The following is a 121,896-nucleotide window of genomic DNA, read 5'->3' on the forward strand; positions in this document are numbered from 1 at the left end:
CCCAAACTGACAAATGGTAACACTTAAATGCAATTTTGCTTCAATGCTTAACCACCATTTCTTTTTCTTTTTTTATAAATTTTATTTTTTTATCAGTTACATTTTATTAACCCTGTATCCCAGCTGTATCCAGCCCCCTCATTCCCTCCCAATCCCATCCTCCCTCCCTCATCTCCACCATGCCCCTTTCCAAGTCCACTGATGGGGGGGGACCTCCTCCCCATTCATCTGATCCTGTTTTATCAGGTATCTTCAGGACTGGTTGCAAAGTCCTCCTCTGTGGCCTAACAGGACTGTTCCTCCCTTGGGGGGTGGGGAGGCCAAAGAGCCAGCCATGGAGTTTATGTCAGAAATAGTCCCTGTTCCCCTTACTGTGGGAAACCAATTGGTTACTGAGCTACCACGGGCTACATCCGAGCAGAGGTTCTAGGTTATATCCATACATGGTCCTTGGTTGAATGTCAGTTTCAGAAAAGACCCTGTGCCCAGATATATTTGGTCCTTGTGGAGCTCCTATCCTTTCCCCATCATACTAACTCCCCTTCTTTCATATGATTCCCTGTACTCTGCCGAAGGTTTGGTTATGAGTCTTTGTATCTGCTTTGAAAACACCGCTATTAACCACCATTTCTAAAGGGTGTTTTGCTTTGTGAGACAGGATCTCTCTGTGTAGCCCAGGCTGGCCTTAAACACAATATGTACCCCAGGCTGGCTTCAGTCTCCCAGTGATCATCTTAACTTGGCCTTCCTAGTGTTGAGATTACAAGCATGAACCAGCATGTCTGGTAAACCATCACATTTTAAAAATGTTTCCCCAGGGCAGGGTTACTTTCAGCTTAGCATATCGTGTCTACTGTGGCATAGACCAAAGGGCAGCAAGGACGGAGATGTCTTGGACCAGCGACGCTGTTTATCTCCTCTTACCCCTTTGCCAGAAACCCTGGTCTCTGTTTTTCTTTTATTTCCTTAGATGTATTTTTTTAATTTTTAGAATCATGTATGGGGAAGGGTCTGTGCCGGAGAGTACATGGAGGCTGGCGTTGAGTTAAGTTTGGCCATATCACCAGCTATAAGAAAGTAAAAGAGGGATGAGAGCAAAATGAAAACATCAAAGAGAAGACATCAAATTCTCAAACAGCAGCTTCACTCTGAGAGCTGTTGCCAGTGTCCACTGGGGTGTTAATGAGAGCTTTGAGAGAGGGTCTCATATAGCCCGGGCTGGATTAGAACCCGCTACGTCACAGAGGATGGCCTGGAATGCCTGTTCCTACAACTTCTACCTCCTAGGCTTACTAGGCTTACTGGTGCGATGCCTGCCTAGCTGCTTGCTTCTTCTTAGTACATTAGGAGGTGGAGACAGGTCCTGGCTGGCAGCAAAGGTGTCTCAAGGGAAGGCAGTCTCAGAAAGGGCCAATGGGGGGTGGGGGGGTGTCTCACAGGTGTTGCTCGGGAAACTGTTTCTTCAGCACTTGAGGACCAAACCAGAGTTGCTCACGTTGGGCCAGTGCTAAGCCACATTCTCAGCCCCTTTGGTTGCTTGGTTTGTTTAGTTTCTGGAACAGGGTCTCATGCGTCCAGCCTGTAACTTACTAAGCAGGTAGAAAAACTTTGCACTCCTAATCCTCCTGCCTCCACCTCCCAAATCCTGGAATGACGGGTGTGTAAGGGCTCAAGAAAACCTTTCCAATTTAAATTGCGTAATGCAGTTCCACCTTGAATCTGTGCTGCTGCTGCTGCTGCTGCTGTTGAGTGTAAATATGTCCAGACAGACGCTGCAAACAAGGCCTCCGGCTGCCCTGTGTCCAGTTGCTAGCATCAGGGTCCCTTGTTAGGCAAGCGTTCTATCAAGGGGCCATCTCCCCAGCCCAACTATTTTGATTTCAAATCATTCTTAGTTGTTGTTGTTGTATTTTATTTAATTTGGGCAAGGGGAGTGCACATGTGCCAAGACACATAGGAAGTTCAGAGGTCGATTTACTCCAGTTTTTTGGTTTTCTTCTTTCCTTCTCCAATGTGGCTCAGGAATCAAAACTCAAATCCTCTGGCCAGACAGAAGTGCATTTCCCTGCTCAGCTGTCTCAATAGCCCATTCCCAAGGTTTGTTTATGTATTTATTGGAGGAGGATGCCAGGGCACACATGCAAAAGTCAGAAGGCTTGCAGGAGACTCGTTGATCAAACTTGGGTCTTCATACCAGGGAGCAGGCCGCCTTTATCCAAGGAGGCCTCTCGCCAGCCCGTTCTTAAGATCTGTTTATTTGTTTGGACGAGCTCTCACCCCTGTGAACAGACTATGTAGACCAAGCTGGCCTCAAACTCATCACAATCTACTTGCCTCTGCTGGGATTAAAGGCATATGCCACCACATCCAGCTCATTCCTAGATTGCGAAGGAAATTTATAAGAGTCCGTTTAATTTTTCAAAACTTTGAGAAAAGGAGCTTTAGAAATGAGTTTAACTTCTCTAGTGCTGAAGAAAAAAAGAGCCGGCATGGTGGCACACACCTGTAACCTCAGTATAGAAGGAGGAAGCAGGAGACTCAGAAGTTCAAGGTTGGCACGTAGTGAATTCCCAGCTACTCTGTGGTATGGGAGACCTTGTGTCAAAAGATAAATAAACGAAAGGGGGAATCCCCCGGGTATCGTGGTCTTGCCTTTGAAGGTTATTGGATTGCAGCTTCCAGTCAAGAAATGCTTTGAGTCTGAATAAACCGGGAAAATCCTGTTTGCTCTGGGTAAATATTAACAGGCATATCTAACCTTAGTCATTAACAGTCAAGATCATGTGGACTCACCCTTCCCCACTCACAGGAAGAAATGGGGGTGGGAGGGTAATTTAAAAAAATTAATTTCTTCGGATTTTCTAAAACAGGACAACTTCCTCTTTTCTAGTTTTTCTCAAGACATAGACCAATTGACTATATGATTAGATATTAAATTATTTTTAAATATAGTAAACTTTCTTCAGAGAGCCTCTTCCAGGGCTGGAGAGATGGTGGAGCGGTTAAGAGAGCTTCGTGCTCTTCCAGAGGACCCAATGTTGATTCTCAGCTCCTATGTAGAGCTTGTAACCAGTTTAACTCCAGTTCCAGGGGATCCGACCACTTCTTCTTGTATTTTCAGGCATCCACACTTACATTTCTCTCTCACACACAAATACACACATACATACACACAGATAGATAGGTAGATAGATAGATAGATAAACAGACAAATAGATCGATCTTAGAGATCTCCTGCAGGTTACTGGCAATTGGATGAAAGGCAGGAAGACAAAAAGATGACAAGCCAGTATGTGTTTGGAGATGTCTGTTTGTCAGATATATTATATATCTCAATGTTTAGCCATGATGACAAAATTCTCTATTACATGACCTCTGTCGCTAGACCTCATTATCTTCTGCTTTAATCTGGACAAATATTTTGTCAATGCAAAAAAAACAAAAACAAAAAAAAAAAAACAACCAATATATCTTTTCTCCCTCCCTTACTTTCCTCCTCTGGAGTCTGTTTTCCATCCTGTCATGAGAGCAAACAGGTAGGTTCCAGACTCCTCCCTCCCTCCCTTCCACCAATCCCATCCCTGGTGGACAGTTGGGAGGCAACATGGTTTGCAATCAATGAATCATAGCATCAGAATTAAAGCATGTCCAGAAAGCAGCTGTGGGTGGCAGGTTCAGGGACCTTCGAAATTCTGAGTCACCTCTTCAGAATGGAATTGAGTGTATATAGGTTCACACCCACCTAACTTACCTCAACTTCTGGAAAGTATGTTGAAGTGAGTGGGCATTTCACTGCACTGGCTTTGCCTTCCTGAAAACAGGTTTTCTTTGGAAAAGAATCAAGAGTGTTTGCTAAAAATCCTGAACCACCAAGACCGTTACACGGTTCTCAACCTTGGTAATGCTGCTACCCTTTAATACAGTTCCTCATGTCCTGGTGATCCCCAACCGTAAAATTATTTCATTGCTACTTCATAATTGTAATTTTGCCGCTGCTATGAATCATAATGTAAATATCTGATATGCGATTCCCAAAGGGATCGAAACTCGTAGGTTGAGAACCACTGACCAAGAACCTTTAAAGCATGGTTTGAACCTCTCTGGTCCACCCATAAAAAAAAAAAAAATAAATAAATAAATAAATAAATAGCTACACTCTTTAACTGCATCACAAAAGGGAGTGCTACTTCTTTAGTGAGGAATTGCCATGCTGGCAGCTGGCACTGAAAGCGACCACTCCATTATTTCTGCTTGAAACCCACCCTGAACTTTCCTCAGAGAATCAGCCCGTGTCAAGTCACCCATCATTTTATTCGTAGACTAATGTTGTTTAAGTTCCTATGTGCTCAGGTGAATACTATGGGTGAATAGTATAATGATCACTACAATACATTTAAGTCAATGCATTTACATTTTTCTCATTATTCTAAAATTGCTCCCTGAATCGAATTTATTGTCTGTTTAAACATATACACGCATGAATACACATGCACATATATGTGAGGTATATGGACTTATTACTTCCTACTTTTAGTTTACCCTCACTGCCATATTCCTAAGAAAAGGTTGAAGGAAAAACGGAAAAAGCCATGGGAAGATGAAGCAGGTCATCAGGAAGGGGAGGAGAGAAGACGGGGAAGCAAAAGGGAGAATGTGATCAACATATATAATATACATGCACCAAAATGTCAAAATGAAGCCCATTGTGTAAAATAATACATATTAATAAAAATAAATAAATTGAGATCAGCAAGATGGCTCAGTGTAAAAAAGTGATTTCTTCCATGATGGCCAGAGTTCAATTCCCAGAACTCAAATAAAAAAAGAGAGAGAGAAACCAAACAAACAAAAAAAGAGAGATAAATCTGGGGCTGGTTGAGAGTGTATATTTCACTGGGCAGTGGTGGCCATTCATTTCAGCACTTGGAAGGCAGAGGCGGGCTGATTTTTGAGTTCCCAGTGAGTCTGGTCTAAAGAGAGAGAGAGAGTTCCAGGACAGCCAGGGCTACACAGAGAAACCCCTGTCTTTAAAAACAAAACAAAGGAGTGTATACTGCTCTCTCAGATAACCCGAGTCTGGTTTCTGGCATCCATACGGGGCATCTCACAACAGCCCGTGACTCCAGCTCCAGTGGATCTGCTCTGCCCTCTGAAGGGACCTGCACGTATGTGCACATACGCACACAGGAACACGCACATACTTTTTAAAAATAATAATAATAAATAGGAAACTAGACAGGTACCCTAGAGGTTAAGAACTCTAGCTACTATTCCAGATGACCCAGGTTTGATTCCCAGTAAACACATGGCACTCACAGCTGGCAGTAACTACAGTCCTTGGGGTTCCCGTGGTATCTTCTGGCTTCCTCAGGCACCGGGCAGAAAAGTGGTACACAGACACACACGCAGGCAAAACACCCGTACACATAAAATAATATAACAGTAATTTTCATACAACGTTAAAATTAGATGTTCTTAAAAGATGGAAGTGGTGGTGGGCATCCGTAATTTCAAGACTCGGAAGGCAGGGTGGAAGGTAGAGCAGGAGGCGCCCCCAGAAACCCACAAGCCAGCTAGCTTTGAGCATGCAGCATAGCAAAATCAAGAGAGACCCCGACTCAACAAGGTAAAAGAAACTGACCCCCTAAAGTTGTCCTCTGACCTCCACATACACACCATAGCACAAGCATGCCTGCGCTCATACATGTGCATCATAAACACACATGTGTGTACATACACACACACACACACACACACCAGGGATCCTTCCCCGGGGTCTAGCCCGATAAATGGATGGGACTAGGAAACGTCATATTAAGTGAGCTAGAACAGACGCAGAAAGACCAACATCCCGTGGTCTCTCTCGTCTGAGGCTCCAACTCTTCAGATGTGAAGACGTAACATGTGGTAGCTGCAGAAACCAGGAAAGTAAAACCCAACTGTGGCAGGTGCGAGAGGTGGAGAAAGCTACAGAGACGGTAATGGCAGGTTACACGTGATCTGATGGGAGAACTGGGAAAAGCTGGGTGGGGGCTCTAATTAGGAGTGGGGAGGGATATACAGAAGAAGGAGGAAGATGAAACGACAGTAAGAATACCTGAAAAAGCCATAAGAACAATACAATGAACTATCATCTAATATATATATTATATATATATTATACAAATCTACACTTATAGCTTATAGCTTAAATGAAAATTCTCTGTCTGAGCTGACAACATTTTCTCTAAAAGACAAAGACTGTCTGACAAAAACCCCAACACCAGGCATGAGGTGCTCTCTTTTAAGTTGTTGGTCAGGGTTGTCTAAGAGACTCCCAAATCGTTAGAAATTACTGCTATTGCCCTTGGATGTTCCCTAGAGTAGCAGGTAAGTCCCTATTGCTGAAGAAAGCGTGTAGTTCAGACACAGAGCCCAGAGACCCATGAAAGCTTTCTTCACGAGGACTGTCACATTCCTAGAGAGCACCATGCAAGCTTCCAAAAGAAGAAAGAACCAACCATCCTCCCCAGCTGTGATGCCTCTGAACCACAATAACCAGCACGGCACAATAACACCTAACGGTGCAGTAGCGCCATGCCTATCTTGAGCGTAACCAACAGCTCTCTGATTGGAGTTTAGAACCACTCGATTAGAGGAAAGTCATGTCTAGTGGTGGAAACCTGGCCAACTACCCAGAGATAATGATGTCATGGGTCCTGGAGGAGAACCTAAAACTGCCGCTTTACTAACCCAGCATAATACCTAACTGCATTCTAAATGTCTTTCTGCACACAGAAAAGTGTCATCCTCATCCTCTTCAAGGAAACTGCTCTTTGTAACAGATGGCGACCATTACCACAACCAAACAAAAGGCCGAGTTGTGGGGCACAGTCCCAACTGACACATCTACCACACAACTCCTGTACCTAAGTCTCGGGTATCAGCATGGAAGAGGGGGTGGGAAAACTGTAAGAGCCAGAGAGGCAGGGAGTCAATTGTGAGACTGTGTCTCCCAGGAGTGTCAGGAGCCACACTCGTAAAATCTCACTAACATGACTGCTTAAAAACGCTATGGGAGGTGGGGGCAGAGCTCATTAGGCCACAACCGTTCCCAGGGAACTACAGGCAATGAAGGGATGCTGAGGGCAGGAGAAATAGTCTTCCCCAGGGAAGGATACATCAACTGGATACCCAGTAACAAATACACAGCCCTGAAAAACATGTACATACAAGTAACATACAGACTACAGATCACAGGTCGTATTTATATATTTAGGTATTATATAAATATATGCATATTTACATACTATACATATATCCATGTAATAACAATTTATGAAAAAAAGAGGCCATGAAATTTGAAAGGGAACAGGGAGAGATAAATGGGAGGTTTTAGAAAGAGAAAAGAAAAGGAGGAAATGATGTGATTATATTATAATCTCAAGAACTAAAATAAATTTTTTAAGAAAACAAAAAAGGGACTGGAGAGATGCCTCAGTGGTTAAGATCATTGGCTGCTCTATCAGAAGACCCAGGTTCAATTCCCAGCACCCACATGGCCGTTTGCAACTGTCTGTTACTCCAGTTCCAGGGTAGCTGACACCCTTACACAGACAAACATGCAGGCAGAACACCAATCAGTGCTCATAAAATAAAAAATAAATAAGCCACTAAAAAAAAAAGAAAGAAAAAGGAAAAGAAAGAAAGAAAGAAAGAAAGAAAGAAAGAAAGAAAGAAAGAAAGGAAAAAAGAAGGAGAGGAAGCCAGGCATAACGGTATCTGTAATCCCAGCCACTAAAGTTGCTGGGTCCTTCCTGTCAAACCTGCGCTCTGGTAAGCCTAACAAGGTAGGCTTTCTCATGGGGTCATCTGAAAGAGTGTCAGATTATGAAATCTCTGCCTTTTCCTTCACCCAGTGTGGGATTCCCCAAGGGAATTCTAATTTCTTGAAGACCACGGTCTCAACAGTCAGTCCCACGGCCAAGGGGAGGGGTAAAAGGCTGTCACTTTAGAATCCCTTCCAGGAGGTCTAGACAGTTACATTTGGGGAAAGTAAAGCCAGGAGAAGTGGAAGTTCAAGGCCACCCTGGACCACATAACTGAACTTACCTGCAAAGCACAATGAGTTAAACAGTAACAGAATCACTAGCATTGGAGTACAAATTCTTGCCCAGGTTTGCCTCAAATTAAGAGACTCTGTTATTTAAAATAAAAAAGCTTTACTCAAAGGTCAGTTCCTGCTGGTCAGCTTTAATAATCAACCTGACACAACCTAGAACTGCCTGGCAGGAGAGTTTCAGTGAAGGATTTCCGGCTCAGGGCAGGCTGTGGGCATGACTGTGGTTCTCTCCGCTTGTGACTCTGGATGGGACGTCGTGAGCTGCTTGAGCACACACCCTGTCTTCCCAGAAATCACACACTTGGGAGTTATAAGCCAAACAAACTCTTTCCTCCCCTGCGCTGCTCTGTGTCAAGACATTTGTCACAGCAACAGAACGGCACTAGGACAATATTTTCCCCCAGTATCATCCTCTGCCACGTCAGGTAGCTGCTTAGAAATTATCAGCCTCCATGAGTCATACTGGGCAGACTGCTCAGACCCTGAATAATCATTTAGCCAATGTAGCTCATGCCTTAGTTGTACATAAAAGAATTAATGCTCAACTAAAAGGAAGCTTGATGGTGTTCAATCAGAGGATTGACCTCTTGCAGGAGCAAATTGATACCCTATGGCAAATCGCTCAACCTGGCTGTCAATGAAAGTATGCTGGACTTTGTGTCACTAGCATACAACATGAGAATTTTTCCTGCGCTGCAAATCTGTCTAAACAATTGTCGAGCTATATTTTAGGTAATTGGACTGGAGAATTCGATACTACGATGGAGCAGCTGAGAGTGGCCATTGTCACAGTAAATTCTACCGGAGTGGACGCAGGACTAGCCACAGGATTATCAACATGGATTGCTGCAGCCATGAATCATCTGAAGGAATGGGCGGGCATGGGAGTGTTAGCAGGCCTTCTGGTGTTGGTCTCCTTGGTTTGCCTGTGGTATATATGCAAGATTAGAGTCTCACAACAGTGTGATGCAGCCATGATCATTCAGGCCTTTACAGCCATTGAAGCAGGACATTCTCCCCAAGCATGGTTGGATACCATAAAAAGCTAAAATGATACGCTCAGGATATGAGGCTAAGCACTGCACTCAGGGTCAGCCGCTTTGGACCCAGAGAAGAGCATGTCTGATTGCATGCGGGTTGATGCCCCAGGTCCCGCCTCTGAGAAAAAGGTATTGGACGGGTCTGATGCTCTTTGGGTGGATGACACCTAAATGAACACCTGTACAAAGTCCCAATTTATTTCTAATATCAGAGATCGGACCTCTACTCTTGCCTGATGCGTCTAAAGCAGAGGGGGGGAACTGTAGAGAGCTGCGGAATGCTGTGCCTTAAAGATGGAGCTGGTTTCCGCCTTCCACCTTCCCGATGGTGAGTGCTCTCTGTCACGAACAACTCCACATTTGGCTAAGGCCGAGGATCTGGCTTGCTTCCATGTATGTGGACCTATCTGCGTTGCCCCCGTGGCACGCCTGGGTTGGCTACCCAGAGGCTGTTTGAGCTGTGGGCTGGCTTTCCCCGGGGTCCGGGGATTGTTCGATGTTCCTGAATAAACTGCATTGAAAAAAAAAAAAAAAAGAAATTATCAGCCTCAGAGATCATTATCATGGTCAGCTGTGAGGCCTAATGTTGCCAGACCTGTTAGGCTGCCTTCTATGTTTCTGTTAATATGTTCAGTCTGGGGATGGCAAAAGTGTTACAATTGTCCCTGCTTTGAGCTGAAAATTATTGTGTGAAAGGTTAGCTCTCAGCTAGACAAGAAGGAGGAGACTTGAAGGGACCTTGTTGAGGCCCATTAAGGGAAAACTATCTCCTCCTCGTATCCCGAGGCTACCTTTATAGATCATAATTTTTAATTTATTTTCTCTTTTCTGTCTTTATTATTTCTCTTCTCTTCTTTCTTTCTTTTTTTCAGGCTCTCACTATGCAGGCCTGGCTGTCCAGAAATCTCTTATGTCGACCAGATTGGCCTGAAACTCAGAGACCCACCTGCTTCTGCCTCTGAGATGCTGGGAGTAGAGCTATGTGCCAGCATGTCAGCTTTTTTTTTTTTTTAAGACATTTTTTTATTTTTGAAATTATATGTATGTGTGTGTGTGTGTGTGTGTGTTTCTGTGTGCACAGTGCAGGTACTCATAAGTTGTGGTCAGATTCCCTGAATCTAGAGTTAGAGGCAGTTTTGAGCTGTCCAATGGTGAATATAGGTACCCAATTCAGGTACTCTGCAAGAGCAATACCTACTCTTAACCATTGAACTTGCTTGCTTTTATTTTGGTGAGGGGAGACCATGGTTTATTTGGTATTGCTATTACAGGCCATACTCATCAGAAGCAGAGGCAGAAACTCAAGGCGGGAACCTGGAGGCAGGAATGAAGCAGAGGCCTCGGAGGAATGCTACTCACGGACTTGCTCCCCATGACGTGTCCAGCCTGACACCTACTCAGGTTTGGTACCCTGCACAATGAGCTGGGTCCTCACACAGACTTGCATACAAGCCGTGGAAGAATTTTTTCAACTGAGGTTCTTTTTCTAGGATAACTCTGCTTTTGCTAAACCAAACTTCTGACCTGGACAATAAGGTACCTCCTACAGGGTAGATAATAGATTAAGCCACGAAAATAAATCTCGATACAGCTTACAGGGGCAGCTGATTATAAAGAATGTCATCTAAACATCAGATAATAACACAAGAATTTACTTATGTTTATTTAGAAAGCAAAAATACAGCTCGAAAGAATAAAAAAAATAATTTAAATCAACAAAACTCAGTTTCTTTTGAGAAACCAAAAATAGGAGACATATTGATCTAATCTCCCAAATCACTAAAATTGGAACAAGAAGGTTTTACTATAGAATTTATAAGAACAAAAAGAATTAGATGGGAATAATGCTAAAACTGTCAACAAATAAAGAAATTCAATGATAAATGAAAAGTATAAGAACTGACCCCAATATAAAAGAAATGCAAATTGACATGTAACAAGCAAAGTAGTTGAATTAATAACAATGTTTTCATCAAACATAGTCCAATCCTACAAAATACTTAGAAAACAATGAACATATATCCAGTACAAATTATCCCAAACCATAAAACACACCAAGTCCAGTTTAAACTTCATTCCGTAAGTCCAACATTGCCTTGCTAGTAAAATACATAAAACATCTTACAACAAAAGACAATACATATTAATATCCCTTTGAATACACATACAACAATCCCCAACAAAATAATGACATCTCAGTGCATCAGTACATATAATAGACAATGACCAAGTGGGGATTTTTTTTTTCCCGGAGTTCGACTTTGGTTTGGTATAAAAAAATCGACCAATATTAATAAGATTAGGGCCAGAAACCAAATGATACCCTCCTAGGTATATGCCCAAAAGACGCTCTGCCAAACAACAAGGACATTTGCTCAGCTATGGTCATAGCAGCTTTATTCATAATAGTCAGAATCTGGAAACAACCCAGATGTCCCTCAGTCAAAGAATGGATCCAGAAATTGTGGTACATTTACACAATGGAATATTACTCAGCTATTAAAAACAAAGAAATCATGAAGTTTGCAGGCAAATGGATGGAACTAGAAATGATCATCCTGAGTGAGGTAACCCAGACTCAGAAAGACACGCATGGTATGTACTCACTTATTAAGTAGATTTTAACCACATAGTACAAGATAAGCAGACTATGAGGCACAGAAGATAAGTAATAAGATAAGAGAGAAGATAAGCAAAGAAGATAAATAATGAGGATCCAAGGGAGGATGCATAAATCCCAAGGAGAGATAGAATAGACAGAGGTAATGGCTGAAGAGAGGAAACAGGGTAGGAGAGGGGGCGCAAAGAGTTAAGAGGTGGAGATCCGACCTGAGAAGGGCAAGGGTGAGAAGACAGAAGGCCTGTAGAGAAAAGAGAAATGGGGTGGGGACAGCTCTGTGGCAAGCTGGAGAGCTACATCCTGGGAGGATATGAGGGGGATTCAAACAGAGACTGGGAGTAGTAGAGTCCACAGAGACTGAAGAGGACACCCTCTAACTAGACTAGTTAAGGGCAGGGAACACCAAACTACCCACAAAAATCTTCAACCCAAAATTTACACTGCTTATGAAGATGTGCAGGGATAAACATCGAGCAGATAGGGCAGAGATCGATGGAACTCCCAACCAATGCCTAGCCCAACCGAAGACCCACCTAATCAGAGAGTACCAACCCCTGACACTATGAAGGATACTCTGTTAACCTTGCAGACAGGATCCTGTCAGAGTTGTCCTCTGAGAGGCTCTACCCAGCAGTGTCTCGAAACACATGTTGAGACTCACAGCCAAACACTGGTAGATGCATAGGGAGTCTTGGGGAATAGTGGGAGGAAAGAGAAAAGGACCCAGAAGTGACAGGAGTTCCACAAGCAAAACAGCAGAGCCAACTAACCAGAGGAGCTTGCTGAGACTGAAGCATCAACCAAGGACCATGCATGAACTGAACCTAGGCCCCCTATAAAGATGTAGCAGATGGGCAGCTTAGGCTTCAAATGGGTCCTCTAGTAAGAGAAGTGGGGACTGAATCAGACAGGCCACAGAGGAAGAGGAGTGTTCAACTGACACAACTTGGTGAGCTGGTGTAGATGGGAAAGGAAGCTTCCCTTTTTGGAGGAAAAGGGGAGGGAGAGGGAGGAGGGAAAGCTGGTGGGACTGGGAGGGGAGGAGGAAAGGGGTTACAAAGATATAAAGTGAATAAAATTAATAAATGACAAAAAATAAATAAAAAGTTTCATTTTTCTTTCTAGTTCATTTTTCTTTATCATGAAATTCTGTTAATTTTTGCCAAAAACCATTGCACTTTTTATCCAGCCCCATCTCTTTAATCTCCTCTGTTACATGATTTTGATCAAAAGAATGAAATCCGAGTGTTAGCTCAGGCCCTGGGAGGAGACATGACTTTATGAACTGCCAAGAACATTTCGGGATTACTATCAAGCATGAGGCTTCCTGGTAAAGAACAAAGACATACCATTATCCTGTCCTTTTGGGAGGTGATCCCATGAGCCTGTCTATCAACTGGATAGGAAAAGGCTCCCCAGGAAAGGTTGTGAAATCCAGACACTTCAGACAGTAGCTAAACATATGGCTTAGCACAGTGGTCTCTCTAGGCATTGTTCATCTTCTCCCTTGAGAATGCATCCTCCAGCGGTCCCTTGGGCCACTATCCTCTGTCACCCTTAAGAGTGCTTCACACTACTCTGTAATAAATCTTATTTGTCTCGTACTCGGAGCTTTGTGTATCTTATCTGAATTCTTTCCACTGAGGTCACAAGATCCGGGGAGCCTAGGGGAATCAAGAGCGAGAGCCTCGTAACACTGTGTGCTATTGTGTCTGTGTTTGATAGCCCAGTCTGATTCACTTTGTACATTCTGTAGTTTTCCACTTGTGCCTTCATAATGGACGCCTAATGGGCATCCTGCTCAATACCATTACTCAGCCGCAACAGAGCTGCCTGAGAGGCAAGTCTGTCTGATGTAAGTCCATCGTGTTCTGTAAAGGTTCTCATTGATAGACACCTTTCTCATAGGTATGAATTGGCCTTAAGTTGGCTTTGCCAATAACTGCTTCTCAAAACTGTTAACCTCCAAAGACGACACCTAGGAAAAGATCCCCGCCTTACCTATGAACCTGTCAGACCCATTCTGAGAAGTCCCTGAGCTTTTTTCTGTTCTTTATTATGCTGAAAACCCATCTGTTGTCTTTCCAGTCTGAAGGGACAATGCAGAGAGCTGGAGAAGTGAGTCAGTAGGTCAGGGTGTTTGCAGTTCTTGCAGAGGACCCAAGTTCAGTTGCCAACGTCCAACACTGGGCAGCTCACAACTGCCTATAATTTCAGCCCTAGGGGATCCGATGCACACGTGTTCTCATTCTCTCTCTTTCTGTCTCTCTTTCTCTCTCACGCACATACAAATAAATATTTTTTTAAAAATTTAACACACATAAACCCTAACTCCTTATCTTTTTCTTGTCCTTTTTAAAGTCCTTCTTTGCCCTCTCCAAATGCTGCCCTCATCTAATTTTCCTAAAATGTGCAGTCATCCCTGACATCCTTTACTCTAGCCAGCTTGCTCCCAGGGTTAGCTGTTCCTCACCCCCATCCCCTTTAAAGACAGGGTCCCATACCCATGCAAAGTAGCACACACCTTTAATCCCTATACTTGGGAGGCAAAGGCAGGCAGATCTCTATGAGTTTGAGGCCAGTGTGGCCTACAGAGCAACTTCCAGGACAGCCAGGGCTACACAGAGAAACCCTGTCTCAAAAAAAAAAAAATCATACATGGACATAATGTGTTTTCACAAATCCTTCCCTCATTCCCTCCGCTCTAATTCCTTCTCTGTCTTTCCATTACTTTTTTTTTTCCTCCCAACATTATGTGTTCGCTCGCTCTTGGTCCCTGTCTTTCTTCTCAAACCCACTGAGCCCACTTAATGCTGCCTGGAGGTATATAGGTGTGGGACCACCTGCTGGCATATGGGCCATCTATCAGGACCCACATTCCTAAAAATGAAAAAAAAAATCCAACTCCCACTCCCCACTGGAGCTATCAGCTGCCAATGGCTCCTCAGACAGGGGCAGATCTTCATGAGCTCCTTCATCACCCATGTGGGCATTTCTGGCTGCCTTGATCTTACACAGGTCTTGTGTGTGTGGTCCCAGCTGCTCCAAGTTCAGGTGTGCAAGAGCACCGTCACCTCTGGCAGAGTCTGCTTGGCTGCAGATGTAAGTGGCTCCATTTTACAAGAAGGTTTTATCATTTACACCATTTTGAGGATGGATGACTCTGCACCCTGGTGGACATGTGAATGGCCCCATTTGACCAACACCCACACAGTGCAGACCGATAAATGACTCATTCCTAGAAGCAGAAAGGGTACCACCCAATATATATCAGGGCGAATTGGAAGTATAGGAGTACCTGAGTGTGCTGAAATTAAATCAGAAAAACCAGATCCCAGAATTTCAGACACACCAGACTGAGGGAAGGGTTTTTACTTAGACCCAATAAAGAGCTGGACACCTGATACTTCGATGAGTATATATACACGGGGGGGGGGGAATTTAATTAACTACGTGGTATGTAATATGTTGAGAGTTGATATAGTAATTAAAATGGGAATAAAGGGGGCTGGGGATGTAGCTCAGTTGGTAGAATGCTTGCCTACCATGCATGAAGCCCTGGGTTCAGTCACCAATGCCATACAAACTGAGCGTGAGCATGTTGGCACACATTTGTTACCCAAGCACTTGGGAGTTAGAGCGCTCAGGATCATCCTGGAGCTACATAGAGGGTTAGAAGCTAACCTAGGTTAGGTCATACTCTAGTTCAAATACATAAGATGACTGGAATAAAAGGACCCATATTTGACTCTGCCAGGGTTATCAAGAGAAGTGGAACTGCCTGACAAATTGCTACTAACAGAAGCCACCATATATTGTAAATTTATTTTCTTCAACAAATTCTGACATTGTAGAAAGACACTAAGAGTTTTGACATAGTGAGTTCTCAACATCCATCCAGGAATAGACCTGCCCCAGCCCCCACCAAAATCAGTTAGTATGTGATCCTTTTTAAAATGCACACACATTTCAGAGAATAAATAAATAAGTAAATGGCTAAGATGTCTATCTCAGTCATAAATTAGGAGCCTAACCCATCTGAGGCCCTATGAAAGGGTTAGTTGCAACTGCCAACTCTAGAATCACCTGGGAAGCAAGTCTAAATGAAGGACCGATGAAGCTGACCTGTGGGCATGTGTGGGGAACGTAGTCTTGGCTACATTATTTGATGTAGGAAGGCCCAGACAACTGTGGGCAGCAGCATTCCCTAGGCTGGTTGTAAAGTATTAGAGAAAGAGTAAGCATGCACGCATTGCTTTCGCTTTGCTCTTGACTGCGGCTGTGATGTGACTAGCTCTTCTAAGATCCAGTCACCTTGACTTCTCTTCTTTAATGGACTGTAACCTGGACCAATGAACTGAAATAAACCTTTCTCCCCTAAATTGCTTTGCTGTTTGTTGGGGTATCACCTTCACAGCATCAGACATGACACTAAGACATCCTGGGTTTCATTTCCACTACCGCTACATAAAAAAATGAATGAATATATTTTAATTCACATATACATGAAACATGTTTAATATTTAGACCCCTGGAACATAAACCGTTCTCTGGCTAGATGTTCTGTGACCTGTAACTCTGGGGCTGATTTTGTTAAAAGCCTTGATGATTTAAGTTTGCAGAAGTCCAGTGGATAAGTACAAGACTGAGCGCTATGTGGTGTTCTAAGGAGGGACCTTCCAATGGGTAACTCAGAGCAGAATAGGAGACTGGCACATCAAAATTCAGTTCACATATATCATCTTTCCTAGCTTAAGCTTTGGGTCAGTTCCTGCTCAACTGTGCACAGAGATGTTAATTGTTTATGGAATCGTCATCAAGGTCAGTGGCACAGACAGGGACTGAGGCACAGCTCCACTGCCATCTGTAGCAGTCTGAGGTATTTTCATGATCTTTAAGGGACCTTGATTCAGGTAAAATTGGGTCTTGGCTTCAGCACTGAAAGCAATTTTTAGATTAGTCTTGAAGTATGAAACTGAGTTGGAGTTTGTTAAAGATATTTTGATAAAGGACTAGCAAGATGGCTTAGCAGGTAGAGGTGCTTGCTACCAAGCTTAACTGCTTGAGCTAGGTCTCCAGGACCCATGAGGTAGAAGAATTAAACTGACTTTCATAAGTTGTCCTTAGACCACCAAATGCTAAACACATGCATACACAAATGTAGCAAAAAGAAAAACAAAACAACAACAACAAAACAAGCTTTTTAACATTTAAGCACATATCAAGGGAAAGAGGAAGAAAGTAAGACAGACTTCAGGGCACAGACGTGAGATTCTCTGAGAAGGCTGTGTTTTCTCTCTAATGGTCATATATAGGAAAGCTGTTGTCTTCAGAGGGTTGTTAAGGAGTATATGTAAGATCATAGAGTGAGTGGTTTCTGGGGAGCCCCTGATAAGGCTACAATTGGAAAGATCAGGGAGATAGGATAGCTTTGCTGTAAACAAAGTCAATAGTCTTCCACGAAGCCCTCCCAAGGTCATAAACACATTCCAAGGTCATACACACCTCCCAAAGTCAGACATACCTCCTAAGGTCATATGCACATCCGAAAGTTATATCCAATCAGGCTATAAGCCTGGGTCATTGGTATCTTGACTTGAAATATCTATATATTAAAGGAACATGACCTCTCTATTGACAACCTTCACAGAAAATATTAATTGCCCAAAGCTGCAATGCTTTCTTCTCAGCTCTCTGGAAACCAGACCCTGGAGGGATGGGTCCTTTCCCTTCCCATGTCCTCATGCTTTTTCTTGCCTTTCTTTCCTCTCTCATGTCAGCATCATAATGAACAGGTTATCAAGCACCACCTTTTACAGTGTAATTCCAGTCTGCTGGGGTGGTGTCTAGAGCCTCTAATTGCTGTCCTAAACCTTACCTGACTCCATGCTGCCTTTCAGATTTATCTCTCCTGAGTTGTTTCTCTCTTGCAGTCACTTTGAAGGAACAGCAGTGTAAGCAGCAACAGGTTTGATTGATAAAAAGAGACCCTTGTGACAAGAGTCAAAACTAACCCCAGGCAGCAATGGCTTTCATGTTGTTTTCATTGGAGCTGTTGGCAGTGGTGGCAACTTTTAAGACACGATCTTACTATGTAGCCCATGCTAACCCCGATTTCTCGATCTTCCCGCCTCAACCGGCCTGCACAGCTGCAGCGATTTTCTTCTTGACAAGTCTATGATTAGTCCTGAGATGAAGATCAGCAGGCATATAGCCTGTATTAGTTATCTTCCTGTTGCTGTTATCAAATAGCATAACCAAAAGCAACTTAAGGAAGAAACAGTTTATTGCAGAGGGATGACGGCGAAAACTCAGCAGCACAGGCAGGAAGCAGAAGGCAGAAAGATCTCATCCATACACAGGAAGCAAAGAGAATGAACAGGAAGTAGGGTGAGTCTATAAAGCCTCAAAGCCCATCCCCTTTACCATCCCTTTCTTCATCAAGGCTCTAAGTTCTGAAGATTCCATATCTTCCCCAAAGAGTGGCCAACTGGGGACCAAGTAATCAAATACTTTAGCCTATAGGGGACAACTCACTGCACAATCTAGCTAAAATCAATACCAGACATTCAAGTGCACATCCCTTGCTTTGGTTCTTTCTCTGCGTAACTCCCCCGTTCTTATTCGCTGCTCAGAGACTTCCGGTTCTCTGTTTCTTACTAGACAGGATGAATTCTTCTCACCCATTCACTTCAACTTGTCTCCTCCTCAGGCGACTGACTTAAGTGTCCAGCCACATGCTGTTGGACATTTGTAGGACTTCCACCACAGAGGTTTTTAACTATTCTGTTAATGGATTAGCTCACTGGAGTTTTGAGCTTTCTTTGCAGCGTAAAGGCATCTGTGATGTATCCTCTATGATTTCGTGGAAACAGATTTTGTAAAGTTGAAGAATACTTAGTCATTAAACCAGTGTAGAACCTGTCAAGATTTTTACTGTCTTTTTTTTTTTTTCTAATTTTTTGCTGTTTTTTTTTTTTTTAAAAAAAAAAAAACAGATTTAATACATTTGTTGTTGTTATTCTGAGACAAAAATCTCATTATGTTGCCCTGGCTGTCCTAGAACTTACTGTGTAGCCCAGGTGAGCCTCAAATTTAGGAATTGCCTCAGCATCCTGAATTTTGGGAATACAGGCTCTAATCACCATGTCGGGTTGTTTTGTTTAACAACTCACTTCCAAGGACACCTCCTCCCAAGAGTGTGTTACACTCCTACTTTTCTTTTTAACTGCTCGAGAAATTCAATTTATTAAAATGTAAGAACAGTATGTCTTCTTTCATAAATAAATGGCACATACAAAAGCTTAAGAGATCATTTGTGTTTTCAGCCTTTTCATTACGTACATGTCACCTCTAAAAATATTTAAATTACAAAAGTAAGTGAGTTTTTTTTCTATTTCCTATTTTTATTGATTCTTTGAGAACTTCCCATCATGCACCCCAATCCCAGAAGCTTTTTTGTTTTGTTTTGGGGTTTGTTTGTTTGTTTGTTTGAGACAGCGTTTCTCTGCCTCTATTTCTGTCACTTTGTAGACTAGGCTGGCCTCGAACTCACAGAGATCCACCTGCCCCTGCCTCCCAGAGTACTGGCATTACAGGTGTGTACTACGATGCCTGGATGCTCTGTGTTTTGAAAACAAGGTCTCACTCTGCAGACCCACCTGCCTCTGGTTAAAAGTGGGCACCACTATACCCACATACATATCCAACTTTAACCCCCTTTTAGTCCTGGTAAACCCCTTTATCTAAAGGGCCACTGGCCCATGAAATTGCAGTTTCATTGATTCCGGTTTTGCTTTCTCTAGTTATTGAAAGACATGAGCCTGAAAGGTGGATACACCTGCAGAGATTTGTAGTTCAGCAGTACAAACAGAGCCCTGTCCTAGTTAGGTTGTCTGCGGCTGTAATAAAGGTCATAACCAAAAGCAGCTTGGGGAGGAAAGGACTTATTTGGCTTGTATGTCCCAATCACACTGTATCGCTGAGTGAAATCAGGAAAAAGAACTCAAGCAGAACAGGAACCTGGAAGCAGGAACTGAAGCAGAGGCCATAGAAGAATGCTGTTTACTGATTTGTTCCTTATGGCTCACTGCGTTTGCTTATACACGCTAGCACCACTTGCCCAGAGGTGGGCTCTACGGTGGGCTGAGCCCTCCCATATTAATCAAGAAAATGCCCCACCAACTTCAATATGGTAGAGGTATTTTCTCAGTTGAGGATCTTTCTTCCCAGATAACTGTAACTTATATTAAGTTGACAAAAACACCAAATGTTTTAAGCCAATGAAAGAAAGAAAGAAAGAAAGAAAGAAAGAAAGAAAGAAAGAAAGAAAGAAATTAGCCCAGAGACATGGCTCAATGGGTAAGGGTACTTGCTGCCCAAGATGACCATCTGATTTGTGTCCCAAGACCCCACATAGTGACAGGAGAAAACTGATTCCTCCCACAAAGTGAAGGTTCTTACTCACATTTATGCAGCTATGTACACATAATAAACAAACAAGAAAGAAAGAAAGAAAGAAAGAAAGAAAGAAAGAAAGAAAGAAAGAAAGAAAGAAGGGAAGGAAGAAAGAAGAGAGGGGATGGACATATGTTAAAGCATGTACTGCTCTTGCAGTTCAGTTCCCGGAACTCATGTTGGGGCAGCTCATAGCTGCCTGTAATACTAGCTCCAGGGGATCTGATATCCTCTTCTGGATTCCTTAAGCATTGTATTCATATTCACACACACATATGTCTATATAAATATTATATATGTGTGTTATATATTTGTATATATTATATACACACACACATACATAATTTAAGAAAAAGAGATACCAGGAGGTCTTGGAGAAAGAAGAGCTTTAAAAAGTGATCATACATGCCCATGATCTCAGCGATAAAAAGGCTGGCACAGAAGGATCATGAGTTCAAAGCAAGCTTGTATTGTATATTGAGAGCCTGTATAAAAATGTTATTTGTAGGGTGGGACCAGAAGGAGATGAGGGAGGGGGCTACAATTGGGATATAAAGTAAGTACACTGTAAAAAAATAAAATAAAATGTTATTTATAAAGCTGGGTGTGGTGGCACATGCCTTTAATCCCAGCATTTGGGAGAAAGAGGCAGGTGAATCTACAAAAAGAGTTCCAGGACAGGCTGTTACACAGAAAAACCCTGTCTCAAAACAATGACAACAATAAAATGGTATTTGTAAATGCTGAGTTCACTTTAATATTGTATACACATGATCTTGCCTTATCTAGAATGGTTGATAGCAGTTTTATTTATAATAGCCACAAGGTGGAAACAGGCCAGCTGCCCTTCAGTGGGTAATAGGTGAATGCACAAGCTGTGGCAGGTTCCTGTACTATCTCTTTTTATGAACTTACCAGATACACTGGCGGCCCGAGTATCAGGCTGGCCACTGCGTAGTTACACAGGGCAAGTCATTACCAAGGCTTTGAGTGCTGACTTGTTACTGAACGACAGCACCAAGTGTGCTCTGAAAATCATTAACTGGATTTTCCTTAGTTTGCTGTCTGTTTCTGGGATAAAGACCGGGACCAAAAGCAACTTGGGGCAGAGAAGGCTCTTTGGTTTATCCCAGGTCACCGTCTATGGAGTGAAGCTGGGGCAGGAACTCAAGCAGCAGCTGAAGCACAAGCCACGGAGGAATGGTGTTTACTGGTACCTTTGCCTCCCCCAGCTTGCTCGTTTTGCGTTTGAATACTACTCAGCACCACCTGCTTATGGGTGGCAGTGTGTTTGCTAGGCCTCCAACATCAGACATTAATCAAGAAAATACCCTACATACTGGGTATGGTGGCAGATACTTTTAATCCCAGTATGTAGGAGGCAGAAGCAGGGGGATTCTGAGTTCAAGACCAGCCCAGACCCTGTCGAGAGAAAGAAAGAGCGAGAGAGAAAGAAAGGAGAAAGAGAGAGAGAGGACACCTATAGACTTGCCTACAGCCCAATCTAATGGTGGCATTTTCTCAACTGCGGTCCCCTCCCCTAAGATGACTATAATTTGGGTAGCTTGTGTCAAGTTCACAAACATTAATCAGGTAGGACCTAGGCCAGATTGGTTGTTTTCTAAAACAAAATAGCAATATTTAATAAGGGTGTTTGCACCTACCTTTAATCCTAGCACTTGAGAGACATAGAGAGGCAGATCTCTGTATGAGGCCAGCCTGGTCTACCTAACAAGTTCCAGCCCAGTCAGGGCTATCCACTGAGGATTTTTAAAAAAAATGATTTTATGTTTTTGTGTGTGTGTGTGTACATGCCAAATGTGTGTGGGATGCCCTTGCAGTCCAGAAAAAGGCTATAAAGGGTATAGAATCTCCCCAAACACCACCACCAAATGGAGACCAAATGTTTAAATATGTTAGCCCCCTAGGGGGTATTTCTCATAAAAACAACCACACTTGAAGGGAAAAATAAATTAGATAAAAATAAATTTAAAAAATAATCATCTGAGCCAGGCATTGGTGGTGCATGCTAGAGGAGGGAAGAGTATTTTCTTTAGCCACTGATAATGTGCTATGTGTTTGTAAATGACCCCTCACTAATGCCCCAGTAAGCATCCCTAATTAAACTTTGTGAGCATAAAAACAGACATGGGGGACTAGTCGGGAAGAGGAAAAAGGATAAAAAAGGATTTAAAATGGTAAGTTCCAGATCAGCAGGAACTACATGGTGAGTTCCAGGCTACCCAGGGCTGCACAATGAATTTGAAGCCAGCCTGAGCTAGAGGTTGAGTTCTAGGCTAGCCTAAGTTACACAGTAAGGTCCTGACTTGGAAGAAAGGGAGGAAGAGAGGGAAAGAGAGAGGAGACAAAAACATTAATGCCCTATCCTTCCTCCAAAAAAAGGGTGATAGGGGATAAATGTCATCAAAATACATTATATGCATATTTAAAAATGTCAAGTGAAGCCAATTATTGAACATAATTAATAAATGATAATAAAAACTAAAGTTACTAAAGATTCTAATTATTTGAATTCTCTACATCAAAAGCCTCCATATAAAAACACTTCATGCTCGTTGCACACATCTTTAATCCCAGCACTGAGATGGGTGCAGGGTGGGGACAAAGCCAGGCAGATTTCTGTGAGTTCCTGGCCACGTTGGTCTACATCACTGATTCTCTATCTGAGGTTCACGACCACTTTGAATATCAGATATTCTGCATAGCAGATATTACATTATGATTTATAACAGTAGTGAAATTGCACTTATGAAGTAGCAACAAAAGTAATTTTATGGTTGGGGGTCACAGCGTCAGGAAGGTTGAGAATGACACAGGTCTACATAGTGAGTTCCAGGCCAGCCAAGACTACACAGTGAGACTATGTCTCAAAAACAAACAAACAAACAACAACAACAACAAAAACCCCAAATGAATACCCTTCCTCTTTCTTCCCACTGCTAAAGTCAGCAGTGACACCTTTTATACACATGAATCTCCCATGAAGATTGCTTTAAATTCTTTCCTAGTTCACAGTTCTCAGTTTTTCCTTCCTGCTGTCATTAAAGTTGACCTCAGTCACCTTCCCATGTAAGGCCATTTGGGTGACTCTCCTTTAAGCAAGGCTGTTAAAGAGCACAGTCTTCTCCAATAACCAGCCTGCCCTGATTCACCTCATATCTCTGTCCTCTGAGGGAACCTTTCTGGTTGCCCCTATGGGACACACATGGCAGGGTAGTGCTATAGCTCCCCTAAATGTTCTTATGTGCTCAGGAACTTATTTTTAAATTTATCTTATTTACTTTTATTTATTTTATCATCTTATTTGAGGCTGAGTGTTGCAGGACATTTGATCACACTGTGAACCCCAAGACTGTGAACTGTAAAAACCTGTTTCTCATTGTGGTATGGCTCAATCTTTGATCCTAGAGCTTTCTGTTTATTGTAAATAAGTACTGATGGTTTTGGATCAGCCCTAGCACACACCTTTAATTCCAAGAGCTTTCTGTAAACAGGATTTAATAAAGTTAACCCTGGATCAAGAGGCAGAGCAAGAAACCGGCTGACAAGGAGTAAACGGAAAGGAAGGATATTGAGTTAGTGGATATTTAAGAAAGAAAGGGCTTTTTCCTCCTGGGATGTGAGCTGAGTTCCATACTAGCCAGGGCTACATAATGAGACACTACCTCAAAAGGAAGTTATTTGTTTAAAATGGTTTTCTTGAGACTAGAATTCTTGGGATTATTCCTTTTGAGACAGGTTGTATCACAAAATGCCTATTATAAAAACTAGTTAATTCTTAACCTCAGAGTATCCCTTGTCTACCTTGTCTGTTCTCAAATAAAAGTGGACCCTTCTTAAAAGCTAACAATCCTCCTGTATCCTGAATTCCATTTTCCTCTCATAGTGCAAAGTTTGTCCCTCAATTTTTTCCTTGCTCAATGGAACACCATCCCCACTCTAGTTTCTGTTTCTGTTTTGTTTTGTTGTTTTGCTTTTGTTTTATTTTGTTTTGGTTTGGTTCTGGTTTTTGGAGACAGGGTTTCTCTGTGCAGCCCTGGAACTCCCTCTATCAGCCAGGCTGGCCTGGAACTCACAAAATCCTCCTGCCTCTGCCTCCTCAGTGCTGGAAATAAAGTATGTGTTCCACTACTGTCTGGATGCTCAGCCCTGGCTGATCTCAAACTTCATAAACTCTATGTAGCTGATGATAACCATAAACTTTTAGTTTTTAAGTGTGTATGCTGATATATTCATACCGTGGTATGTGTGGAAGGCCATTTAGAGACTATAACTTGCAGGCAAGTTATAGTTCTCTCCTTCCATCATGTAGGTCCTGGTGACAGAATTAACAATGTCAGGCTTACAGGGTAAGTGGTTTTCTTCACTGAACCATCTCCTATGCCCAACCTTGAACTCCAGAACAGAAGAGACTCCTAGGTGCAGTGATTAAAGGCAAGAATTACCACACCTAGACCTAAACTTTTCTTTAACTGAAACTTGCTCCATGGCAGGCTAGCCTTGAACTCAGAGATCTACTTGCCTTTGTCTGCTGGGATTAAAGGTTTGTCTCTATTCCAGCCAGATCACACAGACCTAGAAGATCTTTGGATGCCATCTCTTGCCAGAGCAGCCATGTTCTGAATCAAAATTCCTCTACACCTTCTTAGACCCTTTTTTTTCCTAACTGATCCACCTCAACATGCCCATACCACTGATAAAATTTGTCTATGCAACGTACATTTCTCTATCTTTTTCTGTTGTTTTATTTTAATTTTTCACATGTATGAGTATTTTGCCTGGCTGATTGCTTGTGCATCCATGAAGGCAGAGAGCATCCTTTCCCAGTTTAGATGTGTGCTTGCACAGAGAAATGCAACAGTCACGGCAGGCAGAGAAGAAACAGAGATAAGAGGCTATGGATTAACTGCTCCTTTTCTCTGTTTTAGTAGACAAAGACAACTGACCACTTCACCAACGACAAATGTGGCGCACAGACAAAACATCCATACACATAAAAAAAAAAAATGGGTCAGACTTGATGGCACATGCTTTTAATCCCAGCACTCAGAGAAGCAGAGGCAGGCAGGTATCTGTGAGTTTGAGGCCAGTATGATCTACACAGTGAGTTTCAGGACACCCGGGGTTATGTAGAGACCCTATCGGAAAAAGAAAATGAATTAAGAATGAGTGAGCTTTGTTGGTCCTGTCTGGGATGTTCACTGTGTCAATTCTCAGCATATCCAATCCTCGCTGCTTTCTCATTCAAGGCCCCATTCAAATGCCATTTTCTTCGTTGGTTGCAATGGTTTCTCCCTGAGAGCTCACGAGCCCCTTCTCATGTTACCATTTGCTTTCCATGTTGCAGGCACTCAGGCATGTAGTTGCCAGTCCCAGCAAGAAACCAGAAGCTCGCGTTGGACAAAACTGTTGGCACATTGCCTAGTCTATTAAATGTACTGAACAAAGAGCTGAGTGAAACAACTATCATCACATAATTTCTTGTGGGACCGGAAGCAGATGAAGCCAAAGTTGTGGCCTGAAATATGCAGGGACCAGACCCAACGTGAGATTGTGATTATCACTGATTTAGGACCTTTGAACATAACACGCTGCATGAGTCATTTTTCTGTTGTTTGATCAAACACCACAGCGAGACCAAGGCAACCTTCAGAAAAAAAGAGTTTTGAGTTTACAGTTCCAAAGTCCACACTGGCAAGGGAGGCACCGCAGCAATTGTGGAGCATGTTGACAGAAGCAGGAAGCTGAGCCATCACAACAGGAAGTGAGAAACAGACCTCAAACTCAAAGCTGGCGCCCAGTGAAGTACTTCCTTCTGCAAGATGGCGCTGTATTGTTTTGTTTTGTTTTTCTGTTTGTTTGTTTTTCGAAACGGGGTTTCTCTCTGTAGCCCTGCTGTCCTAGGACTCGTTCTGTAGGACAGAGCTGGCCTCCAACTCAGAGATCTGCCTGCCTCTACCTGCAGAGTCCTGGGATTAAAGGCACTGCTACCAAGGCACTTCGTAAACCTCCTCAGACAGTGCCACCAACCTGGGGCCATGTGATCAAAGCTTGGACAGAATATTCTGGCAGCTAAGCTTCTTCTTCTCCTCCTCCTCCTCCTCCTCCTCCTCCTCCTCCTCCTCCTCCTCCTCCTCCTCCTCCTCCTCCTCCTCCTCCTCCTCCTGGGCCATGTGATCAAAGCTTGGACAGAATATTCTGGCAGCTAAGCTTCTTCTTCTTCTTCTCCTCCTCCTCCTCCTCCTCCTCCTCCTCCTCCTCCTCCTCCTCCTCCTCCTCCTCCTCCTCCTCATCTTGAGACTGGTCTTTTTGTGCACACCATTTGATCAACATTGCTCCTGAAAGCTTGAATACTGTTATACCGCACACGTGTGACCTCACCGGGTCACAGAACACGGAGAAGTTATTTTGACTAAAATTTAGAATTAACTAAAACTTTTTTTAGGTTTTTCTTAGAACAATTTATTATTATTCTCTTGTTTTAATTAAATACTCCTATCAGTAGCACTACTGAAAAAAAGAACTTTGGTAATTAATGTTTTAAAACATGTTTAGCCTTTTTTATTTCTAATTTTATAGTATGAATATTTTGCCTCTGTGTATGTCTGTGTACCATGTGTATGCATGATGCCTTTTGAGGCCAGAAGACAATGTTGGATCCCCTGAAACTGCAGTTACCCACCGTGTGGGAGCTAGGAATCCTTGGGTCCTCTGCAAGAGCAGCCAGTATGTCATTCAGTGCTTTCTTTTTCTTTTCTCTTCTTTTCTTTTTTTTTTTTTTCAATGCAGTTTATTCAGGAACATTGAACAATCCTCGGACCCCGGGGAAAGCCAGCCCACAGCTTAAATAGCCTCTGGGTAGCCAACCCAGGCGTGCCACAGGGGCAATGCAGATAGGTCCACATACATGGAAGCAAGCCAGATCCTCGGCCTTAGCCAAACGTGGAGTTGTTCGTGACAGAGAGCACTCACCATCGGGAAGGTAGAAGGCGGAAACCAGCTCCATCTTTAAGGCATAGCATTCCGCAGCTCTCTACAGTTCCCCCTTTTTGTTTTAGACGCATCAGGCAAGAGTAGAGGTCTGATCTCTGATATTAGAAATAAATTGGGACTTTGTACAGATGTTCATTTAGGTGTCATCCACCCAAAGAGCATCAGACCCGTCCGATACCTTTTTCTCAGAGGCGGGACCTGGGGCATCAACCCGCATGCAATCAGACATGCTCTTCTCTGGGTCCAAAGCGGCTGACCCTGAGTGCAGTGCTTAGCCTCGCATCCTGAGCGTATCATTTTAGCTTTTTATGGTATCCAACCATGCTTGGGGAGAATGTCCTGCTTCAATGGCTGTAAAGGCCTGAATGATCATGGCTGCATCACACTGTTGTGAGACTCTAATCTTTTCTCTTCTTTTCTTTTCCTTTCTTCTTTCTTTCGTTTTTTGTTTGTTTGTTTGTTTGGTTTTTCAAGATGGAGTTTTCTCTGTAACAGAGTCCTGGCTGTCCTGGACTTGCTTTGGAGACCAAGCTGGCCAGGCCTTGAACTCAGAAATCTGCCTCCTGGAGTGCTGGGATTACAGGCATGTGTCACCACACCCAGCACATTCAGTATTCTTAATCACTGAGCTATATTCAGTCTCTCTCTCTCTCTCTCTCTCTCTCTCTCTCTCTCTCTCTCTCGACAGTGTCTCATTTTGTAGCCGTGGATAGTCTGGAACTCACCCTGTAGACCAAAATGTCTTCAAACTCCCAGAGATCCACCTGCCTCTGCCTCTGCCTCAAGCCTCAAGGGTGCTGGGACTAAAGTTGAGCACCAACAACACACGCGGCTCGGCTCGGCTTTGACTTTTATAATCTTTAAGAAAAGAAGGCTGGGGTTGTAATTCAGTTGGTGGAGTCCTTGCCCGACATGCTCAAAGCCCTGGGTTTGATCTCCAGCACTGAGTCAAATCAGGGCTCATGGCATAACAGTGTAATGGCAGTGCTTAAGAGGATCAGGAGTTTAAGGTCATTCTCCACTCCTTATTAGGTCTGAGAGCAGCCTGGACTACTGGAGACAAAAGAAAAGGGAGGACACTGAGGTAGTGGGAAGAACCTAAGTAATAACTTCAGACATTCTCCGTACTCTCCCTTAATTGCAAAAGAAACACCTCCCACAAGTGATCTCTCCTGCAGAGCAGCAGCTGTGTCTGCGTGAAGGAAAAAGGATGGCTTTTGCAATGTGCCTCCGTCATCCACAGCCACACAAATAATTAAGCACCTCCATACTAAGTAATTAAATATTGGGCCTATATTTTTGTAGAGATGGCCTTAAGGGAAAAGAAGGGAGGAGGATGCACTCTCAGTTTTAATTAGCCATCGACAGCCCTGATGTTAAAACAAAAATGTTTACAACTAACATGTTTATTATAGTGCAAAAGAAAAATCTATGAAAATTAAGCTCCTCAGATGCTATATAAATAGAACGGTAGTTTTTTGTTATTGTTGTTGAGAACATGTAAGCAAAACAAGGTAAAACCAAAAGCTTTTAAATGAGGGTGTTTTGTTTTGAGACATGGTCTCACCCTGTAGCCCACATTTGTCTTTCACTTAACAATCCTCCTGAGTACCAAGTGCTGGGATTACAAGCTTGTACCACCACCCTGGCTTATTAAAGGTCTTCTGAACACTTTGCCCAACACAGCAGCAGTGACTGTGATGTGTCTTGTTAGAAATCCACAGGATATATTCTTGGACCTCTTCTATTTTCTCTTATCAAATGGACTAAATATATGTTTGCCCCCAAATTCATATGTTGAAAACCCAACCACAATGTGATGGTACATAGAGGTGGGGCCTTCGGGAAGGAAGTAGGAAGTCAGGGAAGATCCCTCAAAAGGCTGAAGTGAAGAGAACTAGATATTGGTAAAGGAGGAAAAATGTGAAAACTAAACATTTGTATCAGTAACTTATATTCCAGGCTTTCCTTCTAGGCTTAACTTAAATTGTTCTTTTTTTAAAACATCAATATATATTAATAATTATATATAATTATATATGCATATACATATAAAGTATGTATATGAGTAGGCATGCATGTCAGAGGACAATTTGTAGGAGTCAGTACTCTCTTTCTGCTCCAAACGTTCCAGAGATTAAACTCGGGGCATCGGGCTTAGTAGCAAGCAACTTAACCACTGAACCATCTCACCTGCCCCCCCCCATTTTTTTTCCTTTGTCCTCCTGCTTGTGAACCTCAAAATTCCTGGCTGCTCCACACATTCCCACGCACCTCTGTCCAGCTTTAAATGCCTGAGTGCTGATATTTATAATCATCTGTTGCCAGTGATTTGTTATTGCCCTTCCTGGGAGCTTCCGCATTCCTAAATCACCGAGGACATGTTTTATGAGAAGGTAGCCCCCGTTTCCTCCTTAAATAGAAAATTCATGTTTACTCTTTGGAGACATGGGACTTTGATGATGGTTTGCAGCTTTAGACCTCTTGACAAGCATTAAATCCTTGTTGCAATTTATATTAATATTGTTCCCCAAAGTAGAAAAGTTCACATTCAGACTCTCATTTTGTGCCTTGCAGAACACAATTCTATCTTTTAATACTTTGACAAGGTAACTAACATATAAAGATTATCAATCAATTGTCAATTTTCTTGCTTAAAAATATCCTATTGATGCAGTCACATGAGACCAAGTGGATGTCCGTGGATAAGCTGCTTCCTGAATCCATGTTGCTGTCCAGGGTCTGTGCTGTCACTCGGGACCATATTGTTGTCAGTGGTCCACGGAGGGGGCCATGTTGATGTCTGTGGTCTGTATTGCCGCAGGAGATCATGCTGAGTTCCATGGCACATGCTGACACCCGAGACCATGTGGTTTGCTGTGCTGTTGCCAGAAACCATGTGGAAGTCCGTGATCTGTGCTCCCACTGACTTGAAGGGCAAGGAAGCTAGTTTTGCAGTGGTATGCATGACTGCAGACTCATAGTTAAGAAGGCAGGGCATAGAAGAGCTTCTGCAATAACCCTCCTTCCCCCACAAGTAACAGCCTAGGTAGAAAGCCATTGACGAAAACTCTTAAAAATTGTCACAAGGATGCTAAAGTGTAGCTCATCACAATTGATGGCTTCTGGCGAAGGCTGTGTGGGTGGGTGGGTGGGTAAGGACTCAGTTTTCTTTAAGGGTCTGGCTGCTGGGAGTTTGACCATGCTCCAGTGTAGACCGCAATGCAAATCGGTGAAGTCACCAGGATAGAGGGTGAAGCTAGGAGGACTAGGAAGTGAGTGTTAAAAGGGTGCATGATGTGAAATTCCCAAATAATAAATTATGTAGAGGATGGATGGATGGATGGATAGATAGATAGATAGATAGATAGATAGATAGATAGATAATAAAAATCCTGTTGTACCAGGTGTGATGGTGCATGCTTCTGATTCCAGCACTTGGGAGGTGGAGGCAGGTGGATCTCTGTGAGTTTGAGGCCAGCCTGGTCTACGTAGTCACCTATCTATCAGGCTGAGCATCGTGGAAAATGACTTTAATCCCAGCACTCAGGAGGCAGAGGCAGGCAGTTCTGAATTTGAGGTTATCCTTGCCCACATTGTTTGTTCCAGGCTAGAAGGGCTACATAGCAAGACACTGTCTCACGAAACCAAAACAGAACAAAATAGAATGTCCTCTGTGGTCAGTTTAATACTGAATCTTCCCTGTCTGGATATGGTGGTACATGGCTCCAGTTCTAACACTTGAAGCCTGAACACACAGGGATTGTGATTTTGAACCCAGCAAGTTCTAGACCAGCCTAGGTTCTGAACTGGGACCCCACTCAGAAAACAATAAGCAGATCTGGAGCGCTGACTCAACGGTCAGGAGCACCATTGCTCCTGTGAAGCATCAGGGTTTAACTCCCAGCACCCATATGGCCACTGACAGCCCTCTGTGACTCCACTCTCAGGGATCCAATGCCCTCTTCTGACCTCCAAGTGCCTCAGGTTCACATGTGGTGCACATACGTACATGCAGGCAAAGCACTCGTACACACAAAATAATAAAGTAAATAAATCTTTTAAACAAAAAAAAAGAAAATAGGTGTGTGTGTATTGAATCTTTCCAAATTTTATATATATATATAATAGGAATGACAAGTTGTGCTGTCACACTGGTATGCTGTCCATGCATTTTTGTCACTTAGCTTGTTAGTGACTGAGTTGGAGTCACTGTATTTGTTCTCGTCCTGGGTCTTCTGCCAGGAGTGTAGCTTCTTATACAGACCGGATGAGAAGATTCGGTGGGTAAAAGCAAGTTGCCATGCAACCCAGGCCACCTGAATTTGAGCCTTCAAACACTCTTATTGTTGACTTGGCACAGCCTACAGTCATCTAGGAGGAGGGAACCTCAGTTGAGAAAATTTTTCGGAGCAGACTGGCCTATGACCATGTCTGTGAGAGATTGCCTTAAATGATGATAGATGTGGGCAGGATCAGCCCACTGAGGGCAGTGCCATCCCTAGGCAGATGGACCTCGGCTTTGTAAGAAAGCTAGCTTAGTATAAGCCGGTGAGGGGAGCCAGTAAGCAGCTTTCCTGCTTGGTTTTTATACCAGGTTCCTGTGTTGAGTTTCTGCCCTGACTTCCCTCAATGATGTACTATGACCTGGACACATAAGCCAAATAAACCCTTATCTTCCCAACTTGCTTTTGACCAGACTGTTTGTATCACACCAATAGAATGGAAAGTAAGACACCACAAAAAGGTAGAAGAGAAGCAATTCCAGAAAGCTTTTTTTCTGCCTTTCTCTTGTGCACACATACATGTCACACACACGCACACACACACACACACACACACCAATAATACAATTTAAATACCATTATACAATAAATACAATTTAAAATAATAATGATTCCATGATGCAAATATTCTCTTCCTCTTAGAGGCAGGAAGACAGTGAGTAGTGACACAGGTTATCTAAGTTCATCTAAGTTGCCCTTTTACAGTTTTCATTCATTGCTTCCTATATTCCAGGCCTTAGGCTCTCTATGTAGTTGAGAGTTGTTGGCTTTCTGATCCTCCTGCCTCGGCTCTCTGCTGGGATTACAAACCTGTGCCACCTGGTTTCCCTGGGAGCAAGCATCAAATGCAGGGCTTTGGACACACCAGGCGAGTGTTTTACCGACTGAGCTACATTCCCAGCCCTAGACCCATCAACTTTGTCACCCTTTTGCACGCTGTGACTCAAATCAGTAAAAACAATCTGGTCAAAGAAGGAAAAGGAAATGCATTCCAAGTTGCATGCACCGAGTTCCCTTTGCACAGCAGTCACGCTTTCCCCTTCCCTAATCTGTTAGCTCTGAAAAAGAAACTAACTAGCCAGAATGTGCTGTGCTTGGAAAGTACAGCTAGCCAGGATTTTTGAAAGTGTGCCACTTGGCATTGATCAGCTGTGTGCAATGTTCTAATGTTTCCCTTGGTTTTCCTGGGTTCTGGCATAATGAGGTGCAGTTAATCTCATAGGTGCATTTGCCTCTATGAGAGGAAAAGTGCTTCCTGATTATTGTGATCTCAGAGTCATTTCCTGGTTAAATTCCACATTAAAGCAACATACTTATTATACTTTCTTTTCTTTTTCTGTTTTGTTTTGTGTTTTGGTTTTGGTTTTTGTTTGTTTGTTTGTTTGTTTGTTTTTTTCTCTATGTAACAGCCTCGGTCAGCCATCCTGAAACTCTCTTTGTAGACTAGACTGGCCTGGAACTCTGTCTGAGATTAAAGGTGTGCCACACTATTCCCAGCCAATAATGATTTTGAGTCACACTGCGCTTCAGCCTCACCTCCCAGCCCTAAAGAATGTGAGATCCTTTACAGTACAGTGAACTCCCTCATATTGTTTACTATTCATGCAAACACATGCTTATGTCCTTTTCAAGTGTAGGAAGCACAGGGACACTTCCGGAGTAGTCTACTAGTCTGAGCAGAAAGAGAAATACAGATGTGATAAATGATTCTTTCCCATCAGCCAGTGCTCTCTAATTCCTTTCTCCCGGCTTTCCATTATCACCTGCTATTTGCACACCAATTTTTAGTCCTCGGTATTTATTTACCCATAACCAAGGCTTTCTTTCACCGCTTCACAAAGCATCAATAGTGTACCAGTGGGTACCTTGTTTTTAGGTAGGAGACGGGTGCCTTTGGAGTAATCACAAGTCTCCGCTGATGTTAATGATGGTGTTTTGTGTCCACCTGGTATCCAAAATGAAACAAGGAAACAGGCAGGTTGTAGTCTGTAGTGTGTGCCATGGGTTGGGGAACTTTGGGATTGTTCTTTTTGTTATGGTCTCCTTTTAACATTGTTATTTAAAATCTCCTGCAGCTTTGGGATGTGTCTTAGTTAGGTTTCTATCGCTGCAAGAAAACACCATGACTGAAAAGGCAAGTTGGGGAGGAAAGGGCTTATTCAGCTCGTACTTCCACTTTGCTGCTCATCACCGAAGGAATCAGATCAGGAACTCAAACAGGGCAGGAACCTCGAGGCAGGAAAGGTTGTGGAGGGGTGCTACTTATCGGCTTGTTTCACATGGCTTCCTCAGCCTGTTTTTTTTTTTTTTTAAAGGCATTTTTTTAATGCTCTATGTGTATAAATGTCACCTGCATATTTGTATAGGCACCACATGGGCGCAGTGCCTACAGAGGCCAGAAGAGGGTGTCAGATCTAAGAACTGGAGTCACAGATGATTTTGAGCTGCCATGTGGGTGCTCAGAATTGAATCTGAGTTCTCTGCAAGAGCAGCCAGTGCACTTAACCACTGAGCCATCTCTCTAGCCCCCTGCTTTTTTAGAGAACCCAGTACTACCAGTGCCAGGATGCCACCAACCACTAGGAGTTGGGTCCTCCAGCATTGACTGCTAATTGAGAAAACGCCTTACACTTTAATCTCTGCCTTACACTTTAATCTCTTGAAGGCATTTTCTCAACTGAGGCTCCTTCCTCTCTGATGACTCTTAGCTTGTCAAGTTGACACACAAAAGCAGCCAGTACAGAAGGGATCCTGGAGTTTCCTCTGATAGACATTGTCATCATTACCACCATCATCATCATCGTCAATCATCACCATTACCATCCCAGCAGGAGCAGCAGCAGCAGCAGCAGCAGCAGCAGCAGCAGCAGCAGCAGCAGCAGCACAGGAACCAGATAAGTAATCTGAATCCTGCCTCCTTCCCCCAGGTCCATGCAGAATTTCAACTTCTCAGCGGGGCAAAGGTAGTGGATGCCTGTAATTCCATCACTTTTGAAGCAGGAGGATCCATTTAAATTTAGGCCAGCCTAAACTACAAAGAAAGTTCCAGGCTGGCTAGGGTTGGACTATCTTGAAATAAATAAAGAAATCAATCGGGTGGTTTTGGTATGACTCATCTCAGAAATGTTAGTTCTCTCTCACTCTGCGTGTGTGTGTGTGTGTGTGTGTGTGTGTGTGTGTGTGTGTGTTATGAATTTTACCAAGGGCCATGCTAGGCAAGTACTATATAACTGAGCTGAGTTTCCTGATCTTTGTGTTTGAGACAATACATTTTTATGTGGGTGCTAGGGATTTAAACTCAGGTCCTTCAGCTTACACAGCAGACACTCTTACCAAGTGAGCTGTCTCCCTAGCCCTATTATGTTTTTTTTTTTAATAGTGGTTCACTTATCTCTGACTGTGAACTTGCTTTGTAGCAGTGACTGACCTTTTATTGTTGTTGTTCTGATTTTTTAGACAGGGTTTCTCTGTGTAGCCCTACCTGTCCCAGACTAATTTTGTAGATCAGGCTGGCCTCGAACTCACAGAGATCTACCTGCCTCTTCCTCCTGAGTGCTGGGATGTAAAGGCATGCACCACCATATCCTGCAGTGACTGACCTTTTAAACCTCCCGAATCTCCTGGAACAACCTCCCAGGTGCTGGGATTACAGGCAGGTATGAGTCACCGAAAAGGATGAAGGGAGTTTTCTTTCTTCTGTTTTTAAATTTTATTTTTCACATTTACTTACTTACTTATTTATTTACTTACTTACTTACTTATTGTGTTAGGGCTGGGCATTCATGCCTTGGTATGTAAGTGGAAGTCGGAAGACAACTTGCAGAGATCAGTTCTCTCCTCCTCCCATGTGAATTCTGAGCACTGAGTGCAGGCCATCAGGTCATCAAACTTGGCCGTAGGGACCTTCACACACTAGGCCATCTAGCCACCCCTAAAGGAAGATGTCTTGACAAGGCGGAATGGTTATCACAGGCATCACAAGGTTAGGAAAATCACCAGCAGCCAGCATTCCTGCAGTCACTGTGAGGCAAGCCTGAGTCACTGAGGGCCTGGACTTTCTGCCCCAGGCATATCACCCTTCTCCTGACTCTGGCCTTTTCCTCCCAGTCTCTGGTGTGACTGGATCTGATAACAGAGTCTTGCAGCAGCATCCTTTCTTGGACTCGGGTTTCTGGTCATGGGTCAGATCACAGCTTGAAGTTAAGTACTTTCTTCCTCCACACCCAGTGAATTCTTGGTGGAACCAGGGGCAGATGCCGGCTTTCACAGGCACCTGTGGGTAGCGTGGAGAACAGGGAGGGTTGTCTTCCTCGTTGTAGTCAATGATTAGCTCTTTAGCAGGTGACTTTTCTACTGTGTGTGTGTGTGTGTGTGTGTGTGTGTGTGTGTGTGTGTGTGATACCCCATCTCCAGAGCAGTCACTGGCTCAGTAACAAAGGGTGGTCATTCTCATTGACACACTAAGAAAAAAAAAACAGTGTTGTCCCCAGTTCCCACTCATTCAGACATCTCTCCCTTGCCAGAGAAGGGAAATCCACAGATGTGTGCTCAGGTACTGTGCTCTGATCACCTAGGGTGGGGCAGACTTTTCCCCTTGGTTCTTTTAGCCTATGGGAGTCATACTGTCACACATGCTTATAAGGGACAACAGCTGATGCGGAGTTTCAAGTACACTGCAGAGGGAAAAGCCCCAGATGGCTGTTCTTACTCACGTCCCACTGAAGACATCAGAAGGTGCTTTGACGTATGGCCAAGCCTGCCCAGTGAAGAGCTGTCTAATGAAGGTTTGGTAGGTCTCTGTGGTTGCTGTGCCTGTGCTGGATGATATCATTTTCTTGTCCTCTCCAAATGTTAGTTCCTTAAACGATTTTTCTATCTCCACTGAGGGGCTATCTCCAGAATGAGTTGACCTATGCCTGTAATGCCAACATTTGGTAGGCGGAAGCAGGAGAATCAGGAGAATCAGGCTCATCCTCTGCAACGCGATACCAGCCAGGGCAACATGAGAGCCTGCCTCCCCCAAATTAAAATTTCTATGCTGGTTGCTTTGTAGTCCACTAGACACAAACAAACACAAATTGCCTAGGCAGGGAGAACTTCAATTAAGAAAATATCTCTCTAGCATATTGGCAAATCTGTAGGGCATTTTTTGATGAATGATTAGCGAGGGAGGGCCCAGCCCACCGGGGACAAAGCCAGCCCTGGGCTAGTGAAAGCGGCATAGTACTTGCCTAGCTTGTGTTAGAAAGCCATGTGGTAAGCTAGTAAGCAGTGTTACCTCCATGGCCTCAGTCCCTTCAGTCCCTGTCTCCAGATTCCTGCCTGGACTTCCATTCAGGAAGAACTGTAAACTGCAAGATAAAATAAATGGTCTGGTCCCCAAGCTGCTTTTGGTCTTTTGTGTTTAACACAGCAATAGGAACCAAACTAAACTAAGACAACCTTCAAACAGCAACCCCGTCTTTGCATACATCAACTCATTATTTTCCTCAGTTGAAACATTTTACCTGACTCCCATTTTATCCCCATTTCTCAGGCTCTTTGGTTCAGTATGACACTCATTTCACCACTCAGAGGTTTTTTTTTTTGTTTTTGTTTTTTTGTTTTTTTTTTTTTTTTACAGTTTAAACGTTTGACTATTTCAGACTGGCCCTATAGTTCTGTTCCCATACTGGCTGCATCCTTGCAACCTTGCAGCTGTCCACAGTGAAATTGTGGCTTTTGCCTTAGCCAAGAAAGAGATAATTGGTAGAAAGGGTTTATTACATAAGTCATCCTTTTGAATGTATGTTGGTTAACTAGACATTCTAAAATATAAGCAAAAAAAAAAGCAACAAATTAGGAAAAAAAAATGCAAGGTAAGGAAAATAGGTAACTGTGGAGACAGTTCTTTGGATAAAGACTGTTACTTGTGCAGAATACCCATGTTTGGTTGCCCAGACCCATAGGGCAGGAGAAGACTGACTCTCAAGGATTTTCCTTTGACCACTACACAGGCACTGTGGTTCAAAACCAGATGAACTTACATCAAGTAAGTAAATAAAAATTTTAAAAAGAAAAAAATGTTGATACAGCTTTCATCTTAGCATTCAGAGGGCAGAGGAAGTTCATTCTCTGTGAGTTTGAGGCCAGCCTGGGCTACATAGTGAGTCCCAGACTAGCCACAGCTACACAGTGAAATCCTGTGTTTAAAAATCAAAACAGATAACGATGGCAATAAAAACGAGTAAACAAAAGTGAAAGGGGAGAACTAACTCCACAGTATTATCATCTGAATTCGACAGGCAGACACATATCCACACACATGCATCGTACCCATGCAATGATCCTCAAAAGATTAAAAATCACAGAAGATGTTTTGATTTTAGTTTATTTGATTTTATTTTACTCTATGTTATTTTAAAATACTCTTGTAAGCCAGGCAGTGGTATTGTACACCTTTAATCCCAGTACTCAGGAGGAAGAGAAAGTTGGATCTTTGTGACTTCAAGTCCAGCCTGGTCTACAGAGTGAGTTCCAGGTCAGCCAAGGCTACACAGACAAACCCTGTGTCAAACAAACAAACAAACAAACAAACAAAAAGCTCTTGTTATGTATAATAAATACACATGCACAGTTACAGACTCCAATACTTATAAAGGCTATAAGATAAAAATAAAATATCTTGTGTGGATCAGGATCCAGAGAAAGGGGGTGTGTGGTGACAGAGCCCATGCAGAATCCAGGAAATCAGACTCCGGAGACCAGACTCAAGGTGCAGATCTAACTTTATTGTCCAGTGTAGAAGCCGTTAAATGATTAAAAGGCCAATCAGACCATCCCTATGCTAGCCTCAGGCACCAGTAGCAATCAATCAGGATGGTGCAACTACAAGGAAATGGAGGGGGGGTCCTTAGAAGACCTCTTTAGGGAAGGGGGAAGCAGTCACCGCCCGAGCCTCAGATCCATTTTGAGACTTCACTAGTGTTCTAGGAGTCCCTAGTGGATAAACACTGTGTACAGTGGATCGGAACTTCTCAAGGGGCCCTAGGAGTTGCTGATGCTTCCCTCGCCATTCCCTATGGGCCTCCAGAAGGCTTATCGGGACATTCCCCACAATATCCGTCTCCACACCCTCACTTCCTCCTGGCTATGTCCACTGTATTGGTATCTTAGTTGTTCCTCCACAAAGATGCAGTATATAGCAGGGCTCCCAAGCACCTAGTTCTAGCAGGTACCTTGTTTCCTGTATTCAGCATCTGACCCTGCCTCCTTGTGCATCACAGAGGCCAGCAAGCTAAAAATACAAACCCAAGGCAATATTTAGAATCCAAATTTCTGGGAGGCAGAGGTAGTCAGGTTTTTTAGTTCAAGGCCAGCCTGATCTACAGAGTTCCAAACAGCCAGAGCTACACAGAGACACCTCCCCACCCTGCCACTATAAAGAAAAAAACATCTAAATTTCTGGTGTGATTTACTTTTCTCTACTAGGATGCTTTTGACTCACACTTGCTTTTGAAACTGAGCTAAGAGAGGAGAGTCAGGAGAGAAGGCATTATTTCTATTGGTGTGAGTTACACAGGGTGAAACAGCATCTTTTTGTTTCGTCTAGTTTTGGAGAAGGAACTCCCTGTGTTGCCTGGGTTGGCCTCCACCTTCCCATCCTCCTGCCTCAGCCTCCTGCATAGCAAAAACTGCAACTCCCATGGGCCAGCCAGAGGCTAGTAGGGGACTGCTGTGGCTGCTGCACACAGTTGCTTGCCTCACAAGCTCAAGATTCCGGAGATTATCGCACAGGAGTCAGCTCTGGTCACCTAGTTCTGCTCTGCATTCTTTGGGAGTGACTGTGGGGAGCTTAGGTAAGCTGAGTTAATTAGTCAGCCAACAGTTCCAAGGCCGCTGAAATCACTTCCCTGCTCAACCCAGAGCAGATTATGTTCTTTACAACTGAATCTTTATAATCTTGTTCTACAAAAATACACAAATATATGTGGCACGGCAGGCAGAGAAATGCTTCCTGGTGGTGTCCATATCCTAATCTCTGGAAGCTTAGAATATGACACATTATATGGCCAGTGAGAATTAAGATGGAGTTAGTGCTGCTAATTTGAGCACCCTAGATTATTCTGGTGCGCCTAGGACAATCGCAAGTGCCTTTAAACAGCAGGAAGAGGAGGCTTCTGTGATGATGTGTACCCATAATACTACTCAGGAAGCTAAGGTAGGTGAATGTAAGTTCAAGGCTGTCCAGGGGCTGGGGAGTAGACTGGTCAGTACAGCACTTGCTTACACAAGCCTAAGCACCTGAATTTGATCCACACCACTGACATGAAAAGCCACTATAGTGGTCCACACTTGTAATTCCAACAGAGGGGAGGTAGACTCAGGAGACTGCCACCAAAGCATCCTATCTCAAAACCCAAGATGATGACTCCTGAGGAGTGACGTCTAGTGCTGACCTCTGCGCTCCACATGCCCACACATGAACACCCTGCCCCACCCTCATACATAGAAGTGGAAGAAGGAAAGCAGAGTATCAGTCAGAGGAAGATTGAAGCTTGACAAGACAGAGGCAAAGTTGATGGTTCCCAGGGCACAAAAAGGGGACAGAACCCCAGGAAGATGGGAAGACTCTATAGGTTAGAAAGTGCACTGATGGTGGGCATGGTGTGGCTCACGCCTTTAATCCTAGCACTTGGGAGGCAGACACAGGCCAGCCTGGTCTACAAGGCAAGTTCAGGACAGACAGGGCTTGATACAGAGAGAAACCCTGTCTCAAAAAAACAAAAACAAAAACAAACAAACAAAAGTCAGAGCAATGAACTCCATTCGGAGTACAGCTGAGTGTTGAGGAAGAATTGAAGAGTTTATGAAGACCATCCTATCCTTTCCAATTCAACAAATATCTGTGAAGGTTTTCCATTTCACTTATTCATATATTTTTTGTTTGTTTGTTTGTTTGGTGTGTGTGTGTGTGTGTGTGTATTTCTAGGAATCATGGTATGGCTTAGAAAATTAGGTGACATATACCTGTCATGCCCGAACTTTACTTTGGAGGCAGAGGCAGGCAGGTGTAAAATTCTGGAATACATAATCAAGAGAGTTTATCTCAGAAAGGGAAAAGGAAGTGTTGTGGGAAGTCAAGGCTATATACTTTGGTCTGCAAGACAGGTTCTTGTCAGTTATCTCTGGGAAAACAAGGAAGCTCATAAAATTGGTGGCCATGTACCGGAGCATCCTAACCAGGCAGGGACATTGAAGAGCTGGGTCCTGATCTTCATGGACCACTGTTAAAATGAACATATAAGCAACAGTGTAGAGGACACATCACAGTGACTATAGGAGCACTGGAGCAGGCAAGAGTGATGAGAAGCTGTGTTTTGCTCTATCATTATTGCTGTGTTCAACGTGTATTCACATGATCATGTGTGTGTATGAGTGTAGGCGCGTGTCTGCCACAGCACACATGTGTGCGGAAGGGCTGGTGGTGTCACTTCTCTCCTTTTACCATGTAGGGTCTAAAATTCAAACTCACATTGTCAGTCTCGATGGCAAGAGCCTTTACCTGTTAAGCCAGGTCACCACCCCTACTTGTTTATCTTGCACATGCGTGCACTTCTCTTCACGTGTGTGAGTGTGTATGCATGTGCACATGAATATTCAAAGACACGTGGAAGCCAGAGGTTTCTTCCGCAGTCACTTCTGTACCCTGTTTTCTGAGATGGGGTCTCTCACTAAGTTGGGAATACTCTGACTCAGGTGTACTAACTGGCCATGAAACCCAAGGTTCCCTCCTGCCTCTCCCTCCTCGGCCCTGGCCTTACAGTTTAACTGCTGAAGCATCGTTTTAATGTGGGTGCCAAGGACCCAGACGAGAGTCCACATGAGTCCATATGGCAGGCATTTTTCTTATGGACCAATCCATTTCCTAAAGCTCAGATAATAAAACGGGAATGATTACTTTGACCACAAATTTGCCTTTACTCTAACGCGACAGGACTTTAATCTATGATAGTGACATCCAGCAATGATCATTTTCTGCTACAACTTGATTTTTTTTAATGCTCTGTCTGGAATTTAGCCAGGTATGCATTTAGCAGTCTTACAGTGCTCAGCCAGGCTATGTCTTTACTGATTCTGTGCATATGTCGGGACCTGGTGAGGCTGTCAATGGGAGGATAAACGTCAGTCAGTTATACAGGACCATGACTGCCTGTGTAACAGGCCTCTGGCCTGGAGCTTGTTTTCCTGTTTTGACTCATTCTTTCCTGCAGGGGCAAGTCACTTTTGTTACTCTAAACATTTAAAGCAGTTTACACCTGGATGGCCAATAATCAGCAAGAGGATATGTTCAACACAAGTGCATTAAACATTAAGAAACAAGGAGGCTGGGTGTGGTGGCTCACGCCTGCAGTTTTAGCACTCTGGAAACTGAAGGCAGGAGGTTTGCTGTGAATCCAAGGCCAGCCTGGGACACATAGCAAGATGTATTGAAACTTAAATGTAGGGAAAGATATGGGTAAAGTCCAGAAACTGATCAGTTCCATGCAAAATTTGGTATTCTTTCATGTGTGTGAGTGTTTTGTCTGTACATACATGAGCACTGTACATGCTGGTTCCCTCAGAGGACAGAAAAGGGTGTCAAATCCTCTGGAACTGGAGTTGTAGATACCTATGAGCACCATGCGGTTGCTGGGAACTGAAACCAGTTCCTCTGCAAGAGGAACGAGGAGGGGTCTTAAACCACTGAGCCATCTCGCCAGCTCCATGGGCTCATTTTGTGTGTGTGTGTGTGTGTGTGTGTGTGTGTGTGTGTCTTCTCAAACCTTAAGAAGCACTAGTCACCGAGAAGAAAATAAACCAACCTTAATATGATCTTAATCCCTGCACTCTCAAATCAAATCCATATATATCACAACATTACCTACAAAAAATAATGAACTATGCTGGGCAGTGGTTGCACACGACTTTAATCTCAGCACTCAGAAGGCAGAGGCAGGTGAATCTCTGAGTTATCTCCAGCCTGTGCTACAGAGTTCCGTGATGACCAGGGCTGTCACAAACAAACAAACAAACAAACAAACAAACAAAAACAAACAGAACTGTATGGCCAGTTCCAGGGGATCTGGCACCCTCTTTTGGTCTCTGAGGCACGTGTACTCATATGCAAGTGCCACACATAGATATACATACGTGCACATAATTTTCGAAAGGAGAACAGAAGAGATGGCCAAACAGTTAAGAGTGCTTACTGCTCTTTCATAGTACCTAAGTTAAGTTCCCACCTCTTGTGCTGGGCATCTCACGATTGCCTGTAATTCCAACTCTAGGAGCTCCGATGCCATTTACTGATCTCCATAGGCACACGGATGCACACACACACACACACACACACAAACACACACGAACATACATACATACACACATACATGTGTAAATGTTAAAAAAAAAAAAAGGAAAAAGAAACGAGTTCTTTGGTATATTTGAAATACTGTCTTTTCCTTCTTTACCTGTTTCTGGCATGTGTTTGAGTTTGTTCAACAAGCAAATTCTTTTTAAGATCTTATTTTTATTTTTCCTTATGTGTAAATATTTGCATGTCTGTGTGAAGGTATGTACATGTGTGTATATGCCTGGCCAGAAGAGGGCATTGGATCTCTAGTAGCTGGTGTTGTGAGCCTTTGTGGGCTCCTGGTGTGGGTGCTGGTTATTAAATTCTGGTCCTCTGGAAGAGCAAGGAGCACTCTTTACTGCTGGGGTATGTCTCTAGACTCTCAAGATGCAGTTTTTGCGCTATCAGAAGAGTATGAAACTCAGCTATAGGGCTGTGGGTGCATAGCTGAGTGCTTCAGCATGCATAAGGTTCTAGTCTTGATCCAAGACTTCTCAAGGAAAAAAAAAAAACCTCCCCGAATGAATGAATGAATGAATGAATGATTAGAACTGATCTTTCCCTCAGGCCTGTAGTTGACATTTTTCCCTTTCACACTAAATTTGCCTAAACTCAAGTTCTTCTTTCTCAAGGTTCTTTCCCTCAAAATAAAGCTGTCCTTTTGGACTTTCAATTCCTGTCTCTTCAAAGAGTCAGCAAGGAAATTCCTTTCCCTTTCATTTTGATTTGAGAAGCATGCTTTTGGACACTTTCATTTGGGGAAGAGACTCTGGTTAGACAAGGGAAGTCCTTGCCAGCGATTTCTCACGCACCGTGTCATTTCCTGGGCCCTTGGAAAAGTGCTGACCTGTGGCAACTAGAAGACCTCTGCATTCTGCAGACTTTTCATTTCTTTGCCCTCTTGGGTTTGGAAACATTCACTGTGTCTCTGAACATTGAGGCATTTATTTTACATCTGGTTTTAGATTCAACCACATAAGCAGTGACTGCTTCCTTTTCTAACCAGCAGGTCATGACTCTTCTATACATTTTTGGGTACAAAGTTTTCATGTTGTAATGGGTTGGATTTCTTTATTCTTTTGCATTTTATTTTTTATTTTTTTTTAACAGATGAGAGGTAAGGTTTGGGAAGGGTGGTGGTTCTATGGTGAACACACACATGACTGTGAACATAAGTATGTGTCAGTCTGTGTACTAGCTGGTTTGGTGTCAACTTGACACAAGCCAGAGTCATCAGAGAAGAAGAAGCCTCAGTTGGAAAAAAATGCCTCAGCTGGGCATGGTGATGCATGCCTTTAGCCCCAGCACTCAGGAAGACAGAGGCAGGTGGATCTTTGTGAGTTCGAGGCCTTCCTGGTCTACAGAGGGAGTCCAGGACAGCCAAGGTTACACAGAGAAACCCTGTCTCAAAAGAAAGAGAAAAAAAAATACCTCCATGATATTCAGCTGTAAGACATTTACTCAACTAGTTATCAACGGGGAAGGGCCAAGCCCACTGTGGGTGGTACCATCCCTGGGCTGGTGGTTCTGTGTTCTATAAGTAAGCAGGCTGAGCAAGCCATGTGAAGTAGGCCAGTAAGAGGCACCCCTCTATTGCCTCTGCATCAGCTCCTGTCTCCAGGTTTCAGCCCTCCTTGAGTTCCTGTCCTGACTTCTTCCAGTGATGGAATATGACCTGGAAGTGTAAGCTGAATAAACCCTTTCCTCCCCTGATTGCTGTTTGGTCATGGTGTTTCACTGCAGCAACAGAAACCCTAATTAAGACAAATTGGTACCAGCATAGTGGGATGTGGCTGTGACAGACCTGGCCCTGTTTTTTGGAAAGACTGGGGAAGGACTTTGGAGCTTTGGGCTAACACCATTGAGTGTTGAGACTTCAGTGGGATGTTTCGTAGGAGCTTGGAAGATGAGAATGTTGAGAGCAGTGCAGAGGATGGAGGCCTGGCTTGTGAAATCTCACAAGCCAGGAAAGTTTAAAGACTCTGTCAAGACCATTTGCTATTTCGGTTTAAGATTCTGTGCTTCCGGTGAGCTGGGTCTGAAGAATCAGCTGTGATTAACAAGATACCAGAACTACGGAAGTGAAACCTTTATGCTGCTGGGACAGCTGATGCTGGTAGCTGGAGCTAAGAAATTAGCAGTGAAGACATAAACGGATTGGTCTGCTCTTTGATCACCTTTCCCTGAGGGGGGAGCAGCCTTACCAGGCCACAGAAGATGACAAAGCAGCCACTCCTGATGAGATCTGATAGACTAAGGAAGGAGAGGTGGACCTCGATCAGTGGACTTGGGAAGGGGCATTCGTGAAGAAGGGGGAGGGAAGGTGGGATTAGGAGGGTAGGAGGGAGGAATTTATGGGGGGGATACAAAGTGAATAAAGTATAATTAATAAAAGTTAAAAAAATAAAGAATGCATTTAACACAAGAGCCTATGAAAGGCTGTTGGTGAAAGTGCAGCCCAGTTGCAGCAGAAGCCCCCAGGATTTGGGGTATGCTAGTACCATGGGCTAATCACCAAGAACAGCAGTAGTAACCAGCTGGACAAAGGACCAGCTGTGTGTGCTAAGAGGGCAGAGCTAGAGAAGTGACCCACGCTTCTTGGAGGAGTCCAGAATGTCGTGAGTGATCCCAGACACTGAATGGCTGGAGTTTGATTTTGCTTTGATTTGACTGTGACTGTGTCCTGATTTTTCCCTCTTGAACTAAGAAAACATTTGATAGATATTTGTGTGTGTGTGTACATATATGCATACATATGTATAATATAATATATACAGACCTAGGCCCTATGCTCATATGTAACAGTAGTGCAGCTTGGTCTCCATGTGGGACTCCTAACAGCAGGAGCTCTCTCTGACTTGGGCCTTGGGATCCCTTTCCCCTAACTTGGCTGCCTTGCCTAGTCACAATAGAAGACGTGCCTGGTCCTACCATTTCTTGCTATGCCAAGATGAGTTGATACCCATGGGAGGCTTCCCCTTTTCTGAGCCCTTTCTGAGGTGAGAGGGAGGGACTGGGAAGAGAGGAGGGAGGAGAAACTGCAATCAGAATGTAAAATTAATTATTAATTAATCAATAAAAATATAATCATGGCCTTGCTTATTTCCAGCAATTCAGTTTAGGTTCTCTATTTTGTACACTCTTAATTCTAATTTATCAGTGACTACCCAATTTAGTTATTCACTTTACATCCTGATTGCAGCCTCCCTTCTCTCCTCCCAGTCCCCCCCGCCGTCATGGACCCTCACTCACCCCTCTGTTCTATTCTCTCCTCTCCTTCTCCTCAGAAAGAGGGAAGGTTCCCCATGGGTACCATCCCACATTGGCACATTAAGTTGCTGCAGGACCAGGTACATATTGCCCACTGAGGCCAGACATGGCAGCCCAGTAAGAGAATAGGATCCAAAGGGAGGCATCAGAGTCAAAGAGGGCCCCTGCTCCAGTTGTTGGGGGATCCACACGAAGACCAAGCTGCACATCTGCTCCACATGTGCAGGGGGCCTAGGACCAGTCCAGGCATGCTCTTTGTTTCGTGCTTCGGTCTCCGTGGGCCCCCATGGGTCCAGGTTAGTTTGCTCTGTAGGTCTTCTTATGGAGTCCTTGACACCTCTGGCTCCCTTAGTCATTTCCCCAAACTCCCATGTGACTCCCTGAGCTCTGTCTAATGTTTGGCTGTGGGTCTCTGCATCGTTTCCATCAGCTGCTGGGTGAAGCCTCTCAGAGGAGTTATGCTAGGCTCCTGTGTGCAAGCATAGGAGAGGAACCTTAATGGTGTCAGGGATTGGTTCTCTCCCATGGGATAGATCTCAAGTAGGGCCAGTTTTTGGCTGGCCATTCCCTCAATTATAAAAGTACTTTATTCTACTGATTGAATTGTTGTCTTGGAAGATTAGTGCTTCTGTTTGCTAACCTAGACCTAGCCCTGGAAGCTTTTAGCTGCTATTCAATCTAACCTAGGCCTGGAATGTTTTTATCATCTGGGACTTCGTAAGCTCACTCTTTCTTCTTACTGAGCTCTGGGCTGGATGGTTCAACTCAGCTGTTCTGGCTCAATCTCCTCTCCCAGCCAACTTATTCAATCTGGCTTTTCTCTCAGTCCTCTGAGTTGCTCTGCTTGACCTCAAATCAACTCCAACAATCTTTTCTAATCTTCTGGCTCCTTCTCATTCTCTGGCTTATTCAATCTTCACCTGAGTTCTCTCTCTGCAACCTGTTTCTCTTTTACTGTCCTGGTAAAACTGCCTCCTCTCTCTCTCATTGCCCCTTAAGTAGCTTCCCTTTCATACATATCTGTTCTTATGAGCGTTGGGTGTATCCTAGTCTCTCAAATCTTTGTCTGATTTGTCACTTTTTCTGCCACTCATTTAAACATCACTTTCAAACATGGATGCTTCCTTCTACAAACTAACTTTACCTTCATTGTTTGGGATTAAAAGCAGTTACTACCATGCCTGGACCCAAGTTTTTTGTTTGTTTGTTTTGTTGTTTTTTAACCTGCAACTTGGTCTATACGAAGCTGGCCTTGCCTCTGTCTCCTGGATTAAAGGCGTGCTTGTTCTCCAGCTGGATCCAAAGACCTAGGAGACCTTTGGATGTGATCTCTTGCCAGAACAGCCATGTTCTGAATTAAAATTTCTCTACCCTTCTTTTAATAAAGGAAGACTTAGAGCAGGCTAGAGTATCAGCTTTAGACAGCCCTGTATTGTTTGCACAGGCTCTAGCACTTCAAGGTCATGTGATCTCAGGCAACTTAAACACCAGTTGAGTTCCCTCCAGTCAGTCTTACTGCTTGCTCAGAGTTTTGCTATGAGAGGCATGTCTGAGGCAGTCTATAAAGCATATCCGATGATTTCTGAGACTTTGACTGGTCAGAGGATGGCTGCTGTTATCAATGTCATCATTGCTCCTATTCTCAAAGTAGAAATGATGTGTCCTCCTTCAGTGACTGATTCAAGGTACACATCCAGATTATAAACTGTTATCATGCAGAAGGCTGGTGACTTATAGTGGGTGCAGTTGAGTCCATGCTTATTCTATTAAAAAAGACAGCTGCTTGGCTAACTGGGACGGAGGGTATTTTGTGGCAATGTATTTGGTAGTTGGGGAGGGTTAGAAGATAAAAAACACTTAGGTAGGGTTTACTATGGTGGGAAAACTGGATTGGCAATCTAAAGAGTACTAACAAAAAATTTTAGGGAGAAAGGATGAAAATGGAAGAAAGGAAAAGGGGAAAAGATAAGGCCTAGGAATTATAGTTGTTGGGGGAAATGTAGTTCAAGTAAATGATAAGTTCACACCAGAGACATACTTTTATGTCTCTGGAGAGAGAGGTGTGCTGTGAGTGCCATCAGCTAGACCAGGACTATAGTCACCTGGGAAGAAGAGAGCTCAATTGAGCCACTGTCTCCATCAGATTGGCTTGTGGGCATGTCTGCGGAACATTTCTTTTCTTCCTTCTTCCTTCCTTTCTTAGTTTCTCTCTATCCCATCTATCTATCTATCTATCTATCTATCTATCTATCTATCTATCCATCCATCCATCACATCTATCCATCTGTCCTCCCCCTTCTCATCCTCCTCTTTTGGTTTCTGGAACAGAGTCTCACCCATTTTGGAGCTCTGGCTGGCCTGGATCTCAATGTGTAGGCTAAGCCTCAAACTCGCAGAGATCTGCCTACTTCTGTCTGTCACGAGTTGGGAATAAAGGTGTGTGCCACCATGCCCAACTATCTTCTTGATTAATGATTGATATTAAGAGGGCCCAGCCCTCTGTGAGTAGTGCCACCCCCGGGTTGTATGGGAGAGCAGGCTGAGCAAACCATGGGACCTGAGCCAGTAAATGATGTTCTGTTTCAGTTCCTGCTTCCAGGTTCTGGTTTTGAGCTCTGGCCCTGGCTTCCCTTGATGATGGCTGGAACCTGTAGGCCAAACTAACCCTTTCCTTCCCAAGTTGTTTTTGGTGAGTGCTTTAGCCTAAGAGCAGAAAGCAAAGTAGAACAGAAGGCACAGTCCTGGTCCAAGGAGAGTTGTTCTGTAGGAAAGCAGACAGAGGTATAGGGGGTCATTCAGGATGACTCAGTCTCCCTGGTTATAAGGTGAAAGTACAGGTACAAGCCTAAAGGGTAAGGGGGTTGGAGTGTCCTTGAAGTGTTGCAGGCAAAGCAGCTCGACTTTCCATAGATAACTAGACCAGAGGAAAGACAGTGCAGGGTGAGGAGGCGTGGGCCAGCTGCCTGGAGAGTCTTGCTTATGAGCCACATATAGAATGTGTTGCAGCTGTGGGAGTGGCAAGATGTGGCCGGAAACCAGCAGAATGGAATGTGAGTTCTCAGGAATGAGCGGAGAGTAATGTCTTGGTTTATGAGCTTTTTCTGCTTTGGCAGGCATTTAATTCTTGGCATCAAAATAATGTCATTCAGTGCCCAGCACCACACACACACACACACACACACACACACACACACACACACACACGCATACACTCATTTCCCAGCACTATCCACATACACTAAATCTCCAGCATTACACAAGTACACTCATTCAATCCCCAGCATCACATCCTTCCAACGCCCACCACCACACACACACACCACACATACCCACACACACAAAAACTACACAGTGAGAGAGAGAGACTCAAAGCTCCAGTGTCAGATGAGACCAAAACAAAATAAAACAAAACAAAAACCCCAAACTTTTTCTGTCCTTCTGCATAGTTGGGGAAGCTAAGTGGGGATCTAAAATAAAATTTCTACTTCTTGTTTTAGAAACAGATGATGGCTATCTGGGCAGAAACACATCCATATAATAATTTAGTGAGTGCCTTTTAGTACCATTTAAGGCCAGATGGTGGCCAGTAGAAAATGAGCATGTACGTGACCTTCTTCTCAGAGTCCCCTAGGTTCCTATTCTAAGCAGAAGCCCTATCATCTAATTGCTATTTTTTGAGACAGGGTCCATGAGAGTTGGGATCACAAAGGTGGACTACCATCTCTAGTTTGTGTTTGTGCTGGGAATCAAGCCCAGGACTTTATGTATGCCAGGCAAGCACACTATTAACTGAGCTCCATCCCTAATCTTCCTTTTCTGACATTTTAGACATGGGTTTATGTAGCCCAGGATGGCCTGGAACTCAGTATGTAGTTGATGATGACCTGGGACTCCTGATCTGCCTCTGTCACCTCTATCCCTTTCTCAAGTGTTGGGATTCAGACATGAGCTTCCACACCTGGCTCTCTGTGTACTTTATAAACGTTCCCCAGTAATAGAAACACAAGTTTATAAATTTGTAAATTTTTAAAAAGCTTTCCTGTAGTAGAATGATTTGTGATAATGCAACTATTATCCAACATTTGGACAATTCAACACAATAATGTTTATTGCAAACAACTCAACCAATCTATGGGCTAATGAAATAGAAAGATAACTCTCAATAGCCTAAAGCACAATGGCTAATAAATGTATAAAAAATTTTAATCCCACTAGTCATCAGAGAGTGCAAATTAAAATCACATCAAGATTCCATCGAAACCCAGTCAGAATGGCAGCCAGTAAGAAAACAAATAATAAGGCACCTGTGTCTGTAATCCTAGGGCTCAGGAGACAGAGGTGGGAGGATCAGAAAAGTTCAGTGTCATCTTTACCTACTGAGCGAGTAGGAAGCCAGTCTGGGATGTAAGGGAACCTGGCTCAGAAACAAAACAAAACAAGTGGCAGTAAGAAAAGAAAGCCTTTCTGGGTCTGGTGGTACACTTCCTCAGCACTCAGGAGGAAGGCAGAGGCAGGTGGATCTCTATGAATTTCAGGGCAGCCTGGTCTAGACAGTCTATTCCAGGCCAGCCAGGACTATCCAGCGAGACTGTGGAAAAGAAAGGGAAACAAAACAAGACAAAAAAAAGTGGGGGAAATCCCCATACAATGGTGGTGGGAATCAAGCAGTGTATCTACTATGGAAATCAGTGTGGAGGTTCCTCAAAGTTTTAAAGACAGATATATAGCATATGACTGAGCTGTACCACCAGGGTATTTCCCACAAGACTCTAAGCCAGCATGTCACAGACTGTAAGACACTTGCACATCAATGTTTGTTGTAGCATTAATCACAATAGTTAAGTGATGGAACAAAGCAAAGAGTCCAACAGCAGAGAAATGGATAAAAAGTGATATTTATATAGATACATATATATCTAGACACCTATATACATATACAATGGATTTTTTAGTGATAAATGAAAAATTTATGTTGTTTACAGGAAAATAGATGCAACTGGATACATTATTAGGCAAACAAAGTCAGTCTCAGAAATACAGACATTGTATGTTTTCACTCATTTGTGATTCCTAGATTTTATATAGATATGTGAAATTATGAATGAAGGTAAAATTGAAACTGTGGAGAGGAACAAAAGGAATTAAGGGGAGAGGAAATAGGAGGAGGGGGAGAGGGAGGAATGGTGTATGGGGGAAATAAGATCAAAGTATACTCTATACTCATCTGAAAACGCCCTAATGTAATGTAGCACCACATAGAATAAATGTGCACAAATAAAACTACAAAACAAAACAATCAGTACTCAGGAGGCAGAAGCTGCGAGATTTCTACATAGCCTGGTCTACATAGTGAGTTCTAGGCTATCCATGGCTACATAGTGAGCCACTGTCTCAAACAACCACACCAAACTAAACTAATCAAGCAAACAAACAAGAAACAAAACCAAACAAGTTGAGGGGGATGGGAAAATTCACAATTTACTGGTCTGTGCAATGATCAATTGAATATTGCTTTTTTTTTCATGTAAACAACAGTGAATTAATTATACACACAGGCAAAACACTCATACACACAAAAATAAATAACTCTTTTAAAAAAAAGTATTTCACAATCAAAAGGGGCCAGTTTTAAGTCTGTCATGGAAAGCCAGGCATGGTAGCCATACCTGTAATCTCAGCACTGGAGAGGCAGAGACAGGAGGATCTTTGTGAGTTTCAGGTCAGGTAAGACCCTGTCTCAAATACAATAACAACAAACAAACAAAGAAACAAACAAACAAACAAGAAAGCATAGAAAGGTAGCACAAACTTGAAGTTCCAGCTTTTGGGAAAAGAGGCAGGAAGATTACAAGTTGTGGAGACCAACCTGGGCTACAAAAGTGAGAAACTGTCACCAACAAACAGCTTTAACACTTTGCAGCACTAACACTTCAAAGAGGCTCCTATGATTTGCCTATGACACCAGAAGCCAATCAAGTGTAAATGGAAAGATCCCTGCAGTAGGTAGGCAGACTGCTGATTCCTTTGAATGGGACTGTCATATTTTCGTTCTTATCTTTCTTTTCTTTTACTTTATCATCATTAAAAATTAATTAAACACAGGTTTTCAGAGTTGGGCATGAACCCACGGTTTGTACACACTGGTTAAGTGCTCTACCAATGAGCCTCCCCATTAGCCCTAGATGTAAAACTTTTAAAAGACACAGTGAGAATGCTTAGAGTGGTCACATGTCTGAGCACATCCCCCAGGTTGCTAGTGGAATAACAGGATCCTGTCACAGGCTGATGGATGGGACACCAGTTTGGGCAGAGGGTCGGGGAGGGGAAAGTAGGGGGAGGCTGGAATCTCTTTTTTTTTTTCATGAACTCACAGTATAGGCTTTGTGATTAAGATTATAATTTCCTGCAATTGTTTTCTAAAGAGGGATTTTTGAAAAAAAGATTGAGGTGATAGAAACGTAACTGCAGCAGAAATTAGCCAAGCCAAACAAGATAACAATTAAAACACTGTTCAGGAAACCTAGTATTTTGAAACTAAGAACAAAGAAACAAAGAAAACTTAGTTGCTGGCAACTTTTGAGCTCAAGAGGTACTTCAAAAACAACCCGATGTAGTTAACATTTGATTTTCTTTCTTTACTATGTTGGTCCTTGTAAAGTAGTTTTTACCAACAGGAAAACATTTCAATGGAGTTATTTTCTGAGTAAGTCTTAAGAAAAGGTCAGGAAAACATTTTTGGAAGATAGGCGTGAACTAGATTGGTTTGAAATTGAGTCAATCACAGAGTTCGTAACATCTTGTGAAGGCAGATTAACATGTTCACTATACAAAAGGAAAAAAAAAAAGGTAAATGTTGAGAGTGGAACGAATCCATTGCCCTGGAAAACAAAGGGTTGAGAACTGATGGCCCAACATTTACACAGAACTCTGCAGAAAGGACTTTAAAAAAAAAAAAAAAATCAACTAGGAATGCGTGCATCCTAAGGATGGGACTCAGGTCAGGTCATCAGCTTAGGCAGGTGCTTTTACCCAGAGAACCATCTTGCTGGAAGTACTTTTACAATCGATTTCTAAAATTAAAAAACAAATAGGCTCAGATGTTAAAGGCACTTGCTGCTCTGGCAGAGAACCTGGGTTTGATTCTCACCACTCACATCTAGCAGCTCAAACCTGCCTGGAACTCCAGCTCCAGGGGGATTTACAGACCTTCTCCAACCTCCACAGGAACTGGCAAGCAGGAGGTACACAGACCACATACAAGTAAAAAGAAATACATTTCTGGATTTCATGGTCTTTATCTTTGGAAGACACTGCTAACTTTAGGATTTACCTCTCTGCTGCTCAGGCGCTCTCCCTGGGACCTACCTTGCTGCTCGTAACTTACTTTCCTTTAAGCTCTTACACTCTGTCTACTGGAGGCTGTTTATTAAGTTTATGTGGTTATATGTCTTGCCTTTGGGCTGGAATGCAAAGTCACTGAGGATAAGGGCTACGAATTTTTTACTCCTGTTTTGCTTCGTAGGAGACAACAAAGATATATTGCTCAATAAATACTCGATGAGCCAAACAAGGCAGTGTTCTTTGCTTTCAATGCTATGCAGCTGACATCTTGTTTACCTGTGCAAATCAAATGTTTTCCCTGTTTCTTTTTGGACAGAATTGTAAATGTTTTATACACCGGGAATCTTGCAAGTCCTGTTTCAAAACCACCAGGGCGGAAGTCGTGAAAGATGCCCAAAGCAGGTCTATAGGAGATAGTGGGAACTGTGATTTACAAAGTTACCACTCTTGAGTCAGATACTATGTTTTACACTGTAACGATTTCTTTGCAGAGCTGAAGATGCAATCAGGTTCATTCGTCGAAGGACCTACAAAAAGTAAATGGCAGGTTTGAGTTTTAGAGACCCAAGTCTGCTTGGTTCCAAAGGGCAAGGTAGTTGAAGTGTCCGGTAGCTGTGAGAATTCCGTGACATAATTTCTTGAAAAAGCACTAGGAACAATAGTTGGCAGACAACACATGTTGCTTCCACATATTTGCTCAGGACTTGAAGTTCACTTTTTCAAATAAGAGGGGAGTATAATAAAATAAAATTAGGTTGAATTAATTACATTCGTCTGTAATTCCAAGAAAGGTCCTGTCTGACGACCACAACCCCATGCCTGCCTTCATATGGACTCTAGGAAAGCAACAACAACAAAAACCAAACCAACCAACCAAACAAACAAAAAAACGTCTGGCAGTATCTCAAACCAGGATGCCGAATTTAGAAACAATTTCTATTTCAAAAGTGGGAGTAGGAAGCCGTCTTTGGCCAACAAGAGGCTCAAGGAATACAGTCATGTAGTCCTACGAAACAATTTATTTCGTGCCTCCCCCACCCCAAAGACCAGCGTTGCCTTTGGCCCGTGGGGAACTTGGCAGGTGAGCGGTGGGGTCCCCGCATTGGCTGGGCCTGCTTTGAACTTGGAAGTCAAAGTGCTCGCCCCCCCCCCCCCCCAGTGTTCCTCTCTCAGATCTCCCGCAAGCTACACCCCAGCAGGAAAGAAAGTGGGGCAACCTGGGCTGGCTTGGCAGAGCCCCGGAGGACGCCAGCTGCCGGGCACCCCGGGCGAGAGCGAGCGGCCGCGGCTCACCGCACCTGGAGGCGGCGGGCGCGCGCCCCCGCCGTGACGTCACCGCACCTGGCACCAGCTGCGGGAGCCCGGGCGGCGCGCGGGGGCCGCCGGGGGCGTGACCGGGATGCCCAGACCACTCTCGCGAGACTTCGCCCCAGCCGGGTCCCGAGTCGCTCCCCACCGGCCGGCGGGTTCCACCGTCGAGCGTGGCGCGCTCGGCCTCGGAGGGAGCGGGTGCTGGGCGGGCCGCCCGTGCGAGACCCCGCCGGCGGCCTCGGCGGCGAGCGGAAGCGGCCCGGGAAGGTGGCGGCGTGCCCGGAGTGCGCAGGCGCGGACGCCGAGCGCCCGCACCCCCGCCCTCCGGGGCCGCGGCTGAGGAGCGAGCCGAGCGCGCCGCGGGCGGATGGAGGCGCCTCCCCGCCGCTCCTGAGCCGGTGCACCGAAGGGGCCGCGCTCTCCCCGCCAGCGCCGCAGCATGGGTAAGCACCGCCGGCCTCTGGGCTCCTCGCACGCGGGTCGGTCCTTTGGGAGGCAGTGGGGCTCGAACCCGTGACCGGCAGCCCCGCGCCCTCCGGGAGCCTTCGGCTTCGATGGGGGAGGGCGATCGCGAACTTGACAAAGTGGCGCTTGGCAGCTCCGCTTCTCCGAGGCTTGGTACGGACTGGGTTTAAAATACAAACAAACAGCAAACAGACACACAAACAAACCCGCTCACACCCCCACACCCGCCGTGCACACTCAGACATTTTGTCATAGACGATTCGAAGCACAGAAAATGCTTGTGTTTGCGATCGGCTGGGCTCGGCAGTGATTTGTGCCTGCTCTCTCCTTCCCCCTTTTCGTGGGTTGTGAAGTCGTTTTCCTGGTACTCGCCGTCTCCCTTGTCAGGTGTGCTGGCACTTAGCAGCGCATCGGCTGTCCCCTGAGGACTGGGTTGGGGTTCGGTGTTCTAGGATTCCCGGCTTGAACCTCTGGAGGAGCAGTTTCCTGTTTGGAAGGAGACTTCCTTCTTGGAGGGGAGAAAAAGTGCTGGGCCACAAGGTTGTTTTCTGTTGCGTTCTTCAGGTTTTTCGTTCGGAGTTCGAGAAGGCGAGAGTGGGTTGCAGAGTCCTTTTAAAAAAGGAGTTTTGGTTAAGTGGTGTTAACAGTTCTTTTGATAACAAAGTTGCTTCTTGGCGAGGCGCTAACTCCCTCAAATGTTTACAAATTAAAAATAGTGTAAAAGAATAGATTCCCCCCCTTAAAAAAAAAAAACAAAAAAACAAAAAACTAAACTTAGGCAGCTGCAAGGCAAGAGTGCTCAGTAAGTTGTAAAACCCGAATTTGGTTTTGTGGTATAAATCAGAAAGACATTATCACGTTCTCAGTTGAGTGTTGATGCAGCTTCAACCATTACTGAATTAAAAATTCATGAAACTAACGGATGATTTAGAAGCCGGATAAAAACAGCAGTTCTGCTGATGTGGCGCCCTGTGCCCACACTTTGTTTCGTGGGAGACGAATTTAGCTGGTGTTTACAGACACTGCCTATTCTGTTTTCTTAGAGTTTCTAATTTTATACTCCCCCGGCTCCCCCTCGCCTTTGTGTACCTTTTCCACACCAAGGGTTCCTCACCTCAGGAGTCGAACATTTCGCTGTTAGGGACTTTCAAATGAATTCCTTTCCACTTGATTAGTTGAGTTTACGGGGTAATTGCAGGCTTACTCTAAGCATCAAAAGCTAGCTTAACTGATTTGAATGAAAAGCTGAAATTAGGTATACAGTTCTTATCTGTCTTAAGTCAGGATGCAGAACGTAATTAAACGTCTTTTGATGGTCTTGAGTCACCATTTTGTGACTTTTGAGTTGCTGTGAGCCGTTTTAACTACCCTGGATCTTGTATAGACTGTTGGGCCAGGTGCTAAGCAGCAAACTTATTTCTTGCAGTCATTTTGAGTACTTTTTCTCCTATTTGTCTTTAGATGGGCTTGAAACTGGTTAGTGTCTACTTTCATCTTCCCCTTTCTCACTTTCTTTAACCGTGAAAATCACTTAAATTTGTGATCCTCATAGAGGAAGATTAGTAGGCCCCTACTTCAGTGTAAGGTCTTCTCTCTTTTTTTTTCCAAGATAGGTTTTTACAGTGAAGTTCTGGCCATCCTGGAAGGCACTTTGTAGACCAGTCTGCCCATGAATTTAGAGAGATTCACCTGCCTCTGCCTCCCAACTGCTGGGATTAAAGGCGTGGGCCACTAGCTAAGGTCTTAAGAAGTAAATGAAAAGTATTTTGCATTTTAATACCTGTATTTATTGGCCACAAGCCCTTTCTTTGGTCTATTTAGAGTTGCTTGAGTATCTTGGGAAAGTTCAGTGTTTAGCATACTAAACAAGATGTGCTTTGAAGGTCTGGGTGTTTGTGGTTACTTTTTGGAAAGTACTTGTGAAACATTTGCAGATGAATGTGTACTTAACATTATTGGTTGTGTTAACAATAAAATTCTCAAGCTCATGTAAGAGAGTTTCCTCTCATATATACTTTGTTGACTTTGTTACCTACCATTGTTCTTTTTCTTGCATTTTTAAGACAAGATCACACCGTTTCCTTCTGTGCCCCTGCTGGCTTTGAATTCAGAGTGATCCTCCTGCCTCAGCCTCTTGGCTGCTGGGATTACAGGCTTTAGTTGTCACTTTGTCTTCAGTTCTTATAACTCATGTTGCAGCTCTGGATGGCTGAGCTCTTAATGCTCTCTCAAAAGACTCTAATTTAGTTCTCAGCCTTCATATTGGGTGGCTTACAATTACCTCTAGCATCCAAGGGATCTCATACCCTCATCTAGTTTCTGAGGACACCTACACACACACACACACACACACACACACACACACACACAAATTTTAAAAAAGATGTAGCCAAAAATACTTAAATGTTTTATCTAATTTGTCAATAAAAGTAAATCTTGCTTTTTTTTGTTGTTTTTGAGATGAATGTGGATACTTATAAGGTGAAAGTTCCTACACTTAGGGACAAACCTGGCTAGTTATGAGTTTCTGTAGTCTAGACTTGTACTACTTTGGAAGTAGGAGCAGGAGTTGAAGAATTCAGGGCCAGCTTTCTTTAGGAAGCACATTCAGGGCTTTCCTGGGCTACATGAAACTATCTAAAAAGGGGGGAAAAATAAAGGCTGTGGACAGGGACCTCCTGAGATCATACCTACAAGCTTTGCAACGTAGAAAGTTAATTAGTTTCTCTCTGCTTCAATGTATTGATCTATAAGTTGGTGAGAAGTGCCAATCTCAGGTAATTAGACGAATGAGCTAACAATGCTTAGGATATATTGTATTTTAAAAAGATTTCTGCAGTTCTACTAATTTGTGAGTGAATTTTTGATCATTACTGAAAGCAAAATAGTGTCTTTCAAGGACCAGTAAGATGATTTTGTGTTACCACAGAAAGTGATTTTTCTGTAGAGTTTAACTTGCAAAAGTTGTATACATTGTTTTTCAATATTAGATATACTGTGAGAAAGTATTATTCATTTAAAATGTATGCTTGGGAAAAACTTAAGAATTTATACTGCTAGAGATATATTTAAGTTTTATATTGCGTTCATGTTTTTAGTTTCTACATCAATTGTTAGGGAAAAATGCCTGTCAAACTTTTAAGGTATCTGTGTGAAAGAATGAGGAAAGACATCAGAGAATTAAGAAAGGCAATACTTTTAAAAAAAAGGATTGATTTATTTATGTATCTTAGGCATTTGGGTGTTTTGTTTGAATGTACACATACATAACAGAAGAGGGCATTGGATCCCATGTCACTACGGTTATAGACCTGTTGTGAGCCACCATGTGGGTGCTGGGATTTGAATTCAGGACATCTGATAGAGCAGCCAGTACCCTTCCCTTAACCACTGGTTCATCTTTTCAGCCCTCAATACTTTTTTCTCTTCTGAAATACAGATATGCATTTTTGGAGTGAAGTTAGACAAAATGGCAATGTACATATGTACATATGTATATATACATTTTTGAAATATATATATATATATTTGAAGTTTATTTTTGAAAAGGTAACCACCTGGCACATGTACTTCTGTAATGAGTAATTTCTTTAAGTAGATATTTCTTTAAGTAGTAATTTCTTGTAAGTAGATATCTTGGGATTTACCAAGCAGTTTCAGAGCATGAAAAAGAAAAATTTTCTTTCACGGATGAATCACAACAGTTTAATTCTACTCCTTAATTAGAATACATTGTGTTGATGATCAGATTTGATTTTTAAAAACATTTTAAAGTTTGAAAACCTTTAATTCTGTAAAATTGATATCCACTGTATAGGTTTAGCTCAATTAAATAGCCAGGCAGGAAGTCTTTCTAGGTGAGGTAGGGAGCAGAACATAAATTTGGTGGAGGTTCGCATGTGCCTACAGTCAGCAGGTGAGCCATTTATGTGTGGCAGAATGTAATGTGTAGAGACATAGGTGGAGCAGGTCAGATTGGTGTGGGAGTGAGGTGGTGCTTAATGGCTGGTACTAGGTAGAAGTTCAGACTGGCATCCTTGGGGAAATGAGAGGAAATGGGGTTTGGCAGGAGAACTCAAAGATCTCAGGGAAATGAATGAAGTAAGACAAGGTCCAGTATTTTTCTGAGATAAATACAGAGTAGGTTTTTTCTTTGTTTCTTTTATTCCTTCCTTTTTTCCTTTCCCCTTCCTTCCTTCCTTCCTTCCTTCCTTCCTTCCTTTCCCCTTCCTTCCTTCCTTTTTTTTTTCTTTTTCTTTCTTTCTTTTATTGAGCAGGAACCTGATTACTGACTGAGATTGTTTTAGATGAGTCCAGAAGTACATCTGATAAGATGCTGGAGCCTCTGCTGTGGATCTTAAACTGCATGTGTTGTATAGTCAACAGTGGTGGTTTAATGTGTGAGTGTAGTGATCATGAATAGCTTTGAGTTTTAAAGTGATCCTCTACTGATCAAAGTGTTTGAGAGTATTCTTTGGTCCCAGTCTAGCATTGTCTTAATTGGTCTTAGTGATTTGACAGCCATGCTTTCCACCCCCTATCTACCTCCCTTTGGAGACTGGGTCCTATATGTTTCCTAGGATGACCTCAAACTTCTGGACTCTAGGTGTCTGAATGTGCCATATACCGCATCGGGTATATTTTAAGTTATGCAAGATAATTCAGTGTCCAGGTAATTTGTGTTCCAAGGGAGTGACTGGACCAGTTTAATCACTTGGGATTTCAAGTATAAAAGTACTCTGAAGTTTCATTACAGTAACACACAGTTACCACTAACTTACAAGAAAGGTGTGGGGGAAGGAAATGTATTCAGCATTAAAGCACTCTCCTAGTTTTGGTGGACTGGGAATTTGTTTACTCATAAGAGAAAGATATTAAAACAAAGTCATATCAAGGAAAGGAGCTGCTGTTGAAAGATTAGTTAAGAAGTATTGTTTTCTTAAACAAACAAACAAACAGCATACATCATAATCCTGGATTCTGATGCTAATGTTCCTGTCTCTTCCTGTTGTTCTAATGTTATAAACCTGTTGTATGGCTTGTTGGTGTTGTGCTAGAAATAGAATGTGACATTAGGAATGAAACAAGGTAGGCTTCGTTAGAAAGCCAGACCAGGGAAGGTGGTGCTTTAAGGGCATAAGGACGTGTTCTAGTGTAAGAAATGTTAAAATGTGATGAGAAACAGAAGGACTAGTGAGAGGTTTTGAATTTGAAGGAAGTAGCATTCATCTCACTAGTTTGATCACTGATGAAGTACTTGACAGGTGTGATTTTTTCTGATGCTGTGGTAAAAATACCTGAGATAATCAACTTAAAAGGAGAAAAGGTTTATTTTAGCTCACAATACCAAATTTCAGTTTATGGCTTACAGTCTCTTGACTGTTGCTTTAGGACTGGTAACATTGTTGTGGGAGCATGTAGTGCAAGAAGTCTGTTGTCTTCACGACTGTGATTATTATTATTATGGTCGATTTGACACAGCTTAGGGCCATCTGGGAAGAGAAAAACCTCAGTCGAGAAATGCCTTCATCACATTGCTTATAATCAAGCCAGCGGTGCATTTTCTTGATTAATGATTACTATGAGAGGGTTTAGCCCACTGTGGGCAGTACCAACCCTTGGTGGGTGGTTCTCTGTTGTATAGAAAAAGAACCTGAGCAAGACAAAGAGAACAAGACTGTAAGCAGTGTTCTTTCATGGCCTCTGCTTCAGTGTCTGTCTCTAGGTTCCTGCCTTGAGTTCCTGTCCCGACTTTCTTTCGTGGTGGATTGTGGTCAGTAAGTGTAAGCCAAGGAAACCCATTTTAATCAAGTGCTTATCACAACAATAGAAACCTAAGACAGTAATAGTTGGGAAGCATGAAAGAGAGACAGGAAGAGGTTGTGATCTTAAAGGACACACATTTAACAACCTAACTTCCTTCTTATATGTTCTACCTCCTGAAGTTTTCATCACTTAATTAGAGTCATGGTGGGGAACTAGGCCTTCTTTGGGACATTCAAGATCCAGACTATATCAGCAGTAACCAAGATACTTGTTTAATCTTCTCTGGCATCGAGTCTTCTGAATGAAGCAAGCTTTCACTTAAGTTGATCCCTTTGAGGTACTCTTTAGTTGAAATATTAAGGGTGTTTTATGGATATTACTGACCAATTAGTACACAATATAGAAGAGGCTAGAAATATTCTCAGCCTGTAGACTGATTGTGAGTTATAAGAGTGTCATACTCATGACTACTGTAATTAAGTGCCAAAACATTTTACATTTTAAGTATAGAAGTTCATATATTTGTAATTTTGAGTTTGGATAGTTGTAATTATTATTATTATTATTATTGTTGTTATTAATGAAGTATTTATAGTGCCCCCCCCCATCCTACATGCTAGGAGTTGAACCCAGGACTTCATCACATGCTAAGAAAGTGCTTTGCCACTGTGGTCATTCAGATACTTTCCATGTACCCAGGATTTCTCATCCTGTTGAAACAACTTTCAGTTTATTTAAAATTTGTTTTCTTAGCTGGTATGGTGGCCCACATCTGTACTCCCAGCACTTGGGAGGTGAAGAAGTTGAGTTCATAGTCATCCTTCTTTGGTTGCATAATATGTACAAGGCCGATTGGGAATACATCATACCAAAGAAAAACGAAAGACTGAAGGCTAGGGAGATGGTTTAGTTCGTAAAGTGCTTTCGGAGCAAACACATCACTTGAGGTTTTTTTTTTTTTTTTGTTTGTTTGTTTGTTTTTTAATGCAAAAACACACCAGTGCACTTGTAACACCAACACTGGTGAAGCATCCTGTGCCTAGCAGAATTGATGCATAAGTTCCAGATTCACTGAAAGACCTTGTCATAGAAGGTAAGGTAGAGGATCTGAAGGCCCAGCAAAGGTGGTTGTCACCAAGCCCGATGACCCAAGTTCAGTCCCAGGACCCACATGGTGGAAGGGGAGAACCAACTTGCTAAGTTGTCTTCTGACTTCCACAGGCATACTGGAACCCTAATCTTCACCCCATCTCTACATTAATTAAATGTAAGCCAGGTGTGCTAGCATGCACCTTTAGACCCCAGAGGCAGGCAGATCTCTGAGGCCAGCCTGTTGACAGAGTTGAGTACCAGGACAGCCAGAGCTACCAGAGAAACCTTGTCTCTAAAAACAACCCTACCCCAAATAAATGTAACAACAATAACAAAAAAGAGATTAAGGGCAAATGGGGAAGACCATTGGCGTTGGTCTCTGCATTCATATGCATGAACATACACAAACACACTGCCAAAAATGTACTCTTAAGATCAAAGTTTTGCACTAAGCACTAATTAAAATTCCTTCTCTGCTGTAGGAGATTGAATTCTGATGAGTATTTTGCCTTGCTGATTAGTGTGTGTATTTACTTGTGCATCCACCATATAAAATGAGAATCCCTTTTTACTCAAATACTAATTAAGCTCCTCTCTTCCCTCTTTTTTCCTTTGAGATGGTCTCATCATGTAAACCTGCCTTGCCTGGAACTCTGTACATAGACCATGCTGGTGTTGAACTCTCAAGAGACCTGCTTGTCTCAAAGTGCTGGGCTTATAGGCTTGCACAATCGTGTCTGCCTAAGCCATTCTTGTTTTGTTTTAATTTTTAAATTTTTCTTAAGGAAATCATGAAATTTGCAGGTAAATGGTGGGACCTGGAAAGGATCATCCTGAGTGAGCTGTCCCAGAAGCAGAAAAACACACAAGGTATATACTCACTCATATAGACATGTAATATAGGATAAACCTACTAAAATCTGTACATCTAAAGAAACTAATCAAGAGAGAGGACCCTGATTAAAATGCTTAATCCCCATCCCGAAAGGCAAAGAGGATGGACATCAGAAGAAGAAGAAAACAGGAAACAAGCTAGGAACCTGCCACAAAGGGCCTCTGAAAGGCTCTGCCCTGAAGACTATCAAAGCAGACACTAAGACTTATGGCCAACTGTTGGGCAGTGTGCATGGAATCTTATGTAAGAAGTGGGAAATAGTAAGATCTGGAGAGGACAGGGACTCCACAAGGAGAGCAACAGAACCAGAAAATTTGAACACAGGGGTCTTCCCAGAGACTCATACTCCAACCAAGTACCATGCATGGAAATAATCTAGAACCCCTGCACAGATGTAGTCCATGGCAGTTCAGTGTCCAAGTGGGTTCCATAGTAATGGGAAGAGGGACTGCCTCTGACATAATCTGATTGGCCTGCTCTTTGATCACCTCCTCCTGAGGGGGGAGCAGCCTTACCAGGCCACAGAAGATGACAGTGCAGCCACTCCTGATGAGATCTGATAGACTAAGATCAGAAGGAAGGAGAGGAGGACCTCCCCTATCAGTGTCGGACTTGGGGAGGGAGGGTAGGATTAGGAGGGGAGGAGGGAGGGGTTTATGGGGAGATACAAAGTGAATAAAGTGTAATTAATTAAAAAAAAGCTGCTATGGAAAAAATTTTTTTTCTTACTTTTCATCATTTGTACATCTGTTGGGGCTGTAAACCAATAATCAGTTATTTTCCATGATGGTCCCCATCTGCTGAAAAGAGCAGCTTTGATTAGGGTCTAGAGCCTCACTTATTGGGCAGAGATGGCTGGTGAGTTTAGTGTGCAGTTTTAAAACATGAAGCTTGTAGGTTTGTTGTGAACCTAGTAGAATATATGAAAATATTTCAGAAATATTTTGTCAAATATTTAACTGGGGTTGATTTATTATACTTAAGCATATTTTCTTATGAAATTTGAATGTAGTCTTCATAATTATTCTGTTTTCTATAAAACAGTTCTGGCAAGCATATGACACAATGGTATGTTAGAGCAGGTTTAAATTTTCCATTGTCATCTCCTATTCTTGTGAGAAATTTTTATATGACCTCAGATATATACATATATAAAATGGGCATAGAAATTGTCTTAGTTAGGGTTACTATTTCTGGGGTGACACACCATGACCAAAAGCAAGTTGGGGAGGAAAAGGTTCATTTGAAGGAAGTCAGGACAGGAACTCAAAACAGGGCAGGAACCTGGAGTCAGGAGCTGATGCAGAGGCCATGGAAGAGTACTGCTTCTTGGCTCAGTACCCAGGGGTGGCCCTACCCATTGTGGGCTGGGCCCTCCCACATCAGTCACTAATTAAGAAAATTCTTACAAGTGTGCCAGTAGCCTGATCTTATGGAGGCGTTTTCTCAGTTGGGGTTTCCTCCTCTTAGATGACTCTAGCTTGTGTCAAGTTGACATAAACCGGCCAGAACATAAATCATGGATTAATAATAATAAGTCAAAAGAAACTTACTTTAAAACAGTTTTTTGGGTCAGGTGTGGTAGCACATGTTTGTAGTTACAGCTTTTGGGAGGCAGAGACAAGTGGAGTCTGGTCTACAAGAGAGTTCTAGGACCACATAACAGACCTGTTTCAGAACACACAGCTTCACCCCCTCACAAAACCCCCAAAAGTTCTTTGGTATGCCTACAGTTTATTAAAGATGAAAGCAAGGACATTCTTGCCTGCAGAGAGACTTGCCTATATAGGCAGTTGGGGCTATATGAGACTGGAAAAAAAGTGGACAAAATATTCAGCAGGTAGAATGTGGTGTCTTGTGATCGGTGTTAACATTTAGTGATATTTCTTTTTTGGGTTCATTTTAAAGCTCTTGTTTAATTCCCACAAGTCTATTCCTTGAATTCCCGATTCTCCTGCCTTCCACTCCTGAGGACTGGGATTACAGGCATTCAATAGCTTAGCTGTTTTACTTATGCAAAGTGAAGGATTGGAACTTTGTAGCAATTAAGCTACATCGTTCAGCCCTTTATTCACCATTTTTTAATTCTTCTGTTTGCAGTGACATAGACAAAGGTGTCAAATCACATTTGATGAGTTTAACCAAACCATTTGCTGCTGGGATTATAGTACAAAACCGACCATGTGTGTATGGGGTGAGGGAGGGTGTGGGAGAGAGGTAGGGTGGTGATCCTGGGAGGAGTGAACAAAAGAAAACAAACAAACTAAACAAACAAGGGATGTAGAAACTTACTATTTCAATTTGCTTTTCCTAGTATGATTTTTATGTGTTATTTTGGGAGAAGGAATTGATTATATGCATATGACTATTTCTTTGCTTAGAGTTGTAACAATAAGTGATAATTTTTTAAAGTAATAAGTAATTTTTTAAGTTTTCAGGTTGGTTTTTGGGTATATCACCAATTGATCTGTAACATCAGAAGAAATAGAATACTATGAAAAAGTTACTGATGAGAACTTCTGAGAAATATGAGTATGCACACCTTTACATACTCTTTGAAATGGAAAGAGGAGGGTGTTATAGTGTGAGTATGAACTGTCCCCATGGATCACGTTTGGTTTGCTTGACATGAGCTGGTGGAGCTTGTTGAAACTCTAGGAAGTGGGCTTGGTTAGAGGACGTGGGTCACTGGGGTGAGTTCCTTGTCTTCCCGTCTGTATCCGTGTCCTATGATGCAAGCGGCCTGGCCATATGCTATGTCTTCTCTACTGATGCTAACTGAATCTTCTGAAACCATGAAAAAAAAAGTTTTTGCTTTCTAGGTGGCTTCCGAATGTGTTTAAATAATAGCAGTAGTAAAATAGCCAGTACATAGGGTAGGTTCTATGTGCAGTTGTTGGGCATCTTAAGGATGATTAGAGCTGGTGACACAGCTTAGTTGATAGAGTGCTTGCCTGTTATGCAAACCCTGGGTTCAATCCATAGCACTAAAGAAGCCACACCAATCATGCCTAGAATCCCAACATTTGTCTTGTGCTTGGAACCCCAATACTGGGTTGTAGAGGCTCACTTGAAATAAGGGGGACCAGGTCTATAAATAAATAAATAAATTCTAGAATAAATAATAATAAACAATACTATAAGGTATTCATAGTGTATCATGCTTTTAATTCCAGCATTCAGATTGTTGCGAGTTTGAGGACAGCCAGGGTTACATAGTTTCAGGACAGTCTGAGCTTCAGTGTGTGGTGTGCTGTTTCATACACACACACACACACACACACACACACACACACACACACACCTGTTGAAAACATGTAAGAAATGCTGCTTTAATCACTTCTGTGTTTAACAATTGATAACTTAATAAAGGGGCTTTAGGAATTATACCACGATTTAATTAATTCTCACGTGGATCTAGTATCTAACTTTAATAAAACATAGTAACATTAAACATTTGTGTTTTATAATGTTAAGGGAGAAGTATTTAGGCCTAAATATTTAGTCTTTAGTTTAAGGCTTGATTTTACTTGGTTTGGACTTGGAAACTGTTTAATGATTGTTCAAAGTTGGTTCAAACTCTAGTGTCTTATCTCCCTGTTTGTCTTTGAGTTCTTTAAATACTTAGAATATACATCTTTTGATTCTTTCAGTTACAGTCCGCTGTTACTGGAATATCAAGGCAGTGGTAAAGGTGATGGAGGATAGTATTCTATGATCATAAAATTAAATTTCAGTCTTTCAGTGGAGCTGTGCCTTAAGATGGAATCTACATTTTGTTGTTCTTTGAACTGTAGCAAACTGTAGAGTGATGAGATGTAAGGTGGGGTATCCTGTATTCTTCTCCCTCTTTCTGTATTACATTCATCGTGTGTGTGTGTGTGTGTGTGTGTGTGTGTGTGTGTATGTGTGTGTGTGCGCATATGGGCACCTGAATATATATGCATGTCTGTGAATTCCTGGACTGTGGGTTTTAAGGATTGAACTGAGGTCATTAGATTTGGCAGCAAGTGCAACATTCTGAATGCCCTCTTAACAACTGTCAAGTACTCTTAACCCACAGCCATTTCTCTAGCCCAGCATCTATTCTTCCTTCCCGCAATATTTGGCATCATTTTCATATATATATATATATATATATATATATATATGTATGTATGTATATATATGCACACACGGACACACATATATATGTATATGTATTTGTGATTACTACTTTTTCTTTTTCTTTGAGACGGGGTTTCTCTGTATAGCCCTGGCTGTTCTGGAACTTGCTTTGTGGAGCAGGCTAGCCTCAGTCTCGGAGATCCACCTGCCTCTGCCTCCTGAGCGCTGGGATTAAAGGAGTGCGCCACCACCTGGTTACTGCACTCATTTTCACAAAAGCCTGATGTCAGTTATAATATTGTTCTCTGGAACCCCTGTCTTTGTTACTTTGCTGTTGCTTGAACCTCAGTTCTGTTTCTCTCTCTTTTTGCCTTCTTCCTTCTCTCCTAGAGACTTTGATATAGTGTGCTTTGATCCTTACTTCTCATTCCAAGAATTCTTCCCAGATCCAGTCTTACCCCTGACTCCTCCCAACATTGTGGCCTTTAAAAAAAAGTCCCACTGACTTCCTGTCTGTGCTGCCTATTTATTTGTGGGTGTGGGGCATCCACTAGAGATTGCTCAAGCCACCCCTTTAAAGAAAACTGACCCTTCCTCCTTCAGAAGCCGTCAACTGTAATTAGCTCCTCATTAAGGGTGGGTACATTTGTACATACGTACATATGCATATATGTAACCACTTTTGCTTTTCTTTCCATTTTGCATCTATGACTCTTTAAGAAAAATAAGATTTTTGTTAGGGTGGTAAACTTCCGTATTGTGTTCTGTGTCTACAAGAGAGCTTCTGTGGGTCTGATTTCTCTTTTCTTTTTTCCTCTTTCTTTCTTTCTTTCTTTCTTTCTTTCTTTCTTTCTTTCTTTCTTCCTTTCTTTTCTTTCTTTCTTTCCTTCTTTCTTTCTTTCTTTTTTTTCAATCTTCTATAGAAAAATTTCTTGATTATAGAGAGTTTGATTTGTGGTTATTTTCTGAACATTTAAAGTATTAAGATGTGGTCTTTGGCTTTTTTATTTTGTGTCCCTAAGAAGTTACCATCAGTTTTAAGTATAGCTTCTTTAGAAAACATTTCTTTTCAAAGATATTTTTTCCCGTTAACTTCTTGCAATTTTACTATATTCAGCTTGCATATATTTTTGTTTGTTTGTTGCATTTGAACTTGCTTGGATTTCCTGAGTATCTATTTTTAAGTTTATCAGTTTATTGAATTCAGGTATTAGGGTGCTGGGACTTGAACTCAGGTCCTCTGCAAAAGCAGCCAGTGCTTTTAACTGCAGAGCCATCTCTTCAGCCATGTATTTTTAATATTTCTTTTTTTTTGTAAATTTTCTTATTTTTTACTATAGCTGTTTCCAGTGTGCTTTTAATACTCATCAAATTCCTACTTTTGATGATTATTTCTCAGTTCTGGATTGTCATAAGGATTGATTCTTGTTAAAGTGTGCTGTCTCACTGCCTATGTGTTTTAGTTCTTTAAGCTTTTTCCTGGCTTTTTCAGTTCTGGTGGCTCTCTTACCATAGTGAAATGTCTTTAGCTCTAGCAGAAATCCTGTCTGAGACTCATATCAAGCTAAATTAAAAAATGACCTCATGTAACCAATCTAGGTGGGCTTGGTTAGGCAGCCTGATAAACTACTCAGATTCTTGTCTTGCTTCTGGTTTTCCTTATCTTAGTAGTCTGGAGCAGTTTTGGGTGTCAGTTCTTGTTGCATTTATTTTAGATGAGATTTCACTATATAGTCCAGGCTGGCCTCAAGGTCATGCTCCTCTTGCCTCAGTGTCCTGAGAGGTAGATTTATAGGCATGTATCACCATGCCTAGTCCTTGTGTTTTGAGGATATGTATGTTTGGGTTTGAACTACAACCTCCTGCATAATAACCAGGCGCTATAGCTGAGCTGTACTCTTAGCCTTGTGGTTTTGCTTTTAAAGTCAGAAGAGAAGGGAAATCAGAATCCTGAGTGTGATTAGGAGGAATTAGAATGATTATGAGTGAATTATCTTTACGCTTTTGCCTCTTAGCATCAGCTTTGGGTATTTCAGCTCTAATCAGTTTGTCTTTAAACAAGATTTTCCAGATGACTTGGTTGTGCTTAGTGCTTGAGAAGTACGATCTCGACTAGTCAGGATCTAACCTGGAGAAGCTTGAGTTGTAAAAGTACACGGTTTCAGAATATCTGAACAAAATTAAGACTGTGTGAGAAATGGGAGGGATGTGGTGGTTGTTGATTTAAAGTGCACTTTTTTTGCTTTATTTGTTTATTTTGGTTGAAAAGATTTTGTTTTTTTTCTTATCATTGTAGGTGAAGAAAAGATAATGGGGTATATAGCCAGCTAGGCTGCCATCTTGTGTAGAGAATCTGTTCTGCTCTTAAAAACTGAACTTTATAAAATGTACCTGTACTCTGTCCGTGATCAGAAATCCTGTAGAGAATGCAGTCGTTTTTTTCAGTATGCCATTGTTCTCTAAGGTTTTTGACACAGGTTAATAGTTTCAAAACATTGTCTCAGGAGAGCAAATGAGTTTGGTTCCCAGTACTGATATCCAGCAGCTCACAATCACATGCTCTCCTGTCCCAGAGGAGCCATCCGAAAAGACACTCGTGCTTCTGCGTGTATCCTCTTCTTACCACAGAGGTAGAAAAGAATTTTGGAAATGTTACATAGTTACCTGTTTCTGAGGTTTTAGAGCCTGGCCCCTGAGTTGGTTGGGTCCTCCTTGAGGCTGCAGGGAAGAAGTTCATCAGCTTGGGTTCTTACCAGGGGTTCTTCTGTGGATGGGTTATTTCCAAACTCATGTGATTGTTGCTATCATTCAGGTCCTTTGCTTTATTTTAGTGAGAACCGTAGCCAAAAGGTTTCCCTCCACATCTTGCTTGTGGCCCACCCTAGCCAGCATATTAGCATCGTGGTTTGTGTCTTCAGAGCCAATAAGTAAGAAGCAACATGGCCATTACCGTGTTATTTTATTCCACATAGCCTATCAGCTTCATTATATTCTGTTGGTTGCAAGTTGGTCATAGGGCACACTCAAGAAGGAATTTTATAAAGATGGGAATACAAGGATGTTTTTATTTGGGAGGTGTTGGGGACCATTTCACACAAAGCTGAACTATAAGAATGCAATATGTGATGAATGTGAACTATATTTCTTTCGAGGATCTCACTTAACCCATGTACTGTGTTCTATATTTAGATGATCACGGTCTTTGCTGATGTGATATTTAAAACCATAGAGACAAGCCTTATATCTCTGTGGTGTTAGTTGCTGCTACTCAGATTCTGTAGCTGAAAGCTTGTTAATAGGGTTTATAGTAATTTTGTGAATTAGATTTTAGACACTTATTTTCTCCTTTTTTAGTTGACTATATTGTGGAGTATGACTATGATGCTGTACATGATGATGAATTAACTATCCGAGTTGGGGAAATCATCAGAAATGTGAAAAAACTACAGGAAGAAGGATGGCTAGAAGGAGAACTAAATGGGAGAAGAGGGATGTTCCCTGACAATTTTGTTAAGGTAAGTATTTTCAGTTTAATTTCTTGCTTTTGTTTCACAGAATTAAATATTATGTCAATAAATAAATATGTTTGTTTAAAATGAAAATACTTTGGAACTTTTTTACATTCAGAAAAATACAGGTCCATATATAACAGATTTTATTATTGATAGGTAGCCTGCTGTACAATAATGCTGTGTGGATGTAGGTGTGCGTTTGTGCTTGTTTATGCTTACATGCATTATTTACCTGCCTGTCTTTACTTTTTTTAAACCATAGATAATAGTTTTCATTTGGGTCACCTTTGGAGCTGGTGTGTTATAATTGCCCCACAAGGCTTCCATTGTATTTTATTGCTTTTCTTTCCATCCTCCCTCCCCTACCCAGCTTTCTTCCCTACCTTTGTTTTTATTCTTCTTTTGAGACAAGGTCTGTCTATATAGTTCCGACTGCCCTGAAACTTGATATGCACGAGGCTAGCCTTGTACTCACAGATATTTTCCTTGTCTCTTCCTCCAGAGTGCTGGGGTTAAAGGGTAATACCACCATGCCCAGCTCTTGTTGCTTTTCCTACCATCCTGAGAATGTATTAGACCATATTTTTTGAGTTAAAGAGATTAGCGACTGCTATACATCTGTTAGTTTAAGGGATAGTGTTCAAGATACTTAAGTTTATTACAGATAATAGAAAATTATAAATGTTTACAGAAGAAAAAAGAACACTACGTATTTATGTATCATTGATAATAGTTTTGGCTTTTATATGTTTTAGTGATTATGACCCTTGGGAAGGCTAGAGTGTGTCATTTTTTTTTTCCAACTTGCACCGTAGTATTTTGTAGAATGCTTTCACAGAATGCATGCTTAGTTAGTATTTGTTTTTTGAATAATTTGGATTTATTTTAGTTATAGTTTCATCTCCAAATATAAACAGTTCTGTTAATTGATTTTAGAGAAGGTGAAATAACTGTACTTAATCTAACTACATTTTATTCCTTCTCAATCAATTAATTGAGAAAAGCTGTAGATGAATTTTTGAGAAAAGATCAGTTTTTAAAAATTACTATTTAAAAAAAATGAATTATCTCACACAACAACAACAAATAAATCTGCCAGGTGTGGTGGTGTGCACTTTTAATCCTGGTACTCATAGAAGACAGAAGATGTGTAGATCCCCTGGAACTGGAGTTAGAGATGGTTGTGAGCTGCCATGTGGATGCTGAGAATAGAACCCAGGTCCTCTGCATGTGCAGCCAATGCTCCTAATCAATGAGTCATCTCATTTCTTCAGCCCACCCCACTTTTTGCTTTGATTTTTGTTTTGTTATTTATTTATTTATTTATTTATTTTTTGAGTAACATTTTACTAACTTTGTATCCCAGCTGTGTCCTACTCCCTCATTCTCTCCCCATCCCACCCTCCCTCCCTCATCTCCTCCCTGCCCCTTTCCAAGTCCACTGATGGGGGGGACCTCCTCCCCTTTCATGTGATCCTGTGTTTTCAGGTATCTTCAGGACCAGCTGCAAAGTCCTCCTCTGTGGCCTAGCAGGACTGCTCCTCCCTTGGGTGGAAGGGGGGAGGTCAAAGAGCCAGCCATGGAGTTCATGTCAGAAATAGTCCCTGTTCCCCTTACTAGGGAACCCACTTTTTAATCACAGATCTCCACTAGATAGCCTAGGTTGATCTTAAACTCATAGCAATTTGCCTGTCTCAGTCCATGAAGTGCTAGGGCTGCATATGAGCCAGTATGCCTGGCCTAACGGATATCTTAGTTGTTTTCATACTTTGAAACAGTCTCCCTGTGCTCAATTTACTTGGCTAAAGACGTAAGTAGTACAGTTCTTGAGTTGTATAGTAACAAATGTTTGTTTGCTAAGACACTGTTAAAATTATTTGAAAGTAGTGGTACTGTTTGGGTTTCCACTAGCAATGAATGTAACTTCCTGTTGCTTTACATCCTTTACTCATTCATGGTTTTGTCAGTGCTTTGTATTTTGGCCATTCTGATAGTGTGTTGAAACATCTCAGTATATAATTTATAATTCTTTAAAGGTATGCATTGAACATCTTTTCATATGCATATTTACCACTTATATCTCTTCTTTAGTGAGATGTTGATTTATACTTTTCATGCGTTTTAAATTTTCACTTTTTTTTTGTTGTTGTTACCGTTGACCAGCTTTAAAGATTTCTTTATTTTAAGTAGTAGTTGTTCATCAGATACATCTTTGCAAATATTTTCTTTTTTTCTTCCTGTGTTTCCACCCCTATTGCCTATTTTGTGTGTGTGTGTGTGTGTGTGTGTGAAAGATGCACAGAATATGTTAGAGGATATAGCATACAAGGAAGGGGTAAGCGTGGACAGTGATTCAAGAAACCATTGCAGCAATGTACACTTTCAAGGAGAAAGTATGGATAGTGGCCAAAGAGACCATCTACCCCTCTATATTTTAGGCAGGCTTTATACCATTTCTTTTTTTGTTGTTTTGTTTTTGTTGTTTGTTTGTTTGTTTTCGAGATAGGGTTTCTTTGTGTAGCCCTGGCTGTCCTAGACTCTGTGAATCATGCTGGCCTCAAACTCACAGAGATCCATGTGCCTCTGCATCCTGAGTGCTGGATTAAAGGCATATACCACTGTGCTTGGCTGCTTTATATATACCACTTCTGGTTTTTGTAGCAGACAGTTTTCCTGAAGAGTATTTTCTTGTTCAATTGATCGACAATTGACAGGCCCCATTTGGACATTCCTCCCCCCCCCCCCCCCCGAAATGGGGTTTTACTATGTAACCCTGGCTGGTCTTGAAATCACAGATTTCTCTGCTTCTGTCTACTTCTATTTCTAGGACATAAAGGGATGCCATGATGCCTGGCTCTATTGACTTTTTTTGTATTTGAGACCAGGTCCCACTTTGTAGCTCTGGCTGACCTGAAACTCACTGTGTAGATCAGGCTGGTCTTGAACTCACAGAGATCCACCTTCTGAGTATCGAAGTGGATTGACAAAAGAGAGGATGATGGTGTGTCTTATTTGTTACTAAATAGCCTTCACTGAGATAATAATCTCAGTACTTAGTTTTAAGTTTTAGTTATCTATTAATTATCTTTGTACAGTTCAGAATGTTCATATTTTCACCAAGGGCCACTGATGTTTCAGATCCCATTCATATGACTAGTAATTAGAGTACTGCAGTTTGAGTTCTTGGTTTTATAGGCTGCTGATTATGAGGGAGTGGTCCATCCTCAGTGACAGCTAAACCTGTTAATATCTAATATCTACAGTCTTCCCTCAAGTGGTCAGACCAGGCTAGTGAAATGGCTTGGTGATTAAAAGTGGTTTTTGCAGAAGCTTGATAACCTGAATTTGATCCTTGAATTCATGTAAAAAAGATGGATTAGGTAAGAGGATTACTGCATATTCTAGGCTAGGTTGGCTGCATGCTAAGTCCAGGTTAGTCTAAGCTACATTAAAAAAAAAGAAAGAAATGCAGAAATGCATTTAAGAATGTAACTTGAATAAAATACACTTAATTTTCTTTTTTTTTTAACCAATTTTCTCCTTTATAGGAAATTAAACGAGAGACAGAACCCAAGGATGAAAATTTGCCCATCAAACGGGAAAGACATGGAAATGTAGCGAGTCTTGTACAGCGAATCAGCACTTATGGACTTCCAGCTGGAGGAATTCAGCCCCATCCACAAACCAAACCTATTAAGAAGAGTATGTAAACAGTTGCTTTCCTACTTAGTTATGTCAAAATAGGATATATATGACTGCTCATGAATTCAGAACGATTACAGCCAACTACATAACTCTGTTAGTCAGTTTTTATGCTTAGTTATGTTGAGTCACTAACCCTGATAATCCAGCATATGGCTGGTAGCCATATATAGGATTATAAATGAAGATCTTAACGTTTGTATCTTATTGCCTCTCAGTGGTTAACACATTGATTGCATTTAATAGTACTTATTAAGATGTTGAGGTATTTGCTAGTCTGAAATGTCTAATGGTTTGTTCTTTTTTCCTTTTCTTTTGAAAAAGGATCTTGCTTTGTAGCTTATATTTGGCCACAGATGTGATTTTCCTGCTCTGGCAAGTTCTTTATCTGTAAATAGTTAGGAAAAAAAATTGACACGGAAAGAGCACCATACTTTATATAAAAAAGTATTAATTCTGGGTATTGGTGTTGAATGCAGAGGTCAGAGGATAACACTGTGACATTGGTTCTCTCCCAGTTTTATATGGGCTGCAGGGATTGAGCCCAGGGTGCCAGGCTTGAGCAGCAGCGCTATTACTCACTGAATTATCTCCCCAACCCTACATAGTTTATGTTTAGTTTTGAGATTGTAGTTTACAAGTTGCAGCATTTCTCCCTTTCCTTTTTTTCCCTTCAAATCCTCCTATATACTCCTCCCTGATTGTTTCAAATTCATGGCCCTCTTTTTTCCTTAATTATTACTCCATGCATGTATATGTTTGTTTATTTTTTTATTTTTATGTGTTTGTTTATTTTTGTATATTTTATTATTGTTTATTTTAGGATATGTACACATTCTAAACATAACCTGTGGAGTTCACATAATGCTACTTGTATGTATGTTTTCAGGGCTGACTGCTTGGTACTAGACAACCAGTTTGTATGCTCCTCCCTGGGGATGACCACCTCTCCTGTCCCTGTCATTACTTACTTGCCTGTAGTTATTTGTGTGGGGTTGAGGCCTCAGGGGCTTTTCCCTGTTCAGTTTGGCATGCTTATTGGCACCGTCCTTGTACACCTCATGTTTAGGTGGTCATATTGGTGAGACTTAATGGGTATAGGTTCTGATATTACTAAGAGACACAGTCTCACAGCAAATTTCTGATCCTTTGGCTCTTAAAATCTTTTTGCCTTCTATTCTGCAATATTTCCTGAGCCATTGGTTCTGGAGTATTTTAACATGAACCCATTGGGACTGGGCTTCACTACTCATCCTTTTGCTTGGTTGTGGTTTTCTGTAATGGTCTCTTTTTGTTGCAAAGAAATTTCCATGATGAGGGGTGAAGACTACCTTAGAATTTTAAATAAGTTTTATTGGGAGATGATCATACATAATGATACAGGTTTGTGTTTACAATTCCAACTATGAGGGGAAGAAGAGACTGAGGCAGCAGGATGGTAAGTTCAGGGGCAGTCAGTTGGGATTTGGGAAGCATGAAATAAAATTGACAGTGAGTATATGAAAATTGTGGTTGGCAAGGCAGCTTGGTGGGTAAAGTTACTTGCCACCAAGCTTAAATTGAGAACTCAGATGCTTATAGTTAGTGAAATGCTCATATATTAAAGATCTGTTTTCTCAGCCTAGCAGAAAAATGCTATATTGGAGCTTGTTAGAAATGTGCATTATTATATTAAATCTTAAAATATTAGAAGTTCTACAGAAAATATTGTAGCTGAGCAGTGAAAAACAGGGACTTACAATGTTTTCCTAATGTTTAAAGAATATAGAACCAATAAGAAAGATATTTAAATAGTGCTTTGCCAGGAAAGTAAAAATAGCATAGCTACCCTTTGGTCTGCCCCAATATCTAGTGTGGAGTAGGAGAAAAGCAGCTCTGCACTCCCTCTCCAGTTCTGTCCTCTTCCCTTAGCTAACATACACTGACTTACAGGAAGGCAGTGCTTGTCTAAAAAGGGAAATGGAAACATCTATCTGGAGATCTAGCTCAACTTGATTTTTAAAGAAGAAGCCAACTTGATCTTTTTAACTTAAGAGGCGGACTGTCCAAAATCACTTTCAAAATTTTTATTACATTTGCTCACTTACATGTGTAGAGTACAGAAGAGTTGGTTCCTTCCTTCCACTATGCCATTTTCGGGGATCAAACTCTGGTTTTCAGGCTTGATGGCAAGTATCTTTACGTGCTGAGCCATCTTGCTGGCCCTCAGCATCACTTTCAAAGAAGAAGGCAAGAGATTAAATCGGCCTAGTATGGGAAAGAGTAGGGAATTTATATCTACTGCCCAAAGCCCTTAACAGCCTACATTGAGAGTGAAAATGTTGAGATAAGAGTCTAATCCATTTTTTTTCTAGTCCTATCTTGAGCAAATCTATATGCTTCTATTTTTCTCTTGTTATTTGTGACCAGATGATCTATGCATTGATGATAGTGGGGTGTGGAAATTGTATTATATCAACCTATTTCATTAGATGCCCTTGGGTATTTATTGTTTGTTTGTTTGTTTTTAATTTTGGACAGGATCTTAAGTATTTTGGTCTAACTTTGAACTTGATTCTGTGGTCATGCACCATACCTACCACATACCTGTCTGGCCTCAGGGTGTCCGTTAATAAATCTACCGTTATTAGTCCAATAGGATTGTCCTTAAATGTGACCTGCCATTTTTCTCTTGTGGGTTTTAAGTCTTTCTTGTGTTATCCTTTTGACAGGTTGTATACAACGCATTTTAGAGAGTATCAGTTCTGGCTGTTGGGGGTTATGTATCAATTCTGTTCCTGGTTATGTATGCCTTTCCCCAAATTAGGGAAACTTTTTGCTCTTTTACTTGGTCTGCCTTGCCCTTACCCTTTTTAAAACATCAAGTATGTTGGTGACGTGCATGTTTCATTTTGTTTGTTTGTTTCTGTTTTCTCGGGTTTTTAATTTGCAGGGGTTTGACGGCAGGGTTTTTCTGTGTAGACTTGGCTGCCCTGGACTTGCTTTGTAGGCCAGGATGGCCTGGAACTTCCAGAGATCTGCCTGCCTTTGTCTCCTGGAGTGCTGGGATTATAGGCATGTGCCACCATGCCTAACTCATTTGATATTTTAATGATATCCTCCAAATCATGTTCTTTTCATTCTTATTTTTTATACTTTTTTTTTTTACCCAAATGTATTACTCTAAAAATTAGATCTTCAAGCTCTGATATTTTTTTCTCTTGCTTACTTAAGTCTGCTGATGTGGTTTATAAATGAATTCTGTTTGATTTACTGAGTCTTCATTTCCTGGACTTCCTATTTCTTCTTTTTCGAAATCTGTTTCTTTGATGAACTTCTCATTCATATGTTGCCTTGTTTTTTGAAAGTTTGCTTCACCATTCCATCTATATTTCTTTGGATATCATTAAACTTAACAAATTCTTTGATATTAATTCTCTATCAGGAATTTTATTTTGTTTAATACATTTTGAATCTGTTGTTGCAGAAATTTGGTTTTTTATTTTTCGAATGCTAAGTTACATTGTCTTATGTTTTTGATTTGTATGTTTCTACTGAGATTTGCATGTCTGGTAAAATGAGTAGCTCCTCTACTTCAGTGAAGATAAGTCTTGGTGGGGGGTGATAGTTTGTTATGCAGAATTGAGTTTATTTCTATCTGGTTATATAATGTTGCTACTCTTTCTGTTCCTTAGAGTTTCTTTGGGTTTGATTGCTGAGGTTGGGCAAAGCCACATGTTTAGTGTTAGAGTTGGAGAGACCCACTTCTGCTGGTGACACAGGAGAAGAGATCCTGTAGCAGTCCATGCTTTGTTAGTGGAATACATCCCTTGTGGTAACTCCTGCTTACAATGGGAGAGGTAGTCTACTGGTAATGGGGGTTTCCTGAGGCAGTGTTTATACTGGCTCTGTACAATGGCAGAAGTTGCAGTGATACGGCTTGAAACTTCCCCAGCACTCCTGTGCCGGTTGAGAAAACAGTCTTGGAGCTCCTTTTCTTCATCTTGTTAGGGACAGGAACTTCCTGTGTGGAGCTGAGAGCTGTCTGCTTGCAAATAATTACACCCTCTTCTCAGGTGGTGGCCTCCCTAATCATTTGATTTTTGTGGCTAAAACCTTGCACTCTACTCTGTGTTCCTTATTCCAGATTCTCACAGTATAGCTTTATTACTGGATTTATATCAGTGTCTTTCCTCTAGGTCAAGTCTGACTCCTCGAAACTTGGCTGTCCAGATTCAGACAATCATCTGTGGTCAAGAATTCCCCAACATCCTGGGGAATTACTGGGAGATGAAATCTTTTGTCTAAAGCCAGACTAGTGGGTAGATTTCAGATTCTCTTTAGGATGTAAGCTTCCAGGGTTGTGATACTTCCAAGTAGGTAGGAATGTCATTGTCTGTGCTGGTAGTTTTCTGATTCTCTTTCACCTTTATCCCAGCAGAGCAGAAAAGGTCACACATTGCGGACCTAGGGACATGAGTGTTGGGATATTTTTCTCTCTTGCTGTGCAGCTGTGGACTTTAGAAGGCTTTTGTTTTTCTGTGGTTGAATGCCAGTTTGTCATCTCAACATGCAGCTGTACATCTGTTACCTGTTGCCAGCCTGCTTCCTCCTTCCTTTCCTGTGTCCCTGCTCCCTCGTGTGTGTGTGTGTGTGTGTGTGTGTGTGTGTGTGTGTGTGTGAGGGATCAAGTCAGTGCTGGGTGCTTTTCTTTAGCCATTTGCCTTCCTTTCAAAAATTGCTTAAAACCAGTGCATTTTAAATGTTCCTAGGCTTTGATCAAGAAGAAATCTGAAAATTACCTTGGGAGGGGTTTGACTACGATAGTTTTATCATCACAAAATGTCTTGGTTCTATATATTTTGCTTTTGTGTAATTGGAGGGATCAGGCGTTTCCCTGTTTTGTACTACCAGAAGCCTTATACTTTATCTGGGGCTGAACACATTATGTTGTGGGAGAAGTTTTTAAAATCACCCACTGCTGCTTGTGATTAGCTGTTTGCTTTTTTCCCCTCTCATACTTCTATAATATAATTGGTATGTGACTAAAGCTGTTACTTTTTTTTAAGGTCTTTCTTAATCTATTTTTTAAAATGATTTACTCTAGAGACAAGGAAGCGCCAGTGTAAAGTTCTTTTTGACTACCTTCCCCAAAATGAGGACGAGCTACAGTTGACAGTGGGTGACATCATCGATGTCAGCGAAGAGGTAAGCACTGTGCATGTGCAGTGAAGCAGCTCCAGGGTGTGCTTCTAGGAGGGGCTCTGTCAGTAGGTAAAACCTTGTCCAATCAGATTGAAAGTCACAGTCTTTTGCTTGTTTTGCTATGCATTATTTATGCATTTGCCTTAAGGAATAAAAATAAACATTTTTAAAGCTTAAAACTAATGTGACTTTCTGCTGGGAGGATAGTTTACCCAAGCCTGGCTACCTGAGTGTCATCCTTGGAACCCATATAAAGGTGGAGAGACAGAACTGACTTCAAAGTTGTCCTGAGACTTCTACATAGACATTGCATGCATACACCCATATCCCCATCCTGTACACACACTCTTATAATAACGCTAAAAAAGAAAATGTTATTTAAATAGCTCCAAACAACCATGAGATTTATCTTTGATTTTAGATTTGTTATTGGCACAAAACAATAACAGAAAAAAATCTTTTTGAATGGTATGAGTGCAATGCAGGAATTGTTTTAAAGTTTTTGTTTAAATTGCTGTATTTAAATGTTAACCAAATATGCTTTTTTCCACAGTTTATATTTTAGAGTGAGATATGAAAATTTTTTTTTTTTTATTTCTTACATCTGCTTTTCTCATTGAAGGAATATTAAAAGTTTTGCCAGGCAGTTGAAGATGCTGTTTTCAAAGACTGCTTTCATAAAATATATTGTAGCAGTAATTGACTTTATGTCATAATTGCTCACTTGTCACTAAGCCTGTGTTAACTTCTAGGATACTTACAGAAGGCAGGTCTGACCTACTCTTTTCTGATGGCAACACCAGTTAGCATTTGTTGAGTCTATGTTAGAATAGTGTTTACATTTATTTCCTTTAAACAGTCTAACAGAGGGAATATTTATTTTCATTTCTCAGAGGTAGAGATTGAATCACATTGCTGTTGTGATACCTAAGCTACCCTAAAATTAGTGGTAAAAACACCTGTTATTATGTTTGTGGGTTGTGTGGCTCAAGTGTATAGATAAGCATGGCAGGGTTGGCTTGTCCTGTGATGTCTGAGTTAGAAGTAGGGCCGATGAGAACCTCCTTAAGAAAACTCCTTTATTCACACCTAATGTCTGATAGCCTTGAGGACTAGAACTACCACTTGGACAGCTATTATTCATCCTTCTTGTTTGGCTTGGAATTGAATGGGAGCATCTGGGTATTTGATCTTAGAATCTGAGCATACTAGATCTAAAATCTGAAATGGACCAGATTCTGAAACATGTTGATGCAATAGTCAAAAAGCTTCAGATATTCAGTGAGGTTAATGTAAATAGTCTTTAGTCTGAAATACACATTGAGTTGAGGGTGTTTACTTTGATTTGCATGGCAGTTTTACAACCATATCAGTAAACAATAAAGTGCTTTTTACAGTCTAGCCTTGAAAATGATAGCTACTCACAAACCACTTAGAAGCTGTCAGGAGTGAAGAGGTAGAACACAGACATTTTCTGTTCTCAGTGGGAGTGGTGTCAAGACAGTATTTGTGGTGTGTGATAACTTACTGAAGCCATCTTCACCTAACTTCACATGTGCCTAAAATGCAGTGGCCTGAATTTGAATGTGGAAACTTGTCTCTGTCTTGAAAGGCCCTCCCTTCCCTTAATGGAGGAGTTGAACCCAGGGTTCTGTGTGTAGTGGGCCCTTGTTTTTTTGAGCCAGAATTGACTGTGTAGCTCAGGCTGGTCTCAAACTCATAGTCTTCCTTTTTACCTCCCGAGCACTGAGATTTTAGGCATGTGCCAACAGGCTAGACCGTGCGTCTTTTGTTTCCTAGACACAGGGACTCATAGTCCAGGCTGGCATTAAGCTGCCGGTCATCCTGTCTCAAAGTCCTCAGTGCTGCACTTGTAGGCATGCCCAGTTCACTATTGCTCTGTGGGAATGAGTGTTCTGTGGCACTGTTCTTCCCAAGAACACTTTAATTAAAAACTTCTAACTAGTTGCTAGTATTTGGAGTTCAAATACTAAACTGACGTTCTTTCTTTGTGTCTCTTACATTTTGTCATACTTAATCCCTTAGCACACTTGGCTCCTAAAATTTTCAATCCTTTATCTTAGTTCTTTCTTCCTTCTCTTTTTCCTTCTTTGAGGCAGGGTTTCGCTTTACTGCCCACGTCCTGGAACTCAAAATTTAGCTTAGTCTGACCTTATACTCAAAGCAATTCTCCTGTCTTAGTATGTTGTATGTAGTATCCCATTTGGTGCTATGGTCAGACATGAGTCATCATGTCTGCTTTAAGTACTAAAACCTCTGAGCTCTTCATGTTTGCTACTTCACTTTGCTATCCCAAATATATTGTATTTTAGCTATTTGTATTTCAGCTGTATTGTCCGTAACCATCATTTATTTTGATGTGACTTTTTTTTCCCACATGCTTTTTATATAGAATATTCTTATTTAGACTTAATATTGGGCTTTTTCGTCATTTGCTTTTAGGAGAGAAGGTTCTGATACTTTGAAGCTTGTGCTCCTTGGACTTAATTCTCACTTTTTTTTAGCACTTATTTTTACATTGTATTATTATTATTAGTTTACTTTTGTTTTTTGAGATAGGTAATCATTATGTAGTTTTTGCTGGCTTAGAACTCACAAAGATTGGCCTGCCTCTTTCTCTTGAATCCTGGGATTAAAAGTGTGCCATTATGCCTGACAGTTCTATTGCATTCTAACTATGTGCTTATTGCTTTCTAAGTTAGATTGTTTTATTAAAGAGCTGGGATCACTGAAGTCTCATAGTCTCCCAACTTAGCTATTTTAGCAAAGGCAAGGAAGGAATTTCTCATGCAATATTTGAAACTCTTCCTGGCAGTAACATCATGGCTTGCACATAATGACTGCCTGTTCCATTAATTATTTACCAAAAGTTGGTTTTCAGGTTGGGCATGGTGCCACATGCCTTTATTCTGGAGGCTGAGACAGGTGGATCTCTGTGAATTTAATACCAGCCTGGCCTACTTAGTAATTTCCAGGACAGTGAGAAAATTTTATATAGAGAAAAGTTTGCTTTCAGTTATAAGGTAGATAACATTGAAAATGATTTATGTAAATGAGATATTTCTAGCTGTGATGTCTCATGTAATGCTGATTAGTAAATGGTGATAGCAATTAGTATACTCTACAAACTTTACTACTACTCACTAAAAAAAAAACCCTTAGCATTCATAGCAGAAACTACATCAGAGAGTAATTACTGAATATTTTTTAATTTGTGGAAATTGAGCAATCTTGTTATTAGTGAGTGTAAGTGATTTGTTAAAGAATTTGATTTATGAGAATATTTCTTTTTGGAGGGAGGTGCTTTTTAGATGAAAATTTCAGGGTTGAAGAGATGGCTCATCAGTTAGAGCACTGTCTGCTTTTCTGGAGGACCTCGGTTCAGTTCTCAGCATTCACATGGCAACTCAAATGCTGACTCCAGTTCCAGGGCATCTCATGCCCTGTTATGGCATCTGGGGCCATGAAATGCATGTGGTGCATACATTTCAGACAAATAAACATTCAGGCAATATCCATACACATGAAATTAACACACTCATAAAACAAAACCAAAATAATGATTTCATACTTGGTTATGTATCACTCCTTAACTAAAAGTGGGAAATAAGATTTTATGACACTTAAATAATATCCTCATAAATGTTTTTACATTTATTATTTTAAAATCTTTAAAATTTTGTATAGGTTGTGAGTTTGTGTGCAGGTTTGTACATGTGTATGCAGGTGCCTGAGGTGGCTAGAGGTGTCAGTCTGACCCCCAAGAACTGGATGGTTGTGAGCTGTCTGATATGGGTGCTGGGAATTTAACTGATTCTCTGCATTCTTAACTCCTGAGTGTGCACTATAAAACTGTCCAAACAAAAAACTTAAGTAAATAATATATTTATAAAGCAAGGCTGAGGTACTAAACTTTGCCCAAACAAAAAATTTTTAACTAAATAATATGCTCTATTAATAAAGCAAGGCTCAGTAACGTGTGCGTGCCATTCCAGTCAGGAGCTATGTACTTTCTCAGTTATGCATTTTACTGTATTAGATGTCTCTTTAATAGGAAGTATTTTCTTCATATGTTGTAACTGATTGTAGGTTCTCATTGTAAACATTGCAAATTCAAGCAATATAAGTAATCCCATTACGACTGATCTAGGATTAATTCAGAAGCATTAGATTTTGTCCACTTAAAATATATTCCCCCGTGTGTTTCCTTTCTTTTAAAATGCTTGTTTTGCATCATTTAGTATTTGCTCATTTACTTTTACAGCTCAATCTTTTTATAGAGTGAAGATTTCACTTAAAAGAATTTTACTACTTTTGAGCTGTGAACTTTTTCAGGTAGAAGAAGGCTGGTGGAGTGGAACCCTGAACAATAAGTTGGGACTGTTCCCCTCAAACTTTGTGAAAGAATTAGAGCTCACAGATGATGGTGAAGCTCACGACGGTCAGGATGAATCAGGTCAGTGAAGATTCTTTGGAAAGACTTGACTATGACTTTATCTTTTGGAATTGGGTATTTAGTTAGTTTCAGAAAAAGTATTTTTAAAAAGCAAAGTGTAGTGGGGATTAAGAGGGAAAAAAAAATACCTGGTCAGGTATTCTTTTCCCCTGATTTCTGTTTCACCCTATTGCTTATCTCTTCTCTTTGAATTGCTGAGTTTGCAAATGGCCTGGTGTAATAATTGAGAAAATTTAGAAAAGCAATTTTGGGGCTGGAGAAATGCCTTAACAACCAGCTTAAGAGTACTGACTATTCTTTGAAAGGTCCCAGTTTCAATTCCTAGCGCCCACGTGGCAGATCAAAATTGTCACTCTAAGACCTGACACCTTTACACAGACCTACATGAAGGCAAAATACCAATGCGCATAAAATAAAAATAAATTATTTAAAAAAAAAGAGAGATGGGACACACAAAATGTATTTCATGCACAAACATTATAGAATAGTAATCTTACTTTTATTTTCTGTATTCATATGCCAAATTGTTTTCTCTGTAGCCAAGTGCATCTTTTGAAGCATTTTGTTTGTCTGCATGTTTTTTTCTGAGACAGGGCCTTACTATAGTCCAGGTTGGCTATCATCCTGCTTAAGCCTCCTAGATGCTGAGATTGTGGCATGTGCTAGAAATGTTTCTTTAAAAGAGCCCACATCTACCCATTGTTAACAGTGCACCATGTGCTGTTATTCTTTATATTTGTGCTTTAAAAATCCTGTATATCTTTTGAGAACAAGAGTAGTTTTATAGTTACATTGTTATATTTACACTTTATATTGATAGTATTGTTTCACACATAGTTCATCTACAGACTTCTTTAATTGTCCTATTATGTTTTTGTAATGATTTTTTTAAATTTTCTTCTGGTCTTAGGAGTATACATAGTATTTCTTATCTTTAGGCCAGTTCCTTTATCTTCTGTCCTCTTTTCTGGGCATTTAGACTTTTGTAGAATGTAGACCAGTCGCTTTTTTTTTTTTTTTCTTGAATGGATTCAGTGCACCGTTGTTCATTTAGTGTTTGGGGGACTTAGGTTTTATGGTTCCCCACAGATATAAATATCAGAGGATTCTACAATTTCTTTCTAAAGTGGCATAGAGTTTGGATATAATTTAGGCACATCTGATGGTATATGTTAAATAATTTCGAGTTTTACTTACCTGTGTTAGGGTTTTTATTGCTATAAAGAGACAACATGACCATAGCAGCTGTTATAAAGAAAAACATTTAATTGAGGCTGGCTTACAGTTTTAGAGGGTTAGTCTATTATTGTCATGGTAGGAAGCCTGGTGGCATCCAGGCAGACATGGTCCTGGAAAAGGAGCTGTGACATTCCCTAGCGACACACCTCCATCAAAGCCATCCCTCCTAATAGTGCCACTCCTTATGGGCACACTTTCAAACACATGAGTCTTGGGGGGCATTCCTAGTCAGACCACCACAATACCTAAAACCATGTAAATAGTTGTTGTACTTATAAGAGAAAATGTGAGTAAAGATGTAGCCACCGTATACCTGGCCATATTTCCACTTGGTTTAATCTGGATGCAGAATAGTTGGGTATGGAATTTTCATGGATATTGTGACCTCACTGTTTTTGCTTGGAAGGCTCTTTGAATTATTCTGGTGACTTCTTGTCTGATTTAGGAGTCTCTTATTAATCAATTCATTTTTGATGCCTTTTCTAATTGCTGTATATAAAAAAAGCAAAAGCCTCCAATCCCTTAGCTTTAATTACTATCACTTTGATTTTCTTTTCAAGCAGAATTTACTTTTCCTTATTTATAAATGTGTTTGTGTGTGTGTGTCTGGGGTTAAATTACTTATTAGAGTATATAAATTTTTGTTCACTGCCAAATATCTATTTTGTGGAATAACCCAATGAATGAAAAAAAATATTATTTTTTGGGATATATGCAACTTTTCAAGCACTTTAGAAAGTGAAACTTTTAACTTTTGAGAGTGTTGGTATCATTCTTATCATTCTTTAAAGGTAATTGGAACTCCTGATTATGCACTGAGGAGAAAGATTAGAGTTGGGCTTCTGTTGGTTTCTTCTATACTGTTTTATGTGTGGATGGCATGGACAGGAATTAGGTACTAGGCATTTCTTAGTATGGCAGCCCTGTTTGCCTGTTAGATTCTAATATCCCTCAGTCTGGATTGAGATTTCAGAGCAGTGATAGCAGAGTCCATTTACATTTCAGTGAAGGCATATTAAAGCTGAAATCTAATAGTCAAAGACAGAAAGGAAATCCTACATATAAATACTACTATTCATTAATTTAAAATCTGTAGTTTGTTTACTTTTACTATTCTGAGCACTTGAACAACATTCTGTGCCATATTCTGGAAATTCGGTGATTAATAACAAAGCAACCCCCCCCCTTCCAACTTTGAAGCTTTTTCTGCATTCAGAGTAAAAGGCTGTTTATTAAATAAGTCAAAGTTAAAGTAATTTGACATGAAAATTATTTTTAACAAGAAGCTTCAGAGTACTCTAGATAAGTATGTAAGAAGGGCAAAACTTTTTGCAGAAGTCATATATTAAGATACTATATAGGCAGTACCTCAGCATACTTGAAGTAGAGTGAAGAAAAACAGGTTTTTCAGATCTTGAAAGGCTTCATTTTAGAGTAATTTTTGGATTATATAGTTGAAAGTGTTAAGTGTTAATGATGGAGAAACTCAGGCTTCAGACTTTAAAAACACTAAATCACAGAGAAGGCATGGAGTGGAGTATAATGATCAAAAAAATTTTTAAACTTTAACTTTTAACTTTTTAACTTTTGGGTTATTTTGGTTGCAAGCAGTGTGAGGAGTCCACTGAAGAAGAGTGGGTGGGAGATGAGACTATTTTGGTGATTTAGGTAGAGAGTATTTGTCTGTGCTAGAAGAATGCTGTGGTGATGGAGAGACGTGGGTAGAATAGGCGAGCTACATAGATGCTTTATGAACTGTGACCTAGTGATGATGAGATATGGAGGGTGACTGAGGAAGAGGGTTCAGAGATTACCAGGAAGTCCTTGGGTTAATGCAGATACTGTTGGAGACAGGTTTAAATTGGTAGAGATGGTTAGAGTTCTGCTAGAGAATATGGGAATATTCAAGTGAAGATAATCAAAGTACTTTCCCTTCCTCTCTTCCTCTCTATCCCTCTACTCCTTCACATGCATATACACAAACACAAGAAGGTGTGGGACTATCTTTAGAAGCTTCTAGACTATTGTAAGGTTAATGGTAAACTGAATTGCTTTTAATTATGTTTTCATCAGGTGCTTCCTGAATTACTACTTTTTAACACCCAGTGAAATTCGTGACTTCCTTGTTAATTTTTCAACAAAGGATCACATTTGGGATTTTAAAAAGTTGTTTCTTGTCATGACATGAAGGCACAAAATGTGAAGTAACGTTTGCTGTAAACATTTAATGAAAGAAAGAAACAGATTTTAGGTAAATAGTGAGATACGTATATTCAGTAACTGTTAGTCTACACCCGAGCGGTGGCAGAGGTATATTAAAAGTTGTTAAAACGGAAGGCTAGTAAGTAGTGGGACAACCAAGGTGAGAAAAAGAGAAGAGGAATAAAAACTAAAGGAGTAAAGAAAAAACAAGTAGCAAGTTAACAAATGTAAACACACTAATTATGTTAAATAGAAATGGTCTGAAAATTGAAAGGCCAAGATTGCCAAGCTGGTAAATATACTGTCAGTGCCTCAAAACAGGTTACAAGAAATATAGAACCTGATATTGTGTGTACAACATACTAAATCTAGGATGGTTATATATACCAAAGGGTCCTTCAGGAAAACAAAACAAAACTACTGTGAAGCTTTTTTTTTTTTTTTTTTTTTTTTAAATAGCAAAAGCTCTTTGCTGAACTAATCCACTCCTGCAAATCCTAACACTAGTGTTAATCCTTCCCCTTGTGGTCACGAATCACTCATCTCTTAGTGGTTGCCACCTCCTAAATGTTCCTTCACCTTTCAGTTCTATTTGTATCGGGGACCAGACTTGAAGCACATGAAGCTTTAGGAGATAAACCATATCTAAGCTTGCTAAGACTCTCTTGTGTTAGTTTCTTGAGCTTCTTAGTCATGTAGATTAAATATACCTGGAAGAGTCACTGTTGTATTCAGCACATCAACAAAAGCCATTGTAAAGTCCATCCTGCTCTAGGATTGTTGAGCGCCATGTTATTTATCTTACTGACCACCACCACCTCCTCTTCTTCCTTCTCCTCTTTTTTCTCCCCCTCCACTCCTCCTCTTTTAATTAGAAACTATAAGGTATAGATATTGTAAAAAGGGATGCAAAGATTTTTATAATTATGGTGTCATTCTTCAAAAACAAATTACTCATTTAGAAATAGCTTTGACTGGCCCTACCTCACCTTTGCCGTCTCCGGGGAATGGAAGTGAAACTGCTCCTGGATCAGTCACACAGCCAAAGAAAATTCGAGGAATTGGATTTGGAGATATTTTTAAAGAAGGCTCTGTGAAGCTCAAGACAAGAACATCCAGTAGTGAAGCCGAAGAGAAAAAACCAGAAAAGGTGTGGTAGTTGGGCTCTATTACTATAATGTATTCTGACCAAAACTGACTTGGAGGAAGGGAAGACATTGTTCGGCTCACACCAACCAGGGCAGGACCCAAGCAGGCATACAGGCAGGAAATATGGCATAAAGCTGCTTACTGGCTTTCCCAGCAGGGCTGGTCGGTTTCATATCAGTCAGCAATCAGAAAATGATTCACAGACATGACCCACAGGCCTGTCTGATGCAGGCAATTGCTCAGTTAAGCTCACCTTCTTAGGTGACTCTAGTTTTGTGTTAAGTTGATAAAACTGACCATCACAGGTTGTTATAGTGAACTTAATTTTGGTCCTATTTCATTTAGCATTTTTGGGGTGAGGGTGTTGGATTTTTGTTTGTTTGTATGCTTTATTGAGATGAGGATTCCTGTAACCCAGACTAGCCAGGACCTCAAGATCCTCCTGGTATCACTTCCCTCATCACTAAGCAGTTTTTAAGATGTAAAAGTTTGAAAGTCTGTTAATTCCCTTTTGGAGGTAATGGGAACTTAAGAATGAGACTTTTGGGAAACTTCTCCTGAAATTTGTAATGATTAATAATTGGGTTTCAGTGTCATACAGTCAGGGTACTTATTAATTGATAAATTCAGGATAGGCTTTTTTTTAGTGGTAGCCATAGGGTTTTTAGTTATAAAAGTGAGTATAAATTCTTTTCACCCTTTAAAGCTAAATATTTGTTATTTTTCTTTTTAATGTAATAGATACCAAAAATTGAGCGATTTTTTAAAGTGAATTTGAAATAAAATATTGAATTACTTAACTTTCTTTTTTTTTTAAATTTTTTGAGGCAATACTCGTATATGAAGCTCTCAAAAAATACATTGTATACATGTAAGAAATTCTCAGATAGTAGATAAGTAGGATTAATTTAAAAATAAAATCTCTTTTATTTTAAGGTTTAGAGTCATTAAGAATACATATTTGTAGGTTCAGACTTGGGCTCCAGGACTAAAATTACTGTTTTGATGGGTTAGCTGCTTCTGAATGTAAAAAGGAAGAATGATAATCTCTACTTGATACAGAAGGTTATTAGGATTAAGTTTCAGTATGCACATATGGACTATGTAACTATAAAGTGGTTATTTTAGAAATTTTTTTATTAAATCATAATGTGAATACCAGAATATATTTATTATTTTTAGATAGTTTTAAAAATTAGTGCCTATTGGGAATGGAGGGATGGCTTAGTGGTTAAGAGCAGTGTCTGCTCTCTAGAAGACCTGGGTTAGGTTTCGAGCATCTGCATGGTGACTCAAAACCCTCTCTAACTCCAGTCCCAGGTAATTTTTAGTAGCTATTATTTGACAAACTTTTGAGATTATTAGTTTTTTAGTTGTTGAGTTTTAAGTCAGGTTACTAGCTTGACTGTAAGGACCACTAGGGAGGGCTGGACAAGTGTATAGGAAAACTTGTTTAAATAGCATTAAGATTGGGCTGGAGACATAGCCCAGCAGTTAAGAATACATATTGCTCTTGTGGAGGACTAGAGTCTGGCTCCTAATATCCATGTCAGGTTACTTAAAACCACCCGTAACTCCACCTCCTGGTATCAACACCATCTTTTGGCCTTCATGGGCAACTGAATTCACATACTTTTAAAATTAAAGTAAAATCTTAAAAATTTTTTCCTTAAACTTACTTATTTTTGTTTTCTCTCTCTGTGTGTGTTTTGCCTACTTTTATATGTAGGCATACATGTGTGCCTAGTACCTGCCTTGGAGGGCAGAAAGGGGTTGGATCCTCTGAAACTGGGGTTACACATGGTGGTGAGCTGGTGGTGATGGGAATTGAAGCTGGGTTCTCTGGAAGAGCAACAAGTGCTCTTAACAACTGAGCCATCTCCTTACTCCTCAGAAAGTAAAATGTTTTTAAAAAGCATATTATGTTTATTTTTAACCTAAGCTAGTTGATGCTCTCTTTTTCTCTTCTCGCACTTAATCCTGCAGCCACTGGGATCTAGATCCCAGAATGTGGAGCTAACCAAGACAGACATTGATGGCAAGATTAAAGGTAAGTTCTAAAATAACCCACCATCATATAAATATGCTTTTATATTACTAACTCATTAGAAGAACTTGTTGCATGTGCTAGTTCAAGGCCTACTGGATAAAAGCACACAAGGTTGAGAATTCTTCTGTGCTGTGTTCATTTTAGAATCTCTCTGAAGTTAAATCCATGCCTAGTCCATATCAGACACTGAAAAATATTTGAATGATATGAAATTTTTTCTAACATTGAGTATAAGTTTTCAAATTACACATTTAATCTTTAATAGCTTAATGAGTATATTACTTTACATAGAGGCTTAATAAGTATCTGTTGCATCAGTCAATTTGTATGAGTCACAATATTTGTATTCTTTATTTCAGCTAAGGAATATTGTAGAACATTATTTGCCTATGAAGGAGCCAATGAAGATGAACTTAGTTTTAAAGAAGGGGAGATAATCCATTTGATAAGTAAGGTAAGGTATTTTTTTTTTTTTTTAGTGGATCACCATTCTTTTGCATTACCTATAGAGTATTACCTTCAGGTGGGCTGGAGCTTTATCTTATTTTTGGGTTCTGGGAATCTGGAATGTAAATACAAGCTCATAAAGTGATTTGTTTTAAAGTGTTTATTGTTTGTATTATTTATGATTGATATATTAAAAACCAGTTTCAGGGTGCTAGAGAGATGGCTTAGCAGTTAAGAGTGCTTGTTTTTACAGAGGATCAGGGTTCAGCTTCCAGCCCGAACATGTTGGCTTAGTTCCAGGGGATCAGACCCCCTCTTTTGAGTTCTGCAGGCATTAGAAATGCATGTGCTCATTCACACATGCAGGCAAAATACTCAAACACTTAAAATAGTAAATCTGGAAAAGAAATGATCTGTGATCACATTGCTTATTTTATTCCTTTATTAACTCCTAGAATTAGGTTGTTCATTAGGTTGTTCAAGAGGTCATTAGCCTCATCTTCCTGTGGGAAACGGTGAATCTGTTTATGTTGGGGGTGGGGCGGTACATGTGTCGTGTAGATGGAAGTCCAAGGACAACCTGTGGAGTTCTCTCCTTCCACACTGTGGGTCCCTAGGTTTGAACTCAGGTTATCAGGCTTGATGGTAACCACCTCTACTTGCTGAGCCGTCCCTCCAGCCTTCGTACACTTGTTTTAAAGGAAGAAATTACTGTTTAAATTAGAACAAATTCTATATAAAAGAATGTTATAATAATAACTACATTTGAGTGAGTAATAAATACTTTTACTATAACCTTGTGGTGTATTTTGCTTTGAAGTTCATCTTACTGTTTTAAGTTAACCTACTATTTGGTTCAGTGTATGTGTTTTGTTTTTTTTTTTTGAAATATATTTTGTTGTGTGCATTTTAAATATATGTATTCTGAATACATAATAAAACTAATATATCCAGTATCTCACATAGCTCCCACATGTTAGATAAAGCAGCTACAGTCTACTTACTTAATGTCACCTCTGTATGCAATTTTTAATATTTGTAGAGTTTAGACTGATAGTATTTTATGCAAGTGGTAATTAAGAGTACTAATTTCTGAAGCTGCTAGATAAGAAAATTTTTAGTATATACATATAAAATGTTCTGATTCTCCTTATCTATTTTTTTTCTTCTTTGCTTCCCTTGTTTCCATGAGATTACATTTTAAAATTGACTTATTTTAAAACATTAAACTCAGGTTTTTTGTTGTTTTTTTTATAGATTTATACAGCATTCTGTGTGCACATGTGCCTATGAACCAGAAGAGTGCACCAGATCTTCTTATAAATGCTTGTGAGCCACCATGTGGTTGCTGGGAATTGAACTCAGGACCTTTGGAAGAACAGGCAGTGTTCTTAACCTCTGAGCTACCTCTCTAGCCCCTTAAACTCAGTTTTTTGTTTCTTTGGTTGTTTGTTTTTTATCTTTGTTTGTTTTTGTTTTTGGTGGAGTCTCACTCTGACTGGCATAAATTCGCCACGTTAGACAGGCTGCCCTCAAAGTCAGATGTCTGTGAGTGTTAGCCTTCTGGGATTTAAGGGTATAGACACACACATATTAAAAAGGTAGTATGGGGTGCATATTGTTTTCTAGGAAAACTTTACTATTTGTTTAGGTTGCCCACCCCAGCGCATGACTTTTAAAGCTTAGTGGGATTCATCACTTTCCTAGCTCAGTATATACTTTCTCCTCATTTAATGATAACTCCTAGCTCATGCCTGCAGAGGTAGGAACGTGAGGATGCTAAGTATAAGGCAGCCTGTGCTACCTGGTAAGGACCCCATCACACACCACAAAGGTAAAATGTGCACCTTCCATTAGTGACTGTTTGGGTTTTGTTTTAGGAGACGGGAGAAGCAGGCTGGTGGAAGGGTGAACTTAACGGGAAAGAAGGAGTGTTTCCAGATAACTTTGCTGTTCTGATAAATGAACTAGATAAAGACTTTCCAGTAAGTCTGTTTGTTTTTTAATGATAATACTTTTGTTTTTGCCAATTTTTTTTCAAAAAATAGCATTTTTCATTGCTACTGAATGAATTGTGTAGTTTCAGAAATTGTACATTTAAGTAAAATTTGGTTTGCCATGAAACATTATTATATTTTATTCTTGATATCAATTATATATACTGAGAACCAGCTTTGTTGCCCTTTCTGACTTAGAAAAAAACTGGCTTTAGATAAGTTGAATAAATTTTTAATTTTCTGAATGAAATTATTTAATGTTAATGAAAAGTGTCAGTTTATTTAAAGGTACTGTGAAACTGGGTTCTTGCTTTCTTATGCATGTAATAGTATATTAACTCCCAGAGACAAAACACTGAGACTGAGTCGGTCACTACTAAATCTTTTGCCCTTTGGTTCCTTGACACATTCTCTGCATACTAGGCTACCTGAATTCACAAATTAGAAGGCAAAGCAATTAGATGTCCACAGCAGAATAGGCTGTCATCTTCCGCTCAAGGCTATGCACAACACACTAATCCTTGTAGTCTTTAATTAAGTAAATTATTGGCAATTTATAGAAGCTTAGGCTGTCTGAGTTCCTTTGCTACGCTGCATTCAGTTTTGATTCAGCCTCCAGTCTACTTTTTTTCTTTTCTTAATGAGCACTGTTTTTTTCTGCTTTTACTATATTTCTTATTAGTTATTCTTAATTTGATGCAACTTAATTAAAAATGTTAGAAACTTTTTAAGACACTAAATTAAGTCTAAAAGTAAATTGAATGCTTACATATCGGGGTGGGGGGAAGGAGGCCTTTGCCTTTAACTGTATCTGTGAGAGTTCTTCAGACTTAAGAACGAATGCTAGTTCTGTCTCATGGTTTTCTTTTTGTCTTTTAATTTCTCTTATGTACTTTAAGCTTTTCTTTAACTTACTCTTTCACAGTTTTGTACATTCAATATACTTTTATTATATTCTCCTTCCTCTGTTAGCCTTCTGTGTCACATCCTCTGTCACCAACCCCTTTTCCTTTTTAACAAGCTCTTTTATTTTCATGTTGTTATTTTCATTTTTGTTTGTAACCAACTGTATTTAATTAGAATTGATTGTGAATGGCTGTTTATTTACTAGAGCCTTGAGCAAGGGCAGATTACCAGTGGCTCCACCGAAGAGGAGTGACACCTCGTCCCTGGGATCCATTAACTGTCTCTAGCTCCTTGTGGGGAGAAGGGTGGGGCCTCTGATTTCTCTTCAATGCATGATGAAATGCCCATGGGCTCAGCCTTATGTAAATAACCACTGCTGGTTTGAGTTCATGGACGTAATCCATCTCATATCCAAAAAACAGCTCTTCACAGCACTCCTTCCCATGTCTTGTCTCTTACATTCTTTCTTTCTCTACCTACTTGTATGATGTTTCCAAGCCTTGGTAGAGATGACACACGTAGACAACTTAGTACTAAGTGCTGAAAAGTAGTTTCTTCTCAGCACTTTATCTTGCTTGAGTCTCTGCATTATCTATAGCTTGATGAAAGCATAAACTGCTTTTATGAAGGCAGAGAGCAGCACTGTGAGTATAAATATAAACACTTAAAAGGCAGTGTTATGTCATGCCCATGTAGAAGACCTCAGTAGTAGTTTCTCCATTGGGGCCTGTGAACTCCCCCTCCATGTGCTTTTCACCAGGTTTATAAGTACAGGCATGAGGCTCTGGTAGAGCAGACATACATACAAGTAAACGGTGTTTGATGCTTTCATTGCAGTCATGCCATGAGTGGACGTGTGGGTACAAAGCCTTACGTTGCCCTGGGTCCTCACCCACTCTAGTTCTCTCTACCTGAGCTGTGAAGAAGGGCAAATTGATGTTTCAAAATCTAAAACTAATTTGATAAAGATGAAAAAAATTTGTTCACCAAGACTTTTTGACTTTACCCAATTAGTTGATTTTTTTTTTTTTTTTAAGTATATGACTAACTTTTGATCAGGAATCTGTTTGGAAGTAATTATTTTTCTCAAATGACCTTTTCCAGAGTTGTTAGGTTTTTAGTATTTTTGGCAAGAATAAAAATTATAAACAATATAATTTAGATTAATTTATTGGAACTTTAAATAGTTAATCAATTCTAACCTTTCCCTCCTTCGCAGAAACCAAAGAAGCCACCTCCTCCTGCAAAGGGTCCAGGTTTGTAAAAAAAAAAAAAAAATGCATTGTTTAGTTTGTTATTTTTTTACATTTTTCAGTTATAAAAAATAAGGTTTAACGTAAATATTTAATTTTAGTAGCAAAATCAATTAAAATGAATATGAAGATATTTTAGAGCTATACAAATTAAATGTTCAATGGCATTGTTCATCATTATTTTCAAAAGTACAAATGATATAAAATAAAGATCCTAGTCAGGCATGGTGGTGCATATCTGTAATCCCTGCACTTTCAGGATTGTGAATTCAGGTCAGCCTGGGCTGTATGTTTTGAAACCTGTCTCAAAATAAAATGAGGATCTTAGAGATAATTTGGGTACTTTAGTAATAGGAATATTGAATAAATATAACTAATCAGGTTTAAGCCTGTTTTAGAATGACTTGGCTGGCTGAAATATTTACTTAACTTTTAAAAATTATGTGAATGGTTGTTTTGCCTGTATATATGTCCGTACCATGTGTATGCACTGCCCATGGAGACTAGAAGAGGGCACCAGGTCTACGCTTGGGTGTAAGAGCTGCCACACTGGTGTGAGAATGGAACCCAGAGTCTTCTGGTGGAGCAGCCAGTGCAGTTAACTGCTGAGTCACCAGCCCCTCCCCTGCTCAGTGTTTTATTTATTTTTTTGTTTTGTTTTTGTTTGCTGTTGTTTTGAGAGAGGGTATCACTATGTAGATCTAGTTTAGTCTGGAGCTCTCTCTGTAGGCCACATTGACCTAACTCAGAGAGATCTGCCTGCCTCAGCCTCCCCAGTGCTGGGATTAGAGGTGTGTGTCATGATACCTGGCTCCGCACTTCAGTTTTTTATTCCTGTGTTTATTTTGAACAAATGCTTCTTCATGCAAAGTATTCCTAGATACCTAAGAACATTTGGATGTTTTGTGCATTTCTTCTTTTTGTTTCAGGTTTTTGTTTGCTTTTGGTTTTTTGAGACAGGAGCTCACTGTGTAGCTGAAGGTAAACCCTGAGCTAGCCAACTAGATAGCTCATGGTAGCCTCAAACTTATGATTTTCTGCCTCTACCCCCTGAGTGCCAGAATTTCAGGTGTGTTACAATCATGCCATCCTATCATATGGCTTTGCAACTGAAATAAAATGGAATCTTACGTGTATCGATGCACTCGTAAGATGAATGTGCCAAATCAAGGAACATTAATGGTGTTAATCCAAGTACAGATGAAACTAATTTGATTTCTGTTATTTTATTGAGCGCCAGGAATTACTATCTTTTTGTTCTTTTCCTGTATATTATTTTTTAAAGTAAGTATTCACTTCCTTCCCCACCTTCCAGCTCCAAAGCCTGACTTGTTAGCTGCAGAGAAGAAAGTTTTTCCTCTAAAAGCTGAAGAAAAAGGTAAGTCTGCCCTTTTCCAACAAATCCTTTCTTTAATTGTCTCTTAAACATGACAACCACAGTAGATCATTCTTCTTTATGTACTTTTTGATACTTACTTTGCACTGTTAAGAGTTTTTGAATAATGAGGATTGTGTCAATGAAATTAAACCTTTCATCATGCTGATAATTTATATTTTTTTAAAAATTAAATGAATCCTTCAGTAAGATGTGGTATTATTTCATATCATGTATAAAAAACTAGATACTAAGCCACCACACCTTTAATCCCAGCACTCCGGTAGGCAGAAGGCAGGCAGATCTCTTTGAGTTCAAGGCCAGCCTTGTCTACAGAGTTGGTCTAGAACAGCCAAGGCTACAAAGAGGAACCCTGTCTCGAAAAACTAAAAACACCAAAACAAAACAAAAACCTAGATACTAGATAATCAACTTGTTTTTTTTTTTTTAATGGTGATTTGGTGAAAATAAATTTTAAAAATTCTTGATAATTTAACTGTGGAGATTGCTAGGTATTCTTTAACCCCATTGTGTATGAACTTGGAAAGTTTTTCCTAGATACCATGTATTTTGTCAAAACATTTTAATTGCTGTTAAATTTAAGGAAGTCATAACTTCTTCTGTATAAAAAGATCTGTGATGCTTGCCTCTAATAGATTGGACATGAACTTGGAATTTTGCCTCAGGATGCTTTTATTTTCAATGCAAGTGTTTATCGCTGGTTGTCTCTTGATTACTGTGTTTTCTTAACTGATTTCTTTCACCTAATTTTCTTTTTTCCTTACTTCTTTCCTTTCTCCCTTCCTTTCTTCTTCCCTCTGTCAGTTTATCTCTCCCTCCCTCCGACCTACAGTCTCTCCTTCCCTCCCTCCCTTCCATCCTTCCTTCTCTCCTTTTCCTTCTTTCAGAAAGTTGAGCCAAGGGCTAGCAAGATTGACTCAGTAGGTAAAAGTACATTGCTTCACAGCCTGATGATGTCTGAATTTGATTCCCACACCCTGCATCAAGGCTGTCCTGTGACCCCACACATGTGCCGTGGCATGCACCCCTATCCTACACACACACACTCAGAAATAATGTGAAGAAAGAGAGGACAGTTAAACCAAAAGTATAAGTTTTCCTATATCCTCTCTTCCCCCTATAGGCACAATCTCGTCTACTATAAGCATTCTGCATCAGAGTAGTGTGTTGGCTATAGCTGGTGGTTATAATTGACATACCATATCTTTAAGAGCTCATATGGTCATGTTGTACCTTCTGATGGCTGGAGAAATGTGTAGTGACATGGATCTACCTAATCTGTCATCAGAATAGTTTCATTGTCCAGAATGTCCTTTGTTCTGTCTCACATTTCTCTCTGCCCTAACCTTTGGCAGTCACTTTTTCCTCACCTGTTTCTATATATTTTTCATCGCCCATTGTTTATAACATATAGCCATTTTTATTGCCTTCTTTCTCTTTTATTTTGTATATAAAAATCTACTTACGGTTTTTTTTTCATGACTTGGTAGCTCATTATCTGCCTTTGCTATCGTTTCTTATTTTGATTGGGTTTAAGTTTTGCAGTTATAAGTTAAGCTGCTATTAACGTGTATGCAGAATTTTGTGTGAACATACATTTTAGTTCATTTAAATAAATACCAAGGATGAAATAAGTACTAGTGAACGCTGGATCATTTAGTAAGGGTCTGCTTACTCCTCTGAGCAACTGCCAAACTATTCCCAAAGTACTATACCATATTGTATTCCTTCTAGCAGTGAAAGTTTGTTTTATGTCCTTGGCAGCATGTAGTGTTTTCTCTGCTTTGGATTTGTCTTCCGGTAGCTGTGTGTCAGAGTCTCGTGATTTTCACTTTCCTAATGACATCTGATATTGAACATCTTTTCATGTGCTTGTCAACTATGTATCTTTCGTGTATATTAGATTTTTTGTCTCTCTCCCTTTTTAAAAATTAAGTAGTTAATTTTTTTTCTGAGTTTGAGTTCTTTATTTTGAGTAGCTGCCCTTTATTACATGTGTGTTTTACAACCCCCTTTTTTCCTTTGTGTGGTTTCTTATTTTTCTTTAGGACAAAAATTTTATTTGTTTATTTTCGTTTTTCTGAACTTTTAGATTTTTTTTTTAAAGAAATTATTATGTTTGTGTATGTGATTTGTGTGTCAGTGCAAATGTATGTGATTGGGGTATGTATGTGATTGGAGGACAGCTTGTGGAAGTTGGTTCTCTCCTTTCACCACAGTTCAAGTCATCATCATACTCAGTTCTTTTTCTGTCTTTCCTGTTTTATGTTGTAGGAATTTTATGTTTGTCTTTACAGTTATGATTTTTTTAGAATTGTCTAACTTCTGTAGTCTGTTCCAAAGGCACTTTACAGGCAGCAGTAAAGGTGCTGGTCAGAACCTGATGCGTTTACAGAGTTGAAAACAGATGTAGGCTTGCCAGTTGCTGAGTCAGTTGTACGGAGTGCCAGAGTATAGGTTCTTCATGGAAAGAGCACTCAGGGAGTGGCTTTGGGGTTACTGCGAGGCGTTTCAGCAGCTTCCAGGAAGACAGGAGGGGGAGAGCAAGTCCTGCCATTCGAGAGATCTGTGGCGGTCAGAGGAACAGTGGGAAAGCCCAGTTTTAGGGGAGACATGCAAGACAAGGCTCCTGTGTTCCAGGGCAGAAGGTTACATCAGGAACACATGATTAGAAATAGGATACCGAAGATTGGGAGTGGGCGAGAGGGAGGGTAAGCTAAGCAAAGACCCTTTCTGCTGTTTTCTATAAAACATTTTTCAGTACGTTCTAGAAATTCAAATTTAGCTAGCTGCTACAACTTTATAAAGAGCTCTACTTGATTATGGCCAGAAATAGGAAGTTTTGTTTTTTTCTGCTCTTGGTATAGGTATGTGATGCATTGTCATATTTTGAAGCTATATAAAAATAGATTTTTAGCCAGACTTGGTGACCCACACCTTCAGTCTCAGTACTTGGGTGACAGAGGCAGGAGGATCCCTATGAGCTCAAGTCCAGCTTAGTCTTTATTGTGTATTCTAGAATCACATAGATCTTGTCTTTAAAACAAACAAACAAACAAACAAACAGACTTTTGTCTTAAAGGATAATCAGATTGCCTCTTTTTTTTTTTTTTTTTTTTTTTACAAGTTCCGAGGGAGTAATTGTATGCACGGTCAAATACAGGCAGTATACGTACTTGTTTTTATTTTGTACGTATTTGCTGTCATGTATGTAGGTGCACGGGATGCATGCCTAATACCAAGGTTGCCAGAAGAGGGCCTTAGGTCCCTGGCTCTCAGTCACTTTTCTGGGAACTGAAACTGGGTCTTCTGCTAGAGCAGCCAGTGAGTGCTCTTAACTGGGACCCTTCTCTCCAGCCCCCATATTTTATTTTATTATTTTAAGGTGAAATTTGTAGTTCTAAAAAAGTTGTGCTGTGTCTTATGATGTTGGTACAAATTTAATATTCACTAGTTTATGACTAAGAGGAAGTTTTGTAAGATTTATTTCTAGACTTAACACGCATTCTTTTTGAAGATAAATAATCATTACCGTTGGGCCTGCATTTATTATTTCTCAATTGTATCTGTTATATATTATGGATCTGAACTGTGCACAGATGTTCTGTTAGTGTTTGTGCTTAGTATCTGAAAAATAAGGAAGAGACTTTGCTAAATGTGGGGCCATAAGTGTTGGGTGCCTTTTTTGTTGGCGAAGTCGTTTTTAATGAATGTAGCATACAATTACTCATAATTCTGTTCTTAAAGCATTTTTGTACCATTCAAAAATGTCTGTTCAATGAATTATTTCATAAAATAGTATTACTTCCCCTAATAGCAAGCAAAGAATACTGGAAACATAGCAAAAGTGTGTACTATTTCTAACGAAGTTTTTAGTGAGTTCTGGTTCCACTGGGTAATTTTTTAAAGGTTCTTAGACACATTAATGTGCAACCTTCAAACAATGTATACTTAGACACATACAGAACTTGAAGGTTAATGTTGGTCTCTGCCTTACATTTTTCCGGCCTGTCAATAGAGTGTAAGAAAAAACTAAATAGTTTTGATTATTAATAACCTAAGTATTTTTTTAATCATCAGATGAAAAATCACTGCTGGAACAGAAACCTTCTAAACCAGCTGCTCCTCAAGTCCCACCCAAAAAGCCCACTCCACCTACCAAAGCCAATAACTTATTGAGGTCTCCTGGAACAGTGTACCCAAAGCGACCAGAAAAGCCAGTTCCTCCTCCACCTCCAGCAGCCAAGTAAGCCTTACCCTAATTTCAATTTAGATGTTGAATACTTACCTTTGACCTAAAGGACTCTGTTGCCTTTGTAAGTTTAAATGTACATTTCCCATATATTTATTTCTTTGTAGACTGTTCTCTTAAATGTTACTCATATTCAGAATAAATGAATGCATTTATACTGTTTTTACTTTTCTGACTTTGTTGTGTTCAGTCTTAGGATTAGCAGCTTATGTCTGTGCATAGTTTTACAGAACAGGGGAAATTAGTATTAGTTTATACAAAATCTTCAATGCCATTAAATCACTATTTAAAAGTTCTATTTAACCTTCAAGTGATTTTTGCATGTTTGTTTTTCTCTTTTCAGAATTAATGGAGAAGTTTCTATAATTTCTTCAAAGATTGAAACTGAGCCAGTATCAAAACCAAAGCTAGATCCGGAACAATTGCCAGTTAGGCCAAAATCAGTGGATTTTGATGCCTTTGTAGCCAGGAATTCAAAAGAAACAGGTAAGCCAGAGTGAATAAGATGGTGTATTCAAAAAGCAGTCAGATGGATTATAAAAACTATAGATTTGTGTATGCAACTTGCAGAAGGAAATAATGGCAACTAGTTGAAGTGGGCTTAGAATTTAGTAGCCAGAGTAGAAAAGAAAGGATGCTAGCTGGGTGAATATAGTCCTGGCTGAGCAGAGAGTCCTCACTGATGAGAAATGAGCAAGACTGACAGAGATGTTTAGTTTCTCACTATGTCTTTATAATGTATTGATCATATCTTTTAAATTAGTCAGAGTTGAGTACATTTTGGTTTTAAAATTCTGAAAATAGGAGCTAGAGAGATGGCTGGGTTGTTAAGAGTACTGGCTGCTCTTACGGAGGTCCTAGGTTCCTTTCCTTGAACCGATGTGGCAGCTCACAACTGTCTGAAACTCATTTCAGGTGATCCTGAAGCCCTCTTCTGGCAGACATCTGTACCTGCATGCATGCTTTTTAAAAGATGTGATAGTAAGATGACCTAGGCTTTCAGAGCTAGCAGTAATTGTGGTTTGTAAAACTTAAAAATCTTTCTCTTCATCTGGAAAAACTTTTGTTATCTACAAGAAAATATTTTTTAAAGATTTATTTATTTATTATGTATACAATATTCTGTCTGCATGTACATCTGCAGGCCAGAAGAAGGCACCAGATCGCATTATAGATGGTTTGAGCCACCACGTGGTTGCTGGGAATTGACGTTAGAACCTCTGGAAGCACAGCCAGTGCTCTTAACCTCTGAGCCATCTCTCCAGCCCCAAGAAAATATTTTTATCATCATTTACAAACAGGCTTCAGTTTTACTAAATAGTGTTTTAAGATTTAGGTTGTTTTTTTATCATCTGTATTGTCCATACTTCTTCCTGGTTCTTTATATAGATAGTGGAAAGCTGGAAGCACAGACATCTTGGTAAAGTTCTACCTTTTAACAGCAGGGATATTTATTTTATACAGTATTTCACATTTCTTTTTAATTTCTTACATTTCTCAAAGGACTTTTTATTTTTAAAAAAATTTTATTGTAGTCCTAGGAAATAGGTGCTACTCCACCCCTTTTGTATGTAAACAGAGTTAGGTACGCAGACTCATCAGCATGCACAGTCATGAGTGGAGAGCGCTAAGGTCCTTGCAGAGATGAGTGTTCTTATGTTCTTCAGAGACTCTCACTGTCATAAGAGACTGGCTTCAGCACTAACATTTTATATTTACACTTAAACTTCAACAGTAATTATACTTAGACTTTTTTCCATAATTTTATAAAATAATGCTATTAAATTTTAAAATTTAAAATACCCTGTTTTCCTTTTTTTTTAAATTTATTTATTTATACAGTACTCTGCCTGCATGTATGCATACAAAACAGAAGAGGGCACCAGATCTCATTATAGATAGCTATGAGCCACCATGTGGTTGCTGGGAATTGAACTCAAGACCTCTAAAAGAGCAGCCAGTGCATCTTAACCTCTGAGCCATCTCTCCAGCCACCCTGTTTTTCTTGTATCTTTTTAGTTCATCATTGCAAAGGCTTTATCCTGAGTTCTTTTAATCATTTGATTTAAATAGTTAATAAGTCTCTGTCATATTTGTAACCTCCCTTCTCTAGATGGTGCTATATTTACTGTAAATATTTGAGAATTGTGTTGCTAACTATAGTTTAGAAAAGTTGAGTAAACTATACTTTTTGCATCTTATTGTTAAAAATTGGCCTTAATTACTATTAAATAATAATGAAAAAAATGATTTAAATTATCCATTTTTATAGACTTTAGTAGTAAAATGATAGAATTCTCATAGCTAATGTTTTTATGTTTACTCAAAATATAACCAGAAATGTTTTCAAAAGTAATAGTTGAAGAAAAACCTGGTTATTTATGCAAATTTAATACTTTAAATAAAAATAACTGGTTATCTTTCAGATTTCCCCAATTTTGTGATCTTTATCACAAAAGTCTTAAATTTGGTTGTGTTCCTTTGAGAATTGAAGGTTGTTTTTAATGACACTTTGTATTACTCTTGAATATCTGTTCTATTTGATTTTAAGGTAGTAGGAGTTTTAAAACACTTTAAATGAAATAAGCTTTTGCTTTTTAAAAAGGTTTATTTTTATTATTTTCAATTACATGTACGTGTGTGTGTATGTGTGTGTGCATATATATGTGAGTTCAGGTTCCTGTGGAGGCCAGAGGCACAGGATTCCCATGGAGCTGATGTTGTAGGTGACTGTGAGCCATCCCATGAGGGTGCTGGAAACTAAACTGTGGTTTCTCCAGGAGCAGTGTCTTCTCTATTTTGTTGATTACTACAAGGTCTCTTAGTAGCCCTGGTTGTTGTATGGCACTCGCTATGTGGATCAGGCTGGCCTCAGCCTTACAGAGATCCACCTGCTGTGCCTACAGAGTGCTGGGATTAAAGGCATTTGCCACCGGACCTGTGCTCAGTATAAGCTTCTAACTGCAGAGCCATCTCTCCAAGCTCTCAGGCTGTCACTTTTTTTCTGCATCTCCCAACAGCCTTTAAAACAAAACAAAACAAAACACATTTGTAGTAGAAACAGTTTATTTAACAATTTTAAACTCCTGGTTGGAAAATTAAAAACTACATGTGTGTCATATCCAGAGTGCTTGTTTACTCTTCATATAATAGACAGGCCTGTGGAACAGACTTTGAAAAGTTAGTTTTTGGCTTAAGATTTTTTCCTTAATAAGTAAACAGTGGTTTAGAGATGCTAAAACTGTTACAAGGCAGGAGATTAGCAGGGAACTTCAAAGTAACTGCTCTTGATTCTTTTCACTTAATTTGGCTAACTTTGGTGGTGTAGCACACTTATGCTCTGTCTTCAGTAGTTATAAATTTGGGGAATTAAGTACAGATACTTTACTGAGCAGTTGTTACATCCTTAGTAGTATGTGGACATAGGTTCTTTGCTAGGATAACCGGTTTCAGTGCTGACAGCAAATAGCTTCTTTTATAAACATCATTTCAAACAAAATTAGTTTTTTATCCTCTCTGTGTGTATAACTTCTATGTAGATTTCTTTAAGGTAATTTGGTAATATTTTTAATGAACATTTGTTTTGACTGTGGCTGCTACTTTTGTACCCTGAGGCCACACGTGAAATTTCCACTGATAAAGTCATGTTGCTTCTCAAAGACTTGATTTTTGAGCATTTTCAATTTTGGGCTATTGAATCTGTCCTTATACTATAGAAGTGTTCTGCTTTCTCTGTGAGTTTTGGGTTGAGTACAACCTCAAATGTGGCATTAGGCTGAAGCATAGTTTCTAAGTCTCAGAAAATGTACAGTAGGGGCTGAAGAGATGGCTCAGTGGTTAAGAGAGAGCATTGTTTTTGTAAAGGACCTGAATATAGTTCCCAGCACCCACATTGAACAGCTCACAACTGCTGGTAACTCCAGGTCCTATGGGTAGGACACCCTCTTCTGGCCTTCCTAGGCACTGGTGTTCCTGTGCGCATATCCCACACAGAGACACGCTCATATAGTCAGAAATAAAATATGTATCTTAAAAAAAAAAAGAAAATGGAAAACATACACGAAAACCTCGTCTTGAGACTTCCAGCATCTTTTAAATAATGTGACATGAACTGGTGTAGAAACCCCACTGACTTCGCTGTTAAAACTGTGGGTTTTGTTTTGTTTGACTGATCATAAGCAGGTTTACTCCTCAGATGATTCTTCTTGCTTAACTTGTGACCAAGTGACCCTGTTTATTCCCTGTCCTCCTGAAACATGGGATGTGGAAGTTACTGTGCATGTTTTATTTCTTTAGCCCTCCACATTTTTTAATCCATTTTTATTTTTTCTGCTTTGATCTGTAAAGGACCTGATTTTCTTACCTCATTCTCAACAATTTTTTTTATTTAAGAGCTACCAATGAACAATGATGTATATATGGAAGTATAGATGCTTTTAAAAAAATTCAAGTCATTCCTAGAATATTTATTTGACTTTTCTTTTTTCTTTTAATGGTAGCAATTTCAGTTCCCACACGAGTGTGTTCATAAATAGCAGTGCTACAATTGCATAACTGTTAAGAAATATGCTTTAATTTTTTTCTCTTTTTCAAATGCTTCATCACAACTTAGTTTTAATGAAAATACCATTACCATTAATTAATCGTAAATTGATATGATTCAGATATTTCTAAAATAATTTTAAGAACCAACAGTATTTTTCAACATTAGTTTTCTTAGAACAGTAGATAGAAAATTTCCTAGTGGCATTGCAGTTACATTGACAAGTTCAGATGAAGCATCTTTTGATGTAAGCATTTAAGATTAAAAGTAAGTTTATACACACACACATACATACATACATACGTACATACATACATACATACATAAACATACACATTTGAGATTCCAAGGATCCATGATATTGCTGAATAAATTACACTTTCTCTTAACATTATAGTTTATTTACTTTTCTTTGAATTTTTTTAATACAATGTAACTTTTCAAATAAGGCTACTATTAAGTAGTAAACATGTACAGTGCTATTTGTATCCAAACCAAGAGCAAAACAGTGCTCCTATTTCTAGTCATCATTCTTTTACCTAGATCATGGAGAGTGAGCATTTAGGCCTCAGTGTCTTTTTTATACACAAACACACATATGTACATGGTTTATGTATATGTACATATGTGTATGTGGATAAATAGAGTTGTCACAGATTGCACTGAATCAAATTAGTGAATTATTTTAAAATACTGTTTATTATTTGGCATATTTTTATTTTACAGTGTCAAAATTAAAATCACCTATATCATTATACTGCACCAAACATTAGAACTTGACTAAAAGATGCTGTAATTTTAGTCACAACTGTCTTATAAGATGTTAGAACATTGATTTGTACCCCTGCCCTTTAAAGTAATAAGCCACCCCTTTAAAGTAATAAGTCACCCTTTTAGAAACAGTCTTGGTATTGTTCAGTGAGTTGTATAATGTGGCTTAAAAACCTTAATGTATATTGAAATTTAAATTTTTCCTTTTGAAAGGCAAAGGAATAAATCTAAAATCTAGTATATGTTTTATGTAAGTTCAGACGGCCTGTGGTTGCTAGACATTGAAATGCTTCTATTCATTCTACAACTGTTCTTTTTTTCCTGCTGTAAAATAATTTTTTTGGTTTAGTCTTTTTTCTAGACATTCCTATCCTTGACTTTTCTTTCCAGATTTTGTTTCCTAGCCTGTTTGCCATGTTTCCTCCCTTCTTACGTGTCAGGAAATTATCCTCCCCTTCTCCATTTTGGTAAGATAACAATTTATAAAAGAAATCAAAGTACTGTATTCAGTATAATAGGTGGTGCACATCGATCTTTGTCTTTGTAAATGCTAAAAGTGTACGTGTGTGTTTGTCTATTTATTCTAACACTTACGGTTTTCCATTTTAAAATAAAATCAAGTTCAGTTTTAAAATCTTTCTTGATTATAATTTAAAATAGTCTTTTAATAATACATCTCCAAAAAATTGACAATCATACAAATCAGATTTTCTCCCATAATTGGTTATTTTGTTTGGCTTAAAGGACAAAACAAAACCCTAAAAACAAAAAAATCTGTCCTTGTCTTCCTCAGAACATACAGAAGTGCAAGTGGCTGTCATAGTGACAGGTGTGACTGTGGAGTTGATGCTTCTTATGTGAATTTCACAGTGTGAATCTTTTATTAATTAATCTTAGATCATTCATAAAGGCTTCAGAGGTATCATAAATCCAAATGTGCACTCTTTCTGTTTAATCTGATGTTGTAAATGGAGAACCTGAGAGAGTTTTAGAATGTAGAATTGTCTTGGTGTTGTCACCCTAAATTGGACATATGAAGACATTTTACACGAGTATGCTGTATTTTTGTAAATCTACATTAAAAAAAATTTATCCTTTCTCTTTCATTTTCTTTAATTTCTTCCATACTTTTCTGTTCTGTTGCTTTTTTTTTTTCCCTCTACAAGTTGCTTAAATATGCATTTGAAAATTATTTCTTTGGTCAAAATGATAGGGTTTTACTTTTCAGAGTCTTTTCATAGGTCATCAATAAACATTTATCATTTAACATTTTATACCAATTATTTTCTTTAATAAATTCACAAACAAAATGACATATAATTACACTTACACCAAACCTTTTAAATTATACAATTCATTTTCTATTAATGTTGCTTATTTTTTTACCACAGTTTGCTATATTTTCTAATTAGAATTATCAAAAGACCAGAAAATGAAATTGATTTTTTAATAAGCCTCTGTTTTGATGTATTTGTTCAAGGTAGAACACAGAAAGTAATCTATAAAAGCCTCCAGTTATACAGTGCATATTTCCAAAGTGATGCTCCTTTTAACCTTGCATACTCTATCTCTTAAATGAAAACTCTGTAGATTACATTGACTATAAAGTTTGATGAATTAAACTTTGAGGTTAATGATGAAATTGTTTAGGTCTATAGAAAGAGACAACAGATCACTGAATTTGGACATGTAAGTGTCTGATAAGTCTTAAAACTATCAGACGAATGGTAATGAGAAAGAAGAGTCTCCTAATATTAGGATATTTTGGCTGTGGTTAATATTTCTATTTGTTATCTGAGCATCAGGAAGTTACACTGATCATGGCAGTATCAGGAATTTACAAAAGCTTCTTGTACTGTGAGTAGACATCTTAGCTTCAGAGTAATAACAGCTTGTTTAAGATCTTTTGGTTACTCTAGCAAACTCCAGGCAGTACATACCATTATTTAAGAGGTATGAGTTACAGTATATATCTTTTATGTCCTTAAACATGAATTAATTTGGTACGGTGTCACCTAGCTTTTGATTGATGGCAGAGAAACAAGTTAGTCATCTGTGTAGCATTTATACTTGATATCTGATTTGCATTAGATTTATAACTAGCTCATGATTTTTATTTAATGCCTAAGTTTTGTTTGAGTTCTGACTATAACATACATGTTCATGTAGCTAAATCATAACTTCACTTTATATTAATAATATTTAGAAAACAACATGGTATCAGATACAGTTTAGTCCTTCAAATTTGACATTAGTACGCAGTATGAAGTTTAAATGGTCGTACATGTAAAATTTTCTGTAAGTTGTAATTATTTGGGAGTTTAAGTAGATTTTTTTTAAATGTGAAAATCTCAGATGGCAGCTTTTTATTGTACTGCAGTTCACGGTACAGAATTCTTCTTATAAGAACTTCTTGTTGACCCTTACTCTATTGGAACAGGTCTTACGTGGTTAAAAGGTCTTAGTGTATCTGGTAGAAAGATTGTTTTTTGTTTTTTCTTTTTTAGTATATATGAACATGGGTATTGTTTTCCAAATGCATATATAAAGCACTGGTCAATCTGTGAACTCTTCAACATAGTTGTTGCTTGTATGTAATTCATGCTGTAAGAAGTCAGAAATAGGATTTTTTACCTTTTAGAAAGAACAACTCTTTTAGTAATACTTATTTTTATTCTCTAGATACTGTAAATTTTGATGACATAGCTTCCTCAGAGAACTTGTTACATCTCACTGCAAATAGACCCAAGATGCCTGGAAGAAGGTTGCCTGGCCGCTTCAACGGTGGACATTCTGTGAGTTTCTTTTGCTTTAGAAAAAAGTAGAAGATTAAGAAAATACTAAGAAGAGAATGAGCAGATTTATAGTCACACCTAATTTTTAAAATCCAGAAAGTACCTTATGATTCTTTTTTTAAGGAAATGCAAGAAAAAAAGATATATTCAGTTCAGTAGAGTCTTGCATGAAAGGTCCCAGAATCAGAAAATAGAGTTGTCCTGAGACCACAGTCACAGAGCACAGGGCCAAAGGGGAACAGTAACTTTGTTCAATGAGCACAGCAGGAAAAGAGGTACCTTCCCTAGCTCCTGGTAATTCCTACTTTTGTAGTATTTATTCTTATAGCTGAGTAACTTCTTTCCATGTTTTCTATTTGTTGTTGGAATGTGTATGTACTTTTGTCTGTCTGTCTGTCTATCTATCTATCTATCTATCTATCTAAGCACCCTGCTGCTTTAAAACAGCTCAGTGAAAACATTTTTTATTTCTATGAGGAAAGCTACTTTTGCCCTTCAGATATGTAAAAGTGCTGTTCAGCCTAAAGTTCTGTGACATCTTGTCCACAGCTGTGAGTAGTAGGGACAGCAGCATTTAAGTGGTGGGAGTGTTGCACAAATTCTTACTAAGGTTTCTTTTTTATGAAATGTGTCTTGATTTCTTTCTTTCTTTTTCTTTTTTTTTTAATGCTATTTAGCCAACTCAAAGCCCAGAAAAAACCTTGAAGCTACCAAAAGAAGAAGATAGTGGCAACCTGAAACCGTCAGAATTAAAAAAAGATACAAGCTACTCCTCAAAGGTAACTCCATCATGGCCTAAGATTTGTTCAGTTTTTAAGATGCATTATGGCCATCATAGTCATGAAAATTTAAGATGTCCTTTTAGAAAAATTATTTTTTTTCTCTTTTCTGCCAAGAAATAAATTCTTTCTGAAAAGTACATTGTTAAGCTTAAGTCATGCTGTCCTCTTCAGCTCTTTTAATAAGAGAAAAAACACTGAGCTTATTTTAAAGAATGTGCTATATGATTCATAGTCCCAAGGCACAGGTCTGTGCATTGTTTTATTTTCTTACTAAACATACACCTGGGAATTAGTTCACATAAAAGATTTTGGGGTATGGTGCCTATTTGTTTAGAGAGCGGGTCTGTCTGCGTGGCCCTGACTTCTCTGTACCTTCATATGTTGACCAGGCTTTCTCAAACAGCTCGCGTTCATCCTCTTGCCTCCACCCCCAAGGCATCTGTGACCATGCTCAATGCTCATAAAAGAACCTTAGCCTAATTATTTCTGGGGGCTAGCAGATTGGGAACCATGGTTTGTTCACTCATTGTTTGGTTTGGCTCTTGGCACTCTCGTAGCCATTCAGTGTGTGCTGGGATTAGTGGCCGAACAGGTGTTCCCATCTACCACATGGTGATGCTTCTTTTCTAAAGTTATAATTTTATTGAAGACAGTTTTGTTACAAATTAAAGTTTTCATTTTATTCCTTGTTTTCATACCAGAATATTTGGCCACTTCTTGAATTTATCAAATATATTTAATCTGATTCTCTATAACTTCTAAAATGGCTGAAATCCTCAGGTAGTTTATGGACATAACTAAATTCTTAATAATTCCTTATAAGTGAGGCTTTAGATATTTGTAACAATAAAGATTAAAATAGCATCTCAGTGTCAATACAGTTTTATTTTTTAGGTGTCTCACTAGACAAACTATCCATTAGATAAGCCAGTGGGCATTTTCTTTCCTTTAAAAATTTAAAGTGATTACAGATTTGTTGTATTGATTTTTTTTTTCCCACAGCAATGAATACAAAACTGCTTTTGGAATTTCTGAGTTTTATCATTTATCCTTTTTTAAATGTTTTTATTCTTTGAGAATTTCATATTTTGATCACATTCTTTCTCCTCCCCCAACTCTACACACACACACACACACACACACACACAGACACACACACACACACACACACACACAGACACACACACACACACACCCTTCCCACTCAACTTCACATTTTCTCTCTCTTGACAAAAACCAACCCCTAAGAAAACAAGGAGTCCAGTTTGTGCTGGCCAACTACATCTGAGTGTGGGGCCTGCCCTGTTAGGTACCTGGCCTCACTCCATTGAAGGAAACTGCGTTTTCCTTCTCCTAGCAGCTGTTATTTGCATGTAACTTCTTTGCCAGTGATGGGACTGTGTGTTCACGTCCCCTTGCCTGAACTGGATGTTGTATGTCTTTAACTTGTGTAGGTCCCGTGCATGCTGTGTCTCTGAATTCATATGTGCATATGCCCTGATGTGTCTGGAAAACACTCTTTCGTTGAACGCACCCAGCACTGCTGGCTCTTAACATCTTTCTGCCCCCTTTTCTGCTTAGATCACTGTACTGTGAGGGAAGGGGTATGACATAGACATCCCATTTAGGGTTGAGTACTGCAAAGTCTCTTATTCTGCACGTCAGTTACGTACCGTCTGCTGCTCAAAAGCCTCTCTAAATGGGGGTTGAATAATGTGCTGATAGGAAGTTCTGGTTGGAACTCAGATTTCAGGCTGAAGCAGTCCCACACTCAGTGTAGTAGCTTATTTTCTTGAAGCATAAGTTCACCATCCGTTTTCTAAGAGGCTTGAAGTCAGAATTTCAGAATTTGCATATATGTAAATAATATATTTTAGGGCTGGTACTCAAGACTAAACATAAAAGGCAATTGTTGGGGCTGGGGAGATGGCTCAGCAGTTAAGAGCACTGTCTGCTCTTCCAGAGGTCCTGAGTTCAATTCCAGCAACCACATGGCAGCTCACAACCCTCTGTAATGAAATCTGATGTTTTCTGGCGTGCAGGTGTACATGCAGATAGAGCACTCATATACATAAAATAACTAAACAAACAAATAGAAAAATTGGGGGGGAAGACTCTACAACAATAAAATATATGTGTAGAGTAAATATATATAAAAAAAGAAGGCAATTGTTTCTTATAATTCTTTACCCACATTTAAGCATGCCTGCAGTTTGAAACTCATTACAAAGTCTGGTGTAGAATTTTTAAGGTAGGGGATTTTTCAGATTGGGAATGCTTAATATGTACTGGAATAATTGCTGGTAATAATACTTGCTGTAAAAGTATTGTGACCTGGGAATGTTGCTCAGTTAGTAGGGTGATTCCCTAGTTTACACAAAGTCCTAGGTTTAATCCTCAGTACTACATAAACTGTAATCTAAATACTTGCATGGTAGGAGACAGGAAGATTAGAAGTTTAATAGATGAGGATCTAGAGTTGTAAGCCAGCCTGGACTAGTGGATCTGTGTTAAAAAAATAAAATCCAGGAAAAACAAACAAACAAACCATAATCTTCTGAATTTAGTATTAGATGCAAATGTAAAGGGAAAATTTTTGTTTTTCAGCCATCTCTTTCAACACCTTCAAGTGCTTCTAAAGTAAATACAGCTGCTTTTGTAACTCCATTAGAACTCAAAGCTAAAGCAGAAGCAGATGATGGGAAAAAAAATTCCCTGGATGAACTCAGAGCCCAGATTATTGAATTATTGTGTATTGTAGATGCACTGAAAAAGGATCATGGGTAAGTAACTCTTCTTTGTAACATGTACAAAGACTTCTTTTAGGTTTTGTACCTGAAGCCATAATCTCCTAAGTATACATGTGCGTATGTCTCCAAAGACATTTGTATTACAACACTTTGAGCAAAGACGTTGATGGGAACACTTGCTACAGTGGCTCAGTTCTAGAAGTTCTTATGCTTAGGCAGGAGTTGGCCAGGCACATACGCTAATAAGCCTTGAAAATACTGAGCAGACTGCATTGATATTTCGGGTGTGATCTAAATCCTCGTACTTGACTCTTGGAGGACTTTGATGTCTGTTTCTGCTAGGCTTACATTAGATGGTTACAAAATGAATGGGTCCCAACTCAAAAGAGATCTCTAAAGCCCTCCTGTTAACTCTGAAAATATTTATTGATGGTGTTGTGTTATGGATCAAGCCCAGAGTGTGGTGCTAATGCACTGTACTACCGTTGACCTATGTCCACAGCCCAAAAGGTTGTGATATGGTATATAGTAGGACATACCAACCCCCTCCCCAAAGTTTTAGATCTAAAGGAAGTTTGTAAGATACTGTATTGTAGACCCCTCACCCTTTTAATGAAGAAAGGGTAGAGAAGTAAAGCTATTTACCTCATGATCGCACAGTTCATGAATGTCAAGGCCAACACTAAACCTTTGTTTACTGGTTTACAGATATTTTGATCTATTGATATTTTAGCCATAACCTTGCAAAAGTTCCATCGGTACTGGAACAGATGAAATTAAGCTTTAGGTTCCCATCTCATCAGTGTTCCCTCCATGACCTCTGGTTGAACTTTCTGTTTGCTAAATAAACTGCTTATACTGTTTAGAATAAGAAAGAAAGAAAAGTAAAAGTAAAATTTAACAGCCTGGATGTAATTTAAAACAATTTCTGAAAAGCCAGAATACAAAGTACACACTTAAAGAATGACTATGTAGAAGTGGTACAAAATATATTTGGAAAGAATGACTTTAGAAATGTAGGTTAGAGGAAAAATGAAGATGTGACAACATGAGTTAAAGAATATAGATTATTGGCTGGAATATTTTGGTTTGCGGAATTTAATATAGTATTTAATTGGAAACAGGGAGGAACTTGAAATCTAATTATTTTACCATGTTCAGTGACAAATATAATATAATGGTTTCTCTACTCCCATACTAGCTCCCAAATAAGGACACTGAGACCTATTACATTTATTAAGCTTTAATGCACCAAACTAGGTAGATACTCATTTATTCTAAATTGTCTGTGATGGTCTGTACTATTTCCTAATCATGTGCCACATTACCTGTCCTAGAGGCCTCATCCTGGCCATTCCTGCTCCATCTTTGTCTTCATGAAACTGATAGCAGTTATGGTAGCATGCACAAGATCTCTGCAAGATTAAGCCAGACCAAATCCCAGTAGGAAAAGAGGAGGTCGGGACAAAGTTTTGCCCCGAGCTAAGGATTTATTGGCTGTTGACAGCTACCAGAGAAGGAAAGTCAGTTTTCTTTAAAAGTACAGCATGCTTCAGTGAAAGGCCACACATCTCAGACTACATGGGCAGCACAGATTGATAGATTTTTAAAAACTAAAAAAAAAATAAAATAAAATAAAAAATAATACTAATAAAAAGGAAGACACAAGTTTGGGGAGGAGGTGGATCTGGGTGAGTTGGAGGAGGGTTAAATATGCTGATTTCTGTGCCTCGAGATCTGCTTGTAGTCTGGACATGGGCATTGTCATTTCTGTGAAGAATCTCCTCTCTCAATGTTGTGTAAAAATTGTTCTCCATCACCTCTGATTGGTTAATAAAGAAGTGGATCAGCCAATAGCTGGGCAGGAGAGTTGGGGCTGGAGTTCAAATTCCTGTTATGTGCCCTAGGTAGGAGAGGAGGGAAGAAGAAAGTCACTGGGCTATGAAAGGGTCACTGTGAGGAGAGAGATGGAGCAGGAGTGACCAGGGCAAGGCTAGAGGGCAGGTAATGGGGCACATGACTGGGAAGTAGTCCAGACCAGCATAGATGGGTTAGAATAAATGAGTATTTGCCCAGCTTAGTACTTTAAAGCTTATTAATAAATGAACGTAATAGGTCTTTGTTTCATTATTTGGCAGTTTGAGCAGGAGTAGAAAAACCTTTATTTTTACAGTCATCATTACAGGAAGGACAGTAGTGTACAGGCAAACATTGTGCTGAGTTGCTGAGAGTTTTACATCTTGATCAGCAGGCAGCAGGAGGAGACTGACACATACTGTCTAGACTTGAGCTTATGAGACCTCAAATCCTGCCCCCAGTGACACACTTCTTCCAACAGAGTCACATCTCCTCCAGCAAGGACATACCTCCTAATAGTGCCACTCCCTGTAGAACAAGCATGCATCCTCTGGGGTGCCATTTCTAATCAAAGCACCACACATTGTTTCCTGGTAGTTAGCCACCACCTCTGGCTCCTATGTGCTTTTTGTCTCCTATTTTACAATGGTCCTGATCCTTGGGAGGAAGAAGTATGATTTCTCATTTTGGGTTCAGCATTCTACAGTCTCTTATTCTCCATACCATGGCCAGTTTTGGATCTCTGTCACCATCAAGTACAAGTAGAAGCTTCTCTAATGAGGGCTAACAGATGCATTGATTTATGGTTGTAACAATAAGTCATTTAGGAATTGGCTTAGCCATATGCCCATTTAGCAGAGCATCAGTAATATGTTCTAAGAGCCGTGTCTACCTAAAGGTTTTTGGCCTGATAATGGTACCTCGGTATGGATTTCTTCTTTGAGAGGAGATTAAATGTAATCATAAAACAGTTGGTTATTCCCATGATGTTCATGCCACCACAATAATCATTGCATCAGTAGCATGATTATTGTAGCTCACAGAGTTCATACGGGGTTACTTTTCTACTTTGATAGCATGTACCTTTCAGTACTGTGAAAGCTAGAAAGTAGATATAAAATTTCCAGGTCAGTAACAGCTTTAGTTTTCTATGTTCTAGTTACTCAGTTACGTGGTATCTTTAACACTAGGGTCTTACTGTTAAGTTCTGGAGGATAAGAATAGTATTAGCAATAGCCTGTAATGTTTGGAGGCTGGGGGAGGTAGCTATGATATCATTGGCCAACAACTCTAAAGGAGGCTTTTTTTTTTTTTTAAGTTTTTTGAGACAAGGTGTAGCCTGTGTAGCCTTAACTGTCTTAGATTCACTTTGTACAGCAGACTGGCCTAGAACTCACAGTGATCTATCTGCCTGTGCCTCTTTGAGTGCTGGGATTATAGGCGTACACCACCGTACCCAGATGAGATTGCCAATTTTTAGTAGTTGGCTTTTTATTTGTTAGCTGTGGTGTCTATTAGGATGATTGTTCTATTCCAGGGTAAATCTATTTTAACTCTTTTACTTACTTACTTTTATTTTATGTGTATAAGTGTGTAGGTATGCTGTATATATGCCTGTACCCTGAGAGGCCAGAAGAAGGCATCAGATCTTATAGAACTAGAGTTATAGCTGCTTGTGAGCTGCTGTGTGGGTTTTGGAAACCAAACTAGACTCACCTTGTAGACCAGGCTGGCGTCAAACTCACAGCAAACTCGCAGCTATCTGCCTGCCTCTGCCTCCCAGAGCGCTGGGATTAAAGGTGTGCATCACCACACCCTGCTCTTAGTTTTTTATAGTGTGTGTGTGTGGGTGCGCTCACACACACACCTCTATGATAGTAAGTTTCTATATGATGTTTTTGAATGGTCTTTAGTGTTATTTATATGAGGAGGGATGAAATAATACCAAAAACTTTTTTTTTTGGCCATTGAAAGTCTTTATTCCAGCTGGCCAGGGCCACACCCAAGTGTTCAGGGACCTGGGTGTCATCCCAAATGTCCAGAACATGATTTTTAAAAAAGTTTTTATTAATTACACTTTATTCACTTTGTATCCCCCCTGTAATTCTCTCCCACCTCCCTTCTCTCCCTTCCCCTTCTCCATGCATGCTTACCCCAAGTCCACTGATGGGAAGGTCTTCTTTTCCTTGCTTCTGATCCTAGTCCATTAGGTCTTATCAGGAGTGGCTGCATTGTCTTCCTCGGTGGCCTGGTAAGGCTGCTCCCCCCTCAGGGGGAGGTGATCAGAGAGCAGGGCAATCAGTTCATGTCAGAGACAGTTCCTATTCCCAGACATTTTTATTATTATATCTGTTTGTGTGTGTTTATGTGTATGTGAGTATAATGCCTACAAAGACCAGAGGAGGATGTCAGATATGCTGGAACTTAAGTTCTGAGTGGTTGTCAGCCACCTCATGTCAGTGGTAGGAACCAAACACAGGTTATCTGGAAGAGATTTTTCAAATCCTATATTGGACTACTCAAACTAAAGAATTTGAAACTTTTTTATGAACATGGTCATTGTTCTTAGGAACCTTTTCTTTGTGTGCTCTGTGTGTGTGTGTGTGTGCGCGCGTGCGTGCGCGCGTGCGTGCTTGTGCATGTGCGTGCTTGTGCACTTGTGCATGTGTAAGTTAAAGCTCCAGTTGACATCAGTGAAATAGGCTGTTTAACAGGAAAACTGAACAATAATACTTTGCCTTTAGGAAAGAACTGGAAAAGCTACGCAAAGAATTAGAAGAAGAAAAGGCCATGCGAAGTAATCTAGAGGTAATGTATTTCCAGTTTAGCAAATACAAAGTTTTGTTCCTTTCTCTCTCAGCTCTCTTGGTTCTGCTACCATTTAGACTCTCCTACCTCAGGTGGACACTGAGCCACCTCCTAGTAGCAAGTTCTTAAGTTTTATGTTGACTCTAGCATTGTTTATTCATGCAGTTAAAAAGAGGGTTTTTTGCTTGCTAGTTTGAGAATCACACATGGGGCCTTGTGTATGTTGTCTTGAAGGTACTTTGTTACCATAGCTTGGTTGATATCTGACAGGTCTCCTTTTGGCACCTTTGTTTCTTTGTATGAAAGTACTCAATTCTCCGTACCCTTATTTAAGACAAAGCTTTCTTCATCGTCCAGCTGCCCATCCAGCTTGACGTGCTGTAGTTGTTTTCACTTTTTATTTAAGGGGTGGCTCTCACTCTATCCACTAAAAATATCCTATATTTTCTGTTTTGTTTACCTTGAAATCAGTCCTTTTTCCTGTTTGATTTCTTGAGACAGGGTCTTACTTTGGCACAGCGTAGCATTAAACCCATTACACTATTCCTGCCTTGGCTTCCGAACATCTGCTACCACATCAGCCTCAGCCTCCTTTTTAGCTTATGCTCGCTGGGGGAAGAGCTAGGTCTTTCTTCAGCTTCTGCAGCATGTCACAATGTGCCATTACCACCTTCTGAAAGGTGTTTTGGGTCAGTGGCCCTGCATTCTTTCTACTTTCTCTTTCCTTTTTCTTTCACAAGATTTTTTTATTCATTGTATTTTCGTGTGTGGGGTGTAATGTGTGTGTGTCTTGATTTTTTTTTTCCCATACTTATTCTAGCTCAAAAAGAACTACATTTTTTTTTTTTTCTTATTTCTTGCCACTTAGGAACTTGCATTGTATTTTGTATTAACACTCTTATTCAACAGTATTAGTTTTGCACTCTGGGGATTTTGATGTTGAAATTCTAATTCAAACGCTGGGAAGTGTGGTCACGTGGTACAGATGGGCTAACTTAAACCTTACTAAAGGTATCTTATATTGCCCAATTTATGTTTTGTTTTTAGGTGGAAATAGCAAAGCTGAAGAAAGCTGTTATGTCTTCTTGAGGTGGTGGACCTAGTGTTCTTAGCACTGGAGTTACAACACTATGAACTTAACTGACTTGTTAAAGACAACAGATGTGGTGTTGTGAGAAGAAAAAGAGGATGTGAACTGTGACATCTATCAAAAAGTTGGGGGGTGACTTTTTTTATATATATTTTGTTTGCCAATATGAAAAAATAATGAGGCCTTATTTCTTACTGTGCTGGGATTGCAAACATTTCTATTGTTTGCCTGAACATACTACTGAATCTGTATAAAAAGGAAAGAAGTTCACAATAGTTTTTTTATTCAAACGTATTATTTTTAAAGAGTTCTATACTATAAATATCGTAATATCTTTACAAATAAGCTGTAAGATAAACTATTTGAGATGGACGGGTTAGCTTTATAGTAACTAGAGTCACTGCTTTCCAGTAATACATAGGGCATGAACTTGTATACGTACATACACTACACCACATAAACACACACACATACAACACACACTAAAACACAACACACACAATACACATACAACATACATGTACATTTACTTTTAGCTTCTTATCCAGGATTACACTGTTGTGCCTGTTTGTCTGCAGTGCTGTTTGTATATTGGGTGATAAAATAGGAGTTCCTAGTTACCAGGATCCTCACCCATGAATTACTAATCATTAATGAAATAATAAAAATAAATCAAACTTCTTGAGTGTTCTGTAATGCTCACACTATAGGATTATTAAAGGAATTTAGTTAAGACATACTGGACTAAGCTTGGGAAAAATAGGAGCTTTGTTCTAAATTCATAAGGAATCTAAAAATGTCATGCTAATTCTTGTTTGTGCCTAGACACTGCAGCACATGTGAAATATGTAAACATCAGCCTTAATGCTGTACTCTTATGCTCATTCTACACTCGTAAATATTATCATTTCATTATCTTGTAAACCCAGATCTTTTCAAAATTCAGAATGAGGTTCCATATTTGGAAAACTATTGTGTAAACACTCAGGTTTTACAGATGTAATTTATCTAATAGAACAAACTAACTCCAAAGATATTTTGGGCTGTTACTTATGTAAAATGTTAAAACAGTGATAGTATCTCACAAGTAGTAATATTATAGGTTATGTAAATTCAGTACAGTTGCCCACATTGAATATCATTTCACAATGGATGCTTAGTCATTTCTTCAGCTTCACATTCAACAGTTGAACATTTTAGATAGGATCAACCACATTCAAGGTGGTATGGCTACAGACCAGGTGAACATTTAAGAATTGTATCTGTCATGCAACATGTCTAAAAACACAGGTTAATTTTAAAATGTGAAATGTATTGTATTTGATTTAAAAAAAAAAGTTAGGTTTTAAGCTTTACTCTGGTAAATGAATATCAGATTGTAAGTTGTCATGCTTCTTAACAAAACCAATTCTTTTCTTTACATTTTAATCTTAAAATAGAAAAATGTTTTTAAGTGTGATTTCTTGTGCTGTTTCAAGTAAGAGAGAATTGAAGCAGAAAATAATAGAATTGCCAACACAAAATTACACTTGATTAACTTCTGGGTCAAGCTGATTGTACATTAAGTGTGCATTTTAGCTTTTCTGTTTTGGTTTTTGACACAGGGTTTCCTATATCCCAGGCTGGAATTGACATTGTTATGTAGCAAAAATGGTTTTAAACTTCTGGTCCCCCACCCTCGGCCTCCTGAGTGTAAGGATGATAGGCATGCCCACTTTGCCTGGCCGTTTTAACCATTTCAAGTGTGAGCTCATCTCATGAGGGATTGTTGGTGATCACAATTGTTCCATTTTATTTTTATCTTACGTGATTGATTACTCAGGAGAATTATTTGCTTCTTGTTAATGTATCAGTTCTCAATGATGGTCCTCGGATGATGGTAAAGCACCCCACTCTAGAAATCTTCTACCTTTCCCACTGGAAGATTTGTGTCTACTCGCCCTGCTGGGAGGGAAAGTTCTCAAGTTCAAGCTATGTTCTTTTCCCTTTGAAGGTTTTTTTTTTTTTAATAAAAAAAGTAACAAATATTCAACAGTAGGTGAGTGACTAATTATGCTTTCTGGCCACATACGTAGCCAAAAGATGCTAATTAAAATATAACAAATAGGGAAAGAATTCTAATAGAAAAGCATATAACAGGAAAATGAATTTATGGGATATAAACATGAGTAAGAAAAGTAGAAGCACAACTCCTAATTGTATACTAAATTTTCGTGTGCAGTATGGTGCCTTTTTACTATGTATCATTGATCTGATTGGCGATCTTGGCCCCAGCAACACACATTTTAATATTTGTAAGCTATTAAAAGGTTTATTTGAGCCACGTATAGTGACAGTCTGCCTGTAACTTGCAGACTGAGGAAGGGAAATCATGAGTTTGAGGCCAGCCTGTGCTGCATAGGGGACCCTGAGTACAAGAAAGGAAACAGTCTTCCTGGAGGTGGGGGTATTTTCGCTAGTCCATACAGCCAGAGTGGCAGTGAAGACTGCAGGCCATGCCTTTTTCTTCTCGGTCAGAATAGAGAAGTCATACTGTCTTCTTTCCATGTGCCTGTTTTTCTGCCCATAACAAAATAGTTCAGAAAAAAACAACAACACCAAAAAACAAAACAAGCAAGCTTGAACTTAAAGGGGAAAAATGATTCCTTTAAGATAGTAATTTGCCAGTATTTGCCCTTGATATGGAACATTTGCTATTTCTAAAGTTAATGTCACAAAATGATATGTAATAACTTAGAGTAAACCCCCGACACGTACGAGTATAAAAGATAGAAATGAATCTGTCATTGCCAAATTACTAGTGAATGTATAGTTCAGATTTTCTGTTCTTTGAAGCATAGTACTACTAAGATTCTAATGGAATTCCAATGTTATTTTGATGTGTTTATGACTGCTAAGCTTACTTCTTATAAAGCTGTTAACTATACAACATACAAGACTTCATAGAAAAGACTGAAGAGACAAAAGAGAATGGCTGGTCTTAACAGAGGACTTCTTACACTCCTTACTGTGATCACAGACAAGAAAAATGTTCCAAGTGCTCTGTAGATTTTTCTGATGAATGTTTTATGCTTGCATTTAAACTTGAAATGTATGAGCAGAATGAGACAATCTTTACAATCAGAACTGAGAAGTGTTACAATTGAATGGCCTTGTGCTGTAGCAATAAAATGACCAAGTGCAATGACTTTAATAAAATCATCTTTCAAAAGTTGCTGCTATGAATACTTTTAGTTACAGAATTCTAGCCTTGTATATCTTATCTTGCCTTCTGTTACCTACTATGTGATGTAGTTGATGTCTTGACAATCTAACATTCCAAAATCCACATATTTCATATATATATATATATAACTATATATGAGGAATCTCAGAATAGTATATGAATTTTTTTACAGGTGCTGTTAAAGGAAATGAAAACATGCTTTCCCTCAAAAAGAAAAAAAATAATAAAGAATTATGTTGCTGCTTGTGTCAGTCTTTATTGGTTATTGCTTATCTTAGTTAACTCCTGAGTTCCTAAACATGACTAAACATGATCAAGGCACTTACAAGTGGAAGCATTTGACCCCTGATTTCAGAGAGTAGAGTCCATGGC

The 121,896-nt window shown here is 40.1% G+C and overlaps 1 protein-coding gene across 1 annotated transcript; it reads left to right on the plus strand.

Annotated features, from left to right (window-relative positions):
- The first annotated feature begins 55,119 nt into the window (after positions 1-55,119).
- Cd2ap (CD2 associated protein) lies at positions 55,120-121,512 on the plus strand. Its single transcript, XM_021650413.2, has 18 exons — positions 55,120-55,254; positions 70,491-70,651; positions 74,197-74,350; positions 79,437-79,537; positions 83,891-84,011; positions 88,415-88,602; positions 90,588-90,651; positions 91,011-91,105; positions 92,979-93,083; positions 95,221-95,257; positions 96,570-96,632; positions 100,731-100,896; positions 101,246-101,388; positions 108,899-109,011; positions 109,689-109,790; positions 112,401-112,576; positions 117,145-117,208; positions 118,256-121,512. The coding sequence occupies exons 1-18, from the start codon at positions 55,251-55,253 to the stop codon at positions 118,295-118,297; spliced, it is 1,899 nt and encodes a 632-aa protein (XP_021506088.1). The 5' UTR covers positions 55,120-55,250; the 3' UTR covers positions 118,298-121,512.
- Positions 121,513-121,896: the final 384 nt, after the last annotated feature.

This window comes from Meriones unguiculatus, chromosome 16 (genome assembly GCF_030254825.1).
Source record: "Meriones unguiculatus strain TT.TT164.6M chromosome 16, Bangor_MerUng_6.1, whole genome shotgun sequence".
NCBI classification, from domain to species: Eukaryota; Metazoa; Chordata; class Mammalia; order Rodentia; family Muridae; genus Meriones; species Meriones unguiculatus.

Excerpts from the sequence above, each read along its gene's own strand:
- Cd2ap (XM_021650413.2), top strand. Across the intron at positions 79,538-83,890 it reads TCATCGATGTCAGCGAAGAG|GTAGAAGAAGGCTGGTGGAG; the intron begins GTAAGCACTGTG and ends GAACTTTTTCAG. Across the intron at positions 117,209-118,255 it reads CCATGCGAAGTAATCTAGAG|GTGGAAATAGCAAAGCTGAA; the intron begins GTAATGTATTTC and ends TTTTGTTTTTAG.